General features: G+C 41.8%; 1 protein-coding gene and 1 long non-coding RNA gene across 4 annotated transcripts; one reads left to right on the plus strand and one right to left on the minus strand.

The window, feature by feature from the left end:
• Nucleotides 1-36,033: 36,033 nt before the first annotated feature.
• LOC128198393 (uncharacterized) lies at nucleotides 36,034-76,010 on the minus strand. 2 transcript variants are annotated; one of them, XR_008251103.1, is made up of 2 exons: nucleotides 74,363-76,010; nucleotides 36,034-45,818 (listed from the first exon to the last, which is right to left on the minus strand). It is a non-coding gene; the product is annotated as an uncharacterized LOC128198393 (long non-coding RNA). The 2 variants fall into 2 exon arrangements; XR_008251104.1 differs by having other exon boundaries at nucleotides 74,209-76,010.
• A 1,153-nt stretch (nucleotides 76,011-77,163) lies between these two features.
• Nucleotides 77,164-81,474, plus strand: LOC128198372 (uncharacterized). Of its 2 annotated transcripts, none has more exons than XR_008251098.1 (3): nucleotides 77,164-77,237; nucleotides 78,380-78,480; nucleotides 81,066-81,474. XR_008251098.1 is itself a non-coding variant. In XM_052883492.1 (3 exons), exons 1-3 carry the CDS (start codon nucleotides 77,201-77,203, stop codon nucleotides 81,292-81,294), a joined length of 363 nt encoding a protein of 120 aa, XP_052739452.1. In that variant the 5' UTR covers nucleotides 77,170-77,200; the 3' UTR covers nucleotides 81,295-81,474. The 2 variants fall into 2 exon arrangements, 1 of the variants encoding a protein (XP_052739452.1); XM_052883492.1 differs by having other exon boundaries at nucleotides 77,170-77,237; nucleotides 78,380-78,476.
• Nucleotides 81,475-144,179: the final 62,705 nt, after the last annotated feature.

Raw genomic sequence — 144,179 nt, forward strand, 5'->3', positions numbered from 1 at the left:
TTACTCTTTGCAATAACTAAGTTGCTGGTCAAAATGTAGATGAAGGTGCTGAATTTTCAATAAAAGAAAAATTTTTAAAAGTGTGCACATACCCAATTTTTTCTTCAAAATGTATTAGAATTTCTGCCTACTTGCCCAAATTTACTAATGCAGTCATTTGAATTGACCTGATATTTAAAAAACTGATATATTTTTTTACCACTACTTACACTTACTCACAGATCTTTAGTGTTTCAAATTCTTGTTCATTAAAAAAAAAAATGAGGCATCTCTGCTAATTTTATGAGACTCACATTATATATTGCTTCAATGCTGGTCATCATCATGGACATTAGAATGACCGTTATGTGGTCAAACATTATCATCTAAGCCCACCAACTCGTATTGAAGCAGCGTGGTGGGTACAAATCTCCTATCCTACAAGGAATATCTCCTATATAGGTTGATACGATTATAAAGAATCTGTTTCGTAAAATGAATTCATTGAATAAACAAACATTTTGACATACTACAGATCTGTTTAGTAAAAGTCAATTAATATTAAGTTTATTTTTAAATAACAAGTTACAAACGACTGCATTAGCAAATTTAAATGAAGGTATTGTAAAACATTTAAAAAAAAAGTTGGAATGTGCACATTTAAAAAAAAATTTTGTATTGAAAATTCAGCATCTCCCATACCAGCAACTTTGTAACTACAAATAGTAAACAAAAGTTTTATACCAATTTACTGATCTTGATAAATGTACAAGTTATTAAAATGATAGTACAGTACACTTCAGTTCCATTTTTTTTTTCAGGACAATTTTTTTTTTAAATCAGGAGAATTTGATGAAAAGAAAATAATTCTTGCACTCAAAGATTCTTCTACAAAACAAATAAAACATTATTTGTAAAAACAGTATTATAGTACATTAGTAATTTATTAATGTTGTTAAACATTTAAAATTAGACCACGGCTAAATACTAATAAGTAAGTACCCTTAAATAACAAGGAAGTACATAGTAGAAAATGATGGCTCAGTAATTAGTGAGCAGTAGCAGGGGTAGGTGGTGCGGTACTCACGGTAGGAGCCGCAGTAGGACCGCGCGGACGCGCGCACGCACGCGCTCAGCACCATGTCTGCGTGTTCCGTGCTCGGCTGCGTGCTCCGTGCTCGGCTGCGTGCTCTGTGTGCGCGGTCGTCGGCAGGAGCGCTCGCGACGGAGGACAGCGCGCGACTGAGCCGGCGGCGCGCCCCGGCTCCACCGAATTAAATATTTCAACTTTTTTGTACGAATCCGTTTCTTTTTCCGCCCTTAGTGAATTTTTTTCGCGTTCCTCGCCATTATTTCGATTACCTGAGATGAATTTTTTTCGATCGTGACGCGCGTTAAAAGCTGTTTAATTTTTTAGGAAAGGGGAGCGACGGGTTCGGCTAACCGATGCGCGAATTCCGATATCGGGTTTGATAGAAAAAACATCAGAGTCGGTTGAGTGCCCCGAGTGTGCCCCGAGTCGATCCGAGCGCCGGGCTCTGGCAGCGCACCTACCTACGCTCTAGACCAGACCGATGCCAACTAATATACATCCAAACAGATAATGAGTACGTCTGTTGTTATCGCTGTACCTACTCAATTCGAGATTCCTTAGCTAGTTTCTGTTGTAAAGTAAACGTAACGCTAAATTGTTTTTTGTGTGAATTTCGGTCCCTCGTTCCCGAGTATTTTATTCAGTTTGAAGAGTCCGGTGCGCGGTGCGCGGGTAATGGGTTTTAAATTCGTCACTTTGTGATGGAAATGCGCGGCGATCAAACGGCGCGTGTTTGTTTAGGCGCCGCATATTGCTACTTTGAATAAGAGGTTCGCCGCCGCAATATCGCTCTCGCGCTGGACGGACTGTTTACGTAAGCGGCGCTGAATACTATGAATACGATATGCGCTGGAGCGGTCGAGCTACGCGCGTAGCGCTCGCCTACGCCGCCTACGCCGCGCTACGCGGCCGCGGGCGAGGGTGACGCGCTGGGAATTGTTTCATCGGGGAAGGTCTCTCATTACTATTAATACCCCATTGGATATTTTATCTCCCGAACGGGCCCGTTACATTTTATATTAACGACCATAATAAATCTGTGCTTTTCAAGTTTCAATTATTTACTCAAAAAGTACCTACGTCAGATTCGTTTTTATTGTAAAACATGCTTGCATTAGAGTCTTGAATTCATTATACACGAACAAAGAAAATTTTGACTTTGTCATGAGTATGCACTGAGTGATCGCAACTGTGCCAGTGCCGCCCGCGCCCCGCGCCCCGCGCCGCCCTCCGCGCAATAATTCAAATCCCTTCGTCGCGCGCACGTGGATGTGATTAGGGGCAATGATGTCGCTACAAGTGTTTCAACCCTTCCGACCTCCCACCCCGCGCAATCTCGACCCCAGTATTAACTAGCTCTATGTACATATTTTAAACGGATCGGAGACCAGCGGATGACGATCGATTGATGTTTCATATGACGTCAACGCTCTAAGCGAACGACCGTTGCCGTCTCTGCCCTGAGAAAGTTAAAAGTCAAAGTAATTCGGGACGGTCACTCGCTAGCCTCCTCTGACATTTCAAACGTGGCAGCCAGGCGCGCCGCCTGCGCCCTGACCCGACCTAGTGACTGCGCACGTGCGCGCCGGAGCATGGGTCTAGTGCCATTTCTTTGATCAAATAGTTACTTAAGCATTACTTTAATTCATACCAGTTGTTTTGTTTCAACAAGAAGCTTTTCGTCGATTCCTAAATATTTTGTCAGAGTTACCAAATAGGTGCACAACTAGCGAAGGGCGGTGCGACAGTCGACATGACTGCTGCAGCAGCCGGCCGCAGTGCTGCAGAGGTGCATGTGCGCGACTTTAAAAGTAGTAAAACTTTTTGTGATAACTCGTCCAGAGAAGTACTACAGAGTACCACTGTGTCACAGTCCTGTCGCTGTAGTTAGCGACAGGGACGCGGGCGGAAACTTTGAATGACGTTTCCTTGCATGTTTTTTTTATTCTTTACAAGTTAGCCCTTGACTATATACAAGCTCACCTGATGGTAAGTGCAAACTAAGATGGAAGCGGGCTAACTTGTTAGGAGGGGGAAGAAAATCCACACCCCTTTCGGTCTCTACACGACATCGTACCGGAACGCTACATCGCTTGGCGGTACGTCTTTGTCGGTAGGGTGGAAACTAGCCACGGCCGAAGCCTCCCACCAGCCAGACCTGGACCAATTAAGAAAATCTCAATCGGCCCAGTCGGGGATCAAACCCAGGACCTCCGTCAAGTAAATCCACCGCGCATATCACTGCGCCACGGAGGCCGTCATGTCCTGCGAAGTATTGTTTTGTATAAAGACGATGCTTTATCACATAACATCAGATGGGCCACGCTTATGCTTGCTCCACGTGTTATTTATTACTATAACAAATGTTATTTAATAAGTTTCAGTCCATGACACAAAACGTATACAGTATTGCTGCTAGCGGAGTGCACTGATCATGTTTTAGCTAAATGAAATCATTCGCTTTACGCATTTAGCGAGGCAACGGTGTGGCGCGTCATTAGCTAATCCTTCCTCGTCGCAGTAACACCAGAATACATCCATCACTACATCACGTGGTTGCTAGATGAACTACACGTTTTTTAAAAATTAGTTTTACTAACTTCGCCTAGAAACACTAATGATATTTTTGCCGACCTCTCTAGCGCGGTTGCTGCGGTTTTTTTAACACAGAGGTTCTGGGTTCGACTTCCAGTTCGGGTCAGTTTAAGATTTAAAAATTTCTAAATTCTTTTAGGTCTCGTCTGCCGTGCCTAGTTACCTCCCTGGCAAAGACGTACTCGTACCGCCGAGCGATTTAGCGTTCCGGTGTTCACTGTACCAAAGCTGCATCGCAAACCTTTGCGTTTCAGTACAAAGTCAAACCTTTTAAGGTTCGAAATCAAAAATTTTTATGAATGTATATGCCACATCGGCAAGTGATAAATTCTAATACAGATCGTAACTTTTCACTTTCCCTTCAGCGCGGGCGATGCGGGTTATCTATCGGATTAAATTAGACACAATCACATTAATTTATTGTACTGTATACAGAACAATACTGCTATAGTTATTGCTGTGCGTCGTTCAATATGACGACGAAAAAACGAAGAGAAGGCCATAGGTTACTCGACGCGACTCGATACATAGTTTTTATCTATGTTTTTATCTACGTATATACGAGTAACTTTATAGCGTAGGTACCTATAACTTTTTTTAATATTTTTTTTATTATACAGGGTTTACTTCGAAGTTGATCCCATATAAATTAATTATCATTATCATCATCTCAGCCGATGGACGTCCGCTGCAGGACACAGGCTTTTTGTAGCGACTTCCAACGATCCCGAGCCGCCTGCATCCAGCGAATCCCTGCGACTCGCTTGCTGTCGTCAGTGCAGTTCTAGTGCGGTGTCGCCATTCCAGCACCTTGGGATCCCAACGTGTATGGTCTTCGAACTGTGTGCCCCGCCCATTGCCACTTTAGTTTGCGACACGTATAGCTATGTCGGTGACTTTGTTTCTGCGGATGTCCTCATTTCTGATTCGATCATAGCAGTTATACGACAAACATACCCCATATACATTTAAAACATGTTTCTACCACAAAGATGGAAAAATAGCGGTGATATGTTCATCACACAGAGAGTCTAATGCTGATTGCTGAGCAGTGTATACCAACAAAAAATGTTTATTTTAATCGATTCATTTCTAGCATCGGTTCAAAGTGAACCAAAGCAGAAAGTACATTTATGTGATTAGGTCCACAGATGAATTGTATAATTTAAAAAAAATAAACGGTCCAGACCGGGCCGAGGATTGATTCGACGTCGGGTCGGTTTGTCGGTCGGGGTGCTGTGAGACTGCGGCTCATCAGCATGTATCGGGGGCGGGCGGCTATCGGCCGAGTGCAATCTTAATCAATCGGCCCCGGGCGCGGCTATCGATTGCGCGCGGGCGGGCGCGGGGCGCGGGCGGCTCGTCGGATTAGCGCTGCGTATTTGCATTCAGAGTCGCGCGGCAAGGGTTGCGCGTGCCGCGGCTCGTTAGCGGCGCGTGCGGCGGGGGGCCGGGGCCGGGGCCGGGGGCCGGGGCAACCCTTTTCGACGGTTTAAACTCCCCAAATTTACTTTTTAAAATATTATTATTGTAATCCGGCGCGGAGCTGCGCCGGGGCATTGTCGCGGTAAATGCCGTTATGTACAGCGCGGGGAGGGGGAGGGGGGCCGGTGCTACTTTTCTGCTTTCGTTTTCCGCGTCGGCGACACGCAAACACTCGCCGTGAGGAACAAATCAGTTGACCTCTCATCGAATATGTATCGCAATGCAATTACTGGCGTCTTGTTTGCCGTCGCTGGCGGCGGCTCCGCCCGACGTTGGGGGCGAATTTCTGTTTTCAATTTTTCATATCGAAAGAAAAAATCGTCGAGCCGACAAAGTTCAGAGTGATCGATCCAGATAAATTCAATTCTTTGGAGATAAATTATGTGAATAATTTGGATTTTTGTTTTCAACGGTTTGACCTCGAACTTGTTTTTCAGACGAGGAATGTTTTTCATGTGGAAAACACATTTCATGACAATGTGGGGAAGAAATTATCCGAAAATAAAATTTTATTCAAACAGAGTCGCAGACGTCAGCTAGTGATGTAGGTACAACTCCATTAGTGACGAATACAAGTCGTCACAACGGCTCTTTATCCATTTCACCAAAATATAAAGTTGTCAATGTCCTCATCTGCTGTGGAGCCGCGGCGCAGGTCCTGACTCGTGATAGTCACGACGTAGTGTTCAATGTCATTGTATGCCTCTGTATCTCTCTAAACAGGTCTCCTGGCGGTTCAAGCGAGCCACCAATGACTGGCACGGGCCTGTAGTGTACGTGGGCAACAATCACGTCACTCCACATACGCGGCATTTACATACGCCGGGACGCGCCGGCAACCCTTCCGCGAGGCGGGCCCGCGGCTGTATGTAGATTTATGTAAATGGTCGCGGGGCGGCGCAGGGCGGCGCGGGGCGGGGCGGCGCGGAAGGGTTGCGTCGTCAGCGATGATTTACGAGTTGTGCCGGCGCGTCGGTCGCACGCGGCGCGCCGGGTGCGCTAGAAACTATAAAGTTATTTAAACTTTAATCACCGCCGCCGCTCGCGCTGAGATCTGCCGAGACGCCAGCCACCACGCTCACAATGCAATCCATTACATTTGAATATATTTAATACACCACCATCTATACTAGTCCATATTCATCTCTTCGGTGAATAGGCAGCTAAAGTCTGAACCGACGTTCGGGATTGAGCGTCCGAGGCATGATAAATGACCGACTTTGTACAATTACTCGTATTATCTGTATTTTTGGTAAGTCGCTTCTTTTTACGAAGTCGTCGCTTTTTTCTGTCCTTCGAAGAACATAGATAGGTACCTACTGTAGTTCCACAAATAGTGTACAAGTGGCGAGCACCAGCACACGAGCCTACGCGTGCGACGGCGCACGTCGGCGTCGCCAGCTGCTCCTGCCGCACTGTCGGCAACAGCACGACGGCGAATGGCTGTATTATCTTGCCATTTAACAGTCTATTACATGATTATGTGACAACTCGTGCATTTATTTATTTGATTACTCACATGTACTGTCCTTAAATAATAGGTATAATGTAGCATATGTATAACAACGGACGAATACACCTAGTCGAATCGAGAATAATCTTTTCTGAATACGGCTGACAGTTTGTATTCATGTGAATCGTGATTGCAGTCAGCGTGAGCAAATAGTGCGCCGTCAGCGGGCGCGGCGCGCGGGCGCAGCTGCGGCGCGGCGGCGGCGTCACGGACAAACTGTTAGCTAATTGATTATCTGCGCGACACGAGCGCGACGCGACGCGACTGTCGGCCGAGTTGTGACGTAGCGAACGAGTGCAGCGACTTCAGAAGGCTTCGTAGTTCCGACCTTCGATTGACGCGCAGCACAGCGCAGGGGCGCGGGGGCTGCAGCTGCGAGGCGCACGCGCCGCGCGTCCGCTCACACTCGGAAGGGTTTCGGCGCACTTTCGCTCGCGCCGCACACACACACACACAGCTGTCGCGAGCTGATCGTTCGTCGCCTTGCACCGGACTAACCACGCACTAAACGTCCGTAGATAATCTGGCGAAATGAGGACACCAGTAGGTCAACTAGTGAAAACTATTGTAAGAACTAAATTATATAATATGTTAATTACCTATCTCTTTAATTTTTTTATAACCTCCCTTAAAAAGGTGTTAAAATGAATTAATTTCACTCGCTATAGTATGCACAAACGACCTGCAACGGCAGAGCAGTTAGTCTATCGCTAGCAGTAGTTAGTAAAGTTTTCATTAAATAGCTATTGAAATTGATATTTGTAAATCATGTACTTACCTATAATTTTTCAAGTGACGAAAAACGGACGAAAAGTATTTATTTTTATTCGACGTGTAAACTTTTTTATGTGTGTCACGCGTAACTTTTTACTGAATGGTCCGATTTTGATAATTCTTCTTTTATTGGAAAGCATATACTTTGATTTTGGTTCAATTCTAAAATTATTATTTATAAAATAAAACCGCGTATAACTTTTGATAGAGTAGTCCGATTTGATATTAGAATAGCGGACCCTGTCAAGCTTCGCTGTGATTTTTGTGCACTTCTTCCCTGTCCCTGCCTCACTCCAGCCCTACCCCTACCCTAGAAAATATTCGAGGTATTTCAGCCCTTGATTATAATCATAGTCCAGATAAGCGGAATCTATATTCATACTAGCGGACGCCCGCGACTTCGTCCGCGTGAAACTCGATGTAAACTTTCAACTACGTCGCGGACTTTTTTTGTAGAACTTTTGAAGTACATAAAGCCTCCATACATTGATTTACATTACACACAATATGTTTAAGGCAGAGCGTGGGAATAAGTCTGTTTAAGAGGAGTTTCGGTCCGACCTATAGAACACAGACTTTTTTTTATTCTTTACAAGTTAACCCTTGACTACAATCTCACCTGATGGTAAGTGATGATGTAATCTAAGATGGAAGCGGGCTAAATTGTTAGGAGGAGGATGAAAAATCACACTCCTTTCGGTTTCTACACGACATCGTACCGGAACGCTAAATCGCTTGGCGGTACGTCTTTGTCGGTAGGGTGGTAACTAGCCACGGCCGAAGCCTCCCACCAGCTAGACCTGGACCAATTAAGAAAACCTCAATCGGCCCAGCCGGGGATCGAACCCAGGACCTTCGTCATTAAATACACCGCGCATACCACTGCGCCACGGAGGCCGTCAAACTGTGTGGAGTGGTACATTAGGTACATAATATGTAATGGATATACAATATAGGCTATGGCACTCCCCGATAACGTCGCATTCTACTGGTGAAAGAAGTTTTTAAAATCGGATCAGTATTTACGATTATTACCCCTTACAAAGAATTGTTAAAAACTTACAAAGTTTACCTCTTTATAATATCGATTTATAAAGAGGTAATCTTTATAGTATCGATTTACAATCAGTAAAATATCTAAAGATTATAATGTGAGTAGGTATAGTGTGAATTTTATTTACCTACATGTATCGATTCGCGTGTACAATATTAGGTACAGTACCAACCAAATTATCAATTAAGTAATTATTTGGGCTTAGTAAAAAAATATATCTTCACTCTGATTTGGGTCTAAAATGTCCATCCATCTCTTCGTATCACAAGTGTAGGCGTCCCGCTAAATATTAGATAGTGATCACACGCACCAATGTACAGGAAATACTTTGTACATCTCCGCCGTTACTGGTATAGCTACATTATTGTCGAGATAGTGATAAGTGAGATGAACAGTTTGAATTAAAACCACGATGGTTCCGTACACTCGTAAGTTAAGTGCCTGAGGGTTATCTTAATCATTTTAAAGTTGTAATATCTCGACTGATAAAACTCCAACGATGGCTAACAAAGAGCAACCGGCGAACTGGTACTGGAACAGTGTGCACACTATACATACGAGTACATATAAATATAATTCATATCCGATTTAATTCAGCAGCATAATAATCAAAATCTCAATGTCTTCAATTATTGTAGGTAGGTACAATGATCGGCTTTGAACCTGATGATTTTATAACAGATGTAGGTACTATGTCTATTATTTGATGCGGATATATGCTGTTATACATAAGTAAATAGCCTTGTTGTCATTCAGAGTTACAGACCACCTACCAAAGTAGATATAGGTAATCAGTGTTAAGAGTTAACGAATAGAGAAATATAAAGCATAGGTATGAAAGTATTTTGATTTCAAATCATTCAGATTTATCTCGGGGCGCCCTCGGCGGCACAAAGGTTCGGAAGTCCGCCTAACAATATTAGGACGGAATGTAAACAACAATACCCTCCCTGTGCCGAGCGGCCGAGCGCACGTAACGCGCGGGGGCTGCCCGCGACAGTCGCGGCGCCCCCGCCCCCGCCGCCCGCCGCGCCCGCCGCCGCCCGCGGGCGCAGATCAAAGCGCTGCGCCGGGAACCGCTCTATGCGGAGATTAAAAAATTAATATCCTTATTTCCTTATCTATTGCGAGCATTGAAGACAAACAAACTATTTAAGAACTAGTCATATTATCTGAAGGAGTTAAAAATTAGCTATCTTGAAGTTATTGAACACTTCGAACTACCGAACAACAATGTAGCGAGTGAAGTGCGGCAGACGAGCACACACGTACCTAGCGACTGCGCGCACGGGGCGGACGGAGCTGCAGTCAAGTCGTGGTGATGGTGACGGATATCTTATTGTTCGTTCCATATTTTAATGATTGACTGTTTTAATACTTTAATTTTATTCAACCGAATGTCTGATGTTGGAAGTGAGTTCCCACATACTGCAATGAGAACTTGTTTAAAATGTATGCAATTAAACGAAATTAACTGCTTGCGAGTGATCATAATACAATAACGCATTACGAAATTGATATTCTGCAGTATCACTCTGGTCGCATGTCAATGCAGTGGCAGTGTCTACCGAGCGACGGCTACAAGTCATAATTAAGTATGCATAGTTCCTACTCAGTGGGCGGAGACGGAGCGTCTTGAGCAAAATTGCATATTATCTCGACGCGAGTGTGATCGCGCGTTATTGTCGCGTCGCGTCGCGTCGAGCGCGTCGCGCGGACGGCGGAGGCGGCGCCGGGGGCGGGGCCTCGGCTGCTTTGCATACGGCAGGAGCGGTCGCGGCGCGAGCCGGTTCGCGGGCGCGAGTGCAGCGCTGACGTCACGCGCACAGACTCAGCCATGTTGCGATGTTAATGCACTCATCTACATACGCCCCGAGATCACGTCCGCCGGAGATTTGCCGACCGCTTAAAAACTCAGCGGCTCCAAGTGAATGTAATTGTTATAGCTAAATAACCACATTCGCATGCACAGTCGGAGTCCGCTCTCGAGTGTCGACATTCCGCGGACGTTGTTTTTATTTCCATAATACATCGCGGTCCGCCGCTCGGCGCCCGCGCGCTGGCTCGTGACGTCACGCGCACGCACACTCGCACGCGCTGCCGTCAGCCCCGGACACACAGCGCCTCTGCCGTGGTGGCTTTGGTTTAGCCTTGTAGCTGTTACATAAGCTCGATGTCTTCGTGGTTCACCTAGTGGAGGGTCGACCAACACTGCAATTTCCGGTGCGGGATCGTCAACCCAGCACCTCGGGACCCCGACGTCCATCGGCACTTCGAACTATGTGGTCTGCCCATTGCCACTTCAGCTTCGCGACTTGCTGAGCTATGTCTGAGGTAGCTGAGTTGAGGTATATAAAAAAGCTCAAACTCAAATCCAAATCAAAAGTTTAAAGTACCTAATCACAATCGTCGCGTCGCCATCGTTAAAGTGATCGTTCAATGTATGAAGGCGATCGTTTTCCAACGGTCCCTCATTCTGTACTAGTTGTACAGAATGAGGGACCGTTGGAAAATTACCTTATTATTATCTAATTTCGTGAAAGTAATAATTTTAGTTAGAAATTATCTAACAACTTTTATATCAGAACGTTTTGCATCATAACAAAAAAATTTAAATTGCAACGTACCTACATAATATGTGAGCTGGATTAAAGAAAAATATTCAATTGTCGTCAAGCTAATGAGTATTAAAGGAATAAAAATTTTAATAAAAAAAATTCAACCGACTTCCAACTCAAAAAATAACTTTAACTAAAAAGCAAAAAATAACATCCTACCTATGTGCTACCTTCTGATCAGTTTGAAGGCGGTGCCAAGCCAGTGATGTTTTAATTAAATACGTTTAAACTACAAAATTTCTGTGGTTATTCCAGAAACAGCTTTAATTAAAACACGACACTGGCTTGGCACCGCCTTCAAAGTGACTGATTATGATAAAACAAAATATATCTGAGAGCCGTCGCTAGAAAACCAGCTTTAATAGAAATTGAACCGCATCCGAATTGCTTCGTCCATTTAAGAGCTACGGTGTCACAGTCAGACATACGCACACAGCGCTCAAACTCATTTCTAATGCTAGCCACAAACGGTCAATTATTCTCACGTTTCTGAAAAGCAAGCGACAGTAGATACCCACTATAGAAGTCATGTACCTACGTTGTGTCCAACACACTATCAATATAGTCGTGGGTGCTACAGAAACGTGAGAATAATTGACCGTTTGTGGCTAGAATATTAGCCATTTATAACCAAAGTGAGACGAAATGACACAGACATTCATTTATATCCGCGGTGAACGCTATCCTACTAAACTACTCTTTAAAAACAATTTTATGGCATTTTACACGTTTACAAAATTGTACTCATCTATACTAATATTATAAAGAGGTAAAGTTTGTATGTTTGTAAGTTTGTAAATTGTAAGTTTGTAACATTCTTTAAATGGGGTAATCTTCGGAACTACTGGTCCGATTTCAAAAATTCTTTCACCAGTAGAATGGTACATTATCGGGGAGTGCTATAGGCTATATTTTATATAGGTATCATATATATTAGCTGAGTTATCACAGTTTTTGTCATACAGGTCGGACCGAAAATCCTCTTAAACAGACTTATTCGCATGCACTGCCTTAACTACTGTCTAAAATTGAAATTAATGTATAGAGACTTTATGTATCTTTAAAAGTTCTACAAAAAATTCCGCGACACCATATATCTATCTTCTATATATTAGTAGATTTTGTGTTTTAAAAATTATTAATTTTATATACTTAGGTTTAAGTCATTATTTATACAACTAAACTTTAATCCTTATTAGAATAAATTATTTAATAATCACAAGGATATTATGGAGATATGATTTGCCCTTTACAGTATGTTAATTACTTAAATAGTTTCGGAGATAATACAAAATTTCTAAAAGACGCAGAAAATCCGCTATATGACGCCCGGCGCTTTCATTTACGTAGTTCCCGTTCCCGTGTGAATATGGGGATGAAAAATAGCCTATGGCACTCGCAAATAACGTAGCTTTCTATTGGTAAAACAACTTTCCAAATCGGTCCAGTAGATCCAGAGATTACCTCCTACAACCACACGAACTTTACCTCTTTATATTATTAGCATAGAAGTCTCTATTTCCCTTGGTCATACCACCACTGTCGAAGGACTGGACCGATTTTGCTAAGGGTAGGAGTAAGATAGAGAAGTTATAGGGTAGGGTAGGGTACGGGTAGGGAAGGGTAGGGGTAGGGTAGGGGTAGGGCCGGGGTAGGGTAGTGGTAGGAGTAGGGCAGAGGTAACGGTAGGATAAGGAAGTCGTAGTGTAGGGGTAGGATCGGCGTGAGATAAGGGTACGGGTGGGATAGGGGTAGGAAAGAGATAGGGTACAGGGAGGGTAGGGGTAGGATGGGGGTAGGGTGTAGGTAAGGTAGGGGTAGGGTAAGGGTAGGTTTGGGGTAGGGTAGGGGTAGGGTAGGGGTAGGGTTGGGGTAGTGGTAGGGTAGGGGTAGGGGTAGGGTAGGGTAGAGGTAGTAGTAAAGTTGACAACGAACTTTACGCGGACGAAGTCGCGGGCGTCCGCTATATACCTATATATATAGCTCTCAGAGAATTATAGAAACGATACATCCCTATCGCATCCTAATGTGTTTATTATATACATATACATCATACATACAAGTAGCTACCTGTACTCTGACTCCTTTTGTACGCTGTCTTAGTACCAGAGGGTTCCTGGGTTGTATCACAGAACTGGTCAATATCTTGTGTCTATCTTGTACATAACTAAAGTGTTTTAAAGATCAGATGTAGACACAGAACATCTACTCACATGCATCGCCGTGTCTGTCAACTGAATAAAATTACAAAAATAAGATGGGGCGATTCAAGAAGTAAACCCAAAACTCATCTCCGGTACCAGGTACTGATCAGATTTGACATTGTAAGATAGCATCGAGTGAACCAACGATCATTTTTGCATTTTTTGTCACGATATAGCTTAAATCGCCCAACGAGAGCCGGACTCGCGCCGAAAGGTCACGGGTTCGAGCCCCGGCCGCCGGACCATTGCTGTGCCCACTCCCAACATAGACATTGCGACTTATTGGAGGGGAACGGTAACATTGGTCATTTATTATTACTATGACAAATATTCAATTAACTATAATTAATATACAAAGCTGAATTTACGAAACCATGATAGTCCAGTTAGCCTATTTTAAGGGTTATGTTGACTGTATGTTAGTTATTTGATAATAAGCCTGTGTAAAATATATATACTGTTGAATGTTGTAATAAAGAATTTTGAAAAACAAAAAATAAAAGTTTTATATAATATATATACATTTTACGAAAGTAAATATCACGGGCATCAAACGGTGAAGGAACAACATCGTGAACAAACTTACATACCTACCTGCGATTTTTCTAGGTATTTATTTCATCGTGGTGACTAATAGGTTACCCCTTTCTATTCTAAAAGCAGACTCGTGCTCGAATATGAGTTGTTATTGATGATTGATTGATTGATTGATTGATTGATGATACACGAAGGTATTAAACTACGTTATTGGCAAAGGTTTCATCAGATCTTATCTTTAGATTAAGTTACATTCGTCAAAGAAAGCGTTAGGTGACAAAACGTCAATCAACGGTTTTTCATAATTATAAAAAAAGAATATAATAATAAAAATATAGTTTTATAACGAGTCTCACCTAACACGCCTTCCGCATTTATAAAAGTGTTATTTGATATATAAAATTATGTATTATACATAAGTTACTTCATAATGATGTGGCGGTCAGCTGAGGCGCTTGCTTGTGGCTGAGGCTGTGCGGGCCGGCGTCGAACCCGGGCCCGCTGCGGCGCGGTGGCGCGGTGGCGCGGCGCGGGGCCATTGTTCGCTAACGACGTTCACTGCGCGGCCGCAGCTGATTTCGAGCTTTTTTGCCAAAAAGCCGTTATTTTGCACATAAATCTCACCCTTCCAAAACTTTTCAAATTTCAATATCCCCTTCGAACAATGCGTTCGTTCGCATCGCGTTTTTTACACGTCTCGTCGATTTTTAAAAATGTGGGGTAATGCATTTTTTATTGACAAATCCGCGAGCTTTCGGTCGTTATTCCTTCCCACGGCCGGGAAATGGGTCACGCATTGTTCGGCTCCTTCGTTTTTGCGCTAAAAAACGATTTCGGCGGAGACGGGCGACCTGTCGCTCCCCTGACACAGTTCCCGCAGCTTGCGCCCGCCGCGGCGCGCGGGCCGGGGGGAGGACTCGTGAGTGCCTCCGATTTAACGCGTGAAAGGTTTCAAAGGCTCCGGCCACTTCACTCCGCGACATCTCGGCGAAGGCACAAATTCGATTCCGCGCAGATTGGAGTGCACATTCAGCTAACGAGGTTTGCGGGAGGGTCGCCGCGAGCTGCTGCGCCCTCTCGGCACGTCTGCGGAGTGAACGCAGCTAATGGCTTTCACGACGTGTATTGTATGATGAACTCGTCGAGGGTGCACTCGGCTGACGCGTCGCATTGTATGACACGCGGTGAGTGGGTGCGGGGAACTATTTAACTACATATTTCAGAAAACTCACTTTCAATTCGCTGTACTTCCTGTTTGTTACGTTTACGTGTTGAGTGTGTTTTGGAAACTTTTCGAGATATAAAAAAGAATGTGAAGTCCTAACACAAAACGTAACGCGCGCGACGGTCTGCCCAGTGTCGAGCTCTGTGACTGTGAGGGTCAAGTTTGCACACAATAACATTATAATAATTATATTAGTTAATCTGTTAATCGGTCGCGGGGGAGGGAGGGGGGTGGCCTTCCTGCGCGACGCACCTGCGGGCGGACGCTCGTCGCTTTATTATATTCTTATTCAATCATATTCGGAGGAACAATGCTCACTCAAATATGATATCGAGTTTCATGCATCACCGCGCGCCGGATGACGAGCCGCCACTCAGAGAAAGAACAATACGTTCTGTACGCTGCTGCATGTGCTGCAGAGAGCCGAATGTGCCGGTGGACGCGCGAGTGTCTCCGTCCGCAGCGTCCACTGCGTACACCTGATGACACAACATTATACAAGTAGCCGCGAGCAGCAGCGATACACACGTAACGGCGGCGGCGCTCGGAACGGTGTGACAATGCAGTAATGGCCGGCGATGCTATCGTGCTAATTGTGCGTCGCCTGCGTGCGGACGCACTACGCAGGAAGCGAGCGCCAGTGCGACCAGTGCGAGGGAAGACCGGCGACAGTACATTCGTACCCGACGCGAACACTGTGATGTTCAAGATAACCAATATTATACTTACTTCATTTTTTGAGTATATAAATCTAATGCAAAGGTACTTGTGACATGAATGGGTACCGTAATTATCCGGTGGATCTGTTGAATCACTTGTACTTTGTGGTGGTTGGTGGTGGCGGGCACCACTCACCGATCGTCAACCAGTTTTTGCACATATGCCTATACCTTGCTGCACATATCAGTTTATTACGGCCGTTATTATTTTCACAAGTAAGGACATACTTGATCACCTGTTCACCCCCACTGAGAATTCACCCCTGAGCATTAACCTACTGAGCATTCACCCACTGAGCATTTACCTACTGAGCATTACCCTACTGAGCATTCACCCACTATGCATTAACCTACTGAGCATTCACCCACTGAGCCATAACCTACTGAGCATTCGCCCACTGAGCATTAATCTACTGATCATTCACCCACTGAGCATTAACCTACTGCGAATTCAGCTGTCACCAGATGACGAAATTGAAGACGAGACCAGAACAGAGACAACAGAGCTCTTCAACAGTTGACAACAGTCCTCGTAAATATATAAGAATACTTCTATATTTACGAGGACTGGGGGATTCAAATTAAACTCAATACGTTAAGGTATTTCAACTAAGTAACTCTACCTACAGGCACTTTACAACGTTAGATGTGACGGTTTGTGAGGACTCCAGGATCCATCAGAGGTTCGGGAAACATGATTCCTACTAAGAAGAGGTATTATTCTAAAAAAACTGGTCAAGTGAGTGTCGGGCCACGCGCAGAGTAGTGTTCCGTAGATTAAGTTAGCACTTTAATCCCCTATTTAATGCACAAAAATACCGATTACCATACCCCACACCATGGGATAGACGATGAAAATTCATTATTTTTTTTTTCCATTTTATAGACGAAATAATTATACATACCTACCCATACTAAATTTTATCTTTCTAGTTTGAGTTATCTGACTGACAACATTATGTTTTTAATCAACAACGGAATTAGTATGCAATTTTCGATTAGGTGCCAACTACATTTTTGAAGTTGGTCGACTATTTACTCTTTAAATTTAAATTAGCGATTGCTGATTAGCCGTTATAGTTTCCCTTGTAATTTCATTACATATTACTTTTATGATTTTTTTACGTATCCATAAATAACCGTTTAGCCAGTAGAGGGTGGAGACACTTGGCTCTAATAAAAATTTGCTCTTAAAAGCTTCATATTTTCAAACGGATCCCTAATCCCGTATATTAGTTATAGAAACAAAACTACTCGACGGACTTTAACGAAACTTGTTACAATTATTCTTCATACTCCTGGGCAGGTTATAGTACGCCGGTTTCATCACGCTACGATCAATAGGAGCAGAGCAATAGCACTAGATTGGGAAAACGCGAGAAGTTACTTCATTTTTACAGCGATACTACTGTAATGGCTTGTTCGGACTACTTTAGTATTTTAGCCGAGTAGGTACGAACAATTTTTGGATTTATTTACCGCCCAAAAATCGTTCGTACTCGACTAAAATACTAAAGCAGTCCAAACTAAGGGCTGGATTAAAGAGGTCTAAGGGCGGACGAAGTCGCGGGCGTCCGCTAGTAATAAATAAAATCAAGTGCCTAATCAGCCTCAGGTAAGTCATACCTTCTGTTCTCTCATGAATAAATAAATTATTATTATTATTATTATTAGGTTGATTTGGATGTGGATTTATTAATCAGTCAAATAGTCATCACACAAAATTAAACATATTTAAATTTTTCTTAAATACTAATGAAAGGCACAAATAAGACTTTTTAGCTAAAAAAATGCGAATTGTAAAACTACCAACTTGCTCAAATATAATTTAGAATATCGCCGGGTCACCGCCGGGCCACCGCCGGGCCGCCGCCGGGCCGCCGCCGGGCCGCCGCCGGGCCGCCGCCGGGCCGCCGCCGGGCCGCGCGATCCGGCGGCGAGATTACCTATCAGTGATCTATTTATTAGATGCAAACAAAGGAATCTGAATAACTGTCGGGCGCACAATACCTACTCTTTATCAAATAACTACAGTCAATAGAGCGCGAGATGATATCGTCCGTACGACAAGTCATTTCAGATCGCTCGCACAATAGCCCGTTGTGCGCCGCAGCGGGCCCGGCGCGGACGCAATAGCTATTCCACGTCACACAGTTCGTAGTTACCTGAATACTCTCGGCATCGTATCGCCGGCCACCCCGCCGCACACTTGCGTGCTGGCTCTGTGAGAGTCGGTTCGATGATGATGAAGGTTTATCTTGGAATCGTTCTTCTTCGGAGTGGAAAAGACTAAAACTAGAAGGTACGATCGAATCTTAATAGATACTACTCTACTATCATCAAGAAGTGAAGCAAACGCACCGGTGCAGCGGCCAGCGGGTAGCGACGGGTCACGAGATCAGTTGACACAGTCCTGAGTCGGGAAGCCGCGCCTACGTTACGTTACGTTACGTTACGGAGTCTACGTTACGGCGAAAACTTGGCAACTTCGTTTGGCTTGAAAGATTGGTTTCTTTATTCCTTCAGATTCACCGCCGGGACGTCTGCCCACTGACAGATGGTCATCTTTAAACGTGTTTCAGTTTTGCGATTGCTTCTTCAGTTTGCTACCCGGCGGCAACCCTTACAACGTAACACAACCCGAGCCCGACCGACTCCGGTAAATAATGTATGTATTCATTATTATAAACTACGCCTCCGTGGCGCGGTAGCTTTACAAGACGGAGTTCCTGAGTTCGATTCCCTGCTAGGCCGATTGAGGTTTTCTTTATTGGTCCAGGTCTGGCTGGTGGGAGGTTTCGGCCATGGCTAGTTTCCACCCTACCGGAAAAGGCGTGCCGCCAAACGATTTAGCGTTCCTCCGGTACGACGTCGTGTAGAAACCGAAAGCGGTGTTTTTTTTTCATTTCATCCTCCTAACAAGTTAGCCCGTTTCCATCTTAGATTACATCATCACTGTAAAGAATAATGAAAAAAAAACGAGATTTGAATTTTGTGCGATCGTGGTTTTTGTGTTACAAAGAATTGCGTCATTCAACTGCAGTCAACTGCAGCTCTCGTGCAGTGTAGCGGAGTGTGCAACTGTGCGCTGTACAACTGTGCAACTGTGCGCTGTACAACTGTGCGCTATGCAACTGTGCAACTGTGCAACTGTGCAACTGTGCAACTGTGCGCTGTACAACTGTGCAACTGTGCGCTGTACAACTGTGCGCTGTACAACTGTGCAACTGTGCGCTGTACAACTGTGCAACTGTGTGCTATGCAACTGTGCAACTGTGCGCTGTACAACTGTGCGCTATGCAACTGTGCAACTGTGCGCTATGCAACTGTGCGCTGTACAACTGTGCAACTGTGCGCTGTGCAACTGTGCGCTGTACAACTGTGCGCTATGCAACTGTGCAACTGTGCGCAGTACAACTGTGCAACTGTGCGCTGTACAACTGTGCGCTATGCAACTGTGCAACTGTGCAACTGTGCGCTGTACAACTGTGCAACTGTGCGCTATGCAACTGTGCAACTGTGCGCTGTACAACTGTGCGCTGTGCAACTGTGCGCTGTACAACTGTGCGCTATGCAACTGTGCAACTGTGCAACTGTGCGCTGTACAACTGTGCAACTGTGCGCTATGCAACTGTGCAACTGTGCGCTGTGCAACTGTGCGCTGTACAACTGTGCGCTATGCAACTGTGCAACTGTGCAACTGTGCGCTGTACAACTGTGCAACTGTGCGCTATGCAACTGTGCAACTGTGCGCTGTACAACTGTGCAACTGTGCGCTGTACAACTGTGCAACTGTGCGCTATGCAACTGTGCAACTGTGCGCTGTACAACTGTGCAACTGTGCGCTATGCAACTGTGCAACTGTGCGCTGTACAACTGTGCAACTGTGCGCTATGCAACTGTGCAACTGTGCAACTGTGCGCTGTACAACTGTGCAACTGTGCGCTATGCAACTGTGCGCTGTACAACTGTGCGCTATGCAACTGTGCGCTGTACAACTGTGCAACTGTGCGATATGCAACTGTGCAACTGTGCGCTGTACAACTATGCAGCTATGCAACTGTGTCCTCCGGCACCAAGTGCTACAATTATTGTAAGAAATAAATTTACTTCAAGTACCTAGACTTCAAAATTACAAAAGTATTTGAGTTTTTGAGTCTTTTACGGCCATCCCACACCACCGTGGATAAGAGCTTCGAGCACGACAAACTTTGTGACTTCTCCAGTCAAAACTCATATGTCCAGCAACTCGAATTAAGCTAGGATTTTATATTTACAAAATCGCCTCAGCTTTGGTCTAGTGGAAAGTTTCGGGCGTGCCTAGTGAGCACTCTCTAGCAGCTAACACGTTTGCCGCAGCAGCGTATCTTCCTGTTCCAATATTGCCTTAACATCAGGTAGACTCGTATTCCAGCGATTATTTCTCAATTAATAAAGAACTGAATACCTATCTCCTTTCACTAATTCAACTTTCTTCAGGCCAATAAGAAGTCACTCTTCAAACTGAATCTACAATACGTTTAGTATAACAAACGTTATTTTTAATTCCCGAGAAGTGACATGCCGCTCAGCCCCAAACTATTTTTTTTTGGCAATTTTTTATCAATTTATGAGTTTAACAACAGACTTCTACAATAGAATCAATATTTATTTTTTTATATCGCCTGTTATAAAATACCCCTTCAGGCATCGCGTCAGCCAGCCGGGGCGCGGCGTGTGTACACGGACACGTACAGTGTAGGTACATGTACCCACCCGTGTACAGTCGGGGCGCGGCGTGTGTACACGGACACGTACAGTGTAAGTACATGTACCCACCCGTGTACACGGTACACTGCACGTCCCGAATGCGAGCATGCCGCCGCGGAAGGGCGGGAGGAATTCAGTTTTACACCAACAACGCCTTGATCTATATTCAGTTCATTCGACTGAATCAAAGTATCACTAAACAAAATGCCAACTCATTGGAACAGTTATCGGTGCGTTTTGGTATGAAAAGTAGTCAAACGTTAGATCACAAAGTGGTGTTCCGAGTAGAGGGCGGCGCGGGGCGGCGCGGGGCGGGCGGGTGCGCACGCGCGCCGGTCACGACGCGCACAGATTTGAATACTAGATAATTAATATCGCTTTATTAGCGATGGAAATATCGATTTATGAAGATATAATCCGCTTTGAGCCGTCCGCCGCCGCCGCCCGCCGGTACACAGGTATGATTTGCATTTCGACGAGCGCTCGCCTCTGTGTATTGTTTGCTCTGCCTTCACTTCGCGTCTGTTTGTAATAGGCATGAAGTAGTACCTACAGCAACAAAAGAGGCACTCACAATTGAACATTGTCGAGTCACCATCTCCTGACGACGCTGCGGTTGCGGACTCCATCCAACGTAGGTTTTTTGTCGAGTCTATACTGTAAGTGTAAGCCATAGATAAACTGTACATATAGCCATAAATATACTGAATCTATGTCCAGTGTAAGTTGCCAACAACAAAACCATAGAATGCCTTGTAAAACTCCTTAAAGCATCGCGAGCACGCGGAGGTCACTGACACGTTATGTCATGGTGCGAACTGCAAACATGTTTCCTTTACTTATAAAAATGATGATTTCTTGCCAACAATCAATCAATCTTTTCGGTCATCCTTATTAACGTCTGTTAGTGATCGTTACAGATTCAAACATTAGGAGTATCAGCTCAAACACAGGCATCAGCTCTCACCAAGTCTCTAATCCTAATACTTGGCTATGTAAATAATATGCTGATGATAAATAAAACTGATGCTGAGCTGGTGGTAAGTATATTAGGGTATTCCAATATACCTACCACATCGTTCATCGCATCAGCGATGTAAAAGATCGAATTATGGTCTGATAATGGTAGCGATATGACGTCATAGTATGAGGTGATGAACTTTCAGTTTTCATAAATCGCCATGTTCTGCCCGCTGCGCCCTGTCGCTCAAACCAAACGACTTATATGTACAAAAAAGTTCATCAAACATCGTCGCGTTTATAATTTTTTCAGTTACTAACACATTAATTGAACATTTAAAGTACACGTTACAAGCAACTAGCGACATCAGTCAAGTACAGTTTTCGTCGGCAGCGCGCGGGCGCAGAGGGTAACGTCACGCGCAGGCGCCCGCGCTCGTGCCCTGGTGTCGCGATGAGGCGGCTGATACCATTCTATCTTAATGGATATCTTACGATGCGTTTATTAACTGCTTTTGTGGAGTTGCCCTCGACGATCTGTCAGGTGCTCGGTTGCCGACAGCGCACCGCGCGCTGCCCCCGCAACGAGCTGGTATGGCTGACACGCATGTTTGGCATTTGCCGTCAACTGCAAACCTCTGCTCGGCAAGCGTGACAAACGTCCTTTGAATGAGCTAGTGTAGCCATAACGTGCCCAATCACAAGCACCATCATGCCCAAAAGCAGTTTTCAACAATGAAGATTTTATATTTTATAGATTTTGTAACAGTTGGTTATTTTTATATTAGAAATATAAAATAGGGGAAATATAATCACGGCATACGGCATACGGCAAAGAAGATGACATTAAAAATTCGTGTGGACGCGTCGTAAACGCATGCAGCGAACTCCTTCGATTAGTGACAAAAGGCCAACATTCGAACCAACGCAGAAAGTAACTCTTGCAAACCTACGCAAACCAAGTCTGACGCTCCCTCCACACGTTTGAATTAGTGATTTAGAATTTAGCTCTGTCAGCTCTGTTTTCTATGGTTGAAACAATAAAATAAAATTGTAAGCTTAGCGTTCGCCACGAGAGCAGCACCGTCGCTGTGTCAGTGCGCTGTCGCGCCGGTATCGCCCCGTCGGCGGCGCGGCGGCTCCATAGGACAGCGTTTTGTTTAAGCGCAATCTCCTAATAACGATCAACAAAAGTAATCGATGAAACCGGGAATGATTCGTACGTTTCCGGCGGCCGCGCGCGGGAGACAAAGCCGAGCCGCAGCTAATTCATTATCAGAGCGATCGCGGGCCGAGCCCCGCGCGCCCGCGCGCCCGCGCCGCTCCCCGCGCGCGCCCGCACACCGAAAGTGCTCGCGAGCATTCCGCGTGTTCCGGCGTGGAAGTGTAGATCAAAGATATTAATAGTATTGTAGACACAATTGTAGGTACACTCTGCCGGGGTATCACGACCGACCGATCGGTAATCAAATTCAACTACATTCAAATCAGCTTACGAGGCATCTTTTTATTGTTCGTAAAATTAATTATTTCTGCTGCGGTTTAATTAATGGTTGGTAATAATGTTATTCATTAACTTAAAAAAGTAAAAGTACGAGGGCCCTACTCCGGCCGCGCGCACCGAGCCGTCGACACGAACACGAGCCGTGGAAACCTTTCTCTGCAACGAGCGACTCGGTCGCGCGACGCTCGGGCCGACGCTGGACGAGACGACAACGCGAAGGCGACAAAAGGTGTTCCGTTCCTTTCAAAAGAACAACGTTCAACAACAGCAGTCTACTTAGCGTCCTCGCAGGAGAGGAAGTACGGAGCCTCGTAAAACTCTAATGCGGATAGACGGGATTAGAAAGATATGAATTGATGATACCTACTCGATTCCATAACGATCAGTTCAGTTGTTAATAGTAACCGGACTGACGACTGTACTCGTGTGTGTTCTCTGATACTGAGCTTGTAGCACCTCCGACTTCTCGGCTCCGTGCTGACAATTTTTTCTGAGAATTTCTTGAACCGAGGAAATACTCAATACGTGTCGAGACTCGGCTCGAGAATCGAACCCCGCACTTCGGATTCAGAAGCCACGTAGGCTAACCACTGGACTGATGACGCAGTTAGAACGAATAAGTACCTAAGTAGGTACTGTATATGTCTTATCCCAATAATAAACAAAAACGAATTCGATAAACTCATCTCTGTACACGTAATGTGCAGATACGACAAAAAACAAACGGAATTGCACTAGGTAGGTATATGTATATCGAAGAATTTAATGACAAACAAATACTTACCTACATGTACATACTTCATTTTTTACGAACTCAAACATAGCAACGCTAGTTTCACCCGCCGTCAATATGAATACGTTTATTCGTATGCGAGTTTATCATGTATTCTTAGTACTCGTACAAGCGTTCGGCACGACATCGCACGGACGCCGCGACTCGCGTCTGCTCCCGCTGCCGCTCCCCGCTGCCGCTCCCCGCTGCCGCTCGACCGTGTGACCTGCGCGCGCGACTCACTGCGCTCCTACTCTGTACAACTTTAGGGTTGATAGTGATACGATTCCAATAAGAGAAAATAATTGTAATTCCGAATAAGAAAATAAAAGACAATTAATTTCTTTTTAAAACCACCGGCGCAGATATTTTCAAATTGGCTTTGGCTCTTTATATCGCCATCCCGCCCGTGTTTGCATAATATTATCTATGTATCTAAGCATAATACCTACTTAATCAGTTCATCAGTATAAAAGTTACGATGTCACAGACAGACACACACACAGTCACAGTCCACAGACTATTCAAAGATAGTTACTAGTGGATTTTATTGTCAGTATGTTAATGTGTTACCTCAGAGCCTACAGGTATAACAATCTCATCAAGTCTCTCCTTGTTACTAAGTATAATAATAATTAACATTAAAGCATTTGGACATCAGTTCGGTTCTCCTGCTCGTGTCGGCGCTCGTTATCTGATCCAAATATCTTTTTGGGCACGATTTGTTTTTCTAAGATCATGCACCGCGCCTTCGCTCCACAGAACCTCCGCAGAATGGATCGTTCCGTTACGTTCTAAGCTGAAGCCGAACTACCGGAGCTCAAACGGCCCACGAGATGTGTTCACCCGCGCCGCCCGCGCCGCTCGCGCCCGCGGCGACAATGGGCCGCGGCCGCCGCTAATTAAACGCGGTGACTGGATAAACAAACAGACGCGCGGCTAATCGTCGACTCCCGCGCGAGGCGTCGCCGCCGCGCTTAACGATTAGTATTCAGATTTGTAAAAAAGAAAGAGTTTCACCGAAGTGTTCACTCGAGGCGGCTCATTAGTCGCGCCGCGATCCGTCTCGTACCGTTCAATAGAATGGGAGGCAATTAGCGCTGCGGCGGCGTGCGTCGCGCGGCCTGCGCTCGGCGACTCGCGGCGTCAACGGAACGGCGCACAACACAGTTTTCGTCAGATTGCAACAACACATAGGAAACTCGAAACGCACCGGAAGCTTGCTCTTTGTCAGATGAGCCGCAGCGAGCGATTCTCTCCGGTAATCGTGCGAACGCTCTCGATTTCATCGGGCTCGAGCCCCCGCCGGTGCGCGGGGGCCTCGCCTGCGACACGCAGCCGCCGGCGCTTCCGCCGCCGCGTGCGACCGCGACCTTTGCGGCCCGCCACTGACACTGCAGGTTCGGCTCCGCTCCGAACTCAGACTTAACCTTTTTGACCTGCGACCCGACGGCCGATACTCGCGCGATCACCGCACTTTGATCTTTTTTCAGGCGTCTTACGTAATAATGAAGGTAATAGAAAATGTCAAAGCGGTCACCCAACAAAACGATTGGAGTCGTTCGGCATTGGTGTGCGCCGCACGTAAGCGGGCGAAGACGCACAGACTGATTTATTGCGTCTTCTATTAGCGTTGCTAATTCACTGTTTAGGTACAAGTCAGCAGTCGCTTTGCGTTGAAAACGATGCGACCGAATCAATTGCTATGACATATTTTCTGTTATAGCAGCTGACACCTACTCTGAAATCCTCCGACGCTCTCGTCAAAGCCACTCACAACAGTGACGCTTATTAGAATCATTGATTCACATGAGAGAAATTGCAGTGTTAACTCTCTTTGGTTCAATTAAGCGACCGTTTCAACTTCCAACAAAGTTTCCAATAAGGCGGAAAGATAGCTGTCAGCGGTGACCGGGTCGTATCGTGGAACACGCTCAACCAACATACATTCTAATTGGATCAGAAGTAACCCTGACTAAGTATAAGACTGTAAGAATGTTATCTTCAGTGAACAGTGCCAGCAGTAGCCGGGAGTCGCAGGAATGACGGAAGATTCGACAAAAAGGAGAGCGACCATTTTGGGCCCAGCATGTTACAAAAAAATAAATGATTTATTTAAAAGAATTGACCAAAAATCCTTTATTTTATGTTAAATCAATATCAGCAAAAATAATTATAAATAACACGTTTGTTAATATTTTTTAAATAAATATGTGTTTTTGCTGAAATCCTGCATTTTAATCCGTCACTGCTGTGACAGACATATTACAGTGCCCATGCCGATACGGAAATTGTAAGTTAACCTGACGGACTTTAATAATAATGACCATACTGCTTTTTGCTGACATTTCATATTATTCTGACATTTTACCTATACTATTTTGACTTTTTAATTTTATTTTCGATTGTTTTTTATGTTTTTCTTAATATGGGTGTATGCCTGAAATAAATGCATTTTTTTTTCTGGAACCAGTCTAAAAATACTACGATTTATTAATAAATTAAACTAATTTGGACATTGTATTAGTTAATTCGTCAAACCTAGGACAGAAATGTATAAAGAACGGACAACTTTCTTCACTATAAAAAATATCCTCACTTGCGCATTGAAAATATGTACTTACGTGATAGTCTGTTTCGTATTGGATTTGAAGAGCTTAGCGTATTCAGTAATAATGCAAATCCAGTCAGTATTTTTTCAAAGTCGACTTTTCTCACAGATATTTGTAAAGTTCATACGTGTTTTCGCTAGCCACATGGGTGCGGTGCGGTGACGCGTAGTATCGGAGCCGGTGCACATTCCTGGGTAGCGTTTATTCCGCTTATCTGAATTTTAAACGGGGGTCCATTCCTCCCCCGGCCCCGCACCCCCGGAGCCAATCAGCCGCCGGAGCGCGTTTGCACACGAGTGGCCGGCGCGGGACCGCGGAATACTAAACTACTGTGACATGACAAGTTTCCACTACATTATATTCGCTCCTATTCCTTTGGTATTTCGTACACACGCTATTTTTTCGAACATTCTGGAACTCGAGAATAAATAAATAATGATTAGTAAGTAACGCTCCAGAGTAGCTGTCCCTCGTACTTCGGACCACTGGCTTCAGGTCGTGAGGACCTGCACTCACGCGCCTATTACGTATGTACTCCAATAATGAGTCGTTTTTCATCCTATGTACGTCTTTACTGAGTTATTTGTTTGCATCGTGTTACGTTGTTTGTATTTACCTAATGTATAACTATTAGTAGTAGTATAAATCACGCTCGAGAAAAAAGATCAAGTTGGTATTCCAAAATTATTTTCAATTTTAGTCGAAAAACAGAATACCTATATCGTTTGTATTTAGTACTTATAGAAACTTTTTAGAAAAGTTTCGAGCAAGATTGTCCAAAATATTCTAATTGGATCAAAAATGATATTATGAAATGTATGTAGCGATGTTCTGTGCGACGTATGTCTCGTCAGACCCGCAGGTACCCGCTCGGTCTACAGTTACTAGTTCGGGATCGAGCTATTAACTACAGATAAGTAATTCCTATGAAGATTTTTAAATTTCACGTAACTATCGACGTGTTCTTATTCGCACAGTCACAGTTCGATCACCAAAAACAGAAAAATAAAATCAACGGATTCGAAATCACAAAAATAAACTAAAAAGCGAGCGTATGTGCTACCTTCTGATCAATTTGAAGGCGGTGCCAACACAGTGATGCATTTAACCCAAGCCGTTTAGAATATCATAAAGTTTTATGATTTTCAGACGGTTCTTTCACATATGATGTTAGTTTATTTTTGTGAATTTGAAGTCGAATGGTTGATTTTTTTTCTTAAAAAGATTTTATGGTAATATTTAGTATGAACCTATTAAAATAAACAAATTATCATTTGACAAAATATGTCATCTGGTTCTTATTAGTGGATATCATTGAGTATGGAAATGACATATTGTCTATTGATTTGTTGTTTATTTTAATAGGTTGATAATAAATACCAAAATAGGCCAGCAGGTCTCAACTGAAATAAAGCTTTTTAACTAAAATATTGTGTAAAGTAGTTTTCAAAGTGTTAACTGTCTAGCGTGTCGCCTAGCGTGTAGTGTGAGCGTTTACCACGGGCTTGTCCCTACTGTAAAGTCTTCTATGCCACGGCTTAGAAAAAATATACCGAGAACAGACGGCCACGGACTCGGCGGGTGCTGCTTTTATGAAATCAACAAGTTACAACTCTACAGCGTCTCATTCTGTGTAGACGACAGCTCGTCCGCATATTACCTAAATCTTCCACTACGAAAGTCGTCTTTGTCAACTCACTCAACATAATAAGCGATTCGAAGCACATTATGTAGTAGCGAATCCAAATATCAATTCCGCAAGCAGGACGAATCAGCTGCGAGCGTGAGCCGCTGCGAACGTCGCGTTTCTCTCGTCATCATCGCAACGCACTTGTCTCGTCGTATCGTCACGCGACGGTGGCGACGCGATAAGCGGCCGACAGTCTCGTCGCGTCAGGCTCGGCCGCGTCAATGACGGGGCATGTGTGACATCGCCGAGTGGCAGGCGTGCGTAGACGTGCGTGTGATGCTGCTAATTGTGACAAGACCACTTTGGCGTTTGCATTTCTATACAAAAAAATCTCTGTCTCCTTCATCGGTCTAGCGGTCAGTCTGTATGGTTGGTCGCGTGGGCTTGAGATCCAGGTCGGGCCGTGACATGACATTTTTCTATTTTCCGAAAAATTGTCAGCCCGCTTTGGAGCAGCGCGGTGGATCGAACCTATAGAAAGGGCTGCTAATGAATACAAACAACCTGTTGAATTAACTAGTGGCCAAAGCGGTTCACTAATATCAAACACGTTATTTCAGTCAGTCGAGCAGTTCAGATTAGCACTCTCCGTAGTAATTTTGAAATTGTCAATGTATCATAATGTAAAGAATGTGAACGAACTGTTACTTCCCTAAACTCTTTATTTTATTCTGTAATCAAAAATTACAGATATATAGATAGATAGCCAGTCAGCAATTTATTTGGTATAAAAACCGTAGCTCTGTCTCTGAAGTGAGCAATAAATTCATTACAAATCGTTAGTTCCCACTTGCGATAAGTCTTTACTCACTACACTCATCAGAACAAGTAAACGACCCACTGGCATCCCGAGCAGCTTTTGCATTAAATCGAGCACTTTTTGTTTGTAAAGAATTAAATGTCAAACGTTCTTTGTAGCGATCGACGTTGCTTTCTCCTACAAATACATGATACAAAGTTAAATGTTAACTTTAAAAATAAACTGTCACTTTTCACTCTACGCGATCGTATCTGATTTCCGGTGACTAATGATTGACAGACTTGGTTTTTTACAGTAAATAAACCAATTTGAAACGAATGAAATGAAGAATTGGAATTGTACGTAATTCGAATAAGATTTGACGTAGCGTGGAACAAGCAGCGCTCGCCGCTCGCCGCCCGCTCAAGTCATCCGAGCAAGCAGCGCTCGCCGCTCGCCGCCCGCTCAAGTCATCTGAACGCTAATCGTATGCAACGCTCCTCCGCCCATTAGCCTAATCAATCTATCGCGATGTGCGGAGCGAACGATCGCATACATATACATGTTAGATTTTTAATTATTTAAATAATTATAAATACATAAGACAACATATAAAAACTCCTTCTTCCAGATAAATGTTTTAATCTGTACTGTTTATTAATGATAATGGTTTTATTCTGAGGTTGGTAGGGTATTGTGATATATACTCTATGTAAAAGAGGCGAACATGCGATTATGTGGCGTGAAGTTTATTTAATTAATGTATTATCCATCTACCAAAGTAACGATTTGTTTAAGAATGAGTAATAAGTTATTTGAAATACAGTTTATACATTCCAGCTTGTGTTATTTTATTCCATTGCTTTTATCAGAAGTGGGATGTACCTACGAACACGATGTCATTACCTACATTAAAGTCGATCTACAGAAAGAAAATGTAACGGCATTTAAATGAAGTGTGAATTTGGGAAACAGTGGTTTACATTACGAGAAATGCGATAAAAATCATACGTGTGTACAACCATTAAGTATGTATACCACTGACGGCTATGGGACGCACGCCGCACTGGTCCCGGTAAAAGTATTTATGCGATGTCGGTTGTCGATGCTTACAATATCTAACAAGAATGAAGAAACGTAAACGTAACACACTTATACCATGTTGACGATATTTATGAGCAAAACAGTCAAACAGTCCAACAGCACTCATAAGAGGATATTATTTGAAAAACTGCGAGAGAACAGAGAAGAACGTGTAAATTAATAACAAAATACAAAGATGCATGTGTGGTGTTAGCTGCAGAGTTATATGAGATGGAATCCTGTTGGTTTGACGGATGAGAAATACCAATGATGTCTAAATATATTAAACTAGGTGTCTGGTGAGTTTTATTAGTTTGATTAAACAGCCTCATAAATTATTCAGTTGTGACTAATATGAAATAAAATTACAAAGAATAAATAATCACTAGGTGAAACTAAGTATGGTTGATAGGTTGTCAGTTTGTCTGGCTTATTGTCAAAACATTTTTGTTAGATGACTATATCTAGGAAACCAAAATCATTTAAGTGAAAAGTACACACACACACACACATACACACTGCTCAAGAAATTAACGTATGAAGACAGACCACTCTAGGGTTGTTAGGATGTAGGACACTGGCATAATGTAATATTGAGAAATCTTAATTATAGAACTACATTACATCCGTTGCTGACATGGGACTAAAATGAATTAACTAAAATATTGTTTTTTTTTGTGCCTGTAACTTCAAACTATACATTTGTTATATGTGAGTTTTTATGACTGAATAACATAAAAATTAAAAATATATGAAGTTTTATGTAATGGTTCAAGTATTATTTTAGGCCTTGATGTAGGTACCTGATAACAAGTTTTGAGACAGCTATTACAATATTTTCAGATAGGATTTGCTTAGATATATCATTATGTAGATTACTGTATGTACTTAATATAAATTTTTTTAAATCTTTTAAGAAATTGGATTGATAGATTTCTTGAAAAATAAATTTGTAGTTATGTTTGAAAACCTATTTAACTATTCAAGCGTTGACAACATGCCTTCAGCCTATTTAGTATAGAACAGTTATTAACAATCTGCAGCAACACAGTAAATGATTCTTATCCATGAATATTATTATATTCGGCTTATCTACAAGAGTACTAAGAGATATTATGATATTCATCTTAATGAAATCTTATAATTAATTAAATTGGAGATTTTTTTTTAGGGTGATATTAAAAAGTTACTTGTGTGACAATTGAGTAATAAATAATTAATTATAATAATATCATTGATCACAAATTGTCTTAGAGCCCAGTCTGTATGGACTTCAAGTAAAGAGACACAGATTGCCATAAATAGGTTGTAAAATATTTGTCTAAGACATATTTTGACAGTTTTGTGGGTGGGTGACGTTGGGCTCTCTTTTCATTAATGGTCATGTGCAGATGTATAGATTCTACATACAAGTAAATTAACCATACTATTGCTGTTGTTTTAGATTCAATCAATCAGTTTATTATTTGCAGATACACTAGTGTATTTAATCCATGTCTCATTTGTTTATTTCTAGCATTTTATTAGATTGCAACATTTTGTATAATTATGAAAATTAGTAATTATTATGGGGTTGTGGTTAGAATTATATATTCGGATGGTTACAATGATATGTGCATAAGGTTTTAACTAGGGTATACTAGTACACTAAAGGTAAAAAAAAAAAATTAGAAAATTCCTTGGCCAACATATTAAGTGGTATAGGTTTTGAATATAGATTTGTATTGGGTCCTTAGGTAGTCAGTACATTTGTGCATCTACAAAGTGCACGCCACCGAGTTGTTGGTACCTGCATGCAACTGATGGGTGGTCTGCATCAAGTATGAATCAATATAGAGACTTAAATCATTACATCAGTAAAATAATTAATGGATATAGCCAAAAAAAAAAAAAAAAAAGAAATTTAACAGAATTAAAAAAAAAAGAATATACTAAAATTAATGAATAGGTAAAACCTCTGATAGCAAACTAGAGGTATATAACAAAGGGGGTGGTCTGGTCTAAGACAGGTTTATGCTACTATTATTACAAAAAAGGGGGTAGTCTGAAGATAATTATACAATACATAGTCAAATATCATCTTTTCTTATCTAGTGATAACTACTAGGATTGGATTACATACTAAAATTATTACAATCATAAATCGCAATATTTTCAAGAAGTCTTTATTATCATTAAAAAAAAAAAAGCATTTCTTTAAGAGAAAGAGTCTTTTGTCTGAATTAAAGTAAATTGATAGATTAACACATGTTTAACATTTTATTTCATTTTATGTACCGGGTCTAAGGTTCATTCAATTATAGACTGATTTTCTCTTGGATGCTAGGTATGCTAGTTATGTTAAATTAAATTATTTGTCAAACAAGTATGATATTTATCTGAACGATTAAGTGACTGAGCTATGTGATACTGTGTGAAAATATTTGATTACAGATCCGAGATGCATGGATATTGATTGATGAATATGGGATATATGAGATTCTCATGATAATCATTGGGTTGAACACAGCCCTATTCGACAGTTGACCCAAATCACAAAGATGAGAGAAGTTACACTATGTATTGATAACACACGATTTAAATTTAGTATTTTTATTTATGATATGATGATATTATAATTATGTATTATATTGAGAGTTATTAGTTTTGATATCATATATACATATATTTTAAATATTTGCTCACATCCATGATGTTATTCATTAATTATGACTTACTGATGACGATTTGTGTTTTGGTAAAATTTTAATATAAGGATAGATGTATTACACAGGCCGACACGATTTTCGTTGTCCAAGATATAATTATTTTTTTTCTACTGATTTTGTAGTGCTGATTACGAAATCAGACCTAATTTTATCATATCACATCAGATTTTTAGTAAAATTAATATATTCGCTAGTTTTGATTTTTCAGTGAAATTTTCGAGTTTTGGCACTCTTTCTTTGAATTAAGCGACCTCTCATGAGAAATTACTTCAGTTATAACAACGACACACCTATTTGTAACGCGTTTCGTGGAAATAAGCTGTTATAGTGCCTTTGTTAAAAAAAAAATATATATATTTTAGTTAATGGTTTTTTTTGTTGTTGGAAAACGTCTGATAAACATAACGTCTTCTATAAAGTGTCACAATAGTCCAGATATATTTTGTTACATTTGTTGAAACTTTATGATTCTAAGCAAAAACTGAAAAATTTGTGGAAAATATGTATAATAAATATGTAGCTTATTTTGACTTCAAAATACAAATAAAATCGTGGACTCTGCAGTTTGTACTAATCGTGTTGAACAATTAAGGCAGTGGACACTGGACATACAGCAAAAGACAATCTCTACCTTTTGGTACTACCTATGATATAGTGAAAGCAAGACAATCATACAGATATTGTTATTTTTGCTGTATGTTAGAAGCTTTTAAAGTAAAATTTGTTTTCCTTTTTGTAAAAAAAAATTGATGTGATAGAGTAATTGTGCAGGTATTTTTGTGTTCAAAATACTATAAATTACTGATAATTTTTACTGAAATCAAAACAACGTTCAAAAAGTATTCATTTGTCGGCCGGTGTTATCGATAATATTTTAGATAGTATTATAGTATAGTAGTGTTATGACGACTAATATACCGTTATTTGTTTTGTGAATGATTATGGATATATTTGTTGTATAATAATTTCTCTATTGATTATTACACAGCAAAATAAAATAAATAAATAAATATAAAAAGATTCCAACGAATTGATAAACTCCTTTTTTTTGAAGTCGTTTAAAAATGTATGTATATGTATTTATATCTGATTTTATATTTTGATTATCTTCTATCACATGTCATCTGGAAGTCTAACACGATCATGAAGTCCTGTAACTATATTAGTTCTGAACTTGATGGTGAGGGGTTCGGTGCAGATGCAACACATCATCTGGAAGTCTAACACGATCACAAAGTCCTGTAACTTTACTAGTTCTTGACTTGGTGGTGAGGGGTTCGGTGCAGATGTCACACATCATCTGGAAGTCTAACACGATCACAAAGTCCTGTAACTTTACTAGTTCTTGACTTGGTGGTGAGGGGTTCGGTGCAGATGTCACACATCATCTGGAAGTCTAACACGATCACAAAGTCCTGTAATTTTACTAGTTCTGGACTTGGTGGTGAGGGGTTCGGTGCAGATGTCACACATCATCTGGAAGTCTAACACGATCACAAAGTCCTGTAACTTTACTAGTTCTGGACTGGGTGGTGAGGGGTTCGGTGCAGATGCCATTAATCGATGATGACGAATTTGACAAATATAAATAATGTTTTGAAATGATGAAAATAGATAAGTTGATTGACAAAAGCTTCACATGAACATTATGTTTATTTATAATATGTATCACTCTTATTCTTATTTAACATTTTTATGATAAAAGTATATAGAAGAAATCAAGAATTTCATTATAGTTTCATTGGATTCTTTTAAATAACTTATGGGATGCTGTGTGATAATTAATTATAAAATTTTATTGTTAACATTGTTCTATTTATAGTTGATATTATAGTAATGTCATAATTTCATGATATTCTTGTGTTGTTTGGGGACAAACTTTTAGTAAGGATGGCCGAATATTAGAAGATAAAGACATTACATTTGTAAATATTACATATCGTCTATGTACTTAATGCTTTAAATTAATCTACTACTCTGTCTAAGTTAATTACAATATTTAATAAGTCTCTGTCTAGAGTAAAGCTCCCTCTTGTCATCTGGAAGCTCAGACAAATATTAGAAGATAAAGACATTACATTTGTAAATATTACATATCGTCTATGTACTTAATGCTTTAAATTAATCTACTACTCTGTCTAAGTTAATTACAATATTTAATAAGTCTCTGTCTAGAGTAAAGCTCCCTCTTGTCATCTGGAAGCTCAGACAAATATTAGAAGATAAAGACATTACATTTGTAAATATTACATATCGTCTATGTACTTAATGCTTTAAATTAATCTACTACTCTGTCTAAGTTAATTACAATATTTAATAAGTCTCTGTCTAGAGTAAAGCTCCCTCTTGTCATCTGGAAGCTCAGACAAATATTAGAAGATAAAGACATTACATTTGTAAATATTACATATCGTCTATGTACTTAATGCTTTAAATTAATCTACTACTCTGTCTAAGTTAATTACAATATTTAATAAGTCTCTGTCTAGAGTAAAGCTCCCTCTTGTCATCTGGAAGCTCAGACAAATATTAGAAGATAAAGACATTACATTTGTAAATATTACATATCGTCTATGTACTTAATGCTTTAAATTAATCTACTACTCTGTCTAAGTTAATTACAATATTTAATAAGTCTCTGTCTAGAGTAAAGCTCCCTCTTGTCATCTGGAAGCTCAGACAAATATTAGAAGATAAAGACATTACATTTGTAAATATTACATATCGTCTATGTACTTAATGCTTTAAATTAATCTACTACTCTGTCTAAGTTAATTACAATATTTAATAAGTCTCTGTCTAGAGTAAAGCTCCCTCTTGTCATCTGGAAGCTCAGACATACATAAGACCTACCTCGCTAGATGTTGTTTTTCGTCAAAGTACATGATTTACTTGTATGATCTAATGCGATTATAAGAACTGTCTCTGTAGAATCGAGGTTTCATAGTTATAACTTTATATTAACATAACTTTTAGTTTAGTTTAGGAATGACAAAATGACAGACAATTTTGTCATGAATTTGGGTAATTGGACTGAATCTGGAAGTGATTAAAGATTGAATTTATTTCAAATTTGTAAAAACAAGAATTAACATACCAGTTTAACTGAATTTAAGTGTTTGGATTTTTATCAATAGAATCACTATCAAAATCTGTATAGGTCTGTATTCACAATTTGTAAATATTGAATGAGAAATCTGTTAAACTATAATTATATAATTCTTAAAGAATAATTAAATGTATTGTAGGGTGTTTCAACATATTGTTAAATCAAGGTTTAAAATTAGAAAATATCTGTAATGACAAAATTGAATTTTACTACTTGTAAATCAGTGAATTTAGCAAGTAGTAATAATAATAGATTAATTGGGACTCACTTTTGTTATAATTAGAAATTATTGGAGAATTAATGAGTTGTGGTAATAAACATAAATTAAAATTTTAAATACTATGAGACATAGTTCAGTGAATCTTTATAATAATGTAATGTTAGAATTTATTTGTGTTTACAAAGTTTGAGGACAAACTTGTAGTCAGTATGGCCGAATGTTAGATTTTTAATTATTTAAATAATTATAAATACATAAGACAACATATAAAAACTCCTTCTTCCAGATAAATGTTTTAATCTGTACTGTTTATTAATGATAATGGTTTTATTCTGAGGTTGGTAGGGTATTGTGATATATACTCTATGTAAAAGAGGCGAACATGCGATTATGTGGCGTGAAGTTTATTTAATTAATGTATTATCCATCTACCAAAGTAACGATTTGTTTAAGAATGAGTAATAAGTTATTTGAAATACAGTTTATACATTCCAGCTTGTGTTATTTTATTCCATTGCTTTTATACATTAGGTTTTCAACACGACCCTCCTCTGCTACGAGCCGACAGGAGGCCGGGGGTCGGGAGGTCGGGAGGTCGGGAGGTCGGGGCGGGTCGCCGCAGCTGCAGCGTGATTGTATTCGGCGCTACGTTTACATTTTAGAAAAGGGATGAAGGGGAGCGGCCCCGCTCCACAATCATTAATTAAGCAAAGAACGTTTCGCGGACAAACAGAAGCCCCGACTCGTCTCCGACTAAACCGACGGCTCCAACAGCACCGACGGCATCGGCGGCGCCTGGCGCGATGTGTGATCATACGGGGTCACCCGCAGTTGGCGCAAACTATACTTGTTCGGCAGTAGGTATAAGTAAATATAAATTATGCAACACATACCTACTTATATATCTACACGAATACCTTCTCAAAATTGTGCAGTAAATCTCATTATAATGAATAAAATTGAATCGAAACACGAGCTAAACATTTTGAACTCGTGTTTCGACAAGAGTGGACCTGAAATGGACTCTTGTACCCGTATCATTAAAATTTATTAAATGTAACTAAATAAAAAGAAATAAATATAATTAAAACCCAAGTTTTTGAGTTATATCGAGATGGCGCCCTGAGAGCAACTATGACATGACATTTGACAGCAAAGGTCAGAACGATTACTGCATTGAAATCGTCATCCATCGGTCATTATTACCCTTAATAGTGTTGCATTTCTTGGGAGATAATGAATATTATTTTGAAAGAATTAAAGTAAATTCGTAAATTTGTGTAATCAAAAATAGTAAAAAAAATATTTTCTTTTATTTCCGCTAGGGTACAATGACTGGACCTGGGCTCCATACAATTTTGGACCATCTCCTTTGTTTTTATCCAATGAAAAAAACAATAGATGAATCGCTTGTTATATCGTGTGTGAAACAGTTAAAAGGATTATATCGGATACGGAATGAGAAAGAATAACTTTTAAAAGTAAAAGCTGTGTCCGGCCGCGGCGGGGCGAGCGGGGGGAGCGGGGCGGGCGAGGGGCGCGCGCCGCCGTCTATTGACGAACAAACAAATGTGAAAAAAATGTACAATTGGGGCATAAAGAGGAGAGAGAATCAATTTGGAAGGTCTTAAAACACTTTAGCGCCCCTCTCGAGATAAGGGGATGAAGTAAAAGGCTACTTACTGTGAATAGCGTATGAACTGTGTAGTGTGTACACACGGACGGAAATTATTATCGTAAGCCTCTCAGGGCGCTCCAGCTCGGTGCGGACGAGCGGCACCGCGCGCACCGAGCTGCTCTCGCCTGGACCGATTCCCAGGTGGGATCGGGTTCCCCACACGACTCTTTCGGGCTGCCAGGGTCCGTCTCGATGAATCGCTCTCGTGCTCCCCGCGCCCGGGCCCCGCCGGCGCCGGCCGAGCGCACACGACGGGCACTACTCTAAAGTTATTATAATATTTTAATTGTGATGTCTACATTAGTCCGGCAGCTTTATGCAAATCGTTCTAGTTATGCTAAACATCTTGCGAGAGATGTAATCGCGCCGCGGCGGCGCAACAACAATATTATCTGAAGAGCTACATCTGTAGCGAACAGCGGAACACGGACCTGCTGCGATATTGTAATTAACAGTATGCAAACGAGGGCGGCCATTAGCTATTCTAATGCGCGGCGGCCTCCGGACCTGACCGCGTAACAGGACTGAGAAACGACCGCAACGTGTCATACATGTATGGCTTAAACCGATCGGACTTCGTCGTCTTCATTGTGCACCGTGTAGACCGGTGCAGGCCATCGGACGTTTGGTGTGACATCGTACATCGACACCTTAATACCTACTTGTACGTATGTAAGGATGTGGAATGTACGACCTCTTTAAATCGGAAATCAGTAGGAAAGTGTAGTGTTGACTGATACTGATAGCTATACTTCCGACTTCCAAATTCATCTGCGAGGAGTTGAGGACCTGTAGGACATTCCAAGTCCGCAGACATCTGGCACGCGTTGCAATTGTCATACATTATTATTTTATTGCGTATTGCGTATTGCGTATATTCTCGTAGTTACTGCTGCACGCATCGAGTGAGTATCTTTCGAGTATATAAATTAGTAAGCGTCCGCGCCCGCGCCCGCGCCCGCCGCCGCCCGCTGGCAGCGGAAAGTTTGACAACAACGACTGACATAATGAATGTAATCTCATTAATTAATCTCTCATTTGGCTCCTCACTAATTTATATTTTGTAGAAGCGAGCGGCGGCCGGAGACCGTACCTACGCATTATCACATCGCTTACATTTTTATTTAATTAAAAATAGTCTCATTTAAATTTAACTATTTTAAGAAGCAGAATGCAAAATGTTAGCTCGATTTAATGAGAATTCATGCTTCGCCCGCTCGCCCGTTATTATTAAAAATTTCAAATATTCAAAACGGTGCTCCGCGAGCTCGGAACGGTACTTCGGGAGCGTCCCGGCGCGGCGCGAGCTCACTGTTTGCGCAGCGATGTTCACTCCGTACATCAAACGAGTGCACGAGCAGCCAGCGAGCGCACACACGCGGCGCGCACGGGAGGTGTCGCGACCTTGACCCGCCGCAGGTGTGCCGTGCGTGCGTGAGCCCGGGCATTAGCATGCGGCGGGACGACTCCCCTGCGTTTTTGACTTTGATATTAGAGTAGCCACTTGTCAGATATTCCAGCAGCCGGCCCAACTACGTTAATCTTATTTCATTCGTACGTACAGCTCCCACCTGTGGCGCAGTAGTAAAAGCACGTAAACAACGTTTTGCGTTATTTCTAGTCGCGAGCGAGGACGTGCCGCGCCTCGGCCCGCGGGTCTGCGGTCACCTCCTCGAGTGAAGCGGAGGCAACAATGCAACTGGGAGTCGCGACATCTGCTCGTAATTGTATGCGTCGGGTGCCGCGCCGACTCATGCTAATCATTAAGTGCAGATAGCATCGGTGAGCTAATTGCTGCAATTGCTGCGGCGGCGCTATCGGCGCATCTCGCGCTGCTGCGGCGCGCTGCTGCCCTCGGCCGGCGCGCGCAGGGACGACGACATCGGTATAATTAATGTCATAAAAGTAGGTAGCTTAATTGGCGAACAGTAAATACTTTGAGCGGTAGATACACTCGCGTGTGGTAGACTTGTTCCTGTGTGGCCGGCGTTGTGCTGAACTGAACTCGGGCTCCGGACATTATTTCGTCTATTGAACTTTTGCCGTACCCACTCGTTACAACTGTATTGACTGTTAATTGGAAAAGGGTTTGGTAAAATAAAAAAAATAAGACTAATATTGTAAACAAATTTATAACAAATTTGCTTGTTATAAAAATATTGTAATGTATCTCATTACGCACATGTGTGTGTGTAATGTAATATAAAACCTTCATCATGAAGGTTTTATAAAAAAACGGACGGTACTTTGTTAAACTTTAGCAAAAAGTTTTTTATGTCAGAAAAGTGCTCAAACATTTTATGAATAAAATTTTACTTTGTGAGATAAAATATAAAAATATTCATTTACTTTATTAGAATAAAACACAAAAATATTCATTTATTTTATTAGTCCCTAATATTGACTGCTTTTGGTACATTCGCCTAAAAAACCGCTAGTGCTCGCAAGCGTGTCAGATTGTCATCAAATGGAAAACAGACATAGATGCAAATTTATTTTCAGAAAGTGTAATCAAAGTGTGTTTCCTCGCTAATGTGTTATAAAACGTCGAATGACACACGGGCGCTCTCGCCTTTGGCTCGAGCTGCAATATCGCCTCGGCTGTCATTTTCAACTTACCGCACTTCCTGCTTCCTACTAATAGGTATTTGGATGTATGTTTGGATGTTAGTTACTCTATAACGCCGCTACTACGGAAGCGATTTAGCTGAAATTTGGAATGGAAATATATTTTATTCTGGATTAACACATAGGCATACTTTTTATCCCGGAAAAATCCATGGTTCCCGAGGGATTTGTGAAAAACTAAATTCCACGCAGACGAATATCATAATTTACTATTATACTTACATACAAAAAAATCATTAACTGTTATGTTTTCTAAAAGTAGTGTCCGGGTTCTGCGGTAACGGCAGCGCGCGCAAATGAGATGCATTATCGTCATTGTGATCCGATATTGTGCCGATACTGCGCCGATACTGCGCCGCCGGTGCCGCCCCGCCGGTACCTGTCGATACTCAATAAGCGGGCGCACGTCGCAGGTAATGGTGCCGCCATCGCACCTCCAATTACCCGACATTACTGAATATTTGATTGAATATTATCTACGTGTCGTTCGTTAATGCGTTTGTTACGCCCCCGCCCCGCGCCCCGCCCGCACCCCGCGAGCACCCGGGCCACTGACCACGTGTGGCTTATTTTTTATTCAGAAATAAGAAACACGACTTCTGATCAATACACTGTAATTCAAGACTTACGGGCACATCACTGACTAAGGATAGATCTCTCTCCGCCGAGCGACCGACACCAACAAAAATAATAATCTTAGGGGAAAATATACATACAGTGTTGTTTGGATCTCAATTTTGGGCGGTAATAGGGATAGTAGAAGAATACCGTGACAGCCCAGTGGATATGACCTCTGCCTCGGATTCCGGAGGGTGTGAGTTCGAATCCGGTCCGGGGCAAGCACCTCCAACTTTTCAGGTATGTCCATTTTAAGAAATTAAATATCACGTATCTCAAACGGTGAAAAACTTTCGTAATTCTCTGCGTGTAGAGATTATCGATTTCAATTTATCGAATTACCTATATACGAGTAGGCACTAGGCAGCGCTTGGCTTCTATCACACCTGGTGGATGTTAAGCGAACATGCGGCCTGTGATAAGGTATATTAGACAATGTAGAAGGTCGTGAGAGCGGCTCAGTCTTTCAGATCATTATATTAGTAGCGAGCGAGCGCAGGCTAAGGCAGGCAGGAGTCGGGCGCCGGTCGCCGGTCGGTCGCTCGTGTTGTCAGTTTTTGCTCGGCGCGCCGGCCGGGCTAAGGTCAGGCCGTTAAGAGTCGCGGCTAACGTAGCGAGTAGCGGGACCCCAACGTGCGCAGGTGGACAACGGGACTCGCAAAGGTCGGCTCGCATGCGGCACCCGATACACTGCTTCGCCCCTCGGTGGCCTTTCGCGATAAACTGCTCGCCCTCCGCCCTCCCCGCGTAACGGTCGCGCGCTGACCTCTCTCCGGGAACTGTTTTTTAGCTAACCGATGACCAGCGTCTGACGCGCGAAAAACGAAAGCAGCGTTCGAAGAAGAAACATCTTCAGATGTCGCGTCGCACAGCGGCGATCGACTAAAGCGTCCGTCGCGCACGTTTCGATGAATCGTTTGTGACGCTTTCCCGCCATCGCCTAAGAAGAGTTACCGGGAGGCCGCCCGCAGCCGCTTCTGCTCGCGCGCGTTGAAGTAGCATCTCTCGATGGAGTTCCTGCCAGTCTCTCGAACTGACGCTGAGCTAACTTGATACGTGTAGTGTATCGCCGCGACGATGAATTGATGAATATCGTTAGCGAGGACCTGGTGGGCAGTGGGCGGGGTGCCGGCGCGGGAAGTGCGCCATCTTTGTGAATCTTGTGTTTTAGCGCCATTTTCATTTTCACCTATTTGGTTCCATCTGGTATTTTCACATTGTTACAACCGATATTGGCATCTTTATTTAAATTGGCAAAGTTTTAATATCGTGCAAATCGATTAAAGTATCGCGTACCCACGTATAAAGCGAGCGAATTTTTAAACTAAAACTGCAAAAGGCCAAATCCAATAACGTGAATATCGTTCGTTAAAATTAAATTATTATTCATTATCAAGACATTACTCATGCGATTACATGAAACGCATTAGGCGTTATTTGCACTTCGGGAACGATAACATCTAAAGGAAACGTTCGCGCTATCTATAATCTCATTCCCGTTCCAGTCCGCCTCCGCCTCACTGCGAGCAGCAGACGACATCTGCAGCACGACGCGAAGAGTCAGCGGGAGTGCAGACGGAGTCACCGAGACCAGGCACCGCCACCTGCACCCTCGCGGTGACGTGTCGGCACCCGCATGCAGCGAGCGACCCGGCGAGCGAGGTACTGACACTTGGCTCTCTCCATCGATATAATGATATACGAATCAGTATCCTGTCGTCAGGACGTTTCTCCCCGCTAAGACTGCTGCTTTACCTAATTTGTCATCCGTCGCGCCCGCAACCGGCTGCCAGCGATATGTTGATTTTTTTAGAACGGTCACGTCGCCTCACCGGGCGTCGTCGAGAATAGAAAGGCTATTAAGAAAGGCTATTATACCTGTGCGTAAATTATTGACGGATCTTCGCTCTGCGCCGAACAATGCGTCGCCCCCCGGCAGGCGCGCGGGCCGGCGCGGGCGCGGGGGGCTGCGAACGTTCCCATGATTGATCTCCGGATTGCCGAATGCGCACAAAAAGTGGGTGCAAAAAGTTGCGCGTCTACGTATGCAAATCTATTGTCGGCCGGGCTCGGCGCGCGACCGTGCGCCGTGCGCCCGCGCCGCAAGGCTCACAGTCGCGCCGCGGTGCGCGAGTAGCTACAACGCACGAGCTCTGCGATTACTCTCAATTCTGAGAAACAGACAAAAAAGGTAACGCTATTGCGCGCACTTCGGGAAAAAACCTTTTAGCTATCGAGAATCTTTACAAATAGTTTAGCTTCATATGTTATTTATTGGCAGATCTACCTTTTCGGAAAAAAACCGTTTTTAAAGAATCACAGACGCCCACGATACGTCAATACGTGGTACACTTCAATCGTCGTCCCAAAAATATCACGTGTAAATTGTAATAATATCTAATTAGTCGGCAGCTCGAGTGCGCGCAGTAATTAGGCGTTACCCCTCCCGCGCGCCCGCGGCCGCGCCTCATTAGCATAATAGATTTCCACGCCGCGTATCATCAAGATAATATTAACATGAGCGGATAATGGAGGACAAAACGAAAAACAACTACCGACATACATTACTTACACTAGCGCTCGGATAGATGGACGCGCGAGGGCGGCGCAGGGCCCGCCGCCGCGTGACCACTCGCCGTGCCGTGTGCTGGTGGAGCACGGGGACACTGATGCAACTTCGCGAGGACTAAATCTAATTTCCCAATATTCAAACTCAAAATAAATTCTTAATTATTTCGAGTTTGAATTTTGGAAAATCAGATAGAATAGTTTTTCGGTTCGGAAATAGAATTTTAATTCTTGAAATTAGCAGCGAATTGCCGTTCTGGTTTAAAACGATGTACTGACTGTTGAGAGCGTCGCAAAGAGTTCTCTGGTGTGTGAGAGTTTGATCGTCCACCCGGCTCATGCCGACGCGGGAGCTTCGGTCGGGCGCAAATGTCCTGGAGCACCGCTGCTTCACCTCTGAACCGCTGGACGCTACGGCGCGCGACACGTCCACGTCACGAGGCCGACCGCCTACGCACGTTTCGCAATAAATCTAAAAAAATCCCTATTCACGTTTACGAGCGGTCCGCAAAAACTAATGGAAATAGAAGCATGCGAGCCGCGCCGATTGTTCGCCGCTCCGAGCTGAGGCAGAAAAAACGCGGGCAGATGCGCGCCCGGGCCCAGGCCCAGGCCCAGGTAGCCGCGCATGCAAATGTGCTGCGGACGGAGCCGCGGGGCGGACGAGGTCGTGTCTTTGTTCACTCAGACATTTGTGGAAAATCGCACTCCGTCGTCCGTACATGTGTCGAGAGCGGGACGCTCGATTTGCACGATGTTAATCGTTAAACAAACGACTCTCAGTTTGGACGAATCTGTTGACGATCTCGGTGTCGTGCATTCGTAAGCTCCAAAATGCGTAAATGCGGCTCGGCGCGGGTTACCTGCGCCGAGCGTTGACTACTTTCGGTGATAACGATGGAAAGATTCGACAATTCGCGAACGAACTCATCGCTCGGGTCGTCGCGACGCATAAACTGTCGCGCTATTGAGCAGCCTGCGGGGGCCGGGAATGCAAATGCCGCCGCTCGGACTCAAAAAGATCAATCAGTTCCTCTTCATCTTTTTTTGTAGGTAGGTATTTTCATTAATTTACTAATTCAGGGTATTTAGAAATGAGGGAGTGAATGGGCAACAGTAGTCGGAGAGTAGATCGGTCGGCGGACGTGCCGCGCGGGGCCGGCGCGTCCGTGCGGAACTAACGCAGTGCTGCGCGACCAGCGACCACACGACGGCGCGGCGGCGAGCGGCGGACGTCGCGTCGCGTCGCATTGCGCCGATCCCAGAAATGTCGCCAACGAGAGAACTCGGGTTCGCTGAAGCGCATCCGCGGCAAAAAGCGAGCGTCTCCCCGCCGCCCCGCCGCCCCGCACCTCTCCATTCATCCCGTAATTAACGCGGGCAAAAAACGCGCCTAGACGAAAATTAGAAATGTCTCGGTGTCGCCGCGCCTCACAAAAAGATCCGCGGTGAATTTGTATTAATTTGATTATGTCGTCGTTTTGTGTGCGGGTGCGGGGGCGCGGTGCGGTGCGGGGGACGGGGGTGAGTTGTCACAAATAAGTGTTAAATGTAAAACGTCTTTTTGTGCGCGGCGGCTAACGGAGCGAATTCGATTAGCTGCGACAGTTTTTACCGAAGCGTGGGTAGAGTGCATACGGTTAAACCTATTAGAAGTACATTTTGTAATTTTTAACTTTCAAAGGCACAAATGCACATTATCAGTGTTACTGTATTACATTGTCGTTGTAAATATTCGAGTTGTGGATGTGTATCGCAGTCCGCACTAACTCGACAGCGCCTTGCTCTGTCGTCAGCGGCGGAAGTGAGCCGACGGCTGCCGTTGGCTTCTCGTAGTGTCCGGCCAGTGGGTGCATTTAGTTACACTTCGCATGTCTCATTTACACTGAGTAGCACCTCCTCCGATAAATAATACGACGCGAGACGAGATGACTGTAGCCAGTAGCTACACTAACACGCATCAATTCACGGCGATACGTTTAATGATCACATCAAGTATGAACAACTTCTCTAAATGCTACCACCCCAGTCCTTTTTACTCACAATGATTCCTGAACATATAATAAAAGTAGTTCTTGGTTTAATCTACATACATTCTGTCATGTTTTCAGTTTCTAAAGGCGGAGCCACAACTTCACAGTAACCTATAAGTACATATACATTGCAAGTCCAAGTATTGCTAACTCGGTGACGAGCCCGCATGCGACCCGTCGTCGCCGCTAGCACACAAACTTATGGTAAAGTTGAAGAGTTAGTTTGTTTGAACGCACGCACTGACAGTGCGGTGTGTGTATGTGTGTATGTACATATGTGGGTACACTCACCGTTGAGGTCGAGCACCATCTGCGTGTTGAAGAAGCCGCTGACGTCGCCGCGGCCCGACACTGCAACAACGACATCATGATGTAGTGGCGGCGGCGGGCGGGGGGCGGGGGGCGGGGCTGGCTAGTGCAGCGCTTGGTTTTATCGTTCCGAGTGTCCAGCTCTAGCCGAGGGTGTCTACGTGCACGCGCTCAGCACTGTCGTGACGATGCGCAGACCGCGCGGCATCGTCTGCCGGAAGTCGCGCGCGACTTCGCTCGCGTCGTTTGTAAAGGCCATTTCACCTTCGACTTCATATTCGCTTCATACTTTCAGTCTATTCACATCACACCGCTCGCTCGCATCGTTCGGTTAAAGTCGCGGGTCTGTTCAACAATAATAATTAATAATAACTGGCCATTTAAGATGTGACAATTCTTGAAATTATTTAAATACGATCTCTGTTTCAAAATGACCTGCGACAAACGAACGCCGGTCGGTACGGTTTCGCAATGGTTCAGATAGATCTAAATCGTCATAAACGTAGATAATAATAAAATCGATCGTATTTATTCTAGATTCGTTTTGATTTCGACATCGCTTCTGCGTAGGCGGCTCACGTTCGGTCAGAGCTCGTTCGCGAGGACGTGACGAGGCAGACGCGGGTGCGGACGCGGGTGCGGACGCGGGTGCGGACGCGGGTGCGGGCGCGGGTCGTCGGCGGAGCTTTAATGGCGGATCATAATTAATGAACGCGGCAAAGCGCAGCGCGATGATGCAAATTCATTAAAACCATTACACTGTTTTAAAAGTTATCGTGACCGTACCGTTATACCGTACCGTGCGATTGTTGTCAACGGTCTGTCAGTGTACAATACATTACTTAACAAAGTGTTTAGAGTTATCGTTATTTCAATGAATAAGTTCCAATCTAATTTTTACTAAAAACGAGTTGCTCGAGACTTGTCGACTAATCACGGATAACTACAAACAGGCAGACAGTCGAAGACAACGCTAAATTATATAATTTGCCAAATTTGGCGAACCAAACAAGACAAAATATGATTATGTTATATTAGAGTCAGCGAGTAGTGCGCGAGTGCGAGCGGGCGCACAGGCGGCGGCGGGCGCACAGGCGGCGGCGGGCGCACAGGCGGCGGCGGGCGCGCCGAGGAGCTGTCGCGCGTGTGACCGTCGTACGATACTATTCTAAGAACACCTCAAATTGCTTTTAATTGGTCCAATAAAAAATATGACGCGGCACGTCCGCAGGCTGTCGCTCGCATTGTGGCGGCGAGTGGTCGCGCGGGCGCTTTCACACGTGCGGCGAAACGTTTAATTACCGCGCGACGTGGACGGTGGTCAGTGGTCGCCGGCACGGGCGGACGTGATTTTTGAAAATGTCAATCTCTCGGAGATGTTACGTAACGGCCGCGAGCCGAGCGCCGGCACTGCTCTATGAGCAACATAACGTCTGTCGCACGTTGCAGCGAGAGCCCGGAACGGTCAGGTCTGACCTGACGTATAAAGGCTGGCATTTTGTCCAATCATGCTCTTACTGTGAGTTAGTACTAAAGGAAGACGACTATAGAGTTAGGACCGTGGTGACTTCGAGATGGAGCACGTAGGTAATGAAAGTCTGTCATGTCGCCTAACAAAGCTGGTGACTCGACCGGAACTACCGGAGTCTATTGTTTGACTTCTTGTTTAGTTTAGACACGAAACATTAGACTTACGATAGATTTATAAATCAGATATTAATTTGTAAGTCGTCAAAGGGGTCGCTGCCAACTCCCAGCCCACATTCGGGCGACAGTTAGCGTTCCGGTACGATGCCGCGCGCGAACTAATTACTGGTGTCGGTTTAATAAACTTCCACTTACATAGCGTCGACATTTACCATCACGTGTGACGACACCGCTCGTTATGTTCAAGCACTAACTCACTCGTTACGTTACGTTACATTACAAGTGACCACTGAGCAATGTCCATTGAGGCGGATGTAGTAATCATTATTTATTAATTTCATTAAAAATGACATAATTTTTTTCGATATTCTTCTTACATGTTATGTGAAATTCTGCAGTGGGTCTTGACTCTTGGAACGATAGGTATCAGTGCAGAAGGTGGACATTAAACCTTTGACATCTGAGATTTATTTATATTATTGTAGGTACTAGCAGACGCCCTCGACTTCATCCGCGTGAAAATCGATGTAAACTTTCAACCCCGATTTCACCCCCTTCTATTTACATTTTCGTATATTTTGTATAAAATAGTCAACTAATCTATGCTAATAATATAAAGAGGTAAAGTTTGTAAGTTTGTAACATTCTTTGAAAGGGGTAATCTTCGGAACTACTGGTCGCCTCGGCTGTAATTTTCAACTTACCGCACATATATCATAATGTACTATAATGTACGATACTTTTTGTCTCGAAAATAAAATTAGAAAGGGGTGAACTAGGGGTAGAAAGTTTTTATGAAATTACCTCAGTTTTCAAGGTAGGTACATTTGTAAATGTAAAATGATTAATGGACTATTTATTATACTCTAAAAGCCTTGCAAAAATATAAATAGAAGGGGTTGAAAATTTACCGAGTTTCATTTGAATTCATTCAGTAGTTTCAGCGTAGCGTGATGCCTGGTCAACAATAAGACGGACAGACAGACATACAGACCGACATAAAATAAAAAAATTTGGTTCTAGCGTATACATATAATGCCCTTCAAGTAAAAAGTTTCAATGTAGGGTGGTTAAGTTATGACGGACGTGTGTCTGTCGCCGACTCTGCCACGAGACCTGCGGTCTGCAGCAGGTGCGCGATGTGGGAAAGTGCGATTGTGGACAGTGCGGGTCGTGGGCAGGCATTTTAATTGCTTACTGTTTCAACAATTAATAACAAATAAGATGCGACACGCATGCGGTAAATATAACAATATGATAATTTAAATATAATTAAAAGAATGAGTTCAGCAATGTGTGGCGGCCGCAATTAGCGGGCTCCTGACGCTTCGTAACGAGCGTAACGGTACGTCGCCGCGCGGGACGACACGACACGACCATATTTACATAATTATCTTTTTCTTATAAGCCTACCAGCTACCTTGTACCTGTAAGTCTCCTACAGTAACCTCTGTTTGTCGCCATAACTTTCTTGCGATTGGCCCTTCACTGAGTCCGCTAGTATATTTTAAACATCATCTACCTATATCTATCTATACTTGTAATAAAACTGTAACAGGTCAAATTCTGTACATTGAAGATCATCATCATCATCATATCAGCCGATGGACGTCCACTGCAGGACATAGGCCTTTTGTAGAGACTTCCAAACATCGCGATACTGAGCCGCCTGCATCCAGCGAAGCCCTGCGACTCGCTTGATGTTGTCAGTCCACCTGGTGGACATTGAAAATATTTTGAAAATTTTATTTGGAGGGCATAATTTAAAATCAATACTGAAGTCGAAATTTTTGTTAACGTTTTTGTCTGTGTCTGTCTGTCCGTATTTTCTTTAATCAAGCATAACCTTGAAACTACTGCATGAATTCAAATGAACCATAAAACGAAGGATACTTTTTGACGCGAAAATTAAATCGAAAGGGTTACCCCCTTTGAAGAAAAAATAAAGGACTTTCCATACAGTTTGTATGGAAAGTCCTTCATTTTTCAAGTTACATTTGTAAAAATTAGCAAGCGTGCTACCAAAACATATTAAAAATAAACAAAACATATTAAACAGAGGTTGAGGCTTCGTTCAAATCGTCAATCAATCAATTTAATCGTTTAAGTTTGAGCTATAGTTTTGTATGCGAAAATACAAAATATTCCATAATAACAGAGCAGTACCTTCAAATAAAACCTAAACTGAAGGAAATTACATACAATAAACAACTAAGAAGTTCAAAAAAATGTAAATTGTATGTACCGAACTTCATAAATGGGTATGGCTGGAATATATTGTTCCAACTATCTTTAACGATTTTCCGGATGCGGTAAAGAATCTTCTAAAAGATACCAATATACTCACGAACGTACATAAGCGGAAACTAAAGAATTATTTTTTGGGACAGCCTGTGTAGCGTCGCAGCACCGGTTCACTCACACTTTTTTTTTTTTTTTTAACTACCCTATAATGTTTATTCTCGGTATTTATCCTCTTCTGTTTGTTAATCTATTTATTTATCCTCTTCTGTTTGTTAATAATGTTCTGTTTCTTCCTAAATATTGTATTTATTGTATGCAATAATAACCAGTGCACAGTAAAACTAACTGTGGTTTGTGTTGCACTATGGTTAGGCTTAATTTCAATGTGTTGTTTGTTAAATAATAATAATAATAATAATAATAATAATAAATCGAAGGGGTGAAATAGGGGTTGAAAGTTAATATCGATTTCCACGCGGACGAAGCCCTAAAATAGTCCTATAATACCTAAAATAGGAGGTGAAAATAAGGTGATTTTCGAGTGTCGCGGACAACGTACATTCGACTGTCGATTTGTTGTTGTTGTTCTCGTACACATGTTACACTTATGTTCACAGTTTCAAAAATAAAGCCTACTTTTTTAAAAAAGTATACTAAGTATAAGTATATTTATAGTTTGTTTTTTACAGATAAAAGGTAAGAGGTATTTTGTTGTGCTCGGCAATTTTCTATTAATACAAAAATGGGAGCAATGAATTTCAATCAATTTTGTGTAAAAAATGCTACTAAGTGCTCTAAAACTTTTGAAAAAGAAATCTGTTGACAGTGAGTTTGCTCTAAGTAAAAAAAGCTTACAAATTGTGCAAACTTTTCCAAGGCGTCTGATAAGATGCCAACGACAAACCTAGCTCCGGACGCCCCAGCACACAACTACAAAAGATATCGTCGAAGCTGTGAAGAAAATAGTGCTTGCTTGAAAATCTTCGAATTACCATAAAAGTTGCTGAAGATGTTGATATATAAGTCGGTTCGTGTCATGAACTGAATTTTGAGCAGAGGAACCGTCGCATGAGCATCGTTCTAGAGCTCTTGAATGACGTCAGTGATGGTCCTCATGAGTTTAAAAGGGTCATAAATGTTAACGAATTAAGGGTATATGGTTATGACGTCGAAACAGAAGCACCCAGAAGAGCTAAGATCGAAAAAAATTACATCGCTAGAAGAGCTCAAGACAAAAAGTGCATTTGAAAGAAGAAAGAAATGCTTTGAAGATTGGAAAAAGCGTTGGCACAAGTGCATCGGACGGGTAACTACTGTAAATTTTTGACGAGTTCCATCGTATGTTTTTCGGCTTTATCATCAGACCTTCATAAAATTTTAGTGGTTTACAACACCTAATGAAAAAACTAACAAACGCACTAGCCGTCTCTACTGTTTTTGAAAGTTTCCCTCTATGTCATCATCAGATCCTGACATGAAAAAAATGGGACCACCCTGGAAGTATACCCTTCCAAACAAAACCACAAATGACAGAAATATCGCTGGCCATACATAAAAAAAGTTTTTGGAAGTCAGTTAAAAACAAAAGTACCTGTATAAAATTAGTTTGTTGTGTTTTTGGTCTCTTTGGTGGCTTCGTTAAGATATGGGGTGGGAAAACGATAGCGTAATTTTATTTCTTTCATTCGAACAAAAACAAAAAAGGCATCGATTATATTTTCTATTATTTTTTTTGTCGCCTAAGATTATTATATAACGTATTCAAAAGTTTTCTGTAATGATGTGTGTAAATAACACCAGAAATTGCAACAGATGGCGCTGAGTGTATGACAGACGTATGCGACGCGCTCATTTCCATGCGGCTGTATGCGCTAAACGTGTGAACAATAAGTGTTCCTGATTGGAATGGGCCTACCGCTGGCGCCGGCGCTGGATCGACGCGTGTTAGTCACTGCGTGTTTCAATATGCATTTACGGAGATCTTTGTATCTGTTTATGCATACAATGAGACCGAAGAAAAGTCACTGAGGGGTTACAGAGTAAAACAACAATTGTAAGCCCTCGCCCCTCGGGTAGATTCAAGCCATTGCCCTGTGCTCTCAATTTTCATTTCGGAATTTGAATAAAAACTGGATAATTGCGTGTCGGGCCACGCACAGAGTAGGGATTCGTAGATTAAGTTACCACTTTAATAGCTTATGTAATGCACAAAAATACCGATTACGATACCCCACGCCATGGGATACCTAGACGATAAAAATTCATCCTCACTTTGCATGTAGGGAGGGAACCACGACATTCTTTCTTTGATTCTCATTTTAACACTTTAAAGACGTAACTAATATACCTACATACTCGTACCAAATTGAAGCTTTCTAGTTTTAACAGACTTTGAGTTATCTTACAGACAATTTTTTAACCGACTTCCAAAAAGAGGAGGTTCTACGTTCGGTTGTATGTATGTTTTTTTTTAATAATATGTCCAGCGATATTTCCGTCATTTGTGGATCGATTTTAAAAATCCTTTTTTTGGATGGATGGCATCTTGGAGAATTCGAGGGAAACTTTCGGAAATCGTAGTGACGGCTAGTGCGATTGTTAATTTTTCTCTCAACTCGTCAACGTTTTACAGCAGTTACCTTTTGTTTGAATAATTTGTATTGATGAGAACTTTCCACCTAGATGGGTTGTAAGGGGTCTGGCTATGAAGACGAAGGACAGTTAAGGGCACTCATCATTGCTTCACAGTAGCTTGTGTTTGGACTTGATTTTGTATTGATGCGAACTGATTTGATTTTGTATGGTGGAAACATACGGATTGTGACTACATTAGTCATGTGGTAATGGAGATGGAGGACAGTTAATAATTAGTTATTATTATAATAATTAGATAATGGCATCGCCTTTAAACTGATCAGAAGGTAGCACATAGGTACGATGTTGTTTTTGCTTTTTAGTTTAGGTGAATTTTCATGTTGAAATTCGGTTGAATTTTTTCCTTAATATTTTTATTTTTTCCGTTGTAAATTAAAATGACTTTTTCTATAATCATTTTAATTTACAACGGAATTAGTTTCCAATTACGTTTTTGAAGTTGGTCGACTGTTATTTTTTAAATAGCTATTGTAGTAGTTAGTTTGATGTACAAACTTATGCTATTTACAGCTTTCTAGTAGTAAATTAAACTCTGCGCTAAACAGCGGACGGACGGACGGACAGACAGACAGACATGGCGAAACTATAAGTATTACTTGTGGACCCTATAAACGATAAAATCACCTTTGTGTAAATTACATTGTCATAAGATAAAATTGCAGTCAGGTCAGAAGTCAGAACTCTCTAGTCTAGTCTAGTATAGCAGTGTAGTAGTCCCGAGCAGTCGCGCTCTGCGCCCGCCGTCCTGCGGCGCGGCACAGAGGACGTAGCGCGCCCCGAGTCTCACTCTCAACGGTTTAAATCGAACAAAGTAAGGCGTCTGACAAAAAGAAGCAAGTATCCAAGAAAGTAAGGCAGAGCCCACGTGCGTGACAGAACAGTGTGCTGTGAAACACTGCATCTATCTGAAATTTGGTCAATGATGTAGATTTGACTGTCTACGAGCAACGCACTGACATAGGTCTCGCAATCCTATTTGCTGTAATCGCTATCGAATGTGACCCCATTTAAAAAGAAAGCGCGGATTGCGTTTGGGGTCCGACGATGCGGGGCATACCGCGCGTTCCGTTTAAAGTAAACTAAAAACCCGAGGGTCAGCCGCGCGGGGGTGGCAGCGGGCGAGGGGGTAGGGGGGGACAATACACCTAATAGAATCGTTGCCCCGACTTCAAAGGAATAAGTAATCGCTGCTCGAGAAGAAACTCATTCCGGCGTAGGTATCGGTACTGGCGCGGAGACAGCGGCGCATTAAGCGGGCAGGGAAATAAACGACCGCGGCCCGCCGCTCCAGGCGCGGCGCACACGGCGGGGCGCGCTGCGGCTCAAATATAACACTACTCCAGTCCGAACGTAGAACAAGTCTTCTACTTTTGACAAACAAAACCTTGAAACAATTAAAAATCCAAGCACATCCAAGTGAGTCTCATCAATCATCATTCTCTTAAATCAATGTTATAAAATGAGTCGTCGAGGTGCCGCGAGCGGGCTAGTGCGGTGGCCGCAGCCCCCGGGGACGCGTCGCCGGTCGCTGGCGGCACAAATCAAACGGCGGTAATTCAGCGACAGATTCGAAAGGGTCAAACATATCGCGGCGCGGGGGCGCGGGGCGAGGCGGCGGGGAGCGGAGGGCAGCGCGCACGGCCGCCGATTGCCGCGGCGTGCAGCGAGCGGGACATGGGCAAACATGCGGCCCCGACGTGTGTGCTATCGTGCGCGGCAGGACAGTGGACACGCTTGTCGCTCGTCAAGTACCGTACTAGACCACTGATGACACATTGCGATCATGCAAAGGATAGTCAGTATTGATAATAAATAAAAATATAATTCAGTGGTTAGTACACCTTCTGTAATTAGGGTTTCGTAGTCAACAAGGAGTCCATATAGTTTCCCCATGTCTCTCTGTGTGTCTGTCCACGGTTAAGTCAGAGACTGTTACTACTAGAAAGCTGTAATTTGGAATGATTGAGTATGTAGATTTTAAGGTATCTCCCCTACATTTGTGTAAAGTGGGGATGAAATTGTTTCACTCGTTTATCTCATAGTGTGGTGTGGGGTATGGTTGGTAGCTCTTTAAATGGCGATCTACACACCAACTTCAAATACGTTCGAAAGTTGCATTCAAATTATGTTGTTAGTGCATTAGATAAAGTTAAGATTACTCAGAGTCTGTTGAAACTGCTAACATTTGGCATCAGTTTATACGAGTAAACGAATTACGTCTATAAAGTGGTAAAAAGAGAAATCAAATAATAAAAATTTTAAATTCCTTCCCTACGTGTAAAGTGTAAATGATTTTTTTTGGTCGTCTATACCATAGTGTACTGTATTGTATCGCTATCGCTGTTTTTGTTCATGACGATAATTGAATGTACGGAACCCTACACTGCGCGTAGCCCGTCACACACTTGCGTCTCCCAAAAATTATTGAATCGATTTTAATTAGGTTTCAGAAAATAATATTTCCTAACATCCAATTTCAATGATAAATGCTAGCTAGCTAATGATCGAAGCTCAGCCTAGTTTGTACCTACTCTTTTTTTTTACGTAATACCTTGCTTGCTTGGTTTGTGTTTCTAACCGAGAGGTCCTGCTCCTGGGAATAAATAAACTCGACAATAACGAAAATTGAGTCACAAATCAAAACAATAAGTACTAATATCTTTGGATTGACTTATTCGATCTGCAATCTATACTAATATTATAAAGCTGAAGAGTTTGTTTGTTTGATTGATTGAACGCGCAAATCTCAGGAACTACTGGTCCGATTTGAAAAATACTTTCAGTGCTAAATAGCCCATTTATCGAGGAAGGCTATAGGCTATAATATATTAAAAAAAAATAAGGGATACTTCCTGAAACTCCATAATGTAACCCAAGGTGTACAAAAGCTTCGTTTACATGGCGTGCGCTGCAAAAACTATTGATGTTAGAATAAAATAATGCACTACAACTTTGCAGAACACATTATTTTCTACAAAAAATGTCGCGACCGCATATACAATCTAACAATCTAAATAATATATAAAACTCAAAGTGACTGACGACATAGTGATCTATCAACGTACAGCCCAAAGCACTGAACGGATCGGGCTGAAATTTGGCATGCAGGTAGATGTTAAGACGTAGGCATCCGCTAAGAAAGGATTCTGATCAATTCTACCCTAAAAGTAGGGGATGAAAGTTTGTATGAAACTTTGTCAATTTTGCGGCGATTTGGCTAAAATTTGGAATGAAAATAGATCTTACTCTGGATTAACTCATAGGCTACTTTTTAGTCCGAAAAATCCAAGGTTCCCGCGGGATTTGTGAAAAACTTCATTCCGCTAGTATAGCTTACAAACTTCTCTAACAAATCACATTTCTATAAAAATAGAATCCATTACTTTAAGAGTTCCGATGTCACAAATAGTAGCACCGTAAACTGCCCGTTTTGGCTTTATTAACACAATATTAATAATTATAGCAAATAATTATTAATTTGTGTTAATCAACATTAAAAAACTGTTAAACACTCCAATTTCAATTATTAAGTGCCGCGGTACCGCTTTTTATCGTGGAAATACGGGGATTAAATATAGCCTGTTGCTTTCTGATAATGAAACGTTAGGTTTTCAAATGGGTCCGATAGTTTCCTGAACACTAAATCTGTAGTGCACGGTGGTAACGAGCTACGACCGAAGCCTACCATCGCACCGGTTCCAAATTACAAAATTTAAAATGCCTAGTGCCAGAGAGGTCGTAAGAATGGCGCAGTAAGTACTTAAGCTACTATTACACATGCTCATTTCAAGCACGAAAGCATGCTACTATTGAGCAGTTGCTACTTAGTAGCATCGCAACATTGCTAATAATGAACATGCTCATTTCGAGCTTGCTCAAGAATCAACAGTCGTACGATTTATGTGCATGCTACTTGCTGCGCGGGTGGAAGGGGGCGTGCTTTTAGCGCGTCTGAACATTTTTGTTTGTTGAAGGTTTGCTTATTGAGTATGCTAGTCGATCAGCATTGCTATTCTGATTTCTCTTCACCTTCATCTCTCCCTGTCTAACACGATACTATACACAGAGAGCGATAGATAGAAAATTTGCATGTGTAATTGGAATGTTTGTTTTTAGCATGCTTATTCTAGAGCATACTTACAAATAGCATACTTATTGCTAGCAAATGTAAACTGATGATAAGCATGCTCGTATGGAGCATACTTAATAGCACGTTTTTAGCATGCTATTTTGGAGCATGTGTAACAGTACCTTTATTCCAAAATGTGAACTTTAGAACTTTCAGATAATTTTCTCCTTCTAATTTAATTTACGTTACCTGTTCTATTACAGGCCATTTTGAATATCCCTTGTGTACGTTTTATTTTTTGTTTTTATTAACTCCAAGTTGTTGGACATATGTATCGAGACCGGAGACCGGCGAGTGTGGCGCGGCGCTGCGTGCGGGAGAGATTCGCTCGACGCGTCGATTAGAAACGCGCATTCTTGCGGCACGCGCCCGCACTGCGCGACTCGCGGCGTGTTCACACTCACGCGCGGCGCGCGGCGTGCGCCTCTCGGACGAGCTGCACTAGACATTCGCACGACATACAGTGTGTTCAATGACTATAATATTTTAATTTTCCATTTGCTACAATTTCTCCCTGCACTCGTACGCACGATTTCACGCGAAGTCGTCAACTCGTGTCACTGAAGCGTCTCTCGTTTAGAATAAGTAAACGATTAGTTGTTAAATGATTCATAAAAGATGCATAAATTATTGTAATCAAGTAAATAGTTAAATACCGATAAGAGCTTGCGATAGCCAGACGTACCTTATTGTATGAAAGTTTATCGGCCTTACACCTACCACAGGTAAACCTACGGTTGGAGTTTAGACTGGCTGCTTTGGAAGTTAGCAGGTTTCAGGGGTCCAGACCCTCAATCATCCAAAACCGTATTTTTTATTAATTTTCCTCGGCATAATGTGATCAATAAAGAGAGTCTATTCTATTCTATTCTATCATCATGTTTTCAGCCGCCAGTCACTGAGCTTCTTGGTAACCTATCACAAATCACCATTGAAGTACAAACTTTGAGGCTCTCTAAAGGGTGAAGGGTTGCCACGCAGCTAAGGGTCTGACATTTGGAGACACGATTCCTCTAAAGTATACCAAAGAAACCATAAGTTACTACCGTAGCTACTTACCTATGGCAGGAGCAGAGCTGATAAATTTTAATTTTTCATAAAACGAGATACCTACGCGTGTCTAGCTATCGCAGCTCGCGTTCGACTACAGAGTAGAAGAGGTTTTACATTGGGTTCATGTACAATGTTCGTTACAATGTTCGTCAACAATATTACCGTCAATTATCCATTTGAGAAACCTCTGCCAATAATTAAAACAAATCAGTTTATATATTTAGATATGGTACATAGGCATAGTGATATCATTCACTTTGAATGAAGTAAAATATTTATGTTAAATAAAGTCGGTTAAATTTTTAAATATTCTTGTAAATTGATCTGGAAATCTTTCTGTAGATTTAGCATTGTAACGCAAACGCCGCACGTTTTTTAGAAGCTTATAGCCGTTGGTAGGTAGATACGTCCGCTCCAAACAAATATGTCATATCTACCTAGTACCTACCTACTTATAATTATTCACAACGCGCATGAACATGAGACTTGTGCCAAGACTTTCGCATTAAGGTACCTCGCACACTAGGCGGCCATGACCACACTAGTGGTCGCAACGACCAGGTAAATAAACTGAAGAAACCCTAATATGTTTACTGAGAGCGCATTAGTTCTAGGTGGTTCTAGGACGGCGAAGGCGGCAGCCATTAATGCGCGGGCACAAATATTACAGCAGTAGTCCGACAATGGGCCGCCTCGTGCGCTGGGTGCCGGGTGCCGGGTGCCGGGTGCCGGGTGCCGGGTGCCGGGTGCCGGGTGCCGGGTGCCGGGTGCCGGGTGCCGGCCGAGCGCGAGCCGCGGCGCGCCCGTCGCGTCGTCTGCGTGCGCTCTGCGTTACATTACCATAGCAGATAAACTTCATCGAATCGCGTATACATTCTAATATTACAAATGCGAAAGTAATTTTGTCTGTTTATTGTTTTCACGCTCAGTGCCGTTGACCGTTGATTGTAATAAGATCAATTGATAATTTCCAATAAGTTTATAATCTTTTGTCGTAATAATTTAATTCCAAAATTATCGAAAACTCATAGTATTTTAGGAAGTTTAGATTAGGTCGAGGAATTATACAGGGAGGTACAGAACGGATTTTTTTCGGTCGAAGTCGGAGGCCGCAGCTCGTTGCAAAATATAGCGGCGAGCGCGCGACGCCGATCATATATTAATGATATTAGCACTGGCGTAATGTAACCGCTTTCTGTTACGTAAAAACACCGTATGAAATACTCAATCGGCGGGTAGAGGCACTCTATTTGAAAGCGCATAACAACAGCGCGGCAATAAGTCGTCGTCCGCGTACTGAGACGATCGCTGTGGGATTATTTACTTCTCTGAAATTATATTTACAGTGTTAACGTGTAGCTGACCCCGCACCCCGCGCCCCGCGCCCCGCCCCCCCGCAGGAGACGATTCCTCGTAAAGATAGCTTCACGCGAAAGCGCACGTTTTTATGCAACGTTTTGAATAAAGTGCAACGTGCAAGCGATACCTACAACGAAGGACAGGGAGCGCAGGGGAGCTGTTTTCTTTCAACGCAAAGAATAATAAGTTGGCTGTTTATCGAGTCAGCTGACCTTAGGGCTTTTTGCAGAAAGAAACGATTATTGTTTATGTTTAAAGGTTTAAACGGCGCGATGTGTTCATTACGTATACAGAAAGGGACCTTTCCCTTTCCCTGTGGTCGTTTTTTGTACGAGGTCTACTTATTTGTCGACCGACGGACACCTACGTACCCGAGGAGTAGGTAGGTGCGAGGACTGGATGAGTACTAGGTAGGGCCGATCCTACCTAGTACTCATCCAGTCCTCGCACCGACCGTGTGTGACTCGATCGCCAAAACATCTCCATGTGACGCGAGCGCGTGTTATCGTCTGCTCGCGCGGGTCATCGACCGCGGGTGGTTAATTGCGTCTCACCCCCGCCCCGCCGCCCGCCGCCCCGCCCCCGCCCCGCCGGACCTTCACACGTAACGCAACCTCGCAACATTCGCCCTATATACGAAAATCGATAGCTCGTAAAGGGAACAAGTTCAATATTCCCGCGTCACGTGGCCGCTCAGCCACCGTACCCGCTCGTGCTCCCTGCTGCCACTGAGCATCTGATTAGCTACTTCAACTCGTTAGATAGACATGTCAGCGACGAACGAGCGCTAGTTCAGCGTAAACATACGAACAGTTCCAGTCCAGAGCGCCTCGTGCGGCCAGTCGCTGACCCTGGGCTAGAGCCTGGCCTCTGTAGTGAATCTCCGCCGGCACACAGAGAGCAGTGGGCGGAGGCTCCTGCGGCTCGCCCGAGCTGTGCGGCACTTTGTAGCGGGCGACAGAAAAGGCAGCGATCTCAACACAAAAACCACGAGCGCTGATATTTCCAAGACCGATGCGGATCGCCCGCTGCGGCAAACGACGTCAATTCAAATTATAGTCTCGAGGTTGTAATGTTTTTTTACCCATCGATTCACACGTAGGACGTTTTTCTCTAATTGTTTGTCTTCAATCATTTGTTTTAATTTCACAACTAATACCTATTAGTATGTTCGCTTCAGTTACATTAATTACATTCATACATTTTTATGAGATAAAATACTTATATTTTCATAAAAGTTAGGAAGAATAAGAAGACGTATTTTAAGTTCAAACAAATGAAAACTCAAGAAAATAGATTAAATTAGAGTAATGTACGTTAAAATACATAGATTATGAAAACCAAATTAATTCCAAGTAAAACTTAAATGTAATTTTCAAAAGTCTGTTCTATATCCTACTGATTTCCATAATGATTCCAGTAGGTAGATAGATGCTAAAGCAGAATTAAGAACAACAGGAAGAAAACCGGAAACATATTATTCAACAGTTGGTATTTTTTAAATTAACGTCCCCTAACCATCTTTTAACTACTCACGGCCAAGTGAACGTCAAGTCTGCAGCATGTCACACACACTACACACCACAACTGTAACATTCCTGAGCATCCTGCAGGCTTGACCGTACACTCGGTCGCGAGTAATCCTGTCGCTCTAGCCGTCGGCAACTGGTCGTCGGCTCAGTCACACGACACGGAGTCGGGAGTCGGGCCGAGCACGACTCGTATGTACTCGTATGTACGAGCATAATGTATTCTGTGGCTAATGCGCCGAGTGCAAATCTCGGCCGTGGGCGGAGACAAGTGCAACATCCTGATTCGGCCGGGACGCGCTTCTGAGAAACTTGTCATATCATTACCGGCTGCGTACTCGTACGTACTGCTCCCGCCGCACGTATGCGGTCCCGTTACTGCAAATGTCAACGGCAGACAGCCACCCCCGCCCCACGTAAACTAGTTTAACAGTATTGAAATGGCAGCCGCGACCTGCAGGCTGGCTAATTGTCTTGTTGACCGATTCAAATATACTGTAAGAATAATTGATGTCAGACACTAACTGTGTTTATTCAATAGGTAATTGAACGAAGTTTTATTATAATTAGTTAGGTACTTTTTACTTGACCAGCATAATGTATCTGTTCAAGCCAGTACATGTAACAGTACAATATTTCAATGCCCTCAGAAATCGTCAACTCTTAAAATAAAAAGTACCTATTGCAATTCACATTTTATTTTACATATTACCGACGTGCATACAATGTAACAAGAATCTAAATCTATCTAGATTGAAATTACACGAAAACTGAATTTTAAAACCTTAAATCATACCAACATTTATAATATGTAGGCAAGTACTAAATAGGGCGGTTAGCTTTGTCCTCCACTACTGACAACTATTTTTAAAGTAGGTAAGTAAGTAGGTCATTGTCAATAATTTAAAACTTAATAAAAAAACAATAACAAATGTATCATGACTATTCAAAGTTATTATATGTTCTCCATGAATAAAAATATATTTTAACTTGTCTATCCACAATAATATCTCCATTTCAATGATGAATGATGGATGTAAGGTCGGGCACACACGAACAGTTTGAAGCAGTCGCCTCGATCGATCGACTGCTTCAAACTCACATCTTTTTCCATCTTCCATCTTACTCGTAGATTGCATCATCACTTACCATCAGATGAGATTTAAGTCAAAGGCTAACTTGTAAAAAAAACCTACGACTGCTAAACGAACTACAGACTTCTACATACGTACACGCTCGAACCACTCAACCAGTCGGGCCGCCCGTGTATGTCCAGCCTACAGATTACACACTGTAAAGATCTTAATATGCTCATTACTCGTACGTATGTATCTATGTCGGAAACGGATTGACATCAGAAGCGGATTTATAGGGCAAAACACTATTATTGAATGAAAGTATGTCAGGTCTAATAATTCCCACCAAGAATGTTACGAATAAACCCCCGAATGGAAGATTATAAATAACCTTGAGTGAAATCCCGGACTTGTGACCGAAAGATGTAGGGTTAAAGACGCCTTTTAAAGCTAGTTAACACTCCACTTCTCCACTCAAGTCATTTTCCCCGCCTATCAAAACGAACCATGAAGGATTATCCAACAAGAAGTGTGGACGGATCGAACGACACGGGCCAACCGATCGAATGACTTATTCGCCGACATAATATTATATAACATTATTAAAATGCTAAAACACAAATCTTAAAACACCAGCATTGTGTACATATATGTAGACTCTCAAACAGTTTTGTTCTTTCGTCGTTAGTCTTGGTATAAGCTAATGTACGTATGCGGTTACGTCATTTCTTGAAGTAGGCCTCAGATATTGTTTACCTAATAGAAATCATGCTTAAAAAACGCTAAGAGAAAAAGCTGGAAACTGGACGTTCACTACTAAAGAGTTATCATTTACCTTACGCATTGTTTTTAAACATGCATTAGTGTTTATAGTTCACGGCTATCAAGATTAAAGTAAAGACCCCAAAACATAATTTAAATATCAAAGTCATTATCTTGATGGTTTTGAAGTTTAACAAGAGTCATATGAATATGCAAGGGGCTAATTCGACTTCCGTTCTCTGCTACCGTAGTGAGCGGCGGTGCGACTGCAAGCGGTGGGCGGAGGCATTCGGAGAAAGGCATAGTCTTGAGGTGGTCCCATTGTCATCATGTCAGAATCCTGAAGAAATCGAGGGAACTTTCAAAAATCGTAAGGGCAACTATAGCGTTTAATTGATGATGATGGAGCCGAAACACAGACGAGGGAACTCTTCAACGGTTTACAGCAATTAACTTGTGATTGGTCTTGATTAATTTGTGTTGATGAGAACTTTGAGGAGTTCCATTACCTGTCCTTCGTCTTCATCGCCAGACCTCTAAGAACAGTTATTAGGGGTCTGGTGATGAAGATGAAGAACAGTTAAGGGAACCCATAAACTCATCGGTTTACAGTAGCTACTTTCTGTTAGGTTTAATTTAAACGGTTCAATATGCGAAAAGAAAATGTTCATTACGAAAAAAATAATACCTTTAATACGGAAGGAAGTTTTACATGAACAACAACTAAGTACCTAGGTGTACAAACGTGTTAACTGTTGATCAATTTCAAGGCGGTGCTAAACCGGTGTTGTGTTAATTTAAGTCATTTACGAAAGAACTACATGAAAGAATATTGCCTGGAACACCTAAATATGATATTCTTACATGGCTTGAATTAATACATCGTCGGGCTAGCGTTGCCTTCAAACAGATCAACAGTTAAAACATAATATGATATATGTATAGAACAGAGTATTATGTTAATTATTGCTTTTTCGTTCGTTCTTTGTTCGTTTTATTGATTTTTTTTATTAAATTTTTGTTAGGTTCATTTCTCATGTTGTAAGCCGTTGTTTTATTGTACGATCACAATGCGGTCTCATCCGATGATAAGTGATGATAACGTGCACGAGGAGGTACAGCTCATTTAAACTATGTGGTTTCTACCGGTGCCGTATTGTAACGCTAAGCCGTTTAGCGATATGTACGCGTTAGCCCGTTGGCAAAGACTAATCACATATGAAGCACATATACCTACCAGCAGACTAATTCACTAACTTTGACGTATGTCAGTTGACATGTATTTGAAATTGACATTCCATGTAACAAATGTCATCCGGTGCCCACTGACAACCCTTCGTGGATATCATACACTAGGTAGATGATATTAATCAGTTGATTTGATTAATAGGTTGTTTACCAAACTAGTAAATAGGCAAGCTGATCAAATCTAAACAAAGAAAATTACAAATTCTTAAACAGATACCAGTTGGTGATTAAACCCAGGACTCCCTGATCATAAAACAACTCCAATTACCTATAACTGGTATCTAACTGTATCGCATACTACTTAATCAAAAAATAGGTGCCCGCGAAGCATTCGTATCAAGGGCCCAGTACCAGCCGGTGAGCGCCCGCGCGAGCGAGCGAGCGAGCGAGCTACAGGCACACACCTCAGGCACTCAGGCGGGCCGCTCAACCGCTCAGTATACAACTATACAAACCTCAACTCATTAATGTTAATTCAATGTGGACAAAAACGTTCAGCTCCAAGCAGGCCTAACGCTCGAGTTGTATCGTGTATGTCAATCTTACGAGTAAGTCATCCACTAATGAAATCTAATTAATAATTAATTACAATTTATGGGTACCGTTAGTTTGTTGAAACACTCGTGTGCGTAACGAAACTATTGCGACGACGTCCGAGCTAATGTCCTAACATTCTAAGTTCAGCTTTCCGATTGTCACCACATCGACGGCCGACTTTCCATATCTTAAGTAAAATTTAAAAGGAGGACTTTAGTGCACCAAGTCCGTACGTCCGTAAAAAAATCATTTTCCAACCCCAGTTCACTTAACTAACGTGAGTGAATTAACAATTTAACAACTATACAATATGTAACAATTTCCCTGAATGTAACTCGAAAAATGTGTTAAAAAAACTTTTATTAGAGCGACCAAAAGTAGCTTATGCTTTTTGATACAGATCATAATAATAACATTCTAAATCGATATATATCGATAGATATCGTTATGTCTAACAAAATGTTATCCGTGAAAACGTAACAGACAAGGCAGACTATTCGAGAAAGAACTTCGTAAATATATGAAATGAATTAATATTTGCAATCAAATATTTAAACAATGTTAAAAGAATGTAACTAATTATGTATCAATCTTCGATCACCTAGGTGCTTACATTAGATTCACAATCGGGCAAAACAGCGATACCTTCCACCCTACGCGCTACGGACGACGCGACAGGTGCACCCTGCACCCTACTGCCCTACTACACTACACACTGCACCAGACATCTGTTAACACTATTATTTTATTTATTACTCCTTTGTTGGCATTGTGCTGAATAAAATCGCTTTTTGGTGACCGACTATAGTATAGGCTATGTAGTAGTATGCTGAGCTCGTGGAGCCGTCCATCTGATCATCTCTCGAGAGTCAAACAGCCTGGTCACCCTAAAGGCTTGTTCGGACTGCTTTAGCAGTTTAGTCGAGTACCGTAAAATTTTATTACTAAACGTGTCTGAACACCAAAAATGTACTCGAGTAGGTTAGTAAATAGTTTAGTCGATCGAGTAGGTAAATCCATTTTACTCTATTTGAACGGGCGAGCAGCGCCTCCCACCACGCGTCCACGCTCACTGGTTCACTACTTAACAAATCTGAACCTGGCGATTTAGTCGACTTCATTAGTTGCTCCTATATATTTATAAAGTGACGTTTTGCTGGAGCGAAAAAAACAATTCGTCGTCCATTTTCGTACGCATAGCTTCTTTTTATTAATCACATAAATTCCCTCATCCACTTCTTCTATTATAGCCATTGTGATTAGCTTAATCAGTCTATTTACTTTATTGCGTTGTAGGTTGTTCATGTTGCAAAGTGCGAACGATTTTTTGCCAGTAGAAAGTAGTTTAGTCTACTCGACTAAAATGCTAAAGAAGCTCGAACTAGGCTTAAGTCTGCCAACCCGCATTGCAGCGGCGTGGTGGGCTCTATTATCTCCTCCTGGGCCACTGAGTCCGCCGCCCTCGCAGCCGCCAGAAGTGCGCTCAGAGACAACGATGAACCCGCGTCGACCTCAGCTGGTGATCAGCCTCAGCCTCAGTGGCAGGCACACAATAGTTGCACAGATAATGACTACATTAGTAGCTATTATGCGGAGTCAAGTGGCTCTTAGACGCCAGTAAAGTAATATCAAAGTGATTTAAACAGCCAAATTAACACGCTTACAGCACTTTCGTTAAAAAAGTTTACGCAATTAAAATTAATGAACCAAAAATAACATTAACGTTAAGCTCGAGACAAGATCAAGTTCACAGCCACACTCGAGCGCTGCTCAACACGGTCATAAGCTGTATTAGAATTATCAAAATTAAAAAAATTAACACAATCGTATGCATTGAATAAATAATAATAAGAGTGAAATGCAATTTTTGTAGTACAGCGGGAACAATTGCACCATTGTTAATATTTTTTTTTAATTTTAAACCACACGTTTTCAATTTAGCGCCTTTGGTTATAAATTTGTAGTTTTATCTATCTAAATTTTAAGATACAGTTACTTAAGTAAGATTAAAATTACACCAACATGACCTTATCCTAAATTGTCCCATAGAGAAATGTTTTAAGTAATCGGTTTCTAAGATTTCATCAATATTTGGAAAGTGAGATAATTGCTGACCGTAAACTGCAACAGCGGCAGCGGTTCGCTAATTATTATTGCTTTAGGGAAATGCGTGCAAATACAAAATAAGGTATATAATATATACTCATTTATCTATTTGGATAATTACTTGATTATTATTTACGCAATCGGTTTTTAATCTAATCGTGTCTCAAATATAATAATTACAAAATTACCTTTTTTTAATAAATATAAAAGAAAATTGTTAATGGACCTTGTCATATATTATGAATCTTGTAGCTACAATGTACAAAATAACTCAAAGTTTTCTGTTAATGGACCCTATCATATACTATGGATCTTGTAACTACAATGTACAAAATAACGCAAAGTTTTCTGTTAATGGACCCTGTCATATATTATGGATCTTGTAGCTACAATGTACAAAATAACTCAAATTTTCCTGTTAATGGACCCTATCATATACTATGGATCTTGTAACTACAATGTACAAAATAACTCAAAGTTTCCTGTTAATGGACCCTATCATATACTATGGATCTTGTAACTACAATGTACAAAATAACTCAAAGTTTCCTGTTAATGGACCCTATCATATACTATGGATCTTGTAACTACAATGTACAAAATAACTCAAAGTTTCCTGTTAATGGACCCTATCATATACTATGGATCTTGTAACTACAATGTACAAAATAACGCAAAGTTTTCTGTTAATGGACCCTGTCATATATTATGGATCTTGTAGCTACAATATACAAAATAAATTAAAGTTTTCTGTTAATGGACCCTGTAATATATTATGGATCTTATAGCCACAATGTAGGTAAGTATACTTGAACTGTCACCATTACGAGTATACATTTGACAATTTTATAATGATCAGCAAAGTCGTCGTCCAGAAGAAAAGATTAAAGAATGTAACTCAATATGAGTATCACAACGATAACCACTTGTTTCTTTGATATCGTTTGAATTATAAATAATATGAGCTATCAATTGAAAGGAATGCGCAGCGGAAGAGTACTGACAGGTGGTAATATGACGTGATGTGTCGTGGCGTGGCGTGTCGTGTCGTGGCGTGACGTGACGCGCGCACATGGCGTGACTAGTGCAAAGTTCAGAGCGCTCCCAAGCTACCGCACAGCACACGGCACGCACTCGCATTCACTACCAAATGAAATGGCTATCATTGACGCCATGTGACACCGAGTGCTGGCGCCGCAGCCACCGTCGGGGCGAGCGCTACATACGCAAAACACTGAATCAACTTATTGTACCGGAACTCAATCAACTAAATCAAATTAATTTATATCAAGAAGGCTTTTGTTACCAATGGATATCAAGTACCGCTTTATTATAAGCACTGTTGAAAAGTCAAGTCTGTCAGTGAGTAGTGACTCTACCACGGGTTCGGAAAGCAGATTGTACCAATCAAAACCAAAAAAATTTAATTAAATTTAAAATTATATAAGTACCTAATGTAAAAAATTCAATAAATTTTTTTCTGCCGACACTGATATCTCAAACTATTTACTTTTATGAATGATATTATACATATTATACTAACATATTGTATGTACTATTGATGTAGGTACTAAACGGAAACAGTTCTATTAGATCGGAATCGGATCGGAAGGAAAAAGCCTATATTACAATATAAGGTATTAAAGGACGAAAGAGAACCCAGTATATCATGTAAACTTTACTTGAACACGTTAACATCTAAACTGTTGAGGCAGACGGAGTATTACAATAGTAAATCGTCCCAAAATTGCCATGTCATTTAAATCGCCATTTTATTCTCTAAATCTGACTAACCGTAATATTTGTAGCTGCCATAGATTTTTTATGAAATGTGCAAAGTAGATACTTAAGTTATTTAATTATTATAGCTTCTTACACTTAACGAAAATTTACATATTTCACGACAGCGAAAACTAACTTAAATATTTTATTTTATCGCGAACAAAGTATGATTTCTTGCATTGAAATAGTTTTATGAATACATATTTTATAGTTAATTCTATACCTATAGCTGAAACGTGCACATTTCGTAAATGTATCAGTCAGTTCTAAATTACCTAAGGCACTGACTGTTGAATGCTTTGGTCAACAAATTAACTCACAACTAAGTCAGTGATTTTAGAGAGATAATTAATTAATTATTAATATTTTTCTCTGTTTTTAAACGTTTTTCTGTTTAAATTGCTAGTATAGAACAAACTATGCTACAGTATCTTTCAATTAAGGCTATGTACTCGAACCTCGAACAAAAAGATATTTAATAGCAATTGTAGGAATATTTTAATTTTCAAAAACTTAATTGATTTGTGTGAAACTTTGAGTAATTTTCGAGGTAACAACTTTTCGCTCCACGGGGACGAAATACTATCTGCAGATTTTACGGCTAATAGTGATTCGTACTACAATAATGTAAATAATATTTTGAATGGCGCTCGTTTCCACCTGCGGCGATAGAATATACACCTTCTGTATTTATGTAAAGAATGTTGACCTACATTCACAAAAATTTCAACAGATAATAATATGAATGAATCAAGTTGATATCGCGGAGTAGTGAATTATCAGTTGAGCGAAAGTCCAGTTCCCGTGAAGGCGCCCGTTATCAACATTATGTTGTTATTTTGACGCCGGTGATTCATTACATTAATGTGATCATTACGTCTGCCCCCTCCCCCGCTACCCGCTTGCAGCGTGTATTGTTTATAAATGAATTTTACATTTTTAAAGGAATGAATATTTCATAAATGAACAGTATGCTCTATCCCCTTCAGATTGTCGTACAGAATGTAAGGAAGTGTCAAGTGGGCACAACTACAATGCAACGGGCCGGGGTCGAACCCGTGACCTCTCGCTGTTGAGCCCGGCCCCTCACCGAGGAGCTATTGACGCCATTATTATAATATAATATCATAATAAAGTAGTCCCGTCGCAGGTGTCTGCTATTTTTTAATACTCCAAATAATTATAAATTTGTAAATGAAAAGTTTAGAATGAATTTGGTCAGCGCCAGGTCTGCCTTGTTATAGAATAGGGGTTAAAAAATCAGACCGTTGACTGCCTACGAGTATGTCATCATTGTCCACGCCAACTTCCAGTTGCGGACCGATAGCTAGATCTTCCCGGAAAGAAAAACTTAATATTACATACTCGAACGTATTGGAAAATATAATAATTACCAAAACAAAATAATATAGTACATACAGCCCAATATAGAACCTCTTTTTTCGAAGTCACTTTCACCGCTCGCGTCCCACGGCTCTGACCCGGCCACGACACAGCACCACAACAGAACACCGAAACACAACACAACGCCTAACAAAAAAGCTCAACGCGCCTGAGGTGGCTTACATTTGAAACATTTACGCAATAAGTATAAAATGAAGTACCTACAATGAAACATTGAACTACTCTATTCTACTCTACTCTACACACACACACACTAAAACAGTAGTGATCGCAACTTTTTTCCTACACCGAGTCACTTCCTTCATGTTAGAGATCTTTATCAGATTGTTATCATACAAATAGGTAAGTAGGTAAATAATTATCATAAACATAAAAATAAAGACGAATTACAACACGAAATTGAGGATCTCATTCCGTAATCGGATAAATAAGAAACTGAGTATGTCACTGCTTACGAAGGTTTTGGTGGGCCAAGACTATAATCCGGCGCGTAAGGCGACACCGCCGTGTAAGCGAGTTCTGATGCGATTTGTTACATCGTCAATTAATCAGCTTAGTACCTGCGGACGCAGACCGCGCGCGGGAAGCCGTACGGCGAGGATAATCACGTGTAAACTGCTCATCGCCGACTGCGGACACGGCGACCCGAGCAGCGAACGAGCAGCAAACGAGCAGCGAGCGAGCAGCGAACTGCCAGTTAGAACCGTGCAGCAGAAGCAAGCAGCTAGGTCGCTCATTCGACTATCGACAATAAGTGACGGACGCGACACAGCGTTACTAAATCAGTTCCAAGTGTATCTGGCTAATTAAATGATAATTACACCTACTTGCTTTTCGTTGTTTGAATTTTGTTTAATATATATGTATATCTAAAGTACTAGACCAGACATCACATGTGATATATTGGCACTAAGTAGTGTAGATGCTAACGAAAAATTGATTCAATCGGCTCAGCTTTCTTTTGTGACACATGACAATTCGACATAGGTATACTAGCAGACGCCCGCGACTTCATCTGCGTGAAATTTAGTTTTTCACAAATCCCTCGGGAAACATGGATTTTCCGGGATGAAAAGTATGTGTCAAACCAGAGTAAATCTATGTCCATTCCAAATTTCAGCCTGGTTCAGTAGTTGTGGCGTTAAAGAGTAACAAACATCTAAACAAACTTTCGCGTTTATAATATTAGTAGGTTAAATAGTTTCACTAAGTTTATTCCTGGCCTTTCTTGGTTAAATCTGCTTTTTGAACCAGTAGCAGAAAATTTGAATAATACTACTGCCTTCCTGCCTGCCTGCCTTGTACTAAATGGAAGTATAAAAAGTGCTAAGCGTTTACTTGTAATAACTAATTTTAATATTGGTTCTGAAAAACGAGTTTTAATTAATTCGATCGATACCTATTAATAAGTATAGAACAAATTTTAAAGTAAGACGTGGTTGGTTTGTGGGAGTCGAAAAAGTCGCAGCTTTGAATCTCGTCAGCTCTACAATTTTTAATATATATCTACCTACTCGTACATTGTATACACGTTATATTTTTAACTTTAGCTCATTAATTAGTGGGTAAGACTATTTCTGCAGATTATGAACATTAAGACGCGAGCAACTGTCGGATAACTCGAAAATATCTCAAAAAAACGAATACTATTCAAATAATTCAAACTTCCTCCAATGTTAGCACTAATTAGACGCAACATCCAGCCAGCAGAAGCATTACGCGCCAACAGTTCGCGGCGAGGCGCATTCTTGTGCATATTCATCGCGAGCATCTGCCATTGTTGTTACATAGCTTCTGCACTGCGCTTTCCCGTGCGGACATTGTTGTTCAGAGGCACGGACTACATTTGAAATCATCAATATACATATACATATAATTGAAGTGTTTGTCTGTCAAAAATTTCAAGCTAACTGTGATATCTCAAGTGCTATAGATATTTATACGATATGAATATACAATAAAGCTTTTTAAAAACTTGTATTTCTATTTGTCCGGGCTAATCTTTGGAACGGCTGAACCGAATTTAATACGACTTTCACTAGAATATAGAGGACATTTAAAAATTTAAATAATTTTTATTACATTTGTCCTCTAGTCGCCAATAGAATTGCTACAATCGATAAATTTCAAATTCAAATTAAAATTTAATTTATTTCAATTAGGCTGCGATAGACTGAGTACATAATAAACGGCGTGTGTGGAACGGTTTACACCAAAGGAAGCTGTAGATTGTGTAAGTGTCGGTCCCGCTGCCGGCGCGGTCCACGCAACTAATAACATAACTGTGGCGCAGTAATGAGCCCAAGTCAAACAAATAACCATATTATTACACTAATGCGCGCCGTGATTGACGACACCGTGCCACTCGACTGTGAGAATAATCATGCGTCATTAGCGGGTGCCGCCGCCGCCGCCGCCGCCGGTGCGCGAGCTGCACCGACTCGTCAGCGCGCGGTAGGCGCGAGTGCGGGGCGACGACGGCGCGCGGGACGTCGCGACACTGACAGGTGTCGTGTGCATACACCGTCACGCTCACATGTCACAACACTAACTGTGCACTTCATTTGTAAACCTGACACTTTGATGCGGACACATGGTCGTTATAATCGAATAAAATACAAGACGACACCCCTCATATTAGCTTTTAATGCCTTTTTTATCAGTAGCTTAGCGCCAAATAAAAATTTTACAGTCTGAGCTTGGGGATTTAAAAAAAGCTATTCTAATACGATTGTTTTACTCTTTAACTTAGAAGCGTGCCTGTAGCGGAATATAGATGTAGGTATGCACTTCACAGGCATACCTACTAAGTTTGTAAAATATAACAGTTTTATAACCATGTTACTGTTCCAATATTTATTAATGACTCTCATGGTCTAATTTGTTGTTAGCCAACAGATGAAGATCTCAGAATTGCATATCAGATTATCGGCACAAATAGTTTAGGTATGTGTTAGGTCTACCAAACTATCTTCCAAATTATCTTTTTTTAAAAAAGAGCAACTGTTGAGTTTCTTGCCGGTTTCTTCTCAGCAGAATCTGCCTTCCGAACCGGTGGTAGAATATTTACAAATAGTTAACTAACGTATCAAAAGTGCTTGTATACTGAGCCTACTTGAAATAAATGAATTTTTGATTTTGATTTTATTTCTATATACCTATATCTGTAACTATCTATAACTAGCAAAATTTCATCTAAATCTGACCAGCCGTCATCGAGTAAAACATCCACACAATACCTATCTACTGATTATAACTTTGGGTTAAATATTTCCAATTATTTTAACCCAAAGTTTAATTTTTCGTTCCGAACTTTCTATAAAATAAGAGTAAACATAGAAATTTAATCGATTTAATTATTCTCAAGTTACCGGAAAATCTTAACAATAATACTTTCGCCGAGAGGTCGACATCTGTCAGCTTTTCATTGAAATAAAACAAATGTAGATTATTTTAAATGAGTGTGTTTGTCAATGTTGACAATATACACGACCACTAATGTGTATGTTGTGTGATAGCAGTGTGTGTGTGTTTATTTAATTTGTAATTGCATTTTACATAAATAGGCAAGTACATTTTACATAAATAAATAAATATAGCTTTAAGCACTTATTTTCCAAATAAACTTTAACTGTGTACATTCGTTCGCGCAATTTTCGTGAAAAGGTGGAAAGTACTTTGTAGGTACGTACCTACTCGTATAGGTAGGTATTATATATATATAATATAAATTGAAATTCTACCTGGGGCTTATTAATTAGAAAATACAACCTTTCAATCTCTGATTGAAACTTATCTCATCATTGCATCTACCTATCTCAGTGTTATAAATCCCAAAGAAAAATAAATAACAGAACCATAATACATATTACCTATCTATACCTTTTTTTCCTAGGTATATATCGTTCGTTATCAACCCATACTCGGCTCACTGCTGAGCTCGAGTCTCCTCTCAGAATGAGAGGGGTCAGGCCAATAGTCCACCACGCTGGCCCAATGCGGATTGGCAAACTTGACACACGCAGAGAATTAAGAAAATTCTCTGGTATGCAGGTTTCTTCACTATGTTTTCCTTCACCGTTTGAGACACGTGATATTTAATTTCTTGAAATGCACACAACTGAAAAGTTAGAGGTGCATGCCCCGGACTGGATTCGAACCCACACTCTCCGGAAACGGAGGCAGAGGTCATATCCACTGGGCTATCACGGCTATTATTATTAGGTATATATACATGAGTCTTATTTACCTAGGTATATATACTGGAACAGAACGCTTTTAAGTAAGTACATTTTATTGAACCATTAGATTAGATAGAGGTATGTATTTCAGTACCTATACTCGTATAGGTAACTTTCGACATTTAAAAATAAGTAAATACGTAGGTTCCAGAATTTGGTGGATTATTTATAGGTACTTTCGTAGTTATAACTACCTACTTACATGATCCGAGATGTTACCACATGCTTTGTATCAACATAGCAATGTTTAAAATATCATGCACAGAGTTTACAGATAGTTCGAGAAGCAGTTTAAAGTTTAATAGAGTCCCGCGTGTGCCACCGCGGCTACCTGCGCCTGCACCGGCTGGCGGCTGCTCCGGCAGCGCTGCCAGTGCTTCGCGCGCCTCGGGCCGTTGGGTGGCTGACGACCGCCGCGCGGGACGTGATTAGGGTCAACGTTCTTCTTGTCAGTCAAAAAAATGAGATTTATGGTCCAATCGACTGCCGACGTTGTGTCGGTGTCTGTTGAATTTGTTCATCGAGGAGATATAAAGTTTCAAGAAGAATGTGATGCGAGATTGAACGGTGCACAAAGTAATTCCGTAGTAAACGCTAATCAAACGAGCCGAGAAGTCACCGACACCGCAGCCGCACGATAGAAACAGGTGAACTACTTACTCCCTTCCGACTTCATATCGCTACGAGCACCGGGCGGGTGCAGCACGCATACGCACCGTCGGCACCGAGCCTGGCTCTACTTACGCGCTGGACGCAGCGCGCGGAGCCACGGGAGAACGACAAAACCAAACACTGAACACTGTGGGAGGCTGACCGTGGTGCGGCGGCCAGGCGGGCGGCTCGCGCAGGCGCATGGAGCAGTCGAGCGGCTGGTCGCGCAGGGCCAGCGCGGGCATGGCGCGGCCGCGGCCGCCGGTCGTGGGTCGCGCCGTCTCTCTGTCGCGAGCGACGTCCGCCCACCGAGCGCGTCCGTGAGGCACTGCCGCGCGCTCGCCGCTTTTTTCCGAGGTTTTTTTCAGGCGCGCGCGGGGCGGGTGCGGGGGCGGGGCGGGCCCGCGCCGGCCAATGGCGGCCCGCCCCGCGCCCGCCCCGCGGCGAGGCTTATTTACGTGCCGTATATTAAAAGGGTTTTCCGCGGCCCGTTATGGATTTTCCGAGCCGCTTTACATACGGCACGCGCCCGCCGCGCCGCTCGCCGCCGACGAGGCGGGCAGGACTCCTCCGGCTCGCGTCCACCGGGTCCTTCGGGGCTAACTTTTCATTTGGAAAACCGTTGAACCCTTGCAAATATCTTTACGACGGAATATTTCCTTCATTACAATAGTGAATATTACTCCCGACGCAACGAGTCGGCGCCCGAGCTCCAGGTGTCGCGCGCGGCGCCGGGCGGCAGCCGAAGCGCGCGGGGTCGTCGACCGCTGAACAAAGCTCGCTCAGAGGCATCTCCGCAGATTCGTTCGGCCGCTAACGGTCCTACTAAATTGATTTACGGAATTCATCGACGAACAAAAAATGTTTGGCCACTAAATAAAGGCTTGTTAGCCTATTATGATTTAAGTTTTCTATTGTAAAATGGTGTTATCTAAACAAAAAATCCTGGTCGAGATTGTTGTGGGCTTCTTTTCGGACCAAGGCGCGTTCGGAGCCCTCGTAACTTTAATTTTAAGTATTCGCCTTCTTTTACTTTTAAAAGTTAAAGTACCTACCTCGACCAAAATTCAAAATTACTACATAAGATGTATCTATAAATAACATACTAAGACGTTACCAAAGTGCTTGTGAACTAAACTTACCTACTTGAAATAAATTAATTTTATCTTGGAACTATTTTTCTCCGACTAAGAGGCCGGACTGGACGCGATGCGTGAGAGCCAGAGGAAGGAGAGTTTGAAAGAGTAGGTTTTTACCTATAACTAAACTAACTCTGGAACTATATCTACTTTTGTAGATATAGTTCCAGATAGGTCTCATTAAATTTTCATGAAAATCGATTCAGTAATTTTGTGTTAAAATGAAAATAATGAAATTTCCGGTACTTTGGCGCTTTCGTTTACTATGCTAGGACACATTAAAATCTTTTAGGTCGTAAATAAAATATTTTTAGCAAAAAAAATCATCGAACTTCTAAATAATAAAAAAAAACTAAAAAGCGAAATATAACATCGTATGTGCTACTTTCTGATCACTTTGAAGGCGGTACCATCACTGTTGGCACCGCCTTCAAAGTTGCACTACATTAAATTAAATGATTAAATCATATTTTTTTAGAATTTCAAGACAGTTCTTTCCTGTGGTTCTTACAGAAACGGCTTTAATTAATACGTCACTGGCTTGGCACAGCCTTCAAAGTGATCAGAAGTTAGCACATAGATATTGTATTGTTTTTCGCTTTTTACTTTATTTTTGTGATTTTGAAGTCGGTTGATTTTTTTTGCTAAAAAGATTTTATTCTTTACAAGTTAGCCCTTGACTGCAATCAACGATGCGAGCGGGCTAACTTGTTAGGAGGAGGATGAAAATAAACACCCCTTTTGGTTTCTACACGACATCGTACCTACCGGAACGCTAAATCGTTTGGCGGCACGTCTTTGCCGGTAGGGTGGTAACTAGCCACGGCTGAAGCCCGCCACCGGTCAGTCCTGGACCAATTAAGAAAACCTCAATCTGTGAGTCTGTGTGGAGTCTGTGTTTGTAAGACTTTTGTGATAGTGACAGTACTGACGCCTTCGTGCTCGCGGTCAGAACCCTGGGCCGAACGACATGAGTTGGGTCTTCGACGGTGACGAAAGTGTCCCGTCGAAGATTCATTTCGTCGGGCGGCAGGTCCGGCGTGTAATTAAGATACATGCTCCTCGATAAGCGGAGGAGCGGCGCGCGCGCAGCTAGCTCGATCTTAACGATAACGCTTACACGATTGTTTGGCCGGCTCAGTGGGTACACTGTGCGGCTGTGCATCACGACGTCTCGGGTTCGAGTCCTTGGTTTTATATATCTATAAAAAAATTCTAATGAAAATTTTTATTCTGGTGAATCTTATGATTAACTCGCGGACGCCCGCTACTTCGTCTACGTGGAATCTACTTTTTCACAAATCCCACGGGAACCAAAAAGTCTGGTCGGAAGAAACCGGGATGAAAGGGTAGCCTATGTGTTAATCTAGAGTAATATCTATTTCCATTCCAATTTTCAGCCAAATCGCTTCAGGAGCCGCTGCGTAAAGGGGGAACAAACATACATACATCACACTTACACACACATAAACTTTCGCATTTATAATATTACTGTGATTAGTGTGATATCTGGTATTAATTATTTTAGAATCGAATAGTAGGTAAGTATAAATACGCCCATTTGGTTTGCTGCGGTGTGGTGAGTCTGTGTTCTTCTCCAAGGCTATATACTTTTTTCTATCAAGAAAATAAGAAAGAAAGAAAATAAGTTTATTCACTTTTTAGTGTCACTATGACTGTCTGTGACACCAAACACAAAGGGTTTACAGCTTAGCATTAGCCGTTCATGGCAAAAAAGCAATGCCCAGCGCTGATTTTCAGCTGAGACCCGGTATCATATGTCATATCAGTAATCCTGTAGTGTTTTTGTACTCAATGAAAAGTTATCTGATGACTGCGATCTTACCGGATGTTCACTGGCGATGGAGTCTACGGTGGAAGCGGATTTATTTGGAAGAGGTACAAGTTCATTTCTGCCCTTACTTGCCTCTGGCCGTTTCTACGCAGCATCGTACTGGAACGCTAAATCGGGACGCTCCGGAAAACTGTACATCGGGACGCTATTGGCGGTACGTCTTTACCGATGAGATAGTAACTAGCTACGACCGACCAGTAGACCTGACTTGGGGCAATTTAGAAAATACAAAATCCTAAACCCCAGCTGGGAAGCGAACCCAGGACAGCACTGCGTCACCGACTGCGCGCGCAGGTAGCTGCGCTCGGTCGCGCGGAGAGCGTTGGATCACGTAGCTGCTTTGTTCTGCTTTTGTTTATTTTTTAAAACTGTTGTTGTTGCGTAAACCCAAATAAAACTTTCTTTCTCCCTAACGGCCCTCGGTGTGAAGAAAGTTTGACAATCGGTAGGTCGCTGTGTCTCTAACTGTACCTACCTACCTACAAATGTTTTGTTCTTTTCTCATTCATTTATTTTATACTTTTTAATTTTTAAAACAATGTTGTTGTATTATTGTATAATGCAGAACATGATTTCTATTTTTAAATACGACTAATGTTCCTGTTTGAAAAAATACTCCAACGTGTTGCGTATTGAACTTGGGAATTTTTGGATGAGAATTCGTCCGTTGAATTTTTTTCTTTAAGTAAGTAGGTACTTACGATAGATATTTATTCAAATAATATTCGTAAGTACAACTCGCGTAGGCACCGGCGCCTATCTCTCGAATCAAATCGAAAATGCGTCAAAATCAAAAAGCCGATACTTAATTCATACTCGCGTATTACCTACTCGTACGTACTCAGTTTTGACATCACACAGGATTTACAAAACATCAATATGAATATTAATGAATGATTTTTACAAAACTCGTTCCTTCAGCAACGCACCCGTCACCTACGTTTGCGCGCACCATTCGAACGTTTGGAACGAACACGAGTTTCGCCACTGACTAACAAATATCAACCAATGGTTAAGCATGCAAAAATGTTACCACTTCCTGTGTAATTTGCTTGTCGAGATAGTGTGGCGACTGTCCATCGTCCATCCATGCCACCCGTGCCACCCTCGCCCACCCACAACAATCTCCAATGTAGACTTGAGATGATAATGTTTTGTTAATTAATGACCACAATTGGATGACCAGATGTCAACGATAATACACGAACTGGGACAGACGGCTACGTGCTCTCCCAGACACGGTGGTGGACTCCACACACTTCCGAACTCCGGGCGAACAAATAGTAGGTAAGTACCTCCTACCTACTAAAAATTTCCAAGGAAAATGAAAGCTCAGTATTTCACAGCTCGACCCAAGGATCAAATTCAGAACCTCGTGACGTGAACCGTACAGGCTGCCCGTTGCAGCGACGGGCCATGAGCCATTAGCAGTTAATGGTTGCAGGCAGCACTCGGCACCGCAATCTCTTATTGAAAATATCTAATTAAATCAGCAATTATTTAACTAGTTTCGCTACTTTAATGTTATTTCTGCTAATTATTGTATATTTATTTATAAAAGAACGTTAGCCATGAATAAGAAGAATAAGGATAAGATTCTTTTGCTAATTAAACACAATCACACGAGTAGGTACAAGGGTGTGTTCATTTTAATTAACTTTGAAAAGGTGTGTTCTGCGATTGACTGCTACGTCTGCGAGTGTGTGTGTCGACCGATATATCCAGCAATTACACATTTAGAATTGCTTTTTGTTTGTATTAATGCTTAAAGTAGACTAATATTCCGTGTATCATTTAGCTTCGTCGACGATGCGCTAACTATAACAATGGGAATTGTCCCCCCGACCTGTCCGATGTCAGTCCGGGCACTGCGCCGTTGGGCCATTGACACTCGGAAGTTCTTGCTGTGAACACTACTACTTATATATTTACTACTACTACTACTACTAATTATATAGTTAAATCAATAATTAAATTTATTAAATAAAATACGAAAAAAATCACAAGTTGAACGAAGAGACCTCAAAATAGTAAAACGAATATGAAAAATCTGCCAGTAGGGTATTTTAAGAAAAAATATTTAAAATAACGCAACATAACTCAAAAATGTAAAAATATAGAATAAAAATACGAAAAGCAGCTAATAATAAGGTACTTAGCTATGTATTATAAGATAATGGTGGCGAGTATCGAACGACACAAAAGAAGTAACGGCACACAGTTCTGGTCCAATAGCGACCACTGAGATAATTACTAGATCTTCTGAATAGATAAACCGTTGTCAACAAGTGTGTGCGAGTTACAATGGAATTTAAAAAACCGGCCAAGTACGTATATGACCACGTGCAGTGCAGGGTTCGTATATTAAGTTAACACTTTAATTCCATAAGTAAAGCACAAAAATACCGATAAGTACCGATACTTTATGGTATCGACTAAAGAGTTATAGACGATAAATAAAATTTTTAATAAAAAAATACAACGAGTTCAAAAATTAAAAACTTACCTACTAAACCAAAAAGCGAAAAATAACACCATAATATTATTATGTTGTTATTACGTATACGAAATTAAATACGATCACAACTGAACTGTGGAATAGGCCTGCTGGGGAAACCACCTTAAAAAAATGCGCTAAGTGCACTACCATCACAGGTAGCGGCGTGAAAACAACTTTTTCAATCGTTATATCTCAAAAACGGAGGCTCGTAGGTAATAAGTAAAACATTTTTTGTAAATAATTTTATTATATTTTAATTATACTTTGGTAGGTATAACTTACCGTTTTGCTGAAAATCGCAAAAACTATTTTTTTGACCTTTGACCTTGAATCTAAAATTTTCCTTACAGGGGAAATATGGGGAACTTTTAAATTAAATTTTTAATCATGTTTTAAACAACCTTTCTGATTTTCAACTTGCTGGGAATTTATGTAGGTAACTTTTCTCTTATTTTTTGGTTTAATTTGACCGGTCTAGTAAATTTTAATATTATTATACAAAAGAAATATTATTTAGCCTGAAAATATTAATTTTAGAAGACATGTTATTGAACATTTTAATTAATTTTCGTAAAAGAATAACGAAACCCCATGGTTATGGGAAATACTCCCGAGTATAAACAACCGTTTAGCCGGTAGAGGACACTTGACTCTAAGAAAAATTAGCTTTTAAAAGCTTAACATTTTACAAATGGATCCCTAAATCGAAAACCCCTCATATATTTCAAAGACCTATCCATTAACACTATGAGATAAAATGGGTAAAAAAAATCATCATCAAAGTTCACTTTTTTAACTAGGGTATGCACTATAATTAAAAATTGGAAAATTCCATGTTCAGCTATGTATTCTATGGTCTAACATAGTTTTGTATTGAGTCCTTAGGGTAGGCAATGTTTTATCGTATGTATGAAGTGCAAGTGTTTTATTGCATGTGCGTAGGCAATGTTTTACTGTATGTATATATGAAGTGAAGATGATTTACCAAAAGGATGGAGGAGGTTAGCTCGGGACAGCAGGACAACCTGACCTACAAAGTGGTTGCTAAAATTATATTTTATTTTATTTTTAGTTGAATTTAAAAATTTGTTTTAATTATAAGTCAAAATGTAAAAGGTCAGCGAATAAAGGCTTTTATTATTATTTATGAAGTGCACGCCACTGTGCGTAGGTATGCAAACGAGTGCTAAATAATAAGTAGTAGTGCGAAATAATGAAGAGAAAAGCAAAGTTACGAGTGTACTTAACTCATAACAATATTTCACCGAGTCAGGAGTTGCGATCAGTGTTGAATGTTGATCCACATTTCAATAGTTCAATGGACAAAGGCTGCAGCCCGCGGCGCGTGCGGTGACCGTCGCACCCTCATTAGCGCGAATCTCTCCGCGACCTTCCGTCCCCCGGATACGGCTCGTTTTGGCGAGCGCGGGATGTGGGTCAGTGACGTCACGGCGACATCTGCCGCCCCCGCACCTGGCGCCCCCGCGCCGCACCCCGCACACCCGCCCCCGCAGAGATGCAGATTTATAGCACAACCGAAACTACGGCACACGGACGTAGAGCCGATAGAAGAGCTGGGCGTACTCTGTGTAAGGATGTGATGAAAAGTTTTAAATTATAGCAAAAGTAATTAGATTATCACCCTCGAATAGATAATATTTTATATTTTTGGAACGGAATTCCTTATCGCGCGTTGCGAACGGGGACTAGACGGAAAAAACTAAGACCAAAAGTTTGTGACGACACTTTTTCTCGTAATTGTTACGGCGTGTGCATGTTTCTCTGTCTGTCTATCTGTCTCTCTCACAGAAAGCAAGCAATTTTCGTTTCGTCTTTCTGTTTTGCATTGAATACTGTGTCGCGACGATTAGTTTAGTTGAGTGTATACAAGATTTTGTACATAATAAATGAAAAATAATACCAAGTTCGCTCCATTAGGGTGTCCCTTGACACCTCTCAAATTCTTTATGACAACGTAATAACACTATTATACGTTTGAGGGCTTTTGTATGTGTTTTGGTACAGAAAGTAAAAATACGTGCCGCAGTGTCGAAAGTTTTTAATATATTGATGTTTATGCATGTTGGGATAGTTTGCTATATTAGGTAGGTTTTTAGTCTATGATTTATTTTGTCATTTCATTATTCTTTATTTCATTTCCATCTATTACCTAGCCTGCCTGTCTTTTATTGTTAGTCGATGAAATAAATAACATGGTTACATTGTCATTTATTTCATTATATTCATAGTTATACCTACCTATGGATATAAACAAACACTAACTAGAATAATAGTCGTTTGTTATATTGTGGTATCGTTTAGCTAGCTATGCGCACCGTGCCGCATCCAGTGCACACGTGTCAGCGTACCGTCAGATGCGCGCCGGTATAGTGCACGGGCGGCCGGCGGCTTGTGCACTGTATCACGCTGCCAGCTCTGATAGAACATTAATCACGTCGGACGCATACGGGTCCGCTGCATACTTGCACATTTGGGGTCTACGACAATGTCAGCTAAACTGTGACGACGGTATTTATATCTGCGACATGCTATGAAGGCCGTTATTAAATGTACGTACCTATTATTTATAAATCAAATCAAATTTCTTTTATTTCAAGTAGGCTTAGTTTGCAGAAAGTTTTGAAACGTTACGTTCCACTTTTTGTAGAGACTTCCATCGCCCACCGGTAAAGATTTCCTCAAAAAAGAATTTATACAAAAAAATATTTTCTTAGGATAATGATTCTCTCTGTAAGTACCAAAATTCATAAAAATTGGTTCAGTAGCCATAACAAGATAGCAAACAGACTTATTTTTTTATTAATTAGTCTTGATACGTAGATACTTTTTTTCTTTCTGATCTATATATAGCCCGGCCGTCAGAGAGCTCAGTTCTTCTACACTGTGCAGTTACTAACATGGTTTCTCTATCACCTAGAAAACTTATTTCGACGAGTTAATAAAATGTAAGTAGTTAAACACTATTCAGGCATTTTTACGGAAAGCGGAATGAATGTCGACCCAACCGTCAGACCGTAGCCAGGAATTAGTAAGTCGGCCGCAAGGTCAAGGTTGTCGGGTGTACGGTTTTCGTACGCTCGCGACCCAGTGCTACATTAGGAGCATTCTATTTTGTACTGAGTGATGTGCACAAGACTTTGAACTAGGATAGGCACTCTATATGCACAAATTAATAATTATATAAAACGGGAAATACCTTCTTTTGTACAGTAAGCAGCATATTTGCATCTATGAAATGCACGCCATTGTTTTTACCTATACCTATCAACGTTTGGTTTCGCGAGGGTTTTACTTGATTCTGCGCTTTCTCATGCCAGCAGCGACTGACACAGAGAGTGTGCAGTCGTTGCGCTCAACTAGTGCCCTCACTGCCCTGAGACGAAGTCGCTGGACGCGGCTAGTGTGGCCAGGTGTCGGGCGCCCGCCGGGGAGTGTGCCACTGAACCGATCACATGTTTTTGTGTTACCGATCGCTAGTGATAGCGTCATTAGCGACACCTCCTGCAGTTCAACAGAACTGCAGGAGGTAAGGTAGGAGGAGGAGGAGGAGGATGATAACAATCATGAACAAGCTGGCACATGACGTGACGCCGCCGCACTCCAGAGTAGTGCCGACGTGAACGAGCGAACGTGAAGTTATTGGTGTAACAGAGAAGAGAAGACAACACAATTGATTTCAACATCCTAAAATGCTCTACACTGAACCATTCACCAATTGGTATAGTTTAATCTAACTGATTACGTATTTATGACTGTAAATCTCTCCGTTCTTGCAATACGTTCATTCGTGTTTGGGCCATCGTTGTGACTGAAAAAATAGTCAAAATATTGAATTACTTTGTTTCGTGTAATTTTAAAAATCGATGCACAAGTTGTTCTCTTTTTTACGGGAATACTATAGGTGTTATCTATTATGTCCATTTACCTACTTCTCTATCTACTGGGAATGGGGATGAAAAACTTTAAGAAAATTTTTTTAGCAAGCAGCACCAGCAGATTTAGTTAAAACCTGCTCACGAAAATTCACGCATGTTTTAAAACAAATGTAGATACATTATTTATATTACGTATTTGTGTAAGTTATTGTGATGTTACTCTATGTTTTACTCTTTGGTTCACCATACGGAATAGCTTCTTAGTCTGTACTATTCAAAGACAACTTTCACCTTATTGGTCATTTTGTGGTTGATGGTTACCTGTGCTGGAAGCGCTACCTACCGGTTTAGATTGCATCGTCAATTATAATGAGATCAACTCAAAAACAAACTCAAGTCAAACGGTAACTTGTCTATGAGTGACGCAATACTCAATATAAAGCGATTAACGGAAAATAAACTCTATAAATGAACTAGTATAATATAAATGAATCACATGTTTATGTTAGTGCAGCCAGAACAGAAGTTCGCAATAACCGCGAAGGCGCCGCACTGGATGTGTGGCGACTGGCGACGCACCTCGCTCATAATATTATCAAGTATTGATACATTTGATGGCAAATCGATACTGACAGTCGGAAAATCAGTGTTTTATATTACGATAGTATAATACCAGTTTTCAGCCGACGCACGTTCATTGGTCTAATCTTTGCATTTTCGCCGTCTCCTACTAATAAATAACAAACCGTAGTTCACATTTTTCCTAACTAAGAAATAAAATAATATTTTTTGTCAAATTTGCTAAATGTACCGTATGTAATGTATATGCATATTGTGCTTAACGCCCGTGAATTTAACTGTTGACCTAAGTATTTCAGTTCTCAAATAATCGGATTTTATTTTTAACCATTTCATTTTACATTTAAACAATAGTCAACTAATTATAGTTGACTATAATTAGTTGTATGTATGTAAAAATGTACCAACTTCGCGAACATAAATGCCAGGCTTTTATTGATATACATTCAACGTATTTCACTTCCGTTTATCTTAATTTTCGCAACAAATAGTTGCCTTGTTCTTTTACAGATCTTGTGAAAGCTTTCACATTTTCAATACTTGTATGTCAATAGCTAGGAGTGTATGCCCCCCGAGCTGAGCCGAGTGCTGTAGCCGGCAGGCTGCGGCGCGGCGCAGCTGCCAGGAAGCGGCCTCGCGCGCCGACTGCTAATGAGCTGCGAGCTGTTATCACTGCATCGAAGCCTTATTGGCTTGCAGCAAGGCTCCATGGCGACAAGTCCAAAGTTCGACCTATTATGACACTGTTATTCCATGGTATTAAATTATTTGTATAGACTGATTGTGAGCCCAGTCTGGCAGTTTTAGTCACGTTACACGGCAGCCGCTGCAGCCGTGAGTGTGACTCGGCGCGACGTGCGACAGTCGCGACGCGTCCTTCGTATAGAGCAACTCACCATGTGCGAGGCGGGGGGGGCGCGGCGGGCACGCGCTGCGCAGCAGACGCTGCAGACGCGACGCCGGGTACTGCAGCCACGAGCGCGACTCACTGCGACGCTGCGACAGACGCATCGGATTAGTATGCAGCATCGACAACTTATAAAACTACTAAATAAGTACTAAATTTTAGTAAGGACTTGTGAAATCTTTAAGTGTGTTTTACATTATGAAGTAAACTCACGCTGACTTACAAAATATATAAGCTGAGTCCGTTTGATAATCGATATAGTGTGAATAAAGCACGTTCTAAAATCGACGACCACTGTTCACCCATTGTGTTTGTTTGTTTGTAGGTACCTATACATATAATAATGAATAGACTCTGAAAGTACTGTACCGATTTGAAAAATTATTTCACTGTTAAGAAGCTACACACTATCCCTGAGTGCTATAGCTATAATTTTTTTTTCCAAAAATTTTGTTTATATCCGTGCCTTGCAAAATCTTGGCATAAAATAAAGTAGGTACTAAAACCTTGCAGAACATATAATTTTTTAGAATAAGTGTCGCGACAGCATATGACTAACTATTTACTTAGTCATGACACAATAAGTGTTCTTTTATTTAAATAAAAATTTTAATAAAAAAAATTCAACCGACTTCCAACTCAAAAAATAACTTTAACTAAAAAGCAAAAAATAACATCCTACCTATGTGCTACCTTCTGATCAGTTGGAAGGCGGTGCCAAGCCAGTGATGTTTTAATTAAATACGTTTAAACTACAAAATTTCTGTGGTTATTCCAGAAACAGCTTTAATTAAAACACGACACTGGCTTGGCACCGCCTTCAAACTGATCAGAAGGTAGCACATAGGTAGGATGTTATTTTTTGCTTTTTAGTTAAAGTTATTTTTTGAGTTGGAAGTCGGTTGAATTTTTTTTATTAAAATTTTTATTTTTTTATTTTTAGTGTTAGCATACCCACTGCGTGTGTACAGTCACAACCTATCTAAGTGGAAAGTTCTTATCAATACAAAATTATCAAGTCCAAACACAAGGTAGCTACTGTGAGCCGTCGAGGAGTTCTCTTCACTGTGCTTCGAATTCATCACCAGACCCTTAATACAGTCGCAATCCATCTAGGTGGAAAGTTCTCATCAATACAAATTTATCAACTCCAAACACAAGGTAGCTACTGTGAACCGTTGAGGAGTTCTCTTCACTGTCCCTCGTCTTCATCATCAGACCCTTAATACAGTCACAATCCTTCTAGGTGGAAAGTTCTCATCAATACAAATTTATCAAGTCCAAACACAAGGTAGCTACTGTGAACCGTCGAGGAGTTCTCTTCACTGTCCCTCGTCTTCATCATCAGACCCTTAATACAGTCACAATCCATCTAGGTGGTAAGTTCTCATCAATACAAATTTATCAAGTCCAAACACAAGGTAGCTACTGTGAACCGACGAGGAGTTCTCTTCACTGTCCCTCGTCTTCATCACCAGACCCTTAATACAGTCACAACCCATATAGGTGGAAAGTACTCATCAATACAAATTAATCAAGCCCAAACAAAAGGTGACTGCTGTAAATCCTTGACGAGTTCCATCGTCTGTGTTTCGGCTCCAACATCAGACCAACTCCAAACCTTCATAAAGTTGTAGTGGTTTAAAATACCTTATGGAAACACTAACAAACGTACTAGCCGTCTCTACAACTTTCGAAAGTTCCCCTCAATTTCTCCAGGATGCCATCATCAGATCCTGACATGAAAAAAATGGGACCACCCTGGAAGTAAGCCCTACAAAACAAAAAAAGAATTATCAAAATCGGTAAATAATTGACGGAATTATCGCTGGACATACATAAAAAAAAAAAAAAAAAAAAAAAAACATACATACAGCCGAACGTAGAACCTCCTCCTTTTTGGAAGTCGGTTAAAAAGAAATAATGGAAATGCCGCCGTTAGGAAAGGCTCTCTATCGTAGTATAATTTCTTATAAAAATAAGTTAGGTACTTCTGATTTAAGACTCGATACTTCCTATTCCAATACCTTAATTAATTTTTTGAATTATTCAATTCGGACTTTCCATTCGAAAGATGCAGGGGCCGTGATAGCCCAGTAGATATGACTTCAGCCTCCGATTTCGGAGGGCGTGGGTTCGAATCCGGTCCGGGGCGTGCACCTCCAACTTTTCAATTGTGTGCATTTTCAGAGATTAAATATCACGTGTCTCAAACGGTGTAAGAAAGATCTATTTACAAACGAATTTTTTTTTACTTAGAAATTATTAATTTTCCAACACATGCTCATTAGACATTTAAAATTAATTTTCTTTAAAGAATATAACCCTAGAGTTACGAGAAATACTCCCTAGCACCTTTACCACTACGAATTTGTGGATATAATAGAGTCATACACCATTCATTAAGGACAAACTATATTTGTCAGATTCATGTCGCATTAGATAATCATAAAAACGGTCTCCGGTGTCTGTATCGCGTTACAGTCGCGTGCGGTCGCGGCGGCGGCGCGGGCCATCAATCAGCCGCGCGCGTCGCCGCAGGTGTCGGCACAAAAACGTTACAAAAACGCGCGGCGCCACCGCAGTGTGCCGCACCGCGCGACGCTTTTGTGGCGGTTTTTTACCCCTTCCGCGTTAGCACCCTCCGGAACGTGCCGACATAGTCGCGGAGCCGGCGGCCTCGCACCCCCACCGACACAACGACTCAACGTTACGTTACGTGACATTGACATGGACTTCAACAGCCTCGCAGCAGTAATATAGTATTCATGTATTTAACAATATTCAATGTGATCAATAGGTACATTATTGTAAATTAGTATAAATACTGGTACTGCGAATAAAAATAGCTCATTCGACATCATTATTCTCGATGTCATATCTAGAAATATGTGCAAGATTTCATACCCACACATAAACAAATGCAAAAGTTATAAATAATTAAATATTTAAAAAATGGGGTCTATGAATTTTTGCACATTTTTCTAGACGTCATGACGATTTGAATGAGCTACCACACGTATTTTTATTTGCAGTATCAGTATTTAACACTGGAAGGTGTTAACTAGTCTACATACTACCTTTTTTAAGAATCAACTAATTAAGTGTGTGTGTAATAAATTAAATAATTCTTGAATCGAAGTGCCGCATCCCGCACTAACCGGCCGAGAACTGTATCGTGTACACTGTATTACACGCTCCACGATGTTCAAACGGCCCCGCCGAGCAGGCCGCCGGCTCTCGCACCGTTAGAGCATTAGATGCCGGCGCCGATAGCCGCGCGTCATCTAATTCGGTGTTTACGGCCGGCGCTAATTGCTGCGGTGTCGGCCCGGGGACTATTAACATAATACTGCATACTTCGCGGTATACGATTAACTTGCAGGAAAACTTAATTCAATCACTTGTTCAGTAAGAACAGGTGCCTGCTATATTGATCTGTTTAATACGTACATAGCTTGACGTATTTATCTATAATTCGTCGTTTGTATTTAATGATGTTTTAAAAAGCGTACCTCTTCTTCTTAATGTAATCCTGATTTCTGGAGATGTTGCCAAAGAACTTTAAATTCCATAAGAGCACAGTCGACAAAAGTCATTCTTTATCTTTAGTTCCTTGTGAATGGAAGTGTTAGTACTGAACGCTGTACTGGTACTGAGCACTCCTCGACAAACGTCTCCAACACCACATCTCCAGGGCAACGATCTTGCGACGCAAAATCCACGTTTCTGCACCGTAGAGAAAGATTGGGGGTTTTGGTGATCCTCCTATCTTTCCAAAGCTTGTTAAGTTTGTCCACTGTCGATCTAGCAATGGCACAAGGTCTTCGGATTTTAATTTCACAGTCCTCAGTATTAGAAATAGTAGAACCCAGATAGACGTAGGTTGGAACAACTTTACAATTCGCTTTTCGCTTGTCAATATCTGGTCTGTATTGATTACCTCAGTCCACAATCTCTGTTAATGGCAAGTCCAAATTCAAGGCTAATGATTTCTAGATGGGTCAGCAGTACTCTACTAGTACAGTACTCTATTAGGCTAGTTCATACTACGCGTACCTACAGGGATGCTAGCTTGTATTATAGTCCAGAGGTCCACTGTAGGACATAGGCCTTTTGTAGGGACATCACGACCCTGAGCCGTCTGTGACTCCCTTGACATCGTCAGTCCACCTTGTGGGGGGTCGACCAAAACAGCGCTTTTTAGTGCGGGGTGGCCATTCGCCAGTCCTGCCTGCCACAAGAGGCTCGACATCCACACTCGATGCATTCGAACCTGCACTTTGTGTGGATGTGATGTAGGAAGATCTGCTTGCTCCGTCAATAATAACTATACATTCGTTATCAACCCTTATTGGCTCACTGTTGACCTCGAGTCTCCTCTCAGAATGAGACGGGCTAGTCCACCACGCTGGCGGATTGGCAGACTTGACACACGCAGAGAATTAAGAAAATTCTCTAGTATGCAGGTTTCCTTACGATGTTTTCCTTCACCGTTTGAGACACGTGATATTTAATTTCATAAAATGCACACAACTGAAAAGTTGGAGGTGCATGCCTCGGACCGGATTCGAAACTACACCCTCCGAAATCGGAGGAAGAGATCATATCCACTGGGCTATCACGGTGCCTAATTAAACTAAAAAATATTTTACACAAACTAACGCTGCCGGCGGTCTTACAACGAAACTTCGTGACTTTACACGGGGAGCAATTAAAATTAAAAGAAATCCAGAATTAGACCTTTATTAATTTTATAGGCGATTTCATCTCAGTACATCAGAGCCTGTCTCGAGAGGTCGTTGAAAAATCTCACATACATAGACCCCCGGCGAGGCTCCTGCGGCGCGGTCGGGCGCGGGGTGGCGCCTAATTCTGTATAAAGTTCGCATTGAATACGGTATTTTCCAGGCGGGCGTGGTGCGCCGTGGGAGGAGGGGGGTTTCAGACACTTTTATTAAATAGTCCATTTCGCCGGAGCCTCCCTTTTTCAGAATGTAAATGCGGCGAGGGCGGGGGCGGGGGCGGGGCGCGCGCCGTCTCTGTCGGTAATGTATGCACGTTTCCCGCTACTCATTTTTTATCGCAGTCGCGCCGCGCATTAGAATTTCCAGGCGAGAAAATTTCACGCACACCGCGGCGAGCGGCGCCAGAGCACGCGACTCTGCGCCTTGCGCGCCGGGCGCAGGGCGCACAGTCGCGCGCGGGCGCGGCGGTGGAAAGCCGGGAGTGAGGCGGGGCGGGCCGCATTGTAAATTCGCGGGCGCGGGGCGGGCGGGCGCTCTTCCGCTCGGCCGCCGCCTCTGCTATCGATATTTCGCTGCAAGCACCGCGCGCCGCACGCCGCAGCGCGAGCACACGAGCAGCGCCGGCTGTGCTCGCTCGACCTGCCGCCGCTCGAGCCGGCTCTTGACCGTAGCGTCTGAGCCTGACTCAGGCTCATTCAGACAAAATGTCCGAATAAACCTGACATCAACAAAAAATTAAAATTTCGAATGAAGATAGGATAGGAAGATAGATAGGAAGAAGATAGTTATTTTGATCTATGTATGTGTAGGTAACACATACATAGATCAAAATAACTCTTTATGTTCAGATTAAGTTGTCTAAAACACTGCGAACAATCAAAACAAGGGATATCTAATAGGTATTATGTCATTGTTTGTATCAGTATGACCAGTCTAGCTTGAATTCTGAGCTCTCATACTCTGGCTGTGTTCTGTAGAACAGTGTCATGCTGCGAAATGTGACCAGATGTTTCATTATAATCTAATATGAGGGTTTTACTGCTCTCTCGAGTTTCAATAACATGCAATTAAAAGGAAAAATTCGTTAATTATATTCATATATACTACGAGTACTAGACAGAAACTGAAATTCTAAGTTAACGTAAACATAACGTTTGATGTTGGAACGTTCCCGCTACAAATACACCAATCGAGGAAGGAAATATTACTTCGCAGTGTACGAAATACATTTTTTTGACGGCCTCCGTGGCGCAGTGGTATGCGCGGTGGACTTACATGACGGAGGTCCTGGGTTCCATCCCCGGCTAGGCCTATTGAGGTTTTCTTAATTGGTCCAGGTCTGGCTGGTGGGAGGCTTCGGCCGTGGCTAGTTATAGCGATTTAGCGTTCCGGTACGATATCGTGTAGAAACTGAAAGGAGTGTGGATTTTCATCCTCCTCCTAACAAGTTAGCCCGCTTAGATTGCATCATCACTTACCATCAGGTGAGATTGTAGTCAAGGGCTAACTTGTATTTAAAAAAAAACCATACGTATCTTTTTAGACGACATTCTCCTTCAGCTGTGAAATGTAACACGTAGTGCAGTTGAAACTTACACTAAGTATAGTCTGTTACAAGTATTACATTTTTCTTAACTTCAGCTGTAAGTAAATGTAATCGGTAATGTAATGAGCCAGTTAAGAAAGCTATACCTATCTCAGAAAGGATATCAGTCTCGAGGTTCACCACCTCGGCGAAACTCCGTGACATGCTTCTTGACCAAAGTTAAAGCAGGCACTTAAAGACGGTTTAACAGTGTGTGTTTTCAGTGACATCCTTTAGGTAGATGCGTAAGTTGGTCGCTGACTTGGTCCTCGTTAGAATGCTCCATGACAATGGAGCTACGCACGGAGCATCTCTGCGTGATTGAATCAGAAGTAAAGAGATCCGCAGAAGAACCGAAGTTACAGATGCAGCTCAAAGTATCGTGAAAATGTCGGGACACTTCGCAGGGAAAGTGTTATTTACGACCTCTTGTTGATGATTTAATACTGCGATCGAGAATAAATTAATTAAGATACAGTTCAGTCGTATGTGAAAGCGGACAAAAACAATAAAATGAATTGGAAACGCATTAGCGTTGTTTATAACGACGATGTGTTGGGGCACTAATTTAATTGTAGCGGGGAAAAAATGAGCACCTACTTGGTGAATTGTGAATTAGCGGACGGGAAGGGCAACGCAAAGGGCACGTAACGGTCGCCGGCCTTGCACTTTGCAGCGAGCTCCCGCCGCGCACTCGCTCTATATGTGGCTCCGTCTTCGCGACCAAACTTTTTTAGAGTTCCGTATATCCAAAAAGAACATTCGGAACCCTCAGAGTATTTCTCGCTGTACTGTCCTTTTGTCTGTCACAGCCCATTTGCATCGAAACTATATCAACTACACTGATTCGGTTTTAGCTTGATAACACGTGTATAAATCGGCGACCCCAAGTACGGACGAGTACAGCGGAATATAGATATCCGTTTAGTTTGGAACGCCTGAGATTTTGTCATAATAAAGGTCAGGTGTTACGCGCCAAGTCAGTCGACATTCGTTATACTTTCAGTACATATGTCGCCGGTGAAAGCACGCGACGCGACTGTCGCGCTAGCGCTGCGCTGTGACATAACGTGCAAGTGAATCAAAGTGTACACATTAGTGAGAAAGTGTTAGTGAAATACTAATAGTGTGAATGTTAATGATTTCTTAAGAATACAGGGTGTCCCGTAATTAATGGATAAAACGTAAATGGTGGATACACCTTAATTATTTAAAACTATTATGAATAGTTTCAAAAAATCCGTAAGGTGACTAATTTTTCTTCCAGATTTTTCAAAATTTTCTATCTTGAGTCAGTTTTTTCATTACTGAATAAAAAAATATAACTTAGTCACCCTAGGGATTTTTGGAAAACTATTTTTGGATAACCATTTGCGTTTTATCCATTAATTACAGAACATCCTGTATAACGGGGTTGAAAGGTAAGATATCAGCGGGCAGCTTTGCTGCACTTTTCCTGTCGGTGATAATGTCAGCCAGTGTGGGACGCGGTTGCTTTGATGTGACCGAACATTTGCGTATTTGCAAAACATTTGGAGAACGAGAAGCTGATGATACCTCAACTGAGCCTCTGCGATCCTGTAATAAAATGGTGAAAGTCCACTCTCACATTCGAACTAACTCCAGTTAGTTCGAATAGTTCCTGAGCTGGAGTCCTACTCGGATACTCGTATGGACAGACGATGAAGTTGAACAGATTTTTGAAAATCCCCATTAGATAAAGCTATGTTACTTGTGACGTAGACACTCGAAAGTCAGTCAGACGGTAACGTACTGTTTGATGACGCAAGCGACTCTGTCCTTAGTACTGTTACTTTCAAGTTATATCAGTAGTTAAACAATAGATAATAGTTAGTTGAACAAAACATTGGGGATAAGGAATATTACGAGTATGCAGCGCATAAGTACCCGACGACACTCCTGACCTCTACCTATAATACAGTGACACAGCAGGAAACGCAAGCGCAGGAGCACGCCAACGGAGCCGAACAGTTGGTTAGTTCTCGTTATCTACACACGTACGCTCTACTACACTTTAAGCTTTTACGGCCATACTTATGTGTTACTTTATGTTCATTGCATAGATAGCATCACTATGAAACGCACTAACGGAGCAGGGTGGTCGGTCTGGGATACTAAAATCATTTTTAGAAGAAACAAGTCAATTGAAGCCTAATTACACCTAACACTGATACAATGTTCCATGACAGATTTCTGTGCTAGTGGGTCGATATGGCGCTACAGAAATAGGTCTGTGGAAGTGCAGAGTCGAATGCATCACGCGATCATATTATCACTTAACAAGATCGCATAATTCCTTACACACAACAATTAGTAAACAATGATTTGCATCCAAAATACTAAAACTTTTAATGGGAACGAAAAGGAAATTAAAGCTCGGGCGGCGGTTAACGAGCGTGGTTTACAGCGCACTCGGCGCTGCCTGCGCGCTGACTCAGCCGGCGCAGACCTTGTGTGGACAGACGGCGCAGACGCCTGGCTTGTTCTAATGAGAAAAACACACTCTCGTGACGTTAAAACATACGTATACATAACTTTAGTCAAAGCTTTCACAGTATTGCTGCTAATTTTATATCATTATTATTTATTTAAGAACGTAGAAGTTATTGAATCTCATTTGCTGTTTTAGTAAACGAGGTGTACAGTGTACATAAATAAGTACACTCTTATTCTCCGACTCCGCAGTTCTATGGAGCGATACACCAACACGACCGTTGACCGACGATGCAATTAAATGGTATGTCGACAATGATAATGACAATCTTTTCGTGTTACTGAAAAATTAAACGTTGGTTAGTCTGGTCAGGGATTCAAAACTTCGTAATCTTACCAATTCATAATTCGTAGCCAAAGTCGCCAACGAACCAATGAACTAATTAAAAACCAAACTGGAAAGAGAACTAAGTCATCTATTTGTGTAGTTGAGAAGCTCATTGAACATTGTTAGAAGTAGCACTACAAGTCACTCACCGTTGTGATGACCCAAAGAGTCTTGCCGCGTCTACGCTCTCGGCGACGTCAGAGCGCGCCGTGGCCGGGCCGGTGCCGCGAGCAGCGCGCAGTAATTGGCAGTAATCATATCATTTTCATATCAAGCGCCAAGTGCATTAGTTTTATTAACATAAGCGTTGTTTTCCAAGTAGTTAAACACTCATTGTTCATGGTTTATTTACATTTGACCGCGGCGTGCCCCACTAATATTGTTATCATTTGAATATTATAGCTACATTAATACAACTATTAGTCAATATAATACAGATACAGACAAAATAATGCAGTCTATGAAATATCGGAGCTGTGCCAAGTAAATGTGTCAAATATTATTTTATTATACAAGTAGTCCCTAGTGTGCGATGTCACCCGACGTTACGTAGATGGGCTCCCGTGTAGCGCTGACTGAGGACTTTATTAATTTTCGGGACCGATTTTGAATTTATAAAAGCGCCTACATCTACAATTATGATATCGCGGCATCTACACATTTACTATCTATACATTTACTTTTACATTGTACAAAATTGTTACAGATACCTCCAATTATAAGGTACTCTATTCTGAGATGAATCCTTAAAAACCTCATCCAAATCCAAATTGTAATAGATATTGTACAATTGTATACAGTTATGAATGATATTTAAGTTAAAATATTTAATGCGGCAGTTCTAGTACAGTTAAAACTGATTTGGTATTCAGAATTCCTGGGTTTGATTCCCAGTTGGTTGGTAGATGCTGAGCAATTCAAGGTTACGGTATGATACCGCGTAGAAACCATGCTAGATGTGATACAAAGTGTAGTACACAGCACACAGTACAATTTGTCGTTTCAAGTTAACTGCTACCTCTACCGCTATTGACGTTGATCGCAGTCGAGAGCTAACGTGTCGTTAATAAAATAATTGTATATTTGTTTAAGCTAACTTTACTAACCGTCAATCTTAACTGCTTATAGTAGGTACGAGTCGATAACACAATTCAAATTCAATATATGGGGATCAAACGTAATTAACATTGGTCAGTTCCTCTACCGTTCGGCCAAGTATCGTAGCCTCAGCGTTGTATGGTTTAGTTCACAGTGAGCACGTATTCGTATCGCTATGAATGCAGCGCGTTCAATGTAGTGCACATTGTCACCGAATAGTTTAATGTGCGCCCGGCGCGGCATACTGATGCCTCCGACAGTTCTGGGGATACCACCTACGCCTTGACGCTTTAGACGTGGCCGACTGTTGAACCTATTTTCCTTATTAAACTGCCTTACGAACATACAGTGTATGTAAATATGCAATGTTCTTTTTTTATTCTTTACAAGTTAGCCCTTGACTACAGTCTCGCCTGATGGTAAGTGATGATGCAATCTAATATGGAAGCGGGCTAACTTGTTAGGAGGAGGATGAAAATCCACACCCCTTTCGGTTTCTACACGACATTCTTAACGCTAAATTGCTTGGCGGTACGTCTATATCGGTAAGATGGTAACTAGCGACGGCCAAAGCCTCCCATCAGCCAGACCTGGACCAATAAAAAAATCTCAATCGGCCCAGCTGGGGATCGAACCCAGGACCTCTGTTTCGTTAATCCACCGTGCACCACTGAACCACAGAGGCTGTCAAAAATCGGAACTACTGAACCAAGTTTTAAAATTCTTTTAACACTATTTGTGAGTGCCAAAGACTAGATTTTATTCCAGTATTCTCATGGGAACGAGAACTACACGGGCGACACCGGCTAGTCTATACTAATATTATAAAGAGATAAAGTTTGTGAGGTTGTAGCGGGTAATCTCTGGGTTTACTAAACTGATTTTGAAAATTTTTTTATTTGTTAAAATTTATTTGTTAGTTAGTTATGCGAGGTTTTACTTAATAATGAATGGGTATAAGATCAATCGTTCGTTATAGTTTTTATATGATAACGCAGAAACGGCATATTTGTTACCAAATTTGGAAGTTTCTAATCGTATGTGGTACAGACATGGTAATGAGCATGTGGAAGGATTTTGGGAACCGTCAAATAGATATGTTTATACTTCAGTTGTGGAGTGATCGATGGCGCATTATATTATATTTGATTATGGGAAGAAAAAATCCGTTGTCAAAGAATAATATTAGGCATTAGTACAGATAATGTACTTACTATTAGTTTACTACTTATCTTTTCAGGAAGTATCACATATTTTTAATAATTGGGGGAAAATAATTAGCTAGTGGTGGTGTGGTGTGGTTACAAGAGAGTTTTTTTTTGTATCTGAATGGGAATCTCAACATAAATAGAAATCGAAAAATAGCTCAATACGTTGATTGCAGTATTTCTATGTTGTCACGGACTATGTATCTGCATAGCGTGTGAGATGAGATATTCGTGACGTGAGCTCGACTCTTGAGCTCCCACTCTTGGTGCGGGTCGCAGTGAGCTCCCGGCCGCCTCAGCTCGGAGTGGCGCGTCTGCGGGCGCGCGCTCTGTGCGGTGAGTCAGCGGCAGATACACCTCACGTGCGGCGGTTCGGCGAAGGAAGCGGCTCTGGGAAGCGCGCACCTGCGCCCGCGCCGCATTGTCATGCGCGGCCGCAGGCGCGTAATGGACGACCATTTTCATGCTTAATCGCCGCCACCGGTAGCGCACCAGGGTGGAGACACTCGCCGCGCGCGCCCACTGTCCGGTGTGATCTCACACGAGAGCGCGAGGGGAAGTGTCACCGCCTTTCTCACACTCGAGCGTTGATGCCGAAGGACGAATTACGTCGAGAGAATGACTACAGACTAGGCAAGGCGAGACTAGGTTTGGTTCAATGTCTGCCATGCAGCGAGTATCTATATTCATGTTCCCTCTCCTATATGGATACATGGTCCTATAAAATGAGCTTTTGACGGCCTCCGTGGCGCAGTGGTATGCGCGGTGGATTTACGAAACGGAGGGCTGAACATTTCAGAATATTATTAGAATCTATTGCAGCATACCACTGTCAGTGCCATCCTCAGACCAATTATAGAAGGACCTGTATCGCACTCATAGTCACGAACAAAGTTGTCTGTCATTTTCTGAAGAAAACGAGCTTAGATTTGGTATATATCTTATACTAAACTAGAAGTTTTTGCCCGTTTTTTAAACAATTCAATCACACAAAAAGGTATTTTTACGGAGCTCTTTAACCGACGAACACGATTACAACTATTTAACATTGATTCTATAGAGACAGTTTTTATAATCGCATTAGATCCTTGATCATATACTTTGACAGAAAAATAACATCTAGCGAGGCAGGACCTATACAATAATTGGTCTGAGGTGCCATCATATTCCGAATATGATTCTCCACTTAATGCAGAACCTTCGTGCCTTGCAGGCGTCAATGAAACGGTGTTGATCAAACATATTGACTAAGTATACGTACGATACGTATACTCAGTTTAATTTAATATATTCTACCACTCATTATGAGCCAGTACGAGCGTGTGAAATAAGTAAGCGACTTACGGAAATTACATTTTAATAAGCATCATAAATCTGAATCGTATCAAACGGTCGTAAATCTAAAAAAAAGTGTGACTTAACAACGTCGGCTCAACTCTATTATAATTAATTTAATTTTAATTAAAACATACGTCGTTTGTTGCGTTACAATAGGTAATTTATAGGATTCCCTTCAGTCAGCGTGCACGTCTGAGCGGCGTACGTCGGTCGGGTCTTGTGCCGCCGGGCGCCGCGCGAGCGCCGACGTAAACAAATGCGCCGTCGGCACATCAAACGCGCCGCATTGTTCTAACTAATCGATCCACTCGCAATGCGGAATAATGAACCGTAATGAAGTGCGCCTCATTCATTAGCGACGCGCCCGCACTGCTGCCGGCCCTGGCGCGCCGTGGGGCTCTGCCCTCGCCTGGCGCTCCGACTCGCCCGAGTCACGCGAGACCTACCACCGTCTCCGTGTGTAGGTATGTTATGGGTTTGAGAACATTTCCTCAGTTTCGATATAGTACTTGGCCTAAGACAGGCATCTGATTCGTTGTACCCATACCTGCAGCTGCACTACACACATTTATAATTCTGAATACGATGATCAAAAGCTACAAACAATAGTACACAGTAACAACTAACATCGAGCAACTAACTTGCGACGATAGGTTAACTGTCGATCGATGTGTCTTATAACGGCCGTTTTCAATCTACCCAAGATTACGGATAGATAGATATCCTCGATTATTATCAGTAACAGTCAAACTATCTTTACATAGTCAAACAATCTGTCAGTAGGTTATTAGAAAACAGATAAGAACAGAAAGATAGATTTGTTAACTTTAGTAAGCGAAAAGGCCGATAGATAGGTTATTGACAACGGCCGGATTTTATTCATTAACTAACAACGTTTTTGAATTGAAAACTTTGAAAAACCTCCGAATGTCATGACATCGAGAGTGTAATTAAGTACACTCTCGACCAAGTCATCAATATTCTCTTTCAGTGCGCTTTTATTTGAGACCCCACTCGAGTATATTTGCAGACATTTGGTTATTACTTATGGAGTTCCCCAAGGAAGTGTGCTTGGACCTACTTTATTTTTAATATATATTAACGATTTGTGTAACCTCAAGATTGTTAATGCTAAAATTTTCGCCTATGCAGATGACACTGCTGTTGTCTTTACTGGCAACACTTGGGATGATGTTCGCAGACATGCTGAGACTGGTCTAGCCAAAATTTCCATGTGGCTTAACAATAACCTCTTGACCCTTAATGCTTTTTCTCTTTGTGAGCGGTCACTTCCAACGCAATTTGGTATAACTATTCACTCTTGTCTGCAAAATAATGAGTTTTGTGACTGCCCAACATTGAAGGAAGTCCAAACTGTTAAGTATCTCGGAGTAATGTTAGACCACAGACTTCATTGGTTATTGTATACCAGTCTGGGGTGGAGCGGCAAAGATAAGGTTTCTAGATGTTGAGAGAGCTCAGCGCTCACTTCTAAAGGTTATGCTCTGCAAACCTTATAGATATCCTACAACTAATTTGTATGCTGAGTGTGAGTTGCTTTCGGTTAGAAAATTATATATACTGCACACAGTGTTAAGGAAACACAAATCGTTGGCATTTACACCACTCAAGCTACGCAAAAGGCGTAAGGATGTTGTTGTCCAAACCACTCGGGCTAGAACCTATTTTGCTAGAAAACAGTTCTGTCTGCAATCTGATGTTTTATATAATAAGATAAACAAAAAACTCGACATATACCCAGTAATAATTAAGGAATGCAAGAAAACTGTTATTATATATTTATCGTCACTGAATTATGAAGAAGTAGAATCCTTATTAAAACTTATATCCTGAAAAACACACGCACGCACACATACACACATACACACACACACACACACACACACACACACACTTTAATTTTAACTTTAATTTTGTAATGTTCATTTAGATTTTGATATTTCTGTACTAGCTATGGAAGAGCGGAGCCTTCTAATACAGAAGTAGTTTTACTACTCCTAAAAGAAGGTTCCAAACTCGCACTAATTTATGTAAATTTAGAAAGTGAAATAAACGATTTTATTTTTATTTTATTTTATTCTTCCCCATTTTCACCCCCCCCCCCCCAACTTTTAAACAGCTCAATTTTCATCAAACACTCGTACATAAGTCACCTTTAGTACAAAAAAATCTAAATTGGAATCGCTCCATCCGTTCGGTAGCTGTGATGCCACAGACAGACAGACAGACTGACAGACAGACTGACAGACAGACACGTCAAACTTATAACACTCCTCTTTTTGCGTCGGGGGTTAAAAATAGGTCAATTCAGGGTATCGTTACTTTGAAAGGCGAACAATTTGGTTCCTTTTATTACATAATTATGTTTCTGTCTGTATATTAATATCTGTATCGGACGGCAATGATTGATGACGTGAGGTACGGAGGCTGCGCTGAGGCCGCAGCGGCGCGAGATCAATGATCTAGTCGCGTTGTGATCGCCGAAAGGAACTGTGTTTATTTGCATGCATGGAACTGAATGCTTACATTTAGTTTTTGAAATAAAATCATTCTAGAAAGTAGGTGTGTAATACATCTAAGGATCTCTTAGTTAGTGTAAATAATTTTAGGATCTCCTATATTTCCTAATTTCCCGGGTAGGTACCTTGTTTATTAAAATGTCAAAAAGTTGTTAATAGTCGAAAGGTCCACGTGCAAATCTCAATAACAACTTTAAGCTATACTATCCATTGTCCTGACAAACCTGTCTGCTAATAAAATATAATCGTGAACTACCTACATACATGCCTACGTACATTTAGATGAAGATTCAAAACGGGAAACAATTCAATCAACAACTGCGAGCTCCGAATGCGCTCGGCGCTCAACACACGCACAGCCGACTGAAGGCTAAAGGCCGATTTGAAACTGATCCTTACGTATTTAGGCTAGTTGTTAAATTTTTACTAAGATTAGATTTGCTTGCACGTTTGTTAATGTTGTAATCACGTAAAGATACAGACGAATTTTGATCCAATATCAAGATCTAGCCAAGAAAGCTGGCCAAAAATACATATTAATTTAACAATAATGTACCTACTCACAATTAGTCGTAGCACTGTGTAGCCTATAAGTAGGACGTAAAGCGTTAGAGTTAGATCAGAAGATCAATCGCAGTTTGGGGAGGATGTGTTGGTGCAGAGATCAGGAGTCAGGAGTCAGTGCTGGCGGGTGGCAGGGGGCGGCAGCAGGAAGCGCGGCGCGCATGCGCGTCACGGCGCGCGCAGGTGTGCGGCGCGCGCGCGGCATGCCAATCACAGCCATTGTGTGCTCGGCGCTCATTACTCAGCTCATCCGCATGCCTAATCTATCACAATCAAATCTAATCGATTTATCTTATGGATTCCTAATATTCGTCTACGAACATTTCGATTGATTAAAAGCGATACAAGTATAGTGCCGTTGAAACCTTGACGTAGTTTATATTTGTTAAATGTGCTGCGATGTTTGACTTGTTTAGTGAAATATCGTTTTGAAAATCAAAGGCCTTGTTTTTGTTTTTAACATAATTATGTCCTTCTCAAACGTTTTCTGACTAATTGAGTCACACACACCTACTTAACAAGATAGAACTTAGATAGATACGATCCAGTGCGCAAACGTTTTTACGTCTTCTATTGTAGCTAGTGTCTTCTAGCTAGGGCTAGAAATGGGGGTTAGAAAGAGACCAAATGTAGCCTATTTCACTCTCCGTCCTTTCAAATATCTCCATTTAAAAAATCACGTCAATTCGTCGCTTCGTTTTGCCGCGAAAGACGGACAAACAAACGGACACACACACTTTCACACTTATAATATTAGCAAGTATAGTATGGATAAAAAGGCTTTATTGTTATTATTATTATTTATATTATAATAACTACTGTTTACTGAACATAGCCTACCTGTTTATATGATGTCTGAAAACAAAAGACACTAACAAAGTAAGATTTTATTATTTTTACGAATAAGTACGACACATCACGTAAGGCAGACAACAAGGAGCATCTTACTTAGAGCCTCAATAGCTCAGCGGTAGAAGCGGTCGGCCTTGACTTCTGGCTGGTGGGAGGCTTCGGTAGAAACCGAAAGGAGTGTGGATCCCTCCTGTTAACAAGTAAGTCCGCTTCGATCTTAGACTACATCATCACTTATCTACCATCAGGTGAGATTGTAGTCAAGGGCTAACTTGTAAAGAATAACAAAAAAATAGTTCACCGAGGGGTGGTGGTTCGATCCCCACAAATCCCCGTTGGGCTATTGTCGTACCCACTCCTAATACTGTCTTACCGACTAGTTGGAGGGGAATGGGAATATCACTGACCACTTGCACCAGGTAGTCGACACTTCTCCTTCTCCGCCTCGGTGCATGGAAAAGTGAAGAAGAAGAATATTTGAGAAAACTACAATCTTGCGGCCTGAATACGAATGGCGGATGTGAGGTTTTTGCGGTGCCCAGTGCCCAGTGGCCAGTGCCCAGTGGCCAGTGCCCAGTGCCAAGGGCCCGAAGCGTGTTATGGAGATGCGATTAACTGCACTGCATTGTCACCCGCTCGCTTCCGGTGGTGACATTGATAGAATTCGATAAATACTGCATGTTTATAACTTTACAATAATAATAAAACAAAATGGATCCAAGGCCACATGTGTTTTCTGTGCCAAGGCTAAATGTCTAATTGAGATCTTTCGGATTATTCAAATTCTAAAATTTATAACAAATTTAGATAAATGAGATACCTTTTCAGAAATACCTACTGATTAAAATGTGCTTGCAAAGGCACATCTTCGATAACCGGTTAACACAGAAACTACGTAAATAAATAGTATTACGTAATTATGTTAATAATAGATGTCCACATTCCGCGGTCGCATCGCGATAGCGGAGCTTTTTAATTTTGAACGCCACGAATATCATTTTCGTGCGTGACCTGCGCGTTTGTACATCGGCCCGCGTAGGCGCACCACGCGCGCGCGCACGGCGCTCCTGGGACTATCGGAATATGATTACAACTTAAGTATACTCCTTTTCATGAAAGAAGTCCCCCAGACGCGGTGCTAATGCCTTAATGGCGCTCATTAACCGACTTTAAAAAGGAGGACTCTACTCACGGCTGCGAACTTGAAATCGCATTAAATGCTAGTAGTTTATTTATAACATTATTAGGTACTGAAAAACATTTAATATTTACTAACACTTAGTTTTAATAAACTGTAAATGGTTTGTTATATTTACCAACAACAGTATGAAATAAGTCTGTTCAACTTTTCTGTAAAAGCTGATAACGTTTGTATTTCACTAAAGCAAAAAAAGTTTCACAATAAGTAGGTAAGTATAGTCTAGTTAAGCGGGTGATGACACGCAGACAGATAACAAAACATTTGACAATAGATTATTTTAAAGTTTGGATTCCTCGATGAAGTGCAACCGAATACCACTATTTGATTTACCAAAGTGTAGCCAACATCGGGCGCCAGCAGTGGGACTGTCCTGAAGGCGCGCGCGGCGCAGGGTCGCCAGTCGCGAGCGGGCGCGATGGGCGATAGCGCGCCGCAGTATGGTAATATTTCGCGCTCGTGCGCGGCTTAATTACATCATATCGCGTGATCGCGCCGCGATAAATCACCGCGACCGTTCGCCGTAACTCAGCCGCCGCCGCCGCAGACGCCGCGTCTGCGCCGCGCGATCGCAGTCAGATTGCGCGCATTGTGTGCACGATACCGAGCGGACGGGTACACCACTCGCAGCTAGCACCCTGCACCCTGCACACTGCACACTGCTCACTGCACGCTGCACACTACACACTGCACACTGCACACTGCACCCTAGACACTCTCCTTGCAATCTAGATTCTTCACGCGGTTATTGTTTCAGTTATAAATATAGTTCGACACTATATAGATGTAACATAACTCAGGGAAGTCTTTAATATGATTTCTGGACACACAACTGGACATGGCAAAACTAGAAAGGCATTGACCAGGGTACATAAAGTACACAAGTATACACAGTCGTTCGCACGCCCCCGGTTTGACGCGGCTATCGCACGGCTATCGCACGGAGATCGCGCGCTGATGTCGCCGAGACGCGGCGCGTTGACGGCCGGCGATACATCTACATGTTCCCACGATGGCGCGATAGTCGCGTCGCTCTCACCGACATAATCAGATGCATGCTGACGCGCGCCGCAATCGTCGCCCAAATCTGGCGGTGACGGTAAAAAGCCACGTGAGTCGGCGCGCGGGCGGTTAGCGGTGAGCGGTGTGAAGCTAATGTTTTCATTTGAGTTAAGCATTCGATTGTAACATGTTTTTCCTCGCGAGAATCTTCGGCACTAACTCTCTATAACATTCGGTGCGTATGAAAAACTTGCGTACAGAATGCGTGGTCTATCTGACTGAACAGTGCGATCCGTACGTTCCTAACTGACTGACCTGGTTTTTTTTTTCAAGATCTGTTGTTCTATTTTCTATCAACTCAAGATGTAAGCAAAGCACTTTAATTCTTCCATAAAATGAAACTTATGCTTCGATATCTAAGATAAGTATCTTACTCTGTGTAGATAACAATACACCTATGCCTTCTTCAGGTAGTACAATGAAACTGAACCAAATAGGAGCCGTACGTTCGCATATTCCCTTTTATTTTCTTGTGTGTAGAGACGAGTAGGAATGTCGTTCTGCATTAACACTACATTACGTGAGCTGTACCTCTCTCGGAACTTCGGACCAAACCAGTGGTAGAGTCACTATTAACTGACAGACTTCATTTTAAAAAAAATTTATATAGAAATACAACCGACTTCCAACCTAAAAACGTACCCACTAAACTAAAAAACGAAAAATAACATCAAAATATGTTCTACGTACTAATCAGTACGAAGGCGGTGTTAAGCCGGTGATGTATTAATTCAAGCCATGTAAGAATATCATAAAGATTTAGATTTTGCAGACAGTGCTGTTTCGGTCCTGTCGGAAACGGCTTAAATTAGGACAACACCGGCGTATGCAAATGGGGTATACCGTTTAAAACCAAAAAATAAAGAATTTTTGAATACCGATCAAATGAAGAACCTCCTCCTTTTTGAAGTCGGTTAAAAAGTGCTTGAAGGTTAAATGTAACAAAATTTGTTTTGTTAATGAGTACCGTATCTTATATATTTATTCTGTCACTTTGTGTATATAATCAATATGAAAAAAAATTGTCCTCTCTATTAGACTATAGATTGATTTGTTGTTGTGACATAAAAAGCGCCTCTGACTCTGAGTCTGCCTCTCCGGACAGGTTTGCTCATAAAATTCTACAAATGGGCTCGTCTGTGTCAATATCAATTTCTAATTCGAGATTGTTCGTTTAATCCTTTGCTCATGTCTGCCAATTTCCTCGTTGATTTATTGTTAGCGGATTGAATCAATTATATTGTTGGACAATTATAATGTAATTTGTGGCTAGCGTGCCTCGCTCCTGAGCCGCAGTATCCTGCAACACTGCCAACTGCCACTGCCGCTGCCGCTGCTCGCGCGGTTCCGCTCCACGGTCTGACACATATCACGAATTTTGAATATCGTGCTTTACCAGCAAACTCGTTACCTACTTGTTTTTGTAGACTTGCGGTTGTTGCTTGAACAGGCTCAATGTAGTCGGACCGTGCGACAATACTCAGGCGTTTAGCAGCTTTACTGTTTGAATGTTATAACTAATATCTCGGACACGTCGGCCTGCCCTGCGCGCGCCCGCACGCTCCGCTGCATTATGATAATTTATTAACTCCAAAATTGCGAAAAGTTATTAAGAAAACGGTTTACGTCCTCGCCGGTAATTGCATTAATTCAATTATACGAGAATAAAATTAACCCGAGCGTTTTAATTGCATAACATTTATAACAGGAAAAAAGAGTCCGCTATCTGTATCTGCTCACTTCAGATTGAATTAACATAGAACTCAAGGCAACAGCATTTGCAATCTAATTAAAGTTTGCAGTCTTTATGCGCGACGAGCACCTCGCCCTGATACCGGGAGGTCGGGGGATCGATACTCGGGCTAGATCGTTATGTTTCATATTGACTGCCTTCGGTCATGACTAGTTACCAGCCCACTAGACAAAGGATCACCGTCAACCAATCGAGCGTTCCGCTATGATACTGCGTTTGAGCAAATCAGCCTAAGCATGACACGTTTACAATTCTAAGTTAGCAACTGTCCCCGAGACCAAAGACAAAAGGTAACTTGTCCTGAAATGAAAGAAGAGCGCAGTTCTATCGTGCAATCGAGAACATTACGGAGACAAACACTCATCGGCCGACGGGGATTCGGCTAGAATTACAAATAAAATTATAAGTAAACGATACTTTTAAAGGTTTTTTAGGGTAAAACCCTTAGATGTGCATGTGTTGTTTGCAATATCTGCTGGGGAGACACTTCTCAGTAGATATATTGTAAAGTATACGTTTTATGAATAACCTCGAAAACAACACAATTAGTGTCACCTAAGCCAAACTTTTCAAAACCGATTAAAAATCTGTTTAGCACTTTCAGAGCTTAGTGTACAACAAATAGTAATAGTTTTGAATCTGTTATATGTTCCTTTCTTGTTATAAGTCTCCCCTGTTGTGTTTTGGTTACAATGGCACTCGGTGAAAAAACTCCCAAGAGTTTTTATACTCGTATACTCGTATGTGCACCAATATTGACAAATGAATTGAGTCAGTCTTGTTCTTGTATTGTAATATTGTCCCCGACATCGGCCCCACGTGCTGCAACCCTTTCCCCTCGCGGCACATCTTGTGCTAAGTGGCACTACACGCGCCAGGGGCGGGGGGCGACGCGCAATTTACACGCATCTCCGAAGTTAGGAGGTTAATAAATCGCATTTAGGTTTATCATAATACATATACCTAAGTTCAGACTAAAGTTAAATTACTAATTAGTCACATAAGTAGGCTAGAGTGTAACTTTGTGGAGTAGGTTCCGACCTCCTATCAAATTGGTATAACGTAGAAAAAAACCGGCCAAGTGCGTGTTGGGCCACGCACAGTGTAGGGTCCCGTAGATTACTTTATTTTTTTACCACTTTACAGACGTTATTTTACATGTAGGGAAGGTACCCTAAAACAAATTTTCAATAATTTATTTTACCTACGACTTTGTTCACATTTAATGTTAATTTACAGCTTTCTAGTAGTAATAGTTTCGACGCTTAGCCGCGGGCAGACGGACGGACGGACAGACTAACATGGCGAAACTGTAAAGGTGCCTAGTGTGGACTACGGAGCCCTAAATATGATAGAAAGAACTAAAAGCCTCTTTGGTCCAGTCATTGGCGTATGAATACTCATCACGTGCTTTTAGATTTAAGATCTGCTGGAATATAGAACATTGGTTTTCTCTGCCTTTGAAGAATTGCTCAATAGCATCCCCATTATGGAATGGTTATACCCTGTGTCTCGTCGGTTCCGGATACGATCAATTTAAGACAACCAATAAGTGAGTACTGTGCTGTCCGTCTCTCTGCGAGTCGCTGGTACGTGATGTGTTGTGTTGTACACACTGGTCACTGGTCACTGGTCACTGACGCACAGCCCGCGCGCAATCAATTACCGCTTGCTCGTTAATTAGCTAATGCAATATTATAACACATGCACACTGACTTCACTTACGATAATTATACATTAGGATGTGTTATTAACGCGAATTATCTTTTGTAAGACACTACTGTTTTTAATATAAAGGAATGTTTACACTGGACCGCGCACTGCCAATAACAATAGGACGGATTAGATGACAAAATAAAGTATTTAAATGATATCTTGGCTACACACACACAGTCTATGAATATCCTAAGGATTTTCTTTGTTTTCCAGAGTAAAATATGATACTTTAATAAGCAATGGTGCATAATAATTTATGGTTATAGCAATGTAAATTTTGTAGAATAACATTTCAGAAAACTATAAGTTTAAATGAGATCCCATTACCTACTCAATGCAGCTAAACACGGAAACTTCATATTAATTAAGAAAATAAATAAAACTTACATTACTACTACTTCTGAGATTAGATATACCTAGTAATTATACCGCATATTTACATTTTTGTCAAATAGTTAACGCTCATTGTGAGTAGGCTACAATGTACCTACTCGTACCAAAGGATTAGATGTAGACGCACATAAATCAAAAATACTATGCGTTAAAAATAATCCTACTTAGACAACGAAGTAAAAGTCGGTGGTCCAACGCCAGACTGCGGTCCGGTCGCGTGCCGGCGCCCAGTGTAAACGCTCCTTAGGTTGTACCCATTGCCGTAACACGGTATAATCCATTCGTGAAATCAAAATTATAATTAATATTATTAGTTGAAGCGAACACTTTGCTACGATGAAAGCTTTTTTTCTAAAATTTAGCTCAACAAAGATAAGTAATCGCATTTCATCTGTGATTCATCGATGTTCAATGAAGTCAGACAACGGATGGCGGCGCCGCGGTTTTTGCACCTTGCCTTGCTCACGTTCCTCTGCCGGTCGGTCGTCGCTTAGGTACTTCGCAAAAGTCATTATTAGGAACGCTTTTAAAGTTTTCTAAACTGGTAAAACCGATAGACTTATTAAGTGCAAATGTTGGTTCAACCGCCCGCGACTTCGTCGTGAAAGTCAAATTAAAAAAAAAAAACTTGTATATGGTTTGGTAGGTATCTTGTAAATAACTATGCCTAAGCATATTGAGGAAACACAGTAATTACCTACTCGTTTTTCTCTACAATCTATAGGTAATTACTAATTATGTATTGATGATGTATCGAAGATTTTTTACTGCTCCCAGTTTATTTAAAAATTAAAAAAATATATATGCATATAGTTCTAAGTAATTAGGTATTCTGATTTATTGCAAATAAATTGAAAAAATAGCCAAACGCCACCTAATTAATGTAGGTACGTGCTTTCAAACACTCAGTAATTGATATAATTGATACATTGTACAAATGATTTTTCATTTTATTAATTTAATGAAGGTAGCTCAGAGCGAGGCGCGCATCGGCAGCGCAGCCTCCGGCGTCTCTCCCGCGCACCTGTGCCGGCGCCGGCTCGAGCGCGTACTAGCTACGTACGTACTGCACAGTGCTCACGCCGGCCTGCCAGTTGTTCATATGTAGCCCACACACTGATGTGGCCACTCAACACCTGTCCGCTATACACTTGCCAAATATTCAATATTATTTTTTTGTCACGAACCTCATCATCCTAATATGCACTGTTATTTCCGCTGTGAACAAATGATTATTATTACATCTATGGTGAATTGTGTCTCTAATGGAACTGGGTACAGCTCCTTACAAAATTACAGAGCGGACTAGAGATTTGGTACGTTCAGCTTTTGATGTAAGATTATTCATTTATGTGAGGCTAACCACTCATAGACCGAGTAATAGATACATACTCGTAGGAACCATACGGCGAGCAACGGAGACCGCCTTACAATAGGATGATCGATGACATCTTTAATTAATTTAGGTGTTGAGTGCGCACTGCCCGCGGTCCGCCGGAGCTGGCGGCGCTCTCACGGTGTCGCGACAATTGCGCGCCGACAATTATACAATTGTCGGCCGCCGGCTCCGGCCCCGGCGCATGGGAACCGTTTATTTCGCTTATTATTGACCGCTTTTCGTTTTGTGTCTTCGCAACGATCGGCAACTTATCCCGTCGCGCCGGCTGCACCCCGCGCTCGTCTCCGGCGACAGAACGAAACTAGAATTAGTTTAGCTTCAAACAGGCGTAGCTACGCGTTGGCTGTATTTTAATTTGTAAACACTTTACACTTCCAGCAAAAAATAAACAACAACCTCGCAAGAACCGCAACGATTTTACCTGCGATTCGAATTATGCACAAAAAAGCATCTTCAAAGCCAACGTAATGACGGGTTATCCGCTCGGAGTTTACCCGAGCGAACCGTTTTCAAAATAAGGGTCTACGATTAATAGACGACAGACAAACACCCACAAATCACGCTCGGCCGGGCCGGCGAGGGCGCGCAGTACGCAAATGGTTTAATTGTCGCTCGGCCGCCCGCTCTATGGTTAGCGCCCATAAATCTAGCGGATCGCTCGCGAATTATTCAAAGGCGCCGCCCGCGCCGCCGCTCGCGATCCATCTTCTAAACAAATGCCGGGACGTCGAACACAATCGGCCTTTGTGCGTCCGCGGCGCGGAAATAGTTAGGCGTCCGTCCGTCGGCTCGGCGTATCGCGCCATCGGCGTCGCGTGAAATACTCCGCGCGCGCGACAATGCGCGAGTCGTTACCGCGTGTGAGCAGATCCAGATCGGGCGATCGCGACGCTCGAATCTCTGTGAAACAATAACGACCTGCGACCGCGTAATTCACGCCGGCGCGTTCATCATGCAAAGCGGTCGCGCCCGGCGCCGCGCGCGACTCGCAGCCCTGCCCGCAGGAGACAAGGTCCGCTTCCGCGCCGCGCGCGCGGTGCCGTATTCGCTATCGCAATTTGAATGCGCGGCGCGGGGCGGGGGCCGGGGCGCGCGGGCGGGCGACAGATAGGCATCGTCTTGTTAGCGGTATCTGATGGCCGCGGCGGTAATTGGCACGAGCGGCTCTCACGCGGAGAATAAACGCTTTTATCAATTTTAAATATTCCGCAGGGATATAATTTTAATACGGGAGCTTATCGCGCGGTCGATTGGGCGGCTGCGGTCGCACGCGCGGTCGTTAGGCGCGCCCGTCTGCGATGACATCTGCATGAGTAATGAGAGCGGACTGAGCCACTCGGAGCGATGTTTACCGTTGGAGCGAGTCTGCGCCCGCCGCTCGCCGCAGCGCCGCACAGGTGGGCGGCCGCACGGCGCTGCGTGTAAACGGTCGTACAGCAGTTATCACAGTATCGTTTACACAATTACGCGCCATTTCCGGTGCTCGCGGCGCGATGCTATCGGCGCGATGGGGACGCGTATAAGGGGCGCGAGGCGCTAATGGGCCAGTGTCCGCGCTATTTGCATACAATGTGCAGTGTGGACGTCGGGAGAGTGCACAGCCGCGCACTGTCAGCGGCCGGGTCATTGTTGCCGAGAGCCGCACGCCGCACTTCGGAACAGCACAATCACCTCTGCCGTTGAACAATGCGATAGCGCGCACGCCTCTTAGGGTTCCCGCATACGGGGCGAAAATGTCCAGCGTTTGGTCAGTGATTATGATTTCATGTTTCCCCTTCCCGTTTTTAAAACGTATTAACTGAGATAGAACGCCACAGTGTCAGTACTTCTCCTCCGGTTCAAAAACCTGATTCTGTAGCCAAAAACCATCTCGTGTCTAATTTGCTTGGACGGCAATAAAATTAACTGTACTTATTTACTTTTATAAGATTTAAAATTAAAGAAAATAATATTGAGATAATGATTTTTTAAGCTGATGGAACCAAACCTGATGGAACGCCGTGCTTACCTGGTGTATGCCTATTCATCTTGATGTCGACGATGTAGGGATGCCACGATTGAACATGTCTTACGATAGATGGGTCGTTCCTGAGCACACCCTACAAAGTATATTCGGTAAAAAGCCGACAGACATGCGATATTGCGACAGTGCTGCAAGGTTTGCTATTATGTCTGGCCCATCGGATTTACGAACTACCCTCACCCTGCGGTAAACGACCGAATCCAACACGTCGAGCTGATATGTAGCAAAACCCCTAAGGTGAGTGCAACTTCACGTTTGTGCGGATCTGAGCCTGATGAAGGGTAATATAATAATATTACGTTAATAGCAATAGTTGAGATGAGTGGCTAGGCTGAGCACACTACACGTACCTATCACTGTATCCGCTGCACCGCAGGCGCCGCTTGTGCGCCGCTCGGCTGAGCTGAGTGCGGGCAGGGCCCGCAGGCCTGTTCCCACGACAATGCTGTTGCATTTCCATTAATTGAGATAGAAGTAATAAATAGCGGTGATTCACAAGAGCGGATGTGGAAGAGGAGAGGTCGCGAAGACAACGAAGGGAATTAAAAAAGGCGCCGCCAATTGCCGGCGCCGCGAATATCAATGAGCCGCGCCGACAGCTCGCGCGAGGGATGTCCCGCCGCGTCCCGCCGCATGCTTTCGCGTCCCGACCGCTGCGACGGAACTCGGCGGCACTCGGGTTTGATTACATTACGACTTACATTCATTAATTTTTTATAATAATAAACAAATGGTCTGCTTCTTACTTAACTATTACCCACCTGATGTCTCGTGAAAGAGAACACACGCATCCTTGGATGCATATTTCAGCAAGCAACACGTTCTACGATGCGGTTTTCTGCGCTCGGTACCCGAGCCCGACTTTTTGATGTTAGTCCTTGTGGGTACGTGATTCACTTGGTGGTGAATCCCTTTGCGCAATACAGGAGTGATGTTTTGTTAAAGTATAAACATGACCGTATCTGGTATGGACCGTATATTCCTAAGGAACTTGTTTCTTTTTTGTATTCGAGTGTACGTACCAATAAAAGTTAAATTAAAATTAGAAAAAGTTCAAGTACATATATTTATCTAGCCTTAACTTATTTAAGAACTCTACACGGTCATAATAACATGGTTACGTTTTCGAAAGCGTCCCGCTTGCCGCGCGTCCCGCTTGCCGCGCGTCGCTACTTATCCCGCCGCCGAGTGACCGCGCGCCATGCGCGGCTCGCGTGTCGTAATTAAACTCGTTAATTTTCGGTATCATCTTAGTAAATAGGTCGCTTATGATATTCATGCGAGAGACGCAATCTACGGACATTTTTGATGAATACATTTTAGATGACAACAACTTCGTCTGCTTTTGTTAGTGGTTATCTCAACGACTACCTCTAACTCATCCACTAGAGCACTGAAGCTGCGGATGAAGCACTGAGAGTGACGCACATGAATGTAATTGACAAGTGACTGGTCACAAAACAAGACCTGCGAGCTCGGAGCTACCGCGCGCCGGCCAGGGCTGACACGCGAACTGTACCTAACCATTTAATGTATTTTATTTGGTATTGGTCGAAAATCTAAACTATCGATAAAAGTTACGTGGCTAGTTACTACTCTACCGCCATGCGATTTAGGCTTCCGGTACGATATCGTGTAGTAACTGAAAGTGGTGTGGATTTTCATCTTCCTCCTAACAACCCTTAGCCCGCTTCGATCTTAGATTGTATCGTCACTTACTTTCAGGTGAGATTGTAGTCAAGGGGTAACTTGTACAGAATAAAAAAAGCCAAAGGCCATTTCACACAGCGCATTAGCTCCGAGGCCGGCTCACAACTAGACGCTCGTGCCTGAGTGCTGGCTAACGGAGGCCTAAGTGTGAAGCGGCTAAGCCTCGTGTGCCTGTAGTGTAAACAGCAACCGAGCCTCGTACAATCAACTACCATTAGTAAAAGTGTAAAGTAAAAGATTAAACTATATTTTGATTATTCTATATACCTACTGTACTTATCTACCTAATAAAGAAAATTGATATAGGTACTAAGTAATGAAAATATAACATTTCACGTAGCCAAACCAAGCCGTCAGTCAGCCCTACGCGTGACCCAGTCCCGCCGCAGCCGCCCTTGACCCGCGCGACCTTCGCCCGAGCGCCACACACAACACACAACACAACCAAAAACACTATCACATGATATATCATCCCACAATATACAACATCTACAAAATGATAATTTTCTAGTTACCCAAATAACTCGTTAAATTTTAACGTTTAACTAGAATAATTCCGAGAATGCGATATTAAAATGATTTCCAAATTGCAGTCAGTTTATATCGGGTGACGCGGCCGTTCCCACGCCCGACGCTGGGAACACCTCGTCACCCCCCCACTGCCCAAAGCACGCCGCGGTCGAGTCGTGATAGACTCGATTATAGAGACAGCTCCCTGCGCCCGCACACTACATTGCTACTAATTTGTCGTTAATAGCGACAACTTCTATTGTATGCCGACTGTTTTTATTTTGAGATGAACTCGCGCTTGGCCACAGTTTCATTTGATAGTGTATACAGATATGTTAAACAATTGTTTATTGCTTGTTTGAAGCATACGACATTGAAATAAGTTACAAGAATCAGGAAAAATACACTTCGGAAGGTCATTCCGGGCCCTAACCACAGAATACATAAGTACAGTAGGTCCCCGCCGTACATATAGGAAGAGATGACGCACAGCACCTTTACAAGGCCCTTGATTAGTATGATTTTTGTACGCTTAAACATTTGTATCGAGATCTGTATATTTACAATTTGCAAAGAGAGTGAATTTGAATTTGAGTTTTTGATATTTTTCAAGTTTAAATATAGAATGAAAATAGTAGTGGAGATAGGTATAGTCAGGAGCAAAAAGCAAGATAGAGAATAAAATTAAGTATGCAGTGCAGCATTGCTGATACTTGCTGGCAGTGTTCGTGTGTGTGCCGCTCATGTAATCGATCGTGTCATTCGTTATGAGGCGGATATGCCGCCTATTTAAATATTAACTAGCTCAGTCCCGCCGCGTCGCTCGAGCCGGGTCACTGACCCACAGCTGGCCGACTCTGCCTGCGACTAGCTACTTCCTGAGATATGAAGTCCTCCTCCTCTCCTTATCAGAGAGGGGATTTAGGTGATATGACTTCTCTCTGCAACGATCATTAGGTATCACATGTTAATGATATAGCTCACTGTGCTCGCCGAGATACGAGTTTGCGACTTTGTCCTGCTACTGAGAATGTCTTGTAATAAAGAAAAGCTTATAACTCAAAAGCCAGCCCAGAATTCCAATTTGGAACTTCGTGACTCGAGAACACACAAGCCAACCACTGGACTTCCGAGACAGTTGCTAGCTCTATGTTTTCAGGATAGCAATATCCTCCTTTGCACGTTGATTGTAGTTACGCTACGTGATACAGCAATATTGTGTAACTTACCTCAACATAACATTAACGTCAAATGTGCTCCGTACCTTAAATATTTTGAAAATAACCAAGTTGCTGCATAGCGAATAGCTCGGCTGGAGCTCGAAGCCAGTCTAATAGTGATCTCAGTGAGGAATCTGGACCTAATCTAGACTTTTATTACATTAGGCGCTCCGTACACACCGCGACCCCGCGCCGCACTCTCCGTCCGCCGCGACACCGGAGCAGCGGCTACACACGTGCCAGCAACATAGATTTTAACACTCTCAGCACAGCTTTTGACGTTATCAGGTTTCGTCTTGTCTGAATATCTGTAATATACTAAAAGCTTGTACAGCTTTCGGCAGAGTTCTGCTGGGGCTCCTTTAATTTTCATTGAGTGTTTTGCATAGTTATTCTGAAATAGCTCACTTGGTTGTTTGTTGTTTCGCTTGGTGTTGCACAGTCTGGGGTAATATGTTCTTATACATAAAATGCGCTTTTTTATTTAATATAAGAAAAACATACTCAAGTTTTATCGAAAAATGAAGAGTTATTGACTCCAAGTATGTAGACTAGGTAGGTCGGTCGGTCGGTCGGCTGTCGGCGCGTGTGTGGAGTGCGCCTGCCGCTGCGCTTATCGGCGATGAGTTACGATTAGTAAATTGGCGAGCGGGAAGCGCTCGGCTTTCTAATAAATTTGTGTTCCGTGCGCGGAGGTACCCGCGGACGCTGCGCCGGGCGCGCCGCCTCCACCAGCGGTGTTGTTGTTTTTAAATGCGGGCGAACAGGGCATTCACACATCGTCAATGCACTGCCCTATGTCTATCAAACGGAAGTACAAAATGTTAAGCCTATAAATTGCATAAACCTTATTGTTCAGATCGGATTAGCAATGCTGCCGCTGCTACTTAGACGTAAGTATGTTAGCTACCTATTATTATTAACATCAAATCAATAACAACCGCATTAATAGTTTTTCATAAAGCCCATTACTAACAAAAATCACAATGCCAAGTGGACAATAACATCTACCTTCTCTATGATATCCACGAAAGGTTGTCAGCTGGCACCGGAAATGATATTCTAAACAATCTTTATTCAAATAAGTTTAGAGATGGTTGGTTCTGTAAGCTATGATCGCGACAGTGACGTCGGCACCTCCTTACACTACAAAGAGCACCGTGCCCCTGTGCTGCACTGATCGGCTTGCAGGCGGACGTCATTGCGTCCTTTTCGCCAATCAACAATTTGTACTCCAAATTGAACTATAAGTACTTATAAACATTTTAGTGATGTCGGGTTTCCACTAACCGATCGGAGCACGTTTAGGCCGAGTCTCAATGAGACTTATTTCACACAACGATTACGTATCTACCTACGCTACACTCTATAAACGGCGCTGCAACAGTTAATCTTGTGAAAAATATAATTTTTTCTCGACTTAAAAGGAAAAGATATCCATTTAAATAGTTTCAACTGAGAATTACATTTATACAAATAAAGAAAAATAAGTGTCTGTCTGTAATGGCAAAATAACAGCTTTTATCTGTGTGTCTGTGGTGTTATAGCTTCTAAATGTAAACGGGTGGACTGATTATGATACTTCTTTTGTTGTTTGAAAGCTGACGTGGTCGAGATAGTTCTTAACTCTTTAAGATGAAAATGAAAATATTTCTCAATAAAGGAAATAATTTCTAAAATAAAGTCGTTATTTTAGCTAAATTCATCTTAAGATACGTATCGGAGGTTTTTCATACGTGTTATTAAATTCATATAAATATTTTTATATGAGACTGTGTTCCGGAACTCCGAAACGACTAAATCAATTTTGAAATTATATATTTATGAGGGTAGAAAATGTTTGACGGAGTCCACGCAGGTGGAGTCGCAGGCATCCGCCAACAAGTAAATATGATACATGTATCTCTTTATGTATATGTATGATACATGCATATGTATTGTGGGAATGAAATCAATAGACATTCATTTATAATATTGTGTCAACTGCAGGCAGCAATTACAGCGCTGACACATACACTCATATGTATGTATAATAGACGTGCAGTGTTTGTATGCGTGAGAGGAATAATATAACTTAGTCAGCATTAGTGTATGCCCTATTGTAATAGTCCACTGCGGGGCCGTACTCCTCTGTATTTTTAGGGAATTGGAATTTTAGACCCATCGATTTGGAGTAAATCTCGTCGCCATCACAATTTTGCTTTCTTTTTGTTAGGTCTCAGTTTATGGGCTTGCACTTGACTAAAATCATGCCTGATGGAAGGCAATTATAAGTTCTAGAGAAAAGAGGAAAGTGCCAGCTCAAAATAAGAGATTTCAGAAGAGCATATTGAGAGTCAACGAAAAATAAAGCACGTAGCACACTATACGTGTATTTTTTGTTCTGTTCTGACTTCTTGAAGTCTCCTGTGTCGTCGCTGCAAGCTGTAATGTGTAATGTGTCAGTATTATGTAGGATAGCAGTGAAGTTAAGGCGCTTCAGAATATTTGTATCGGCTTGTAACTTTGAAAATATTTCCTTAATTTTAGAGCTTACTTTCAATGTACCTATAACTAACGTTGACTACATTAGTAAGAGTGAGATGTAGAGTGTTTACTATTATACAGTTAACACCAGGGTAGAATATAGTTAAAGGGGTAGAATACACATGATAATGTTCCAATGTTTCCAATTTAATGCCTAAAGAACTTTTAGCTATCTATAAGTTTTTGAACAACCAACGAATGGGATAGTTTTAAATTAAGTTGGGAAATGTTTAATTTAGACCAGACAGAGGTCCTGACCTTTGATCTTCCAAGATTAGTGATGTCCATTATATAAAGGTACCGCATTTGATATCAGTCTATGTGTCGACTGTCAAACGCGTAAAATTAGCAAAATCCTCTTAGCGTTCGGACGAAGAGTAGTAAATTAGCTTAGTTCGTCATAAGTAAGTGGTCGAGAGTGCGCGGCGGTGGTCGGCTGATTGAAATGTCACGGGGCCGCGCGCGCCGCCTGTGAAATCGGTAATGAGCCCGCGCGCGCCAGGGCTGGCGGCTGGCGGCTGGCGGCTGGCGGCTGGCGGCTGGCCCTCCAGCGCGCGCGCGCTGCTCGTTCTAACGGCATTCGTAACGTGTCCGCAGCGCATGCACAACAGGTACGTAACGCGTTCACTACGCGACTGTAGCGCGTTCACAACACGTTCGTAGCGCGTTCGCAACGCTCTAATATGACAAAATGTAGGTAAGCAAGTGTATAACTGTTGGATGCAATTAGTGCATCTGCAGTAGACTATACTGCAGTGTGTAGCAGTGCCAGGAGCAGTCTGAACAGTTTGCAGCGACTCGGTGGTCGGCAGCCCTGCGGCGCGCCTGTGCCGTCCCCATTATAAAGCCATTAGCGACAATTGTTTACGGCGATTTGAATACTTGCCGACCACCGCCGCCGACCGCCGCCGGTGAGCACCGTGACGACTCGCGCCCACAAGATATCTATTATCTCGACGCGAGCACATTCGCGCCGCAATCTGTCGTTATGCATTTTATTGCAAACTTACATTCAATTTACTTTATGCAGCTCTGTGGGAATCATTTTTATCTTTGTTGAGTTGTATCCCGCAGGAGAGGATTGGGTTGGTGGAATGAAGTAGCTACCTGTGACCCTTTCTCTCAGCCGAACAGGAAGGACGTACCTTTCGACGATGTCGATATGTCTGGTCGCCTTACGAAGACCTCTTCATCAGACACCTTGAATTATACAATACATCATTGCACATCGTAGATACCTCGTAACCGATAAGGCCATACTGAAAAGCTTTTTGTTGATGGATTATTTTGTCCATTTGATGATTATGTCGGTGCAAGTATTCGCCGTTAGCAAGATTTTTCATCTCTCATTCGGACACAAAAATACCTGTCAACGCCTATATTATATCTATAGTGCCATCTTAGTAAACGTTTTTTTCTTCATTTAAGTTAAGCTGAGGCAACATTACAGTGCCATCTGACATAGTCCGATTTACCTGACGTCATGCAAATTGTGATACTCAGCTCATCGTGCCCGCACCGTCGCACACGCGGTGACGCGCCGCAGCTGGGGATGCGCTGCCCACACGCGATGAGTTTGATGGACAGGTTTGAAAAACAAACAAAATAGTAAATATTTAGTCAGTATCAAACATGTTTTAAGTAGCACTAACTTGTCATGATTTCTACTGACAAGTATGTCTCTGACAGTTTTGGAAGTAGTTTCCACCTGCTGAAAACAAGACGCCAAAATCTAAAAATGACAAAATTACATCGTCGGTCTAGATGTGATACCTCGTAACTAACAATTTTAGGTAAAAATTGATTTTGATGCAGAAAGCTTCAAACAGCTTTTCCGGTGGTAGCCCGTAAATATCTTGTAGTAAGTACATTCAAAACGTTATAAAAGTCGCATAAAACGACTTATACTATAAAACGACAAGTCTACTTCTTATAGCATCAAAATTACAGTACATACTCGTAGGTATACCTACCTGTCACATCTAGGTATACTGCAACAGAGGCTTGTCCTGGCAACAGCACACGTGGCGGTGCCCCTACCGCAGTGCGTGCGCATTATGCCGGCTTCACACTTTATTACCAGCTCATCGCAGTGAGCACCTCTACAGACGAACACACAGACACGCACGCACACGCACATCGCGTGAGAGCGCAAAAACTGCACGCAAATAACGATTTACGAGCACTCGACTTATGTTGATGTATTATGGAAACATAGTCGCATTGTAATAGAAAACTGTACATAATTGTGTGGACAAAAACTAAACGAGTGGTTACTGCTCCTGCATACTACGCGCTCACCCGACCGCGCTCGTGACTCGCAGAACGTCGTGGGATTGTTTTGTGTACGTTTACGAATAGTCTGAGTCTTTGCATAGGTTCCTAAAATGACGAATGTAACTTATCTTACAATATTTTCAACGATGAATAAATAATAATTAATCTACCGTTTTTATTATATTTAAATAGTCAATAATTTGGCGATTAAGGGGCATTGTTCAAATCATAGTGACTTTATTCCCACGTTGGCATATTATCCTTTCTACTAAATAGATATTTTTATTGACTCGGTACCTAAGTAAAGAACTTTTATATGCAGAATAGAATTGCAGACTACAATCATGCCTGAAGCAACACGTAGGTAAGCCAGAGAGGAATTCAACATGATCGCTGTTCTTATTAGAAACGTCGTTGTGAAACGTTTCGTGCGAGTCGACTGGACATCAACAACTAAAGGATGGCCAATTTTTACGGCGCCGGCTCGCCCTTCTGCAGTAGAGTCAGAGAATTCAGAAAAACCTCTGGTATGCAGGTTTCCTCTCGATGTTTTCTTCACCGTTTGAGACACGTGATATTTAATTTATTAAAATGCACACAACTGAGAAGTTGGAGTTGTATGCCCCGGACCCACAACACCCACACACACCCTCCGGAATCGGAGTCAGATTTCATATCCACTGGGCTATCACGTCTCTCTCTCTCTCTCTGGCTAAAGATATTCTGTAAATGTTATTATATTGTACAATTTATTTGTAAAGTATCTATTTGCTCAACGCCGGTTTTTGGCCACCTATCTTACACTGAATTATTGATATGCGTCTGTGTGTCGCGCTAATAATAATAACACGCTCGAAGCAACTGATAAGCCGGTTCAAACGACGCGTTATACTCGCGATTCGACGACTGTAAACTCACTTCTAGTACGAGATCCGGCGTAAGAAATGTATACCCTCATCTGTTACATTACACATAGATTGCCTAGTTAAATTGAGGCCGAGCAGTGTCAAATGCTAAATTTATTTACCTAATTTCTCATTGGTTAATTAAAAAATCGTAAATTTAATAGAATATATCCAAAAGAATTGAAAAAGTAAAAGTTGCCTGCTTTCATACTGCAACCCTGGGGTTGCCAGATATAAACAGTTAATTAATGTTATTTATATAACCTCGGCAGTTATTTAGTCATCTAATAGGTATGTCAAATGAAAGCTTATTTTATGCTTAATTTAACTGCAATAGGTTGCCTTTGATCTAGTTTATGGTTTCCTAGATTTTGTATGAAAAACTAAGTACAACACTCATGAGTTTCAATTAAAGTGAAAAGCATTGACAATAGTTTATTAGCCCCGCGCGGTGCGGGTGCGGGGCGGGGTGCGGGGGTGCAGAGGGGGCTACTCTATTAGGAAGCGTTTGGGATGTTTATTCTATTAACAGGAGGCATCTGTGAAGATGACAACAGTTTAATTTACAGTTTTATACAGTATTTTTACAGTTGTGTATGTCTACCGACAAAGGCAATTAGGTACTTATCTACCATTTGATGATAATGACCGACACCGACGGCGTAACGTCCTATTTGAGGTATGGGGTGTAACACCACCAACTTCCAGTCTGACAATTTTTACTGAAAATATCTTGACAAAAGAAAAACTCAGTAGGTATTCCCTGATCCGAAGTCCCTCAGGCGGACCACTGGACCGACGCGACGACCAGATAACAGTCTCTGCAAAGTTTCCTAAACAAATGATCAGCGAATTATCGTGAAAGATAATAGACAGTTTCACATTATTTAAATATTGATGGAAACACCGCCGCCGCCGCTTTGGGTTTTTTGGTTCTTGTTTATGGCTTTTAGTAAAAATAAGCTTTCATCCCTCGAAAAAGTCTACATCTTTTAATTAAGTTAAAAGGTAGGTATTCTTGTATGGTAGGATCCAGAGAAAAATTATTACTTGTAACGCCAATTACTATCATCTAGTGGGTGATAAATTAAAAAGAAAACCTGCGAATTTTTTAGATTCAACCCTCACGTGTTCACATTTATCGGGAGTGCTCCTAGCACGAGCTTTTCGTTAGTCGAAATCGAAAGGGTATCGGCAATACAGGACGCTCAAAGGATGACTTTAGCGGTCAGCCTAACGTTTAATCAATACTTCGGAATTCGGATATAGAATAATCTTCCATAGATGAAACACTATTAGTTAATAATGAAAATCGATACGATCTCCACAATAAATAACGTAATCGACGTGTCCCGAGACCCTGACCCCGTCACTGGCGCCATAAATACCGCCATCAACGAGATATAAACGCATTTAATTTCAATAAACGAGCGGCACCCTCGCGCCCGCATGTCCACTCACTGCGCAGTTTAATTTCTGTCAACGGTGAGTCGACGCACCGAGCGCGCTATAAATTAGCTCCGCGCCGCGCGACTAGCGCCTCTGTTGTGTGCGCGATAGGGTCGAGCGGGTCGGCGGTACCCCTTTGAGTATGAAATGTGAGGATAAGAGGCGCTGGGGAGAGGGTTGGAGACAATATGTTTATGAGCCGCGCGCGGGCCGGAGACGGATGGGGCCGGCGGGTCCCGCCGCTGGCCGGCTCTTTATCACATGAGTAGCCGCAGAAATGGGTTTCGAATGGACGGCTTGTTGAGTTAAAATTGGATGTCAGTGCGTACCCGGTACGAAATATTGGTGTCGGGCAAATCCCTCGGGTGGTCGTCCACATGTAAACACGACATATCAACTTCACGAGCCGGCTCGGGGTCTGATAGAAAGTGGTTTGTTTTGGACAGTTCTTTATTTAATATTTGTAAATTGTCTGTCTGTTACTTTCTAAATGGTATTAGTTTTATATGGTTACCTTATTTATGTTACCTACCAAACTTAATTTTATCGTTGTTATTACTTGGATAGGTCCTTCTCTAACGACTTCAACTCTGACTTATTGAATTTATGGATATTAAAATATTATACCTATCTAAACGATAACCGTAAACAAAAGGTTCCTAATTTGTTCTTCTACGAGGTTAAAGTCATTAATTAACAACATGCGATAATTGCATGCAATTTTATTTAATAGAAGAAAGACTAGTTACAATAGACAAAACCGGACAAGTGCGAGTCGGACCTGCCAAATACGTAAGACGGTTGGACGTAAATGGTTCAGGAATCGAATTGCGCAGTTTTTGTCGAGCTTTTCCTGAATTTCAAACTCCCTAATCTTTAAGATTTAATTACAAATTTACTTACAGTTTTTAGATTTTTTTTATTTTTTATCGTGAATCTACCTCTATACCTACTAAAAAACGAAACAAAACATTTGCAGAAAAGCATTACAAACGGATAGACTACTATCAGTTCGTGTAGGCGAATGTAACTAGTCACCTCGACACTATTACTGTGTATGTGAACATTGACATTGTACGCCGCCGTCCGTCTGTCCGCGGCGCTCAGTCATCATTAGCATGTTCGCGGGCTAATTACATATAAGTCAGCAGAAGTGACGTCTGTATTAAGCCGTCCGTCCGTCCAATCTACGTCGGCCTGGATTTATGTGCGCATTGTCCGTCGTTGGCTCTTTGGATTATTTTATTTTCAATTTTGGATCGATTTACTGCTCATATGTTATCATTGTTTAAAATTTAATTTTTCTTGAAAACCGGTAGCCTCTGTAGCTGTTAGGTTTTAGAATTCCGTGAGATGTTTGTCGCGCCCGCTTCTATAAGTTGTATAGTTCAAACTTCTTACTGGATTTGACCGAGGGGACCGAGGAGTACCTGAGTATATTATTAGAAACAACCCTGACAGTATTTATTATTAGATAGGTAACTGTAGCCACAGTAGCCACTGCGACATGTTACTCTTTGAAGAAATATAATTTTTATTCATATTTCACCATTTAGAAAGTCTGCCATGTTGAATTATTTTTTTTTTAAGGAGAGACCGGTTTAACTGTTGTAGGTACCTTTCTACCAACTTGAAATCCCTTATTTAGTCTCCAGAATTAATGAACAATTTATTTATTTTTGGATTACTCTTATGTAGGTACCTCTACTTCAGCATGTATTGGTATTTATTTCGTAAGTTACCTACGAAGTTTCGTACGAGATACCAATATTTATTTTGGCATTATGTCAACCATTAACGATCAAGTAATCTCACGATCTTGCAGCTTGAACTGATCTGAACTGACTGTGTGCTGGTCGCGATGTGCATGACGTCTCGACTCGACGCAAAAATTACATTTTAATTTTTCTTTTCCACGAGTTTGCAGCGGTCGAACAGTGTGATGCAACCGTTAAAAGACACGTTTACCAAATAATATCAGTTTTGTTTTTAATTTATTGGTAGGTAGGTATACAATTTTAAACGATAGCTGATATATTCACGTGACGAGTCAATCATAAGTGACATTATAACTTCGACCTGCAGTTAGTTCGAGCGAGTGTCTGTAATAAGACGTCGCAGCACAGCAGTGAGCAGTGAGCAGTGAGCAGTGAGCGAGTTGGGAGCTGTGAGCCGCTGGCAGCAGGCGCGGGCGGCGGGCGCTGCTAATGAGTGTGGCGGCTAGCGAAGAACAATGCGCGGGCCGGGGCGGGGGGGCGGCGCGGGGGGGCGTGGCCGCGCAGCCATTGGCCGCCATGCAAATGCCGCCGCCTGCGCGCGCGCACCACGCGCTCCGAGCGCACGAGCGCGCCCCTGACAGCGCTAGCACGGCGCGCTCGGCTGACCTGCTGCTGCAGATAGCACCCTAGTACACGTCTGTCATGGTACACGGCACTCACCCAGCACACAGTGGCAGTTCGATAGAAGCACTGGATCTAATTTATTAGACAGCCCATCATGTTCGATGGGTTTTCATTTTGACATCAATTGAACTCAAATTCGAATAAGATAAATTATAGGCCAGGAGATAAATATAAGTTAGCGGAATCGTCGTCCTCATAGTATAAGTAAGTAGGTACTAGAAGTTTGGCAAGTATTGACTGAATATCAATATTGGCCGCAGGGGCGGCAGTGGCGGCAGTGCGGCAGTGCGGCAGCGGCCGGAGCGGAGCGGGTCGCGGGCCCGCATTATGCGCGCGAGCAAAAACCCGCGCCCGCGCCGGCCGAGTCTCGTTTGTGAACACGCTCGCACAAAAAACGGAATGCGCATAACAAGAAACTGCAAAAAGCTCGACGCGCGCTTTTTATTCGCGATTGATGTCCCTGCTCGCGAGGGTGACCACGCGGACGGGTCGACTTGCGGACTGATCCTACTTCTGACAACCAGTTGATATTTTTGTACTGATGAGTGGTGGAATTCGTTAGCCGCCCCTGTTAGAACGACCAAAACGAGTTTAAGTCATTCTCTATAAAACTCGAATAAAGTATGGATTGACCCACTTTGTTGTATGTCTGCTCTGGAAAAACTATCTATGTGAAGATAGTTTTTCCAAAGGAACGCGCGGTAAATCACGTCCTCGTGTCTCGCAAAGAGAAGGAAAGAGTTTAAGTTAAGCCGTCTGTGCCCTTTACGATTAATCATCAACACCTGTAATTGGGTATCTAACAATTGTCTTGTATTTTGTCAATTGTCTCTAATAGTACCAACATGTTGGTTCTAAGCTCAAAATAGCCGCCTCTTACAAAAGTGAGAAATTCTGTAGCAAACGATGTGACATCAAGCTGCTTTTTTGGCTTCCCGGTGTCTGCATTTTTCATACAGCCTACAGGACACTTGTAAGAAAAAGAAGTTGTAGTAAAGAAACATAATATCTTAAATTTTATGGTGGGCCAGGGATACAAAAATATGTCTTTGTATTCTAACCAAGTACTCGTAATAAGATTCAGGAAAGTCTCCTTTCTATAAAATCCATGGAAGTGCTAGTGTCGCACGCGCTAGCTGAAAACCGCGCAAAAACTCGCCCCGCGTCCGCTGAACCCACTCGCCGTCACCGTGCCGTCACCGCGACGTCACCGTCTGCGACCGAGCGCCCATCCAGAGATGAATAAAATATCAACACTATAAGGAACATTAGCAGTAGCACAGCTTGTTGCACCAGGCACTGGTCTGTTAGCCTGCGATGTGATGACTACTTACGGATATAGTTCGTTGCCATCAGAATTAATTACAAATACGATTATATTCTTACGATACTATTTAAAATTCGACTTTTATTTTTCTTAGATAAGATGTCGCGCAGACAGTGCCGGAGGTAGGTAGGGGTTACGGGTAGGTAACTAGTGCCTGTTACAGCTTGGCAACTTCGTTCGTAGCACTCCCGATGGTCCGCGCGGGCCGGGGGCGTGTAGCGATGTGAGAGTAGACTTTTGTTAATAGGAATTGACAATTTTCGTCTTTTTTGTTTATTGATTAACTTGAAAACTATTTAAGTGTTTCAAAACTACATATTTGTGATCCTCATAACTAGCTCTTTCATAATATGTCCCTTAACTTCTGAAACTTTTTCAAAACATTATTTCCAATACTATCAGAGAAAGGGTCTATTTTCTTGACCAACTTGGAAACTATTTATTTAAAAGTTACAAAAAAATATATATTTGAAATCCTTCCAAGCTCATTTGTTTGATGTGCTTTTTTTAATTTTCCATTTTATCTTATCGTTTGAATATGAAAAGTGATTTTCAACGTTTCATATTTTTCGGAAATGTTTAAGTAGAAACCTAACAACTTAAGAAATGTTTTTTAAAATTTTACAATGAGGAATTTCGGAGAAAAATTTTAAAATCTTATCAATATTTTTAAAATCCTCTCATCAAAATCTTTCATTTGATGTTGTATCACATGATGAAGTTTGGAAAAGTTTATTATTTTCAACTTTCCATCTTACCCCCATGAGTGCCCCCATGTTCAAGTTTCATCCATTCACGGTATGTCTCTGCGTTTGGGTCACAAGAATACTGACGAAGAAAATTGACATTAAAATAGGGTAGGTAAAATAGTATAATAATAGGTTTCAGTTTATGAACTGCGTACGTTAAGAACCCTAAAAATATTATTAAAAAGACTTTAAAATATGTAGGTTAGGTTATGTGACGAAAATAATGGGTGAGATTAATTTTACGGAAGCAACATGTTGCATTCACATCTACAGCAAAAATAATTGAGCTTTTTTTGTTTCAGTCATAAAGTAATCTTTTAATCTTCGGTGTGATTGCAGTAAAGCATTAACTTCACATTGCATTAACAAAATCTTGTCTATTTACCATGAAGGTACCTAGGTATTTATCTTTAGTTGCACTACAGTCTACATAGCTTGATAATAGTAAAACCTACATAATATTCACCTTGCAGATTGTAACAGAGATAGCTCCGTACCTTGTACCAGTAATGTAGACCGTGTTATTTATTTAATCTCCCCCAACAATAAAAACGAGGCAATAACAGTTCTAACTTCAACTCCAACCCTTCCCTCATTATACAAATAAATTAAATTGATAAATGCTTCAGAGTTAATTAGCGTTTAGCATGCAAATGGGCAATTGTTCAGCGCTATCGCGGAGTGCGCCACATGCACCTCACACGCGGCGGGGCATGGGCGCGTGAGGCGCTATCGGCCCATCGACATCATCATCAGGTAATTGAAACACCCGTCTCGTGTCGGGCGCGCATCGGTCCGCCCGCGCCGCTCGCTGCCAATTAGTGAATGTGCAATCGTGGCTTACACCGCGAACGAGCGTGAGGTCATCATGCACTGATCAGCGGCAGTCATCGGCAATCAATAAATGATGAAACTACGCTCTTCATCTTCGGTGAAGCGTCCCATGCGTTCATTTTCCATTCGCATTCAGCAGTCATAACAGGACATGACGTCGCAACCCTTCGGATGATGTCCTACAGTATACTGCTTTGAGCTACTGCGTCATTGGTGACAACCAGAAGATAAAACCCTGTCATAGATAGCTAGTAGATTTTCATGATTTTAGAAAACCTAGAAGTTTGTCAGTCTATTCCTACTTACTTATACTGTAAGTGAGTAGGTACATTACATAACTATGGAGTTTGGACCGTAGTAGCTTAGGAAGCCAGCTGCTTTTTCTTGATTTTTATATTTTCTCGACATAAGTGCTAACATCAGCCCAACTATGCAGCGGGGCAGAGGTGGAGGGGCGGCGGGGCCACTGCCCCGCATCCGTCACTCGCGGCGCATTTACATTGAATGAGCCGCGGGCCCGATGTCGGGAGCTCGCAATTAAAACGCGCCGATAAATTAGCGGACACCGGATACGTAAAAACACTGTACAAGAGTTATCGGATAGCTCTCCACAGGTTCTATAGAGCTCTCTAAGTTTCACTACTGTAGATACCATTATACAGGTACCTGTTTCAGAAACCGATTTGATTTTGATTCGTGTTTCAGTTCACACCTTGAAAACTCCGTCTGTTATGTATTCTGCGACTACTTTAATTGAACCATCCCTTATCATTAGGTAGTTACAGTTAAAGTAAACGTCACTGCATGGAATGGAGGTCAGTATGGAGTCGTCCGCAACGAGTGTGAGTTCCATTCCTGTCCTTTCACAAGACATCGTCACAATATGTTCACACAAAACTACGACATTCCAACAATGTCTCGTCATCTATCGGAGCCAATGTTTCTTGTATTTAACTTTTAGAGGTAAATGTTTTGGGTTCCGTACCTACCTAAAAAGGAAAAAAACCGAAACCTTGTTGGATCACTTAGTTGCCCGCCTGTCTGTTTGTCTGTTAAACCGCTTAATCTCGGGAACGTGCTGACCTTGAAGGTATGAAGTTGGAATTGAAACCTTATTCTCAAGTTTGCACTGCCTAAAAGCTGTGTGAAAATCAATCTTCTTAATTAATTTAAAAACAGATAGACACAATTATTGTATTATTCGATACTGTCAAGAAAATCCAACTGTATAGGATAAGTAGGTAGGTACTTTTCGTTGACTTAGAGCTATACAATTTGGCAAGTACGAGTAATATCGTCTATTACCTACTTACAACAAGTACCTGCGTACATCGTAAAAATACCCAAATACAACCTGCAACATTTAAAGATGGAGAATTACAAAAGTTCTCAGGCCACTAAAATTACTCGTAAAGTCGAGGAATTCCATATCATTTCATTAACAGCCTCACAACAGTGGCTTTTATTATTGACAAATTAAAATGATTTGAATACAGATCATCGCTTATGAAAGCTTCCGAAGTAACATTTGCAGATTGCAATCGTGTCCCTCGCGGCGGCGACGGTGCTGCCGCGGGCGCGGGAGCGGGCGCGGGAGCGGGCGCGGGAGCGGGCGCGGGCGCGGGTCGCTGCGGCGCACTTTTTGCGCTCGCAACAAAGGGCAGCTCGCATGATGGACGCGCGCTGCAGATAATCTGTTGCATTTTCCATGCGCGGCGTATCTCGGCGGACGTTGCCGCGCAAAAACCGCCGCCGGCGCATCCCGCCTCGTTACATAATCCCACTCTCACGGACCTAATATGGCGCTTTTCTCACATCTCGCCAACTTTTTACGGGAGTTTTTTAACGGGGACGGGTTTCATATTTAATGTCGTCGCATGGAAAATACTCGGAACGGATCGCGTGTTCGACTCTACCTGTTACATTACCTGCAGCTCGTAACAATGTACACCCGCGACGCTACGAAACGATTGCGTGAGCGTGTGCGTTAAACCTTGTACGTATGTTTTCTGTGGTTAAACTCAGTAAGTAGTTCAGTACACGTTCACGGAGCGTTTTTGTTTGCGAAGCGTCTACATATACGAGTACATACGAGTATACGAGGCGTATGAAATATAAAATCAACAACAATTTACCTAAATGGTGAAAACTACGTACCTACTTAATACTTACTTTGTTACTTATTTTTTTAGGAACCTACACCAGAACCAACATAACGTACCTAGTCAAGATTTCGAATTGGCTCACTCAACCTCAGCTAATGACGAAGACGAAGTTAGGGACTCGAGCGTGCTGATCAACTAGAGAGCATCCCCTGACGAAGACGAAGTGATCATCCGGTGACGAAGCTGACTAGAGTGCACCACAGAGTATTTGTGTTTTTTCCATTTCCGCAGTTGTCCGCGGTCGCAGCGGCATCGTACGGCCCGCGCGCAAAAACTGCCCCATTCATATGCACGGGGAGGAGTGTGGTCAGTTTTTGCCGCGCCGGACGTTCCCCGAGGTTTATTTGTAAATTGGGCGCGGGGTGCGCGCGGGCGCGGGCGGGCGGGCGCGGGGTCAGCGCAGTAACGAGCGGCGCAGTCATTCAGATGCACGACTAGTTTTTGCTCGCCCGCATAATTGAATACGAATGGCGAAGCTCCTCGCAGCGTCAGCACCGAGAGGCTGCGGCCGGCTCGCACTCGACGCTCGATGTCGACTGTCGACTGACGAACGATACACCGAGTCGTTTCGACAGACAATCCAGGAACATGCCAGTAGTACCTAGAGTGTAACAGACCACTGCTGTAAAGCAATTCACAACTCTTCATTCAAAAAACGTTATAATTTTATTTCGTCGAGGAGGAAACCCCTTCAGACTTCTGTCTGTTGACAGGGCATGTTCGCTTTGCACAGACATAAACTACATCCTCTGAAATCCAGTGTTGGTACGGAGCCGCAATGTATCTTCACTCCATCCTCGTAAGAATTCTCTCTCTTCCTCGCTTTATCAAATTTTAGAAGTTTAAGCCGCTGTACTCCTGTGCCACCAATCCCATTGTCTCGGGATGTCCTCCTCTTCTCTGTCGGAGCTGTCCTAATTGCGAAGAGATGTGTTGAACACCTCATGAATACTAAGCGCCTGAGTAAGCACCGATTCACCTCTCCGTATGATTTTTCTTATTTTTGTCAGCGTCTTAGATCAACTAAAAGCTCTCTCGCCCGTGCTCCTTTTTCTATTCCTATCCATTTTTCTTCCAGGGATTCTTCCTTCAATTATTGTAATAAGCTAATAAATTAGCTTTGTTTAAAAACATTTGGGCACGTTCCCTGATCATTTTATTCATCGAGACAAGCCCTTGAATTTACCTGCACTGTAATATCTGGCCAGCCGCTAACGTACTGGTGACCGTTCAGTGTGTCACTGCTCATGGGCGGCAGATCACTTAACATCAAAGGATTCTCATTTCGTTTCCTGCAATTTATACATTATTTAAAAACGCTGCTCTAAGCGTGTCTCAGCAGGTCGCCGCGATGTCCCGCCGGCTCTCGCGCACATACCGCAGCCTCCTAACGCTGCGCGGGCGGGGGAGGGGGGATAGCTAATTATCGCATCGCTCCAGCTTGACTGAGGCTCGTTCAGGTTTGTTGTGTGTCGGAGACTAATGTGTTTGTTTAAGTTTTTCTTAACCGATTTCCGAAAAGAGAAGTTCTTCATCCTGTCAATTAAAAACCAATTTCATTGTTTATGTTTCATTGTTTGAAATTTGTTAGGAGTTATAAAGCGCACCCAGTTTGGTCACAGCTCCTACAGAATGAAGAGGTACTTTTTTTAAAAACAGAAGGCATTTGGATATCACTGACATGAAATCATTCATTATCAGCCGATGAAGATCAACGGCCCCGGCATCCCAAGTGTGGAATCGACCACACTGCACTTTTAGGTGCGGCGTCGCAAATTAGCACCTTTAAACTCTTACGGGCATCAGCTCTTTGAATTAGGTACGAGTATATGCTCCACCTATTGTGGAGATGCAAAGGACAGCTTTGCGGCTCCTTGCGTTATGTCGGTTATACCTTGGTTTGTGCCGGTTTGCGGAAATTCGTACAATGGAATACAATGGAAAATAAGGTAGGGAAGTCAAAATACAGGCTGGTCGAATGTAAATAATAATGACTTGAACCATCAGTAGGGACAGCATCTTTATATTTTTTTGTACTATGCCTATTACCCGCTGGTTCCATCGACAGCACAACAAATAACAAAGTGTCCGACCGATCCCGTCCAGTGCCGTGGGTGCGGCAGGCGTTCAGACAAAGCCATACATCAGCGCAAGTGCGAAGTCGTTTCGCCGCTGGAGCCGAGCCAGCCGCCGCCAGCCGCCGCCAGCCCGCTTATTGCGCCGAGGCTGCGCGCTGCTCGCTTTTACTAAAATTATGATTCAATTAATGTGATTCCAGACTTATCATCTACTAGTTGCCTTCGACTTCATTCGAGAGATTCATTTTTAAGATTTCAGGGATTTTGAAAATTTCACCCCTACTACTACTACTAATAGTATTACTACTACTATAAAACTCGGGGTTTAATATTTTTATAAAACCCATAATTTTTACAGTACCTAATTGGTACACTGTCATTAAATTTTAATATGTTGTGGGGTTATTAGAAGAGGATTAAAACTTGGTGACTTTTTGTGGACGGGTAGTGGGTTACTTCACTAGTTTTATATCATTAGATATTAGATAAATAATTGTTTGCTTTCATCCACTTTAGTAAGCAGAAAACCATGACCGATCATGGCTATAAAGATGGCATGGTAGATAGGGAATTCCTAGACTTTATTGCGAGGCGAAGCGAGTAATCTGCCAATTTTCGAAGATGCTTTTTTCTATCTACGTTCTGGGGACAGCTGATGACAGACTAGATGACAGCACTCAGTCAGTTCGAGGATCTTACGAGAAGTGAAAGAAGCTCAGTTACAAGTAAATCTTCTATATAAAACATAAAGATCATTAGAAAGAATTCGTCACAGACAAGATACTTAGCAGTTATGGGCACTTATACTTTCGTAAAAAACTCTAAAACCTCGTCGTGTATACCTCCACGTACTCGCGTCTACAGGTGGGTGTACCTGTAAAGTTATCAAGTACGGGGCCATAATTCTTCCGGCCTTCCACAATATAGATGGCAGATAGCGGACGCGTAGGTACCTGCTATTGTACGACGCGGAGTGGTGCCCGCCACGCCAGCTGTGCGCGGCGTCACGACTGCGCACCGGCGTGCGTGCGATAGCCGCGTGATTCACTGCCACCGCCAGGGCTACCAGCCTACCAGCCCACCCCCAGCGGGCCCATGCCTGCCATCGACTGCCGATCCTGACCAACGGCCGGTTTATAACTATAAACATATGTCTGTTAATTCTGGCGAGTAATTTACCAGCGTTTTAGTGAGCGTAGCTATAATGAAACAGTAGATACTCGTGTATTCTACTGCAAGATTGCTCATCATAAACTACAATTAGGCATTGCTCGCATTGGAAAGAAAGGTCATGTTTCAAAATGGACCTTTATTATTTATATTAATTTATAAGCAGGTCGATAGTACTTTTTACGGATAGAAGATTGCTGTTTAGAAAACAATTTTCAGAATTTTTGGAAACCGCATTAAATAGATAAATATTTTTTTAAACGGTGTTCAAAACAGCCAATAAAAATAAGTGGAATGGAGTTCATATCCGGTGTAAGATGACATTGAGTCATGTAATATTATCAACTGTTAATTTAAGATACAAGTTAAAAAAAATCATTAAATCATAAGTAGACAGAGAAACAAGGAACAAAACAATTCCTTGACAATCTGTCAGGGTGTGAATTGCGAGCATGTTGCCATCATGAAATTTTTAATTAATGTTGTCAGCTAATGAAAAAGTTCAATTTTTTTTTTATTTTAGGTTTTCAGCCCTATTTTTTTATATTTTTTTAAGATATAAATAATTTGTTCTCAATGATTAGTATAAAATTATCATTATTTGTTCTGCTTAGCTGACACTCGGCAATGCCCAGGCCCAGCGTCCATACAAAATTGGGACATGTCCTTTAAAACAATGTTAGCCTTGCAGGCCTAAAAAGGCTGCCGAACTATGTTTGGGTAAGTAACTACTTTTAGATATTTACATACGGATTATTAATTTATTCAACGAAAAGTCAGCCAAGATACACATTCGTTTGCTTTCATAATAAATAACCTTTTTGACATAGTTATCCGTAAAATAAATGTTTTTGTTTATGGGATGTTATGAACCGCTTTCCGCCAGCCCTGCGGCGGCGGCGGGCGCGGAGCACAGCGCGAGTTACGACTTACATTATCGCTGAATTTATTTAATTAATTAAAATTGACCACACGAGCAGTGATATATTCATCAAACTCTCCGCTATACGAGCTACACATGATATATCTGCTCAGTTCCTAACGCTTAAAAATCAAAAGATTACTCTCCCGCGCGGTGAAGCAATATTTTACAGGCTCCTTGTTGATAAAGTGTTAATACCTATTAATTTAAAATAATTATCGAATATATTCTATAATGTGAACTTTACAAGTTTCTGCCTAATTAGAAAATTTTAAAAATACGTGGCGAGTCTATATCTTAACCCTAAAATATTAGCTTATAAAATTTCCAAAGGTCAATCGAGCCAGGCTATTAATTAAGACAAGAGATAAGCTATCGCGCGTGACATTAACAACTTACATACAAGTTCACACTTTGCATCTATAAATAGATAAGCAATGCGACACGAAATTAATTCGGCTTATTGACGCCTCTGTGCGCCTAACGTACGGCCGAGCGTGTCGCCGGAGCCCTGCGCCGTGTGTCGGAGCCCTGCGCCGTGTGTCGGCGGCGCAGGGCTCACAGTCCGGCGCGCCGGTTGCGCTAAATGTCACGGAGGGTCAGGGGACAGTGTGAGGTAGCAGTTAGCACGCAACCGAGCGATCAACTTGTTTATTGTTTGTTCAAGGTTTTGGTAGTGAAATGTTTTACTTATTTGTTATGTTTATTACATTAATATTTTTTATTTACTTACTTTAATTTTTCCGTTGGTATAAACAACAATGAAATGACATTTGCAATTTCAGTTTCAAGCGCAGAAAAGTGATATGTGATCTAGTTGTATATAATCGTATGTACTTGTATGTGTACGTTATATGTTAATCAGAATTATAAGCATGTCAATCAAAATATTGACTATTGTTCATTAGCTGTATATCATACGATACTTTTGACACAGCTGAGGCCAAATTTGCTCATCGTTACCAGTCCGACGGTACAAAGAGACTCGAAAAATTATTCAACATACATCCGTTTCAGGGCACGAGGGTATGACGGATAAAACATTATTTTTTAAAATTAGAATGGAACTCTAGACAACATAATCCATAACCAAACAAACTAACCACTACACTCCAGTATAAATAATCGTAGTAGCTATTATTAATGATTACCTACGCATAGATTAAAAAAATATAAAATAATAGCTTGTAAATGTATTCACCTACACAATAGTAGCAGTAACAATGCAGTAAAATTGTATTTTACGACCATAAAAATATGTTAGTTGGTGCAAAATAGATTGATATAGCTTCCAAGTAACGGGTCCGAGCGGGCACGGTGCGCGGGCGCAGGGGTAGGTGCACCGTGCTCGTCAGTATTTGGGTCGGCGAGGGTGGGTAGGGTAGGCCGTGAACCGGCACTAACAGTCCGTCTGTGCGTTTTTGCGTCGCGCGCACTCGCAGAACTTTCACCGTTGTTCCGGTCAATAGACCGCGCGCCGGCGCTGGCTGGTGCGACGTGTAACGAGCGGTGACTTCTACATAACCAGGAGCTAGTCAGTCGCGACGTAACGGGACTTCAGGTTAAGGACAATGTATACGAAACAAACTAACAACAATAAAACAGTTTTTCTATGAAATGCATGAGTCTGCATATATCATTTAATTAATTTAATGACTGATAATGCACATAGTGCCTGAATAGTGGATATACTATTAATAGTTGGATGATATAAGAATAATAGTAAATAGATATATTATTTCATATGTAAGTTTGCACGTGAAAACAAAAAATATAAATTAAGATACCTTATAATAACGACGTACCTACCTATGAGAAGAACACATCAGGTGGAACATATAGGCCATATTTTTTTAAGTTAACGAACACTTGATACTTCGCCGTTCGATGAAAAAAGCTGGAATTGAACTGTGAAGTCTGTAAATCACAAGTAACTCGAGCGAGCTGCTACTCGGCACGTCAAGAAACAATTCACCGGCACATGCATTGGCAATTCTGCGTCCAACCCAACACTTTGTAGCGCGGAGCAACGGACGATAAATTGCTACGAGTTATGTTAAAAAATTATAATACGCGGATATGGATAGCGCGGGCGATTTATCACCGGAACTCGGGAGATGTGGCAAAAACACACAACACTACAGCACACAACACTAGCGCCCGCCGCGTAGGCACGTCGCCACCGTATCGATTACACTCGTCTAAGTACGTACCACCTAGATCGCTATTGTAAACGTACCTATATCTTTTATTACAGTGTTTAAATCTGACTTTGCTTTTTTCTTTTAATCTTAAATGTAAACTTCCCTCCTTCTACTCGATAGACACCACTCGATGAGACGGTCACAAAGTAGAAATACACGGCTTTGAACTTACAATTAAATGTGTTTTAATAAGCGAAGAAAATATTTATGAAGAGAAAGTTTAGAAAAAATGAAATTATAAAAGCTGCTCGAAAAAGCGTTAACACCGTAGATACCATTTATCGATATCGATGTACTCGCACTCGAACGAGTCACCGCGTCTAACAAGCCGTGGGCTAAACGCAAAAACTGCGCGCTCGCCAATTACAGTAGCAACGAGTTTTTCAGTCGAGAGAACTTTCTTCTATTTCCATATTCATTGGAAAGAAAGGGTGAAATTATAGGCGCATGAATATGCTAAGGCGCGCAAATGCTAAAGTTGAATAACACCCGCCGGCTCTAGGGACGCGCCGCGCTCGGACTCGACGGCCTCGAATATTTGATGCACCTGCATATTTCATACGAGAATGCAATCTACTTCTACTTGCGCTTTATAAATATTATATTTTTAATCATATTCGGTATAGAGCTCTAACTTTTCTATGACTTTTAGTAAAAAAAATAATCAGTCATTTTCTAAACGTTACCTAGTAACATTAACATCGTCTACATTGTGTAAAAATAAATTTACAGCGCTTTGGCATCATTCATTCCCAAGGCAACTTTGTTGTTAGTGACATTTTATTTTGTCAAAAAGTTCAAATTCGAATAAGACGTTGTATAGGGAAAAAGTTCGTCGACGAAAAGTGTAAAATAGCGAAATCGCACTCACATGTATATAGTCGATATGTCGGTCGGTGCACTATTTTTCGGTTATTTGTTATAATTATTGTAATTGTTATAATCATTATTGCTATTTTTTTTTTCTTTTTCTGTTCTACCTATGTCATTCGTTTTTTGTTTAATTTTTCTTATTTTTGTTTACCTATGTCATTCGTTTTTTGTTTAATTTTTCTTATTTTTGTTTAGTTTTACTGTTTTGTTTCTTTTCTTTTTCATGTACTTTCTTAATTAGTGTAAATGGATTTGTCCGTACTAATTAAAAATAGTAAATAAATAAATAAATAATAGTTGCATTCGAAAATTATTAAAAAAAATGATCTTTTTTGTGCAGTGAAGGCGTGAACTTGAGTCATTGATAAGTCTGATGGTGGTGGTGGTGGTCATCAAACGTTACCAAAAGTTATACACTTAATTATTATATTGATTCGCATTCTGAAAAGTCCGTAGTATCGACTCATCGACAGCGTGCGCGTGGGCACGTCCCTAGGGCCGCGCGCTTGCGTGTGTTTTCTTTACTTGGAATTATTGTAATTTTCGCTTTTGACAGTCATTATATCTTAAATGTCATTGTTCTGTTGCGCTCACCTGATGTTTTGACATTTTAATAAACATATAATTTTCAAAATTGTAGTATAACTAGGCGTAATGAATGAGTTCAAGTTCACAAATAGAGAATGTCAGTGAAATTGTCGTTACTGGCCACCTGTACACCTTTCTTTTACCTGACTGCGGAAGTGTTAAGCTTTAGCCAGTAATTAAAGAAAGTTAATAAGTAAGTACATACTTAGGTATATTGGTTTCTTACACGTTACAATGGAGTCACTAATCAATTTGGAAATTGTAAATAAACTTATAATTTGCCTCAATGAATTAATTTGTATTTTTACTTACTTACCTACGTATTGGATATCTGTTGACTAATGCGATACTATATTCGACTAAGCGGTAACTATTTACGTCCGAGGCAACATCATATTACTTATTTAGGTATGTATATAACGAAAAATCTATAACCCTTAAAGTCTGGCTTAGCTTTTAGTTTTTATCTTTTTGCAGGAAATCTTACTAATGGCACTTTGATGTTATCGCTCGGGTCGGAGAAAGGGGTCGGGGTTCGAATCTCTCGCGCTCCCCCGAGTCACCCCGCGGGTCACTCGAGACGCCTCGCAGGACAATGTGAGGAACTTATCAAAGGACTGCATTGTAATGTCGTTATCAAAAAGTCCCAGGAGTTCGATGTATACTGCCCACATCGATAACATCAGAGGCGTGATAGTCCAACGGTTCAGTCGAAAGTCAAATGTATGTATGTATGTATTTAATTTCATATAGAGATTTATACTTAAATATTACATCACTGATTTACATCTTCAATAATTTTAATAAATACAATTTAGAGCATCGATGTATCTAACAGGTACAGGCGACATGCTGATTGGTTCAAAACATTCGTTAATAAATAATTACTTCGTAGAACAAAATGCACCTAAGTACCTAAATCTGTAATGATAACTTTCTAATGGTGAATATACAAGATATTAGTTGAACGTGACCCGAAACATTATTAGCGTTAATTGTCACGAGTATGATCAATAAACATCATACATATTAGAAAAACATTTGATAAAGTTAACTTGCTTGTCAAAGTAGACTTATGCATTAAGCAATGTTTGACAAACGCTCCAAACGAAGCCGGAAACAATCAAATTGTTTGACACACATGTTTAATTTGACGTAAAGTTTGATCGTTATGAACCCATAGGTACTCGGCTCACTGCCGAACTCGAGTCTCTCCTCTCAGAATGAGAGGGGTTAGGCCAATAATCCACCACGCTGGCCCAATGCGAATTGGCGTCTGCCATCACACACGCAGAGAATTAAGAAAATTCTCTGGTATACAGGTTTCCTCACGATGTTTTCCCTTACCGTTTGAGACACGTGATTTTGAGAATTTTTTTATTTTTTGAAATGCACACAACTGAGAAGTTGGAGGTGCACGCCCCGGACCGGATTCGAGCCCACACCCTCCGAAATCGGAGGAAGAGGTCATATTCACTGGGCTATCACGGCTCTCTCTATCTCGGTCACTACACACATCTACTCAATATTATCAATAAATTGTCCGTGAAAATGGAAATATAAAATTCTTGACTTGTATATTTTGACATAATAAAAATGCAACTCGTCGTTTCACCTTCGACACGATTGTATTGTTCGCGAGACCGGCACCGGGCACCGGCACAAAGGAGGTGCGGGCGAGGGTGCGGGGGTGCGCGGGGTGAGAGGTCAAGTAATGATACATTCGCACGCCGAAGTGAGGTGCGAGGTAATAATGAGTTATGTACGTGATCCAATTATTTGGGAGCGCCTCATTACGCGCTAAGTGTGAAATATGGCCGGCTTTATTACTACCATCGCTGACTTCTCAGCGCCACCCCCCTGCCCCCGCTCGCCGGGGGGCGCGGCCCACCCCGGGGGGATCTGCAGCGCTGCAACTCCACTAAATCATAATAATGTAAGGTGCAGAGCGCAAACGAATCGTGAGAAAAGTTCCACCATTTTGCTAAAATATGAGCTCACTAGTTCTGCGCGCCGACTAACGCTGTGCTCAGTCGTCGTGTTCCTGCGCCGCCGACACGACACATTGTTGCACAATGTTGCCTGCGTCGAGTCACACACTCACAATGAGCACTCGTGTGTCGCTCTCTCGTTAACGCACTGCGAGAATATTAGGCATCTCATTACAACTACAAAGGGTTTTTGCAACACTTTAATGGGACTTCTGACAGATGTCTCAGCATATGATTTATTTCAATGTGACATTTGTCTATAGGCTACAATGAATCATCTCCCATCATTTCATTTCCCATTAACTCCAATCAGTAGATACTTGCAGTGAGAACTATAATATCTGCCTACATGGAGTCAAATCACACAAGTTACACAAATTAGTTAACAGGTACATTTTTGGTAGTAGGTAAGTATAGGCACTTAATCGTTAATTTGTAACAATCACAATAGTCTTGTTACATCAACAATCAACAAGTACAAGTAAAAGTCAAGAAAGCGAGGTAAAACAACAAAGAAATGTTGTGCATATAAAATCATACGTGCTATAATATTATGATAGGAATGCATTAGTGCCGGCTGGGCGGGCGGCGGGCGGGCGGCGGCGGGCGGCGGCGGGCGGGGGTGCGACGGGTAGAGTTATTCCATTAATTAAACTGTGTCCGCGACCCCCTCGCCCCCACCCGCCGCCACCCGCCACGGCGTAGGACGGCACTCCACCAAAATGATCATATTATTATTTATTTAATACCGTACTTACTTTGGAATATTGTAACTCTTTCGCCAGCTATGCAAAGTGAAAATATTTACGTACGAATTGCTCGATCCTTGTGAGAGCTCTAATAAGAACTCTAGGTGAAATTCTAAGTATTCTAGTTTAATTAAGGCGAAGCATTTCTTTGAACATGGTGCGGTACATAAACACTACACGGAGATATGTGGCGTTTGAAACAAAAGACGATTTAGAGAAACAGCAAGTGTTCAGCTATGCTGTGTACTGTGTACTGTGTACGGTGGCGGGCTGGCGCTGGAATGCGCTGGAGGGAAAGTTGCGCTATAAACATGTCGCCCATTACCGACCGACAGCGGAAATATTATATTACTCATATTTCTATTACTTTTATCATTTCTGTTTAACCTTTTATAGGCAGCGCTTACATAAGGAAACTTTCCCCATTTCACCACGAGTGTAAGTCTTATACGCTCCAAGTGAATATTAAACTCTTGCTTGTGTTACATTTAATACATATTATTTGGATAACGCTGACCGACTAACCGCAAATAATCTTTAGCGAATTTTAGAAATACTCGTCGTTTGGCTAACTGAATTTAAAAATGTTTAATAGTGGCAACTACAAATTCCCTTTTTTTAAAATATATTGAAAATCATAGTCGTGCAGTCAGTGGCGTACACTACAATTTTAACTAGGCTAGGTTCCTATCATAGGGTAGAGATAATATCCTTCTGCAGGTTCTTACTCAGTCTTCAGGGTAGACAGTGCATTATTACATCTAAGAAGTGCACACCGCTGCATACAGTAAATACCTATGTGCCCTTAACTCTGCAACTGGCACCTAATGGTCAAAAATAATATGCAAATAGGTATTCAAAGCGATATCAGCCCTAGCAGCGGTAGGCGGCGGTGGGCGGGCGGCGGCGGGGCGGGCGCGGGCGCGAGTCGCACGCTGTTAGAATAAAACATTATTCATAAATAGGATATTGCGGCAGGTGGCACCCCCGCCCGCCCGCCGCCGCCCGCCGCCGCCCGCCGCCGCCCGCCCAGCTACAATGCAATTTTAACAAATAGTCCACCTCTGCTGGAGTTTCGTAGCAGCGCGAAGGCTTTGTGTAACTTGAAATTCAAGTAAGCCTACTCGAGTATATTATGTAGTAATAAATAATAGTTTCGATATGTTATTTTGAACCAGCAACGCAGAATCTACGCAGATGTACAATAGCTGATGTAGTACGACCACATAGTTCGATGAGAAGGCAGACAGACAGTCACCACGAAAGAGATCTCTAGACTAACTCTTTACATGGTTTCTGAAGCACAAAATGCACCAACGCCTACGGTTGTACGTTGTACGGTCCCTAGACCAGATTAATTAGTATTGAAAGATTAATATTGAAATTATGTCTTAGTCAACTTTTAGTGACTTTTTACTTTCAATAGATAAGACTTGGGATTTTAATAAGCTTATCGCAGGATTGTTTCTATACGACCTCAATCCTGCAATAAGTTTCTTTATACGGATTTATGAGCTTGTAGTCAGGCTCCTGAGACTCGAAGAGTAAGACGCCTTAGACCCAGTGAAATAGCCAACTACTGGACCAAGTAAGGCGCTGCACGGCAGCACGGAGGTCTACCCCTAATTAGTACACGCAGCTATAGACATCAGTCGCGTTCCCACCGTTTGGATGGTCGGTTAATTAACATCTAATTTACCATATATTTTGCATGTATGTATGTTTGCCCGGAGTTGGGTGAACTCCTCCGTGGCTCAGAGATTCATTCATTTACTCAGAGATCCCGTTAAGCCCGTCAGTTCCGATCATCATCACTAACATCGGATAGTGATTGTTGAGGTAAAGTTAAAAACCATCATTAGGGCTGATGACTGGGTTTATTTAAATCAATATATTTATATTGATTTTTATGAGACATTCATGTAAATATGGTCAATAATAACTAATTAATAGGTAAAAAATAAAGATTGGCTGGATGTTTGCAAAATAAATAAGTTTATAAAATTTCAAAATCTACTAAAAATCTGAATTTTCATCTAATTATGATAAAATCATAATTAGATGAAAATTCATACATTTATAGCCTTCTTACATTCAAGGCGATATTTTTCAACATGTGAACTATAAACATAAACGCACAAATAACAAAGATATTTGTAATTTTACGCCTATACAAATCTAGCGATCATTATGATCAACGACGTCATTAATTCGTGTTATTTGGTATGGGGCGTTTTTCAGGGATCCGTGGCAGCGCCGCAAATATGACCCTTTAAATCCCTGTAGTTTAGAAAGTGATGATCGCAGATATCCTGTCACTTTTACAAAATTGCTTTACTATTAGCGTACTCCTAATTTATATACAATAGATAAAACTGTCATCATCTTAAACTAAGGAAGGAGGCAAGCCCCTGTGATGTCATTAAAATAGTCGGAGTTAATGACGTTGGTGATGAAGTTTACAATATTAATAATAATAAGTGGTTAATAAATATTTAAGTAAATTAAAGAAACAATTTCTACATCAACGTAAAAAGTTTACAATGATGCCTAGTGTTAGGGAAATCAACAAATGTAAATAGTAATTATGTTGAAATTACAATAGATTCCACCGTCAGCGCTGCGCTTCCGATATGTGGCAAAGAAAGATCTGACAACACTCGCATGCCGCGCCGCCATTCATCACAGCACACACACACACACACACACACGGTACTGTGCATAATTACTGCTCTATCATACCCACTGATGTACGAACTTAAGACACACACTCATTTGCAACACGGACATAAATGAAAAATTAATTAAACATATTAATTCTACATATTAAAACATTAATTCTGAAACTGGAATTATAAATTAGAAATAAGATCTGCGTTTTTTATTCGATAATAATTGATTGCATAGTTGCGACATCTGATGTAGTGTACGATGCTGATGTGGGGTAGTCCTACGCGGCGTCGGCGTCGGCGTCGGCGTCGCAGCGAAACACCAGACCATTCGAGAGTGTGTTCGTTAAAGAGTTGACCTTCTGAGACCTTGTCCGTTTATTTTTATTGATCCCTGATTTATTCTATATGTCGCCGGGGAAGCTTGGCTCACTGAAGGCTCTATGGCCTCAGACCTAATAGTTGTCATGTTTGCTCTGTGGTTATTTCGAATCGACTTGTTATCTAGTGGTCTGATCATTTTGCAGTCAAAATACTGTTCCGTTTTGATTTGATTAATAATTGGTCTCTCAAGTAATGATGAGTAGAAAAGAAACTCTTTAGGTGTTGAGATTTTGCTGTCGTAATGGTCAGCAAAATCTACGTTAATTAATTTAATAAATTTAGAATCAAGTTTTCATGTAATTAGGTTTTGATTATTTACTCTTGAAGTAATTAAGATTGTAAAACGTTACCACCATAACGAACGTGGCGGCGATCGACCAATAGGAGATCACGTAACTCTCATCCAATGGCATCGCGTCCCAAATGGCGCGTACGCGTGTACCGTCACTGTGTATTCACTCTAGTGAGGCATCCTGCCTCCGTCTGTCTCCGTAGTCTGCTGATTTAGTAATTCAGTTCTAATCGCGTTTTTAAGATGGAATAATCGTCTTCTACTTGTTAAGTATAGTGAAATAGTGAAGTGTTAAGTAGTGTTATTAAGAAAAGGAAAGTGATTAGTGACTTGGGCTATTAATTGGTTCAATTCTTTGTTGAGCAGCTTGAGGCGTCATGCTGCTTGTCGCGTTAGTGATTTTGTTCGATAATGTTTCGTGATGAAGTAATTATTGATCTTAAATTGTTTACTGTGGGCATGGAGAGCATGTCGGGCAGGGTTGGTGAGTGTTTACTAGTATTAAAAGGCGCCTTTAAACCACACCCAATGGTCACAAGTCCTGGGACTTGCTCGATGTACTTCCTCTACCACAACTACCAGGGTAAAATAGTAAAATTAAGAGTAGTTTATTGTGTAAGCGATTAGTGAGGTTAAGCATAGCATACCTATTGTAATTGGCAGAGCCGATGACCAAGCTTAGGTCAGCGGTTCTGTTCATATTTTTATTAATGACTCTACGTTTTTTTTACGACATATACATTATAATGACTATAATTGATAGCTATTGATTCTTGTGTGTAGGAATTGCC

The sequence above is a fragment of the Bicyclus anynana genome, chromosome 9, assembly GCF_947172395.1.
Source record: "Bicyclus anynana chromosome 9, ilBicAnyn1.1, whole genome shotgun sequence".
Classification (NCBI taxonomy): Eukaryota; Metazoa; Arthropoda; class Insecta; order Lepidoptera; family Nymphalidae; genus Bicyclus; species Bicyclus anynana.

Bases quoted from the DNA above. Each gene is read 5' to 3' on its own strand.
- LOC128198372 (XM_052883492.1), top strand. From the start codon at position 77,201: ATGGAGTCTACGGTGGAAGCGGATTTATTTGGAAGAG. The intron at 77,238-78,379 runs GTACAAGTTCAT...TTGGATGACCAG, and splicing joins AGCGGATTTATTTGGAAGAG to ATGTCAACGATAATACACGA. The intron at 78,477-81,065 runs GTAGGTAAGTAC...CACCCTCATTAG, and splicing joins GAACTCCGGGCGAACAAATA to CGCGAATCTCTCCGCGACCT.